This window comes from Punica granatum, chromosome 7 (genome assembly GCF_007655135.1).
Source record: "Punica granatum isolate Tunisia-2019 chromosome 7, ASM765513v2, whole genome shotgun sequence".
NCBI classification, from domain to species: domain Eukaryota; kingdom Viridiplantae; phylum Streptophyta; class Magnoliopsida; order Myrtales; family Lythraceae; genus Punica; species Punica granatum.
In genome coordinates, this window is record NC_045133.1 from 17,364,860 (window position 1) to 17,509,038 (window position 144,179).

At 37.7% G+C, this 144,179-nt stretch overlaps 9 protein-coding genes and 1 non-coding gene across 13 annotated transcripts; 3 read left to right on the forward strand and 7 right to left on the reverse strand.

Moving 5' to 3' along the window:
• Nucleotides 1-11,922: 11,922 nt before the first annotated feature.
• LOC116215128 (purine permease 3-like) lies at nucleotides 11,923-15,294 on the reverse strand. Its single transcript, XM_031550719.1, has 3 exons — nucleotides 14,580-15,294; nucleotides 14,184-14,481; nucleotides 11,923-12,666 (listed from the first exon to the last, which is right to left on the reverse strand). Exons 1-3 carry the CDS (start codon nucleotides 15,020-15,022, stop codon nucleotides 12,328-12,330), a joined length of 1,080 nt encoding a protein of 359 aa, XP_031406579.1. The 5' UTR covers nucleotides 15,023-15,294; the 3' UTR covers nucleotides 11,923-12,327.
• Nucleotides 15,295-32,986: 17,692 nt separating this feature from the next.
• On the forward strand, nucleotides 32,987-34,438 carry LOC116212963 (RING-H2 finger protein ATL29-like). The gene has a single exon (XM_031547732.1). The coding sequence runs from the start codon at nucleotides 33,216-33,218 to the stop codon at nucleotides 34,062-34,064; it is 849 nt and encodes a 282-aa protein (XP_031403592.1). The 5' UTR covers nucleotides 32,987-33,215; the 3' UTR covers nucleotides 34,065-34,438.
• A 662-nt stretch (nucleotides 34,439-35,100) lies between these two features.
• Nucleotides 35,101-36,340, reverse strand: LOC116212965 (tetrapyrrole-binding protein, chloroplastic). Its single transcript, XM_031547733.1, has one exon. The coding sequence runs from the start codon at nucleotides 36,210-36,212 to the stop codon at nucleotides 35,397-35,399; it is 816 nt and encodes a 271-aa protein (XP_031403593.1). The 5' UTR covers nucleotides 36,213-36,340; the 3' UTR covers nucleotides 35,101-35,396.
• Nucleotides 36,341-37,142: 802 nt separating this feature from the next.
• LOC116212966 lies at nucleotides 37,143-39,028 on the reverse strand. Its single transcript, XM_031547734.1, has 3 exons — nucleotides 38,768-39,028; nucleotides 37,900-38,351; nucleotides 37,143-37,562 (listed from the first exon to the last, which is right to left on the reverse strand). Exons 2-3 carry the CDS (start codon nucleotides 38,344-38,346, stop codon nucleotides 37,410-37,412), a joined length of 600 nt encoding a protein of 199 aa, XP_031403594.1. The 5' UTR covers nucleotides 38,347-38,351; nucleotides 38,768-39,028; the 3' UTR covers nucleotides 37,143-37,409.
• Nucleotides 39,029-39,745: 717 nt separating this feature from the next.
• Nucleotides 39,746-57,068, forward strand: LOC116212962 (eIF-2-alpha kinase GCN2). Its single transcript, XM_031547731.1, has 30 exons — nucleotides 39,746-40,143; nucleotides 40,845-40,913; nucleotides 41,000-41,059; nucleotides 41,135-41,240; nucleotides 43,450-43,554; nucleotides 43,800-44,222; nucleotides 45,609-45,743; nucleotides 45,826-45,912; nucleotides 45,998-46,081; nucleotides 46,183-46,294; nucleotides 46,989-47,106; nucleotides 47,793-47,847; nucleotides 48,469-48,638; nucleotides 49,075-49,256; nucleotides 49,429-49,577; nucleotides 49,700-49,949; nucleotides 50,637-50,919; nucleotides 51,044-51,137; nucleotides 52,068-52,148; nucleotides 52,250-52,306; nucleotides 52,758-52,889; nucleotides 52,969-53,052; nucleotides 53,507-53,615; nucleotides 53,692-53,828; nucleotides 54,612-54,719; nucleotides 55,094-55,179; nucleotides 55,483-55,585; nucleotides 55,693-55,815; nucleotides 56,276-56,418; nucleotides 56,538-57,068. Exons 1-29 carry the CDS (start codon nucleotides 40,019-40,021, stop codon nucleotides 56,387-56,389), a joined length of 3,741 nt encoding a protein of 1,246 aa, XP_031403591.1. The 5' UTR covers nucleotides 39,746-40,018; the 3' UTR covers nucleotides 56,390-56,418; nucleotides 56,538-57,068.
• A 7,957-nt stretch (nucleotides 57,069-65,025) lies between these two features.
• Nucleotides 65,026-67,168, reverse strand: LOC116212771 (AAA-ATPase ASD, mitochondrial-like). Its single transcript, XM_031547458.1, has 2 exons — nucleotides 66,361-67,168; nucleotides 65,026-66,268 (listed from the first exon to the last, which is right to left on the reverse strand). Exons 1-2 carry the CDS (start codon nucleotides 66,921-66,923, stop codon nucleotides 65,299-65,301), a joined length of 1,533 nt encoding a protein of 510 aa, XP_031403318.1. The 5' UTR covers nucleotides 66,924-67,168; the 3' UTR covers nucleotides 65,026-65,298.
• Nucleotides 67,169-83,311: 16,143 nt separating this feature from the next.
• On the forward strand, nucleotides 83,312-83,383 carry TRNAT-UGU. Its single transcript has one exon. It is a non-coding gene; the product is annotated as a tRNA-Thr (tRNA).
• A 369-nt stretch (nucleotides 83,384-83,752) lies between these two features.
• LOC116215403 (serine/threonine-protein kinase-like protein ACR4) lies at nucleotides 83,753-87,511 on the reverse strand. The gene has a single exon (XM_031551103.1). It carries the CDS (start codon nucleotides 86,946-86,948, stop codon nucleotides 84,183-84,185), a length of 2,766 nt encoding a protein of 921 aa, XP_031406963.1. The 5' UTR covers nucleotides 86,949-87,511; the 3' UTR covers nucleotides 83,753-84,182.
• Nucleotides 87,512-120,728: 33,217 nt separating this feature from the next.
• On the reverse strand, nucleotides 120,729-125,624 carry LOC116215405. 4 transcript variants are annotated; one of them, XR_004158459.1, is made up of 7 exons: nucleotides 125,467-125,624; nucleotides 124,263-124,397; nucleotides 122,724-123,748; nucleotides 122,228-122,265; nucleotides 121,960-122,142; nucleotides 121,386-121,501; nucleotides 120,729-121,047 (listed from the first exon to the last, which is right to left on the reverse strand). XR_004158459.1 is itself a non-coding variant. In XM_031551105.1 (7 exons), exons 3-6 carry the CDS (start codon nucleotides 122,934-122,936, stop codon nucleotides 121,471-121,473), a joined length of 465 nt encoding a protein of 154 aa, XP_031406965.1. In that variant the 5' UTR covers nucleotides 122,937-123,748; nucleotides 124,263-124,397; nucleotides 125,467-125,624; the 3' UTR covers nucleotides 120,729-121,047; nucleotides 121,423-121,470. The 4 variants fall into 4 exon arrangements, 1 of the variants encoding a protein (XP_031406965.1); XR_004158460.1 differs by having other exon boundaries at nucleotides 121,423-121,501; nucleotides 121,947-122,142; XR_004158461.1 differs by having other exon boundaries at nucleotides 121,947-122,142.
• A 10,530-nt stretch (nucleotides 125,625-136,154) lies between these two features.
• Nucleotides 136,155-139,281, reverse strand: LOC116214831 (probable tRNA N6-adenosine threonylcarbamoyltransferase). Its single transcript, XM_031550308.1, has 4 exons — nucleotides 138,697-139,281; nucleotides 138,296-138,580; nucleotides 137,514-137,669; nucleotides 136,155-136,758 (listed from the first exon to the last, which is right to left on the reverse strand). The coding sequence occupies exons 1-4, from the start codon at nucleotides 138,976-138,978 to the stop codon at nucleotides 136,426-136,428; spliced, it is 1,056 nt and encodes a 351-aa protein (XP_031406168.1). The 5' UTR covers nucleotides 138,979-139,281; the 3' UTR covers nucleotides 136,155-136,425.
• Between the last annotated feature and the right edge of the window lie 4,898 nt (nucleotides 139,282-144,179).

Sequence of the window (144,179 nt, forward strand, 5' to 3'; positions counted from 1 at the left end):
ACACAACTCATTGTGATTTATTTGCGAGTTTTAATTAATTGTGAATTAATTATAATTGCTAATTAATTCTAAGGACTAATTGGCAAATATATAAACATATATATAGACGTGTGTTGTATATATAAGATGATGGCTGAATATGTTGGTTTGGTAATTCACGCCCAAGGAGAGAACAAAACATTGGAGGGCACGGCTGGTCAACACCAAAAAGAGGACAGTCGCGTCTATTCTCAGAGGCCGATTGAAGAAAATTATTTTTTCATTGACTGCCCATTTCACGTGGAGTTCACCGCCCCGTTCCGCCTTTACTCGAGAGCATAGTCCGATCGTTTGGCCGACTTGTGGAGACTAGTTCTAGTCGAGGAGAAGCGACCCCTTAGCGATAGAAGCATTCGTGTAGACGAGCTAGATGCCGAACACTTGAGCTGCTTCAAGCGACTATTTGAGAAGGCGATTACTTAGCTATCTTGCAGGGTTTTTGCGATCAAGATAACTTTCAATAAATCCTAATAGGCTTGTCAAGTTAGCATTATTTCATCGTGGCAAAGTAATACCACGCCTTCAGAATAAGATTTCGGATGTCGATCCTACATGTACAAATGAATGAAATTTTAATTTATCATTTATTCTGCTTCCGCTGTATTTTTGGTATCATTTTCTAACAGTTCTCATTGAGTTTTGCCCTATTTGGTATTCAGCTGTTGCAATTTGGGGTTTTAGGGTTGAAATGAGTGGGATCATAGTCAGATTAAGGTGGGGAAGGGAGAAGAAGTCGACTAGGTCGTTTTGGGCTGGGGACGTGGGAAAAGCAACGTCGTTTGTTTGTTGGCTTTAGAAAATCGAAATTTGTAGTTGTCATTTGCCAAGTAATCCTCCATGTCTGATTTCTGTAACGGTTTTGACGGTAACTTGACGTCGAGACCATTTTGTTAGACGGAACAATCTTTGGAGGATTAAAAGTATGTTTGGATTTAGAGTTGAGTTAAGTTGAGTTTTGGTTTTAATTGATTTGTAATGATTGTATTGTTGAATTATGAGAAAAAGAGTGAAAAAGTAATATATAATTGATAGAAAATAATGATTGTATTGTTAAATTGTGGAAAAGTAATGAATAGTTGAGAGAATTTAATATTAAAAATTGAATTGAATGGTTAAAAAAATTTTAAAAATAAAAAAAGTAATGATTGTGATGTTGAATTAAAGATAAGTGGAGTTGAGTTGAGTTGAGTTGAAAATTTTTTAAAAAACAAACACGCCCTAACTTTTGGCAAAATTCTTTCAAGGACTAAATTGTTGGCACATCGATTTTTCGAGGGTCAAATTGATAATTTTCTCTTTTTAGTTTTATTTTTATTTGTTACCTTGAAATAGGGTTAGTTTAAATTTTTCAAGGGTTGCTTGACTTATGATAAATTATATTAAAATAAATGGGTACATGGGCTAGTTTTAAGTATTTGAACACATATTCGGTATTTTAAGATAATTATAATTTAACTTTTTGAAAGCATAAACAGTACATGCTTTATTCCCAAATAAATCTTGAGAAAGATGAGTCTTATATGTAATGAGTATATCACGTGGCAATATCACAAGCTGATAGGACTTCTCAATTTCTCTTAATTTTTAGCGATATCACAAAAAAATTATTGTTGGCAAAAACAGATTTTTTTATGTGTTTTATAGACCTAGTGAAACGACATTATGTGATATACCTGTAACACATAATACATTCTTGCTTGCAGGAAAAAATATATGAAGATTGTATTGAAATATATTGGAAAGGCTTAAACGCGTAAAATTGAAAAATTATATAAGATTATAGGAATTTTTAATATATTAAAAAATGGAGAAATTTAACCCAATAAAAGGAAATTGGAGGACATTTGTCCCCCTTATATTCATGCATGGATCACTTTTCAGTATATGTTATAATGTTATAATGTTAAAATATAATATAATATAATATAATTGAGAAAGGGGATTTGGTGTACTGACACAAGTCGTCATCTAGAACCACGAGGACTTGGGCTCGATCCTCGTCAATGGAACTTCCGTGCCCTCTATTAAATTTTGCTATTTTTATTCTTATATTAGGTCATAAACCTGCCTTACATAATCAAAAAAATCATATAATAATAGGATACCAATATTATTTCGAAAGATATTCTTTTCCTTTTTTAGGTCAATGGTCAGAAGATTATACATATTCGAACCTTTGTGCCATATCAAAATTAATAGTATAAAGACAAAAATGATCCTATAAATTTGACATTCGGTCAGTTTTGATCCTATAAGTTTCAAAATTGTCGAATCAATCCTACACGTTTGATTCCTTAGACCTTTTTGGTTCGTTCTATAACAAGTCAAACGGAATTGTTGACGTGGACTTCACGACATCAAGTTTATCCACGTGACAATATATTATCGGTTGAAAAAATAAAGAATTAAAAAAAATAAAAAGAAGGAAAATCCAGCCCGTGGTCGAGATGTTGCAGTGGTTTTGGGGGGTGGTCACTGGAAGGGGGTCTCAACCCCTCGTACCGGCATCCCAACCCCCCATACCGGCCCCCCCTCCTTCCCTCTATTTTCAGCAGAGGACCATTTTTTTTTATCCTCGTAATTAATCATAACGATTAAGTCCATGATCTGCCTTGGTTATTAAGCCTATGGTATGCGCTCTCTCCCTTCGTCTCTATCGAAAGCCTTCTTCCTTTTTAATCCCATTACTGTGAAATATTTTGTAACATGTCGATCTTTGTGAATGAATTCATCTACTGTTATGCAGGGGGTGTCACTAGAAGGGGGCCCCCACCCTCGGTACGGGCTGCCCCGCTTTCCCGCTATTTTTAACATATGACCATTTTTGTCTTTTTCCCCATAATTAATCATGACGATTAAGTCCATGATCTGCCTTAGTTATTAAGCCTATGGTATGCGCTCTCTCCCTTCGTCTAGATCGAAAGCCTTCTTTTTTCTTTTTTTTTTTAATCCCAATAGTGTAAAATATTTTGCAACACGTCGATTTTTGCGAATGAATTCATCTATTGTTGTGTGGAGGGGGGTGTCCCTAGAAGGAAGGCCCCACCCCCGGTATGGGCTCCCCCTCCTTCCCGCTCTTTTCATTGGAGGACCATTTTTGTCTTTATCCCCATAATTAATCATGACAATTAAGTCCATGATCTGCCCTGGTTATTAAGCCTATGGTATGCGCTCTCTCCCTTCGTCTCTATTGAAAGCCTTCTTTTTTTCTTTTTTTTTTTCTTTTTTTAATCCCAATAGTGTGAAATATTTTGTAACACGTCAATCTTTGTGAATGAATTCATCTACTGTTGTGTGGAGGGGGGGTCGGCCCCCACCCCCGGTACGGGGCTCCCTCTCTTTCCTGCTATTTTCAACAGAGGACCATTTTTTTCTTTATCCCCATAATTAATCATGACAATTAAGTCCATGATCTGCCTTGGTTATTAAGCCTATGGTATGCGCTCTTACCCTTCGTCTATATCGAAAGTCTTCTTTTATCTTTTTTTCTTTAATCCCAATAATACGAAATATTTTGTAACATGTCGATCTTTGTGAATGAATTCATCTACTGTTGTTTGGGGCGTAAAAGAAGAACATTGCTTCCCTAATAATCCGATGATTCTTGTTTGTAAATCTGAATGTCGCATGTTGTTTTTTGTGGCTAATTCTTGGGAAAGTGACATAACACATGAGATTTGGATTCACGCATTTGACCTGTGTACCGTAATGTTATTTTTGACTTGGAACTGCTTATACCTATATCTAGTTTAGTTTCTTTTTTTTTTCTTTTTTTTGGTTAAAATGGTTTCCCATACCAAAATTTCGAGGACAACGTGGTAATGAGGCTCCTCGAAAGAAGTTCCCTAGAAATGTATGAACTACGGACATAATTAACTCAATAATCAACATTACTTCACCTAGAAACATTACCCAACAATGTTAGAACAAATAAGAAAGAAGAATTGAGGCATAAAATAAATTGTAACCAGTCCAACATTTATGATGATCAAAGAGTGAAGCATTGAACAATAACATTCTTTGCACTTTTCGCCAATCTCATTTTTCACTTTTATTTGTCTAACATTATTTTGTATTGCGGTAACAGTAGTAGCTTTATCATGATGCTCAGTACATTAGAAGTAATGGAATACTATCATCAATAAAGCTTGTATCCCGAGCTCATGATTTTATTGCCGCACGTCCGTATTGAGGTGGAAAAGTAGAGACAGTGCAACTTATCAGAAGTGAGTGGTGGTTCGTGGTGGAGAAAGCGATGAAGTTGTTGGACTTGCAAATGAAAATGCAGGAGAGGGTTGATTTACAGTCGAGGACACTGAGGTGGGAATAGAATTATATGAAGATGGAGGAGATGAAAAGCTCAATGATGGGAAAGAGAGTCGAGACTTCGGAGAAGAGGAAGGTCTAGATATTCCGAATGGGTTTGGTAACCCTGGTCGTGAGTTAGATAGAGGGGCCAGTGTCAGCCCCGATAGAGTTGGTGTCGTGAAAGGCAATAATGGAGATAGTAGTATCTTGGTGATTGGATTAGATGATGATGTGGGCAGGGAGTTGGACATTGGAGGTAACACTGATCCTGACAAAGTTGGTAGGGCACTGGGCGAGGTGGAAGACGGAAGAATTCTGGCAGTCGGGTTAGATGACGATGATGAAGATGTGATAGGGGAGTTAGGAAGAGGAGGCAATTTTGACCCAGGCAAAGTCTGTAGGACGCCAGTCGAGGAGGAAGATGGGATTATGGCAGTAGGATTATTAGCAATAGGAGGCAGCGTCGATCTTGAGAGAGTCGGTAGGGCACTGGGTGATGAGGAAGATGGCAGTACAGTTGCTGTTGGATTAGATGATGATGAGGGAGGTAGTGCTGATCCCGATAGTGCCGGTAGGGCGCCGGGTGAGGAAATAGATGGAAGTATCGTGGTTGTCGGGTTAGGTGATAAAGATTGTTGCCTAGAGGGTGAAGGAGATGACGACATTGGTGGATCTGGGCTATTCATAGATGAAGGCAAAGCCGGACCTATGGATGGAGATACTGTAGGTGCCGGTGAAGATGATGTGTCTAACAGGCGACGAGATTCGAGCATATAGGGGCTCGAAAAGAATATCGTCAACATGAACAAACACAGGATGATGCCCATCATAAGAGCTATCAAATGATGTGTCGAGAGTGGGAAAGGGCTTGGCTTTGTTCGGTGATGTCTTTAGGAAATCAATCCCATTCTGGGGGTTTTGTAGGCAGTGAAATGAAGACAATTGAGTTATTATGCTGTTAAAGTATTACTGACATAGTGGAAAGTAGGAAAAGTAGCACCAAATTGATTATGCTGTTATTCCATCACTTCACCTATTTCTACCACTCATTGGCATTTTGTCAAAGAGACTCTGTGGCATAATGAATTTGGAGCTACCAACCATGCACGACATGGGATAGGGCATCATTTTTATTTTTATCTATTTATTGAGAGAGATGAATAACATGAAGTGCACGTCGTCTTGATGATTTCAGTTTTATGAAAGGAAAAATGGTTTTGGCTCACCCTCATTTCGAAATTTAAAATTTTTAGGTTCAATTCTCTAATTCTTTTCCCCCCTTTCACAATTTCCTATTAGACAAATCAGTTTCTTTTATATTAACAAATAAATTAATATTTTTTCGCTAAAAAAGGAAAAATGAAAGAGGGAAGTAGGGACTGGACCCTTACTAATTTTTGGGTAATAGAAGGCAAGCATAATATAAACATATTACAATTCTGTAATTTATAAAATTAAGTTATCTAATGATATGTCTTTTTTTTTCTTTTTTGAGTTATAGAAGAGACTCATAGACCTAATATAATTAAATATAAAATTTAATATATAATAAAGAGACATAGATAGTCCTACCATGAGTATCGAGCCTTTAACGCCTTTTGGTTGACAGGCAAGAGTATGTGTTGTTGTGCTATACCTGACCTTCTTTGATCGATGATGTCTTTTAATGGAATTGGATTAGACCATCTCCATGAGGATTTTGCCTTAATCCAAATCTGACTTCTGGTCCCTGGATGATGATCATATGTATCCAATTCAAAAGCTTCATGTATCGTGATTATATATATATCCAACCTGAAGAGAGAGCTATAATAACAAAAATAAAGTGTTTCAAGAATTTTAAAAGATTTTTCAAATTTCATTATTGAAAGAGAATTAACTACTTGGCAAAAAAAAAAAGGAATATTAACTATAGTAATATAACAAAATTTCTCTTTTTATTACATAGAGAAATTCAATGCATTTTTTTTGGAGAAAATTGTGCAAATATTCAGTGAGTGTACACAATCACTTGATTGGATAACATGGAATCAGAATGCATGCAAGTAGTAAATTAAGCCCACAATTATCTCACAGATTACATTTATAGACGTTATGATTGGTTGTTATTCATCCACTCTGGATGAGTAACACTAACGAAATATTTAGTCGAGAAAATTTAATAAAGAAAATAAAACAAGTATAATAATACTTATTTATATATTGGTATATTTGTTGGGTTAATGATAAAAAAATATATGAACTTTGACCCCTTTTTAATTTTGGCACCAACTATATATTTTGACAAAAAAAAGGCACTAACATATAGAACAGCAAAAGGGTGATATTGACTTTTCCGCTCTTTCATAGAATTGTTTGATTCTTATTCTTACTACTAAATGGAACTCTGCAGAAGATTTTGCTTCTATAATCCAGTAAACAAGGGCAACCAATCGGGATCACAGTGCAGTGACATTGGACTTCGACATAGAGCCAAGATATCCCTTGTTCAGTTCTCGGCAATAAAACTTCCATGCCCCCTTTAGTTTAGCCAAAAAATCTGCGATAATCTATATATATATTTGACTACAAGCTAATAAATAGGGGTAGAACTGTAAAATACGTAATATGTTATAATCAAATTATAAGATGTTTGAAATTAATTTAACACAATTATTTGTATAATTGATTCACATAAACATAATTACATCATTTTCAATAAGTACACGATTAATGATAAATATGTTCATTCTACACAATAAATGAATATTATAAAGATACCTCCCAAGGAAAATCCGGAATTGGAACTCAATTAATTAATATAAAAATTATTTTACATTGATAATTTTCAATATGAGAAATAAACGTAATACAAATTGTTCTTATGAAGTATATATATAAACCAAGTTTATATATAGATTAATATTACTGAACGTATATTATTCTTAATTTATTTATATTGACTGCATAATATTAAAAAAATTTAAAAGTATTACATAGCTAAACTTATTAAATATTAATTAAGTAAATCTTTCATCTAAGTGATTCGATCATTTCATCTAAAATTATTAATATATCTTCAAAACTTACGCGTGAATATTATAATTACAGAACTTATGTTTGTAGAAGATAGAAGATAGAAGATTTATAGATATAGACCCCGCTCGGAAAAAGGGAACAGAAGAATATGAATCATAATTAGCAATGGTTCTTCAACACTGGACTAAATTAGTGTGGGCCATGAACCCATTGGGTTGGGCCTAAAGCGGCCGGTGGACTCATTGGTCTGAAAACTCGGACGGTCGGTGATATTATGGTTCTGAATCATTCCAATTGACGATCGTCTGAGAAAAAGCTAGCAAGTAAAGTACGATGCATAATACTATGTATCTTATCGATGATGTAACATTAATATACTTGATATGGACTGGACCTGAAATAGCTTAAGCAGCAAAGCGGGCTCGATGGGCTGGCCCAGTTGAAGCCTTCGGCTCAACCGCCACAACCTCTGTCTTTAGGGCTTTCGACTCATTAGCACTCACTAAGTTTCTGACTAATGTATGTCAAGATGAATTGCTACCTATTTTAGGATTAGAGGTTTATTTGCATGAACAAAAAGTATATGGTCCACAATTCCACGTACCTACGTAAGTAGGATATATCCACAAAAAAAAACAGAGAAAAAGATTATAGTGGGGGCTAAACGGAGGGTTATAACAAATATTCTTACCGAAGAATTGGGGTATAAATATTATCATATATGCTATGTACCGACTCCGTTGATGACAGGTGACTGATGATGACACGTTATTGGCAGTTGAAAGGGTTTAATTTTTACTAGGTGCAACAACCGCCAGCGCCACGGGTCAGGAAAATCTTTCGTCAATTTTTCGGCTTATCATATTAGTTTGTATAATCACCAATATAAAGCATAACTGGAAGTAATGATAGAAGTAGTTATATGCAAAAATTATGAACTTTGGATTGATTGTAAGTGATTTAGGCTGCGTTTGAATTGTTAGTGTGATTTTAGAATCATGATTTTGATTTTGATTGTGGAAAAAAACAAATGAGATAGTATTATAAATTTGACTTGGAAAACGTGTATTTTTGTTGTGTAGTGTGTTGAGTTAAAATCAAAATCATGATTCTAAAATTAGTTTAACAATTCAAACGGGGCAGATTTTTCAAAAACTTATGCTAATAAATATGTCATACGATATAAACGCTAGCATTCCCCCTCTAATTTTAATTTGATTATCAGTTATTCTAATTTGAAAGCCATGATCGCAATATAATAGGCATGAAGTGGCTCACTAATTTTAAGCAGACGAACTTTACCTACAATAAGGGTTCGATATCCGTTAAAACTATTTCGATTCTCGTCGACGCAACCAAATCAATAACAAACCGAAATTTAGTCACAGTCAACAAGTTGGCACAATCTATCTTCATGAAAAAAAGAGGCTACTTAATTAAATCTATGGTAAATAGAAATAATTTTTGTTACCAATGTGCGTTGGCTTAGGAGTTTCAACGCTTGTGAATGGAAAAAGTCTACGATCGAAAGAGTTGTATTCCTTAGTGAGCCGACCTCACTTGAACTTAAATTAGTCGAGTCCGTTGGGACTTTCGCATATTAGGTGGTGCACATCGAAAAAAAAAAAAGAATTCATATATTTGAATTAAATATAAAATAAAATAAGAAAAGAAGAAGCAAAGACTGTCCCAAAGAGTGGAAAAACCCACCCTACTCGCTCGCTGTCTGGTGCTAATGGACCTGTTTTGCCCACCCCTTGCTGGCCGCCTGGTCCCAATGGACCCGTTTTAATTGTTTTATAAATACAACTCTGGTCCCAAATACAACTGGAGGCCCAGAAGCAGTTCCCGGGTGGGTGGGAGACATTAATTAGCTTCCTGAACACTCGCAACTGCCTACCAGGTTCTTGTGCGGTGCGGGCATGCCGCCAGATCTCATCGAGCCCCTCAATTGCTGCGGGGTTAAGTGAGTAACTTGAGCTTCCATGACGTCGTGTTATCATCAATGAGCAAGAAGCTATTAATGGAAATGATATATATCGTCTCGGCTCGATTTTGTTTCCACCGGATGCTGTGTCTTTCTTGCTGATAGATGATATGCGATAGAGAAATTCACGAATCACATGGGAATCCAAATAAAGTGGTATTAAGCTCGTGTACATTATGAATTATGGGGGTCGCTTGGTTGAGATATTAAGACAAACTTAGTTTTCCGCTTGAGATGGGTCAAAACTTTACCCATTATTGCATTTTCAACCGAGGACCAATCCAATAGGCCAAATTGAATTGCATTTGACAAATCAAACCTCATATACTGAAGGAACTTCATGCATCTTGTAACAATATTATTCTAAGGTTATGTCTGTTCGGTAGGTTAGGGATAGGGATTGGGGTAGGATCGAATGAGATCTGAAATGCCAATTAACTGTTTGGGGCATACCAAGGTTTGGAGTTAGAATATTAAAGGAAAATGACAAATACACCTATAAATAATTATCGGGTAAAGTACACTTTCATTCCTTAAAGTAGTGCAATTATAATATACCCCATTCTTCACAAAAATAGACACTCCACTCTACTTCCACTCTACTTTTGATAAAAGAATTGATATCTCACTCCATTGACAATGTTGAACCTGATAGAGAAATTTGCTTTTGATCCTTAATCTTTAATTTATTTTTTATTTTCATCCTGATTCGTCTTTTCGTTCTCTATGGTTCTTAAGGTACCACAATCCACATAGATTTTGCTGTCTAAATCACCATCAAATCTTTTGGCATGCAAACGTTTTGCAAATGAAAAAAAAATTAAAATTAAGAAAATATACAAAAAATAGAAATAAAAAGAGTGCTTATACCTACTCTGATCGATATCGTCGATAATCATTAAAGTTTTTAGTTATCTATAGTATGGGTTTTTGCAATCGGCCCTACACATAATATCGATATCTTAACTAGGACCTATAAAATCTCAATATTGTGGATGAAGGTTTTGTTGGCAATCACCCCACTACCCGAGGTTATAAACCATAAAAATGATCGTCCATAACTTTGATGGAGTCTTTGATGGCCTCTACCGCAGAACACGAGCTACCATGCAATTTTCATGAATAAAAAACAATTTTTGAAAATTAATAAATAAATAAAGGGAACGTCAACACAAGGAGTATGAGAGGGATGGTATCACTGGCACTTTGGTATCTATAGGAGGTGCAAGTGTAGACGAATGCGAGTTAGAATAGGGTAAAGGCGTAACTGCACCCATTCTAGATCACTAAGGACTTCAAAGGACAGTGATGTCGTCAATTATAGGCAAGCTCCATATGCTGTTGTCCTAATAAATTTCTTTTTCAGGAAAATATTGTTTGGTAGTAGGCATAATCTTTCAGTGTTAAATGTAATAGCTTTTGCTATCAATCTTGAGGAGTGGATATCGCTCTTTCCAGCTTGTTGAAAGCCTCAATAATTGTAGATGAGTTGCTTTCTTTTCTTTCTTATTTCCAAATATCATTTATTCTTAAAAATAGTACATATTTATAGGCTTATCAAAAATATGAACAGTAAGACCAAAATGGATAAACCATATAATGTTTAAGATGAAAATATTTCGAAAGAAAAAAGAATTAGTATGAAAGTGAAAAGCATATAAAGATTGAGGACTAAACGAAATTTATCTTATCAAGTCAACAAGAGTAATGGTGGATTGCCTATTTTGCTTAAAAATGGGATGAAATGTCATTAAACAAAATCCAAAAGGAAAAGAGTGTATTTACCCAAAATTATTTTTAAAATTTCTTATATATACTTTTATGAAATAAAATAAACATAATTAGCTATATTTATAAAAAAATTATAAAAAAGGAGAAAAAGAGTCGAACAAAACTGATGGGATGGTGGTAACCCAATACTGGCTATCACCGCCCAAGCGAGGTCTCCGACACCCTTACAGGTCACCAAATTTTTTTTAAAAAAAAAAAGATAAATGAGTGCAGAAAATAGAGCGAGAAGAGATTGAGTTGTGGTGCCCACTACCACCCTAATCAAGGTCGCTAGTGAACATAGAGACCACCCAAAAATCTCGATTAGGACAGCGATGGCTGACATTGAGCCACCACAGCCCTCTCTCTTTCTGTTATGTAAACTAATCACTTATTATATATATCGCATGGATATGTGTTTGAACAAGGACAAAATAGTAATTTAACATCTTATAATAGAATAAAATCTTTAAAAATATATAGTGCGTTTGTTTTTTAAAAAAATTTCAACTCAACTTAACTCAACTCCACTTATTTTCAATTCAACAATACAATCATTACTTATTTTTATTTTTAAATCTTTTTAATCATTCAATTTAATTTTTAATATTAAATTTTTTCAACCATTCATTATTTTTTCACAATTCAACAACACAATCATTACTTAATCATTATTTTTTTTCAACTATTTATTAATTTTTCACACTTTTTCTCATAATTCAACAATACAATCATTACAAATGAATTAAAACTAAAATTCAACTCAACTCAACTCTAAATCCAAACACACTAATATTTTTTGGGCTAAAATCCTAAAGAAGCATACAAATTCGCAAATATCTCTTCTAGATTACATGTAGTCTCATCCCTAGATGATGACCCAATGCCGCTGCCACCGCCCAGGCGAGTTCGCTAGTGATCCCTAAGGCCACCAGCGATCTTGCCCAGGTGGTGATGGTGGCTTTGGGCGACCACCACCTCCCTCCCTAGGCAGCCCCCTTAGCTCTTCAAAGTGGCATAGTAAGAATATGCCAAGGCAATTTTGGTCTTTTAATGTATAATCAAGATCTCAATTGCCTTTACCCCACACCCTTAATGAGATATTTTTCTTATTACTTTATCCTGCATTATACCTAACCCAATCGCAAGTCTGGTGTATCCCAACAGTACCTATGATCCTTTTCATCTTGACCACCAAACATGGCCTAAGGGATAATGTGGCTGTTCATTTCGTGATTCTGGTTTTGATTCCTCTTCTTGTTTTGCTTGAACTCTCCGTAAAAGTACGATGCAAATCCCCAGAGAGACAGAACGAGCGAGACACCTTTCTCAGCACTGAACTTCTCCTTGAAGAAGATGGCAGCGAGAACTTCGGTCACGGGGAGCATAACCGAGACGATGATCCCAGAGGTTAGGGCGGATGCACAGAAGATGACTCCAATAGCTCCTAGGAAGAAGCACTGCCATAGGATGCCACTGGACACTAGGACCAGGTAGTACTTGAATTCTCCAAGGTCAAATTCCTTTGCTTCCCTTCGAATTGCCTGCAAAAGTTATTCCATGGAAAGATATATGAGCCACCTCCATCGAATCAACCCTAAATTATAGGTCATTTGTGCAAATTTGATAAATGAAATGGCTCTGACCAGAACTATTCCCACAGCTGATCAATGATGCATTCAAATGTCCCTCACAACTGCGGAATATATATATATATATATATATATATATATATTTATAAAGAGAAACCACCACTCATGAACTCCGATGAATTTCACTGCTCAGGAATGCCCACCATTTTTCAATGAAGTTCTCGGATTGCAGTTAATATTTAGAGATATACTCTGTTTGCGAAATGACATATATAAAATAATAATATTTAACAACCTATTTGGCTTAAAAAATACTACCTATTGGAGCATAATAAATGTTTTCACTATCCCTATATATTCAATAATTTTGATAAAAATTGAATCACAATAATTTAATTATTATTAAAAAAATAAAAATATTGCTCAACTTCTCCTGATGAAGAAATAGACATCCAATAAGGAGATAAGAGAGGTGAGAGAAAAAAAATAGAAAAAAATGAGAGAGTGAGTGAAAGAAAGGGGTCAGTGAGGTGATTATTATGAGTAATTTTACAATCCGAAAAAGGCATTTCTGATCATAAAAGTTTAACTTTCGATCAATTTTAATCCTCTAAATTTTAGAAGTGCCGAATTAGTCCTATACTTTTGATTCATTAGGCAATTTGGATACATTTCGTGACTTATAGGACAAAAAATATCTTTCTTTTTCAAAAATTATATGACTATATTTTAGTTGAAAACCAACTTATAGAACAAAAAATGTCTTTTTTAAAACTTATGGGACCGAAATTGTCTTACGGAGCAAATGTATATGACTAATTCGGTAATTTTAAATCTTATATGACCAAAATTGACTGAATACCAAACTTATAGTATCAAAAATATTTTTTTTCCCATTTTACTATTTTAGCCTTAAATTTGGGACCCTTAATATTGAACGTATAACTAATGTGGGCAAATAGAAAAAAGTGAAAGTACGAGGGGTAGAAGAATCTCTTCCTTCATTATTATTTTTTTGATAAATTATTCGCATTTCATTAATGGAAGTGATCTTTCAAGGTGAAGATCACAAAAGATTATAAAAAAGAGAGTCTAGAAATAACAAAAGAATCTCTTGCTTTATATAATAGTGTAAAAGTAAAGATGATATTTAGGCTAGCTGATTAATTTTCTAATTTCTTGATCGGAATAGATCGATCATATTCTCATTTGAGACTGATACAGATGTAAGCAGCCACAAGATATTTTTATTCACGTTTTCCTCGCCTTTCTAATTAACAAAATCACCAAACTTTAGAAAAGCTTAGGTCATTTAGAAGTATGTAATATAAATTCGCCTACCGTACTATTATCCTACCCTACCCCTTATTTACTACTGCACTGAGATACGCATAGAACCTGCAGGATCAGGGTACGTATGGCAACTAGGGTTTTAACTATTAATGGCTATTAATTAGTAAGTATAGTACCTGAAAGTCTTTGTTGACGAGCATGCCCACTGTGCAGAAAATGGTGGCAGATATGCTCATGACGAGCTGATACTCCATGACCAGCGAATAGGTCATGACCTGCTTGGCCTTATGGTAGCTCAACTCCACCAGCGGCAGCATCAGCCCGTAGAGGGCCGCTGCTAGTACAGTCATCACGAACCCCAGTACGTACTGCCCGTTCGACTCTCCTTCCGGCCTGTCACTCCCAGCATGCAGTGCCAGGACCACCGCTCCTAATGTCAGCAGGACCACCGAGTTTATCGAGTATGGCGTTAACCTGCACATAGTCATATAATAATATCCATGAACACACATATATATCTAATATATATCAGAACTTTGTGTAGATGAAGAAATTTAGCATCAGGAGTGGACCTCTGCTTCACGAGGAGGAAAGCGAAGAATGCAGTGAACCCGAGCTGCGATGCAATGATGAGGCACGACGTGGAGACAGGGAGACGTGCTCCTCCGTAGGCATAGAAGTAGTTGTCGACCCCGCTGAGAATCCCGACCAACAGTGCAGCGACGAAGAGGATTGGCTTGATAAGGATGGGACTTGGGTTGGGGCTGCCGCTGCTGCTCGCAGCAGACATGGTGCAGCGGCGGAAGTAGGAGATGGCGAGGGGTATGATGACGAAAGGACTGGCGGCCGTCTGGAGCCAGCTCGCGAGCCACACCCTCTTGCCGCCATGGATGTAGTAGAGACGCATGACGAGGGGCCCGCCGGTTGTCCCAATGGAGAGCATGAGGCAGTTAAGCACTAGGAGGATCCTCTTGAGGCTGACAGTGGTTTTGGAGTTTGCTCCGTCAGCTGCCATGGTGTAGCGGTGTAGAAAGAAGATGTCTTCACTGAGTACTCTGATGATGTCTTTCTTTGTCTCTGCCTTCAGCTGTTCCTGTATGGTGGGTGTCTATTAACGTTCATGTTGTTTATACATGTCCCGGTGGTATCCATTTCCTCCTTTTCGTTTACAAATGATAAGTGCATTAATTTGGTATAATGAAATAAAAATTTTATACTGATTATTGTCCTGTTAATCTACTGAAAAAAAATAAAAAAAATTTTACTACCGAAAATAATAAAAGTTCTAATAATTAATAAAGTAATATGAATAGTCCCTAATAAGTATCACTGCTAAAATCTCTTTATTACTGGCCAAATACTAGCTCATGCACTAAAACCATCTTTGATATATCTCATTTTCACATTTTGTTATAATAATAATAATCTATATGTGTATATAGTAAAATAAACTTGAATGCAATAAATGTAGCTAAATTTCTTAAAATAATTAAAAGAAGAATTTACTTACCGAAAAAAAATAATTAAAAGAAATTTAAATAAAATAAAGAAAGAATTTATATATATAGTAAAATCAACTTAAGTTTAATAAATGTAACTAAATAAAGCTAAATTCATATTAATAATTTTAATTTTGAAAGAAAATTAAAACCAAAAGGGACAAATTAAGATATTTTTAACAAGATAAAATAAATGAGAACTGGTTCACAAAATTTATGACGGCTATAATTTTTTTTAACAAGTGAACATTTAAAATTACGATTGGAAAAAATTTAAAAGAAAATTTTCACCACAAAGAATGATGGTAAGATATATGTAAAAAGTTAAAATAAAAATCAGGGGCATAGAATTAGTTGCATCTGTATTGAAAATGCTATGAAATGATAATAAGTTATAATGAAATATAAAAATTGAAAGTAGAAACCAACCTCAATACGAAATAGAGGACTTTAAAAGACTCAAAATTCATGATTCTTTTTTTAACTCTTAATGCTATATGTGTTTTTAATTTCTTTGAAGATATTGTTGATCATAATGATGCATGGAAATATAAATTTTAGATGATTACTCTTTCACTTGGTGATATTTATTGAGCTATTTAAATGGAATGAACTAGTGAAAGATTTCAACTTATAATAAGCAATAAGCTACTAGGTAATATTTGTGACAAAGCCGCGCAACCATAGGATATTAAATCTACTACTACTAATAATAATAATAACAGTAATAGTAGTAGTAGTAGTAATAAGGAATAAATATAACAATAATTTATTTTTTCGTTGCCATAGTAAATAAGAGAGAGAAACCATGAGTTCCAATATACGAGTTACCAATGAGACCCTATCGATTAGTACATATAGAAGAAATCAATTCTAAGCACTAATATTAGATCTTCCCTTCATAAGCAGAATTGGGATTTGCGATCCAAAGCCATTTTCTCATTGAATGAAGGGTACAAAATAAATTAGAGTAAATTTGTTATGTTATAATGAAGTTCAATAAACCTAATACAATGAAATAATATTCCTAAATAACTAATAAAGGGGCAAGAGTAATTTTATCACGAGAATTGAACTTACAATCTTTTGGTTAACAGGTGAGGGCGTGCACTATTAAATTACACTCTTTTTTAAATTAGATTAATTTTTCGATCAAAAGTATTATAGTAAAATCTTCCATAATAATCAAAGAGTGTATAGTACAATACCACATGAGAAGTTATTGGGTGATCATATATCGCCACGTGGCGTGAGAAAGCACCAATCAAGATGTATGAAATTAAGGACTTGGTGCTAATCATTCAGATAATTGCCATAATTATTTTTCATTAAATAATTATTATTGATTTTTTCTCACTATGTCATTTGAGATAGGATCATCTAAAATTTTCTCATAACACATACTTTCACCTGGTAATCAAAAGGCTCTAGGTTCGATACTCGTTGGGAACTATCGTGCTTCTTTATTGGTTATTAGAATTTTTATTTTAATGTATTAGGCTCTTGGACCTTCTTATGTAATAAAAAAAAATCTTCAATATTAATAGTAATAAATATCATTGGTAAGCATCTTAGTTGGGATGTATTCACTTGTACAGGATTCGGTGTCCCACCGAGTTATTGCAGTTATGAGCCTCATTTTATGTTTAAAACGTGTGCTCTTTCTCACATGCCTACGCGTATTGCGTAGTTAAATAATCATTTTATGTTATCGCTCTGCATCTCTTCAATTCTGCTTAGTTTCTCTTGATTTGTGTTTTAATAGTATAAGACGAATTTGGGGCAACTTCGAAATCACTAAAAAAATAGCTGCTAAGGCATGGTTTGCTATGAGCCGGAGTCCATTATAGTTCGGTTGGTTCAAAACTCCAAACAACAATAATCTTATCTGGCAATTTGGTACATTATGGAGCCCACATATTTTTTCTCAATCAGCTTTTCCTAAAAAAAAAGTTATAGAAGGACAATAATAGAATAAAGATCAAACATGGAGGGCGAGGCCTGCCGGCACTGTAGCATCTGAGTCATCCATCGGTCAGGGGACGCGATGTCAACCTCATCTCTGGTCATGGTAGAAATTTTCAAAAAGAAAGATGACAGGACGCCATTCCTTCCCATTGTCATCAATCAAACTGTTACGTATCAAGAACTATTAAATGAATGCATCGTCGCGATTGAAAACAGGAAATCCATAAATAATTTGTAGGTCTAATTACTGTCATTGACTTGAATTCACAGATCTGAGGATCTTCTCTTGTCTTCATGTATCTTCTCCCAGCCCCAGTTGGCATCCCATTCATGCCGGCTGTGTCCAACATGGATATAAATACTTTATAATAAAAATTTTGGTCTATTGAAACATGAGCACTCAAGTTGTATAAAAAAAAATACACACGTAAGCGAAGAAAGTATCATTTTATTAAATCGATTTAGATTTTAAGTTAACCGATATCATCGCTGCTTTAAGAATTTTACATATCTTTCTGTATTTGAAAAATTGAGGATGATTATATTTGAAAATGTTATAACCGGTTTCTATATATCATAATTTTTTTACCATCTTTATATTTACGCAACCTATTTTTATTTTATTTTATTTTATTTGTCATATGTCATAATTTATACTAGCCATCGCACAGGATTTTCATACATTGATTATATTCAAATTTTTGAATATTGTTAAAAGGCGCTTATTATAGTTGAAACATTTTCTTTTTAATAAATTTGTATTCCAACAATTTTAATAAAAAATAACAATGCGTAAATTAAGGTCATAAAATTGATTTATGTGAAACACAAACTATGGTATTAAAATTACTTTTAGACTTATGACCATTCATAATAATATGGTTTTCCTTTTTAGAATGTCAAAAGAAATTAAAACTCGAAGAGTTAACTTAGATAAGTATTAATGATAAACATATCATTTATACTATAAAAATAATAGTGATATATGGATGGTTCATAATTTTTGCATGTCAATATTACGGGAGTAATTCTATTTAGTGATTAAGCAAAGCTAATAAATCTATTGCATTATGTGTTATATCATCATTTATATTTGGTACATAAAACTTGATTTATGGTTGTATTTACCCAAAATTTAATATATGTTAATTTGATATAAATATGTAAAATGTCATGTATCAAGATTCTCATTTGTCATTATCCTGGAAGCAATTTTGTTTAGTCATTAAATAAAGATAATACATCGTTTCACTTATGGTTGTACTTACCAAGTTTAATCCATTTTGTAAAATGTCGTGTATCAAGAAAAGGAAAAATGAGGTGATCAAATTATTTTTCATAGAAAAAAAAAAGAAAAGAAAATATTAAGCAATGGTCACCAAGCTGAGGAAAGGATGAACAACGTCAGGCATAAAATTAGGGGTATAAAAAGATCTAAAAAAACGAGTCCAGTAGTTTTGACCCCAAGACCTGCCGATATGAGATGCTGCTTTGCCACTACACAAACTCCAATAATGTGTTTTTCTTTTTTTTTTAGGAAAGTACAAAAATCCTTGTTGTGGTTTGAACGTAAGACAAATTAGACTCTATGGATTTTTTAAGGGACAAAAAACGCCATGTGGTTCACTTCGTGAAACGTAATGGGCTTTACCATTAATTTTTTCATGACTTTTGATCCTCAAACTTTTCTTCTTATCATTATTACCTTCAAACTTTTAACTTTTTTGTAATTTGATCCTAAAATTCAAAAAAAAATGGGGAAGGGGCTTGGGTCGCTGGTCAGCGACCCTGACCCCACCACCAAGGTTACCGACACCCACAGAAGATGCTGGTGACCATGGAAGTGAGGTCGAGGTCTCCGATTGGCGGCCCTAATCCCCGATTAGACCAGGATCTCGATTCGAGATCCCAGTCGATTTGGGGGCGGGACAGTCAATCTGCGGTCTCGACTCCACCTCCGTGGTCATCGGCATCCTCTGTGAGTGCATGGGTGCATGCAATCTCAATAGTAGGGTCGGGGTCGCAGATTGACGGCCCCGACCCATTCCTCTTTTTTTCCCTCTAATTTTAGGACCCAATTGAAAAAAGTTGAAAGTTTGAGAGTAATAATGGCAAAATAAAAATTTTGAGGATCAAAAGTGATAAAAAAATTAACGGTGAGGTCCATTATGTCTCACGAAGTGAATCATATGGTGTTATTTGTCTTTCGAAAAATCACATGGTCTAATTTATCTCAGGCTCAAACCACAAAGGAGGTTTTTGTACATTTTTCTTTTTATTTTTGGTAATTTCCTTTTAAAATATTTAACTATTCGACATGCAAAAAGAGAGAATGAGGCCGTGACTTGATTTTCTTCTTCGATTCTCAAGTCAGAATTAGTCTAATGTGAGAGAGTATGAGTGCATAAACTTTTGTGATGGATAAATGTATGAGTGCATAAACTTAGAACAATTGACGACACACCTCCATATAAGTTACCTTAAAAGACAGATTCCCGATGTATTGGATATTAGTAAATAAGAAACAATATCGAGGTGTATCACCTGATATCTTGCTGCCCTTCACAACCGACCTCACATGTCACGGACGTGGTCGCATCATGCAACTTAGCATTGTGGGCCTCTTCACCCCTACACCCAGACTTCGCGAGGCCTTTTTGGACTGGGCCTAGCCTACTTCGTTGGGCTTTATGGGCCACACCTCGATCAAGAGCAAATGGGCCTTATGGGCTTAGACCCGATAATCTGATCCTCAACAAAAAAAAAGGATTGAAATTCGATGATGCGAGCTCTGTTTGGTTTGTGAGTTATGTTTTTAAAATTTTAACTCTAACTTTAACTCTACTCACAACATAACAAAAATCAATAACACAATTATTACTTTTTCAATTTTCTTCAAATTTTTAACAATTCAATTTAATTTTTAATACTAAATTCTCTGAACTATTCATTACTTTTTCCACAATTCAACGACACAATGATTACTTTTTCTCAACTATTTATTACTTTTTCATATTTTTTCTCATAATTTAATTACACAATCATTACAAATCAATTAAAATTGAAACTCAACTCTAAAACTATATCTTTTATGTAGGGAAATCTTTGGAGATTTTGCTCGGAGAGGACTTTTTGGACGTTTAAAATCGAGGAGATTAGGGTTGAAAGGAAGAGAACATGACTGTTGGAAGCAAGAAGTTGTGAAGATTGAGATCGTGACGACCGTGGCTCGAGTTAAAGAATCGGCTGCCTCATTCTTTCTCGTTTCTCTTCCAATCCTTGTTATCATGTTTATGTTTGCTTCTAGGGATTCGATCTTTATCTTTACGATCATGAGTTAAACTCTCTTATTTAGGACTTCAATAGAACCTAATAATTTTATATAGAATTGTGAATTATTTTCTCTATATCTATTGAATTGCTTATTCTATCTTGTTCTTAATGGGATTAATTGCCTAATCACCAATTAATTTGATTAGAAAATCTAGATGAGCTCAGGAGATGATTCTAGTTTAAGCTGTGGATAGGATAGCCTAAGATTAGTTTGAGTTGGAAAACTGACCAATTCGTGCGAGGGATAGGAATATTTCCGAAAGTCTTAGGTAGCTAATTAGGATGATGATTAATGGGTTTCTACTTATTAATTTCCTAGGAATCGAGTAATTAACTCGATACAGGGAACACGTTTTTGCAGCGCTCGAAAGAGGGGTAGAAAGATAATAGAACCATATGTTAGTAATTCGTGAATTCGATAAAATAGAGAGAGAATGATTGATTTTGCATATGTTGGATGAGATGGGGCTATTAGCTCTATTACCTTGCATTTGGTTTTCGAGTAAGATAAGTGATCCAACTTAACTTGATTTTGTGTAATGAATGCAAATATTGACAAATACATTAATGAGTGAGAATATATATATATATGTATATATATATATGTGTGTGTGAAAGTATATGGAGAATTTATTATTAAAATTTAATTATAAAAAGAATATGTGAAATTTATTATTAAAAAATGGTGAGGAAAATTATGAGTGAGAAATTATTATTAAATAACAGAAAAAGACAAAACGGTAATTCTTACATGGTTGAATTTTGGGAAAAATGGAGTTGAGTAAAAGTATTACTTGAAAAATAAACAAAGTCAGGTTCCAAACCTAATACAACCCGTGAATCATGCCTTCAAGGTAAGATGAGTAGGATTCCATTTGTAAAACAAGTGGATAGTATTGAGGAAGTTTTAGAACTCATACATAGTGATATATGATCCATTTATAGGGACATGCAATTATTACTGCATGTTACTTGCTCAGCGGGATTCCCTCGAAGTCAATTTTTCTACTACTCCAGATGAGATGTGGACTGGTAGGACACCTAGTGTTAAAGTAAATTAAGATCGAGGTGTATTGATTAGTTGGCAATTTGGTCTCAGCAAGGCAAGTTTGTTGGATGTCCAAGTGATAGCTTTGGATACTATTTATACATCACTATTGAGCAAGGAATTGTTATCGGTAGAGATGCTATCTTTATTGGGAAGGAGTTCATGCAAGAAGGTGGCATGGGATGAGAAATAACCTTGGATGAGGAGTTATCAAGTCAACAAATTGGTCAAACATTTGAGAGATTGGACATTGATTAATCAATTGAGCACCCCACTCAGAGTAAGAATGTCATACAATCGCGAAGGTCAGGTAAGGTAATTCATCCTCCAGCGAGAGACCTTAATCTCCATGAGAATGTGCAAGGGTTGTTCATTTATGGAGATAGTGATCATAGAGAAGATCTGACCACTTACGAGGAAACTATATTTGATATGGATTCTTCGAGATGGCTAGAAGCCATGAAGTCTGAAAGGACTCTATGAGCAAGATATTGCTAGCTATCATTACGCACTTGATTATGGGGTTTAGCATGAATGTCAAGACCATATCCCTTAATGGATACATTGAGGACGACATATTCAGGGCCGATCCAAGAAATTTGAATTTGAGGATATGTTCAAGGTTTTCAAGCTTAAGAAACCCTTTTATGGTCATAAGCAACCTTCAAGGAGCTGAAATTGTCGTTTTTGGTGAAACCATAAATTCCTTTGGTTTCATCAAGAATAAAGATGGACCACATGTGTACAAGAAAGTTAGTGGGAGCATGGTCACCTTTCTTGTGTTATACGTCGATGACATTCTACTGATGGGCTATGTCGTAGGTATGCTAACATCTACAGAAGTCTAGTTGTCCAAAACTTTCTCCATTAGCATGCACTTTATATTATGACAAAAAAATGTACGAACTTTGATTTTCTCATTACGTTAGGCATTTGTACAATTTTCCATCCATTCTGCTAACTTGGCGGAAAACGGTGTCTACGAGGTAAATGGTGTCACGCCACTTCAGCAAAAAATTAAAAAATTAAAGGAAAAGAGTGAGAAAGGCATTGAAAGGGTGAGCCACTGCCCCCGATTGAAGTTGCTGGTGACCCTAGATGGCACCGAAAAACCTAATTAGGGGAGTGGTGGATGGGCGGAATAAGGAGAATCCTCAAATTGGGGGTTTTCTCTAGTTCAGCGGGTGGGGGCTCGATCTTGGCCACCACCTTTGGGAATTCTCTTGATTTCGGCGAGTAGGGCTTCGATCCCAGTCACCACCCGCTGATTGGGGTAATCGACACCCTCTAAGGTTACCGACAATCCCAATCGGGGTTACGGTGGCTACCCAAGGCCCTCATCCTTTTTTCGATGAAAGCATTTCTCTTTTTTTAAAAGAAAAAATTTCTTTAAATTTTTTGTATTATTTTTGCTAACATAGCGTAATACATTTTGCCACGTAGTCATCATTTTCCGCCATGTCAACGAAACTGATGGAAAATGATATAGATGCCTAACTTGACAAGAAAATCAAAGTTCTTGTTTTTTTGTCAAAAAATAAAATTCATATCAAAATTGAAAAAGGAGTCAATATTGGCATTAATGATTTGGAGTTTAAAATTGGTAATTTGAGTTTGCTTATCCTATGCCATTAGGGCGTAAAATAGAAAAACCCAATTTATATATATATAAAGTTGTCACCCACCCCATTAAATAAGGGTATAATTGTAAATGTTTAATAAATTAGCATGTTATATAAAAATTGATCATATTGATTAGTATTGTAATTAAGGTAATATATCCAAAAGAAACACTAAAGAAAAATTCTATTTTATTGTTACTTTATTAGCAATTGCTATATTATTAGTAAATAAATATACATAATTTTAAGACATTAAGAATTATTAAACTTTACTTAATTTATTTTAATAATTATTATTAGCCCTATAAAAGTTAAATGAAGTAAATCTCCTATCAAAGTGATTAGTCATTTTATCTAAAATTATTCAAATTTACAAAACTTAATATATGAAATATAAGTGTGAAAAAGACCATTGTAAATATTTAATATTAAATTTTTATAATTTCTATTATTATTAATCTTTCATTAATAATAAACTAGTCAGGATTTTTTTTTGTCCAATCAATCAGCATGGCTCTTCTCATTAATAACTCATCCAAAGAGAAACAACATATAATGCAAGGTCTTACAAGACACCCACGGCAGAAGGCATCAATTATAAAATTGATAATTGAGATCATGTCTATGAATTATTTTACATTAATTATTTCCTATAAGCTCTTTAATTAATATTATCTAGCGTGCGTATGAAATTTATATAGTATGAGAACAATTTTTCTATTTTCTATATGTTAATATAAACTATAAATTAATATTAATAATTATCATATCTACATTTCATAATATATTTTCTTTACAAAATTTATGCAACACGGGTTCAATAGCCTAGTAGTAAAGTGAAGTTGTGCTGCATGTAGTAATGCATGGAGAACGACGGTAGTTCCTGAAACTCCTCTTATTTCAAATAACATTTGTTTCAGTTATTTTCAGGAATTAATAATAATCTCAAAATATCAGAATCTTTGAGAAAATGAGAAGTATTACCAGTTCAATTAAGCAATGTACATGTGGCCCCCAAAAAAAATAAGTAATGTACATATAAATTTCTTAGTAAGTAAATTCCCATTAATCATAACAACTTTAATTTATATTTTCTTATTCTTTTTAAGTGCAAATTAAATGAAACCTTTTTATGTGCACCCACTCAAAAAGATTATCAATAATATCAAGTATCATGCGCACAATCTAATGATTAATATTCCATGTTTGGACCTTATCAAAATATTCCATGTTTGGACGATATATGTCTCTTGAGGTGATGAGGGTCGCAAATTTTAGAACGTTGCCAAAGGAAAAAAAAAAAAAAGAAAGCAAAATGATAGTTCTAACATGATTTATCTTCCCATCTTATATTCATCATGATCCTCGTTGGAAGCAACTTGTGTCCAAAATGAACAAGATAAAACATGACCAGAATTTCTAAATAGATATTTGAAATAAACCAAACCCACTAATTAAGTATATTTTCAACTTTATCCTAATTATTAATACTAACATATAGAATAGCAAAAGGGTGATATTGCCTTTTCCGCTCTTTCATAAAATTGTTTGATTCTTATTCTTACTACTAAATGGAACTCTGCAGAAGATTTTGCTTCAATAATCCAGTAAACAAGGGCAACCAATCGGGATCACAGTGCAGTGACATTGGACTTCGACATAGAGCCAAGATATCCCTTGCTCAGTTCTCGGCAATAAAACTTCCATGCCCCCTTTAGTTTAGCCAAAAAATCTGCGATAATCTATATATATATATTTGACTACAAGCTAATAAATAGGGGGTAGAACTGTAAAATACGTAATATGTTATAATCAAATTATGAGATGTTTGAAATTAATTTAACACAATTATTTGTATAATTGATTCATATAAACATAATTACATCATTTTCAATAAGTACACAATTAATGATAAATATGTTCATTCTACACAATAAATGAATATTATAAAGATACCTCCCAAGGAAAATTCGGAATTGGAACTCAATTAATTAATATAAAAATTATTTTACATTGATAATTTTCAATATGAGAAATAAACATAATACAAATTATTCTTATGAAGTATATATATAAACCAAGTTTATATATAGATTAATATTACTGAACGTATATTATTCTTAATTTATTTATATTGACTGCATAATATTAAAAAAATTTAAAAGTATTACATAGCTAAACTTATTAAATATTAATTAAGTAAATCTTTCATCTAAGTGATTCGATCATTTCATCTAAAATTATTAATATATCTTCAAAACTTACACGTGAATATTATAATTACAGAACTTATGTTTGTAGAAGATAGAAGATTTATAGATATAGACCCCGCTCGGACAAAGGGAAACAGAAGAATATGAATCATAATTAGCAATGGTTCTTCAACACTGGACTAAATTAGTGTGGGCCATGAACCCATTGGGTTGGGCCTAAAGCGGCCGGTGGACTCATTGGTCTGAAAACTCGGACGGTCAGTGATATTATGGTTCTGAATCATTCCAATTGACGATCGTCTGAGAAAAAGCTAGCAAGTAAAGTACGACGCATAATACTATGTATCTTATCAGTGATGTAACATTAATATGCTTGATATGGACTGGACTTGAAATAGCTTAAGCAGCAAAGCGGGCTTGATGGGCTGGCCCAGTTAAAGCCTTCGGCTCAACCGCCCCAACCTCTGTCTTTAAGGCCTTCGACTCATTAGCACTCACTAAGTTTCTAACTAATGTATGTCAAGATGAATTGCTAACTATTTTAGGATTAGAGGTTTATTTGCATGAACAAAAAGTATATGGTCCACAATTCCACGTACCTACGTAAGTAGGATATATCCAAAACAAAAAAAAAACAGAGAAAAAGATTATAGTGGGGGCTAAATGGAGGGTTATAATAAATATTCTTACCGAAGAATTGGGGTATAAATATTATCTTATATGCTATGTACCGACTCCGTTGATGACAGGTGACTGATGATGACACGTTATTGGCAGTTGAAAGGGTTTAATTTTTACTAGGTGCAACACCCGCCAGTGCCACGGGTCAGGAAAATCTTTCGTCAATTTTTCGGCTTATCATATTAGTTTGTATAATCACCAATATAAAGCATAACTGGAAGTAATGATAGAAGTAGTTATATGCAAAAATTATGAACTTTGGATTGATTGCAAGTGATTTAGATTTTTCAAAAACTTATGCTAATAAATATGTCATACGATATAAATGCTATCATTCCCCCTCTAATTTTAATTTGATTATCAATTATTCTAATTTGAAAGTCATGATCGCAATATAATATGCATGAAGTGACCCACTAATTTTAAGCGGACAAACTTTACTTGCAATAAGGGTTCGATATCCGTTAAAACTATTTCGATTCTCATCGACGCAATCAAATCAATAACAAACTGAAATTTAGTCACAGTCAACAAGTTGGCACAATCTATCTTCATGAAAAAAAACTTAATTAAATCTATGGTAAATAGAAATAAGTTTTGTTACCAATGTGCGTTGGTTTAGGAGTTTCAACACTTGTGAATGGAAAAGGTTCGCAATCGAGAGAGTTGTATCCCTTAGTGAGCCGACCTCACTCGAACTTAAATTAGCCGAGTCCATTGGGACTTTCACATATTAGGTGGTGCACATCGAAAAAAAAAGAAGAAAGAATTCATATATTTAAATTAAATATAAAATAAAAGAAGAAAAGAAGAAGCAAAGACTGTCCCAAAGAGTGGAAAAACCCACCCTACTCGCTCGCTGTCTGGTCCTAATGGACCTGTTTTGCCCACCCCTTGCTGGCCGCCTGGTCCCAATGGACCCGTTTTACCCATTATTGCATTTTCACCCGAGGACCAATCCAATAGGCCAAATTGAAATGCATTTGACAAATCAAACCTTACATACTGAAGGAACTTCATGCATCTTGTAACAATATTATTCTAAAGCTATGTTTGGTCGTCAGATTAGGGATAGGGATTGGGGTAGGATCGAATGAGATCTGAAATGCCAAGAATATTTGAGATCCCAATTAACTGTTCGGGGCATACCAAGGTTTGAAATTAAAATATTAAAGGAAAATGAAAAATATGCCCATAAATAATTATTGAATAAAGTACACTCTCATTCCTTAAAGTTGTGCAATTATATTATACCCCAGTCTTCACAAAAATACACTCCACTCTACTTTTGATAAAAGAATTGATATCCCACTCCATTGACAATGTTGACGTAATAGAGAAATTTTCTTTTGATCCTTAATCATTAGTTTATTTTTCATTTTCATCCTGATTCATCTTTTCGTCGGCTATGGTTCTTAAGGTACCACAATTAGTCCACATAGATTTCGCTGTCTAAATCACCATCAAATCTTTTGGCATGCAAACGTTTTGCAAATGAAAAACAAATTAAAATTAAGAAAATATACAGAAATAAAAAAGAAATAAAAATAGTACTTATACCTACTCTGATCGATATCGTCGATAATCATTAAAGTTTTTAGTTATCTATAGTATGGGTTTTTGCAATCGGCCCTACCCATAATATCAATATCTTAATTAGGACCTATAAAATCTCAATATTGTGGATGAAGATTTTGTTGGCAATCACACCACTACCCGAGGTTACAAATTGTAAAAATGATCGTCCATAACTTTGATGGAGTGTTTGATGGCCTCTACCGTAGAACACGAGCTATCATGCAATTTTCATGAATAAAGAACAATTTTTGAAAATTAATAAATAAAAAAAGGGAACGTCAACGCAAGGAGTATGAGAGGGATGGTACCACTGGCACTTTGGTATCTATAGGAGGTGCAAGTTTAGACGAATGGGGGTTAGAATAGGGTAAAGGCGTAACTGCACCCATTCTAGATCACTAAGGACTTCAAAGGACAGTGATGTCATCAATTATAGGCAGGCTCCATATGTTGTTGTCCTATTAAATTTCTTTTTCAGGATAATACTGTTTGGTAGTAGGCATAATCTTTCAGTGTTAAATGTAGTAGCTTTTGCTATCAACCTTGAGGAATGGATGTCTCACCAACAGACACACTCTTTCCAGCTTCTTATTTCCAAATATCATTTATTCTTAAAAATATTACATATTTATAGGCTTATCAAAAATATGAACAGTAAGACAAAAATGGATAAACCATATAATGTTTAAGATGAGAATATTTCAAAAGAAAAAAGAATTAGTATGAAAGTGAAAAGCAAATAAAGATTGAGGACTAAACGAAATTTATCTTATCAAGTCAACAAGAGTAATGGGTGGACTGCCTATTTTGCTTAAAAATTGGATGAAATGTCATTAAGCAAAATCAAAATGAAAAAGAGTGTATTTACCCAAAATTATTTTTAAAATTTCTTATAAATACTTTTATGAAATAAAATAAACGTAATTAGCTATATTTATAAAAAAACTTTAGAAAAAAGGAGAAAAAGAGTTGAACAAAATTGATGGGATGGTGGTAACCCAGTTCTGGCTATCACCGCCCAAGCGAGGTCTCCGACACCCTTACAGGTCACCAAATTTTTTTTTAAAAAAAAAAGATAAATGAGTGTAGAAAATAGAGCGAGAAGAAATTGAGTTATGAATATTTATATACTAATGAAATAGTAATCCTGTTTTTTGGGTAAAATACAAGGCCTATGCCCGGATTAGGAATCCTTTTTTAATACTTCTTTTAATTTTTTTTTTGTATTATGGAGTATTACTAGTCTTTTTTACGCGTGCATTGCATACCTTGCACGGATAAGTTTTTTTTATGAAATTTCACTGAATATTTTGCATTCAAAAGTAAAATTAGACTCCTTGATGTTTTCGAAAGTAATTATTGCTTTTGGATTTCAAAATAAAGTAGATTTATGTAAATGATGGTCCAAATTATAAATAAATATGTTATAATTAATTTTATGCCCTTGGAGAAGTATTTATTTCATATAATATGAACATTATTTTTCATACTAAGGTTATTACATAAACTTAGAATAGAGATTTATAACGGCAAAATCTAATTATATATTAATATTTTTTATTTATGAATTTTAGTTCAATTATAGACTCTAAAGTCACCTATCATTTAAAAATATTTTTTTTGTAAATTATTATTTTTTATTGAGGAGCCATTATCAAAAATATGAATTTTATTTTAATATGTTACCCTGTGTTATATCACATAGAATAAATGTATTGTATAGAATTTGGTGAAAAAATATATATGATTCTAAATTACTTGTAATTTAATTAAAATTATTTCAAAACTTTAATTAAAATTTTAGATGGTTTGATTTTACTATTCCACCCCTATTTATTGTATGGGATACAACTTTATATATACATATATATATATATATATATATAGATTAAATACAACAATAATAACAATAATTATTATTACTATTGTTATTATCTTTATCAATTTCTATATAGCAATCGACCTAAGAATTAATAACTAATTACTATTCTTTCCCATTTATTACGATATAGTCAAATTTATATTTAATGTAGATATAGATTATAGATGATAGGTTACATCCATATTAATTAAGGTTCAATCAATAAATAAAATTTCCTTTTGGAAAGTGTGAATATTTAATTCAGTATTATCTAAACAACATACCTCATAGAGTTATGACCATTCATAATATTATGGTTTTCCTTTTTAGAATGTCAAAAGAAATTAAAACTTGAAGAGTTAACTTAGATAAGTATTAATGATAAACATATCATTTATACTATAAAAATAAAAGTGATATATGGATGGTTCATATAATTTTTGCATGTCAATATTACGGGAGTAATTCTATTTAGTCATTAAGCAAAGCTAATAAATCTATTGCATTACGTGTTATATCATCATTTATATTTGGTACATAAAACTTGATTTATGGTTGTATTTACCCAAAATTTAATATATGTTAATTTGATATAAATATGTAAAATGTCATGTATCAAGATTCTCATTTGTCATTATCCTGGAAGTAATTTTGTTTATTCATTAAATAAAGATAATACATCGTTTCACTTATGGTTGTACTTACCAAGTTTAATCCATTTTGTAAAATGTCGCGTATCAAGAAAAGGAAAAATGAGGTGATCAAATTATTTTTCATAGAAAAAAAAGAAAAGAAAATATTAAGCAATGGTCACCAAGCTGAGGAAAGGATGAACAACGTCAGGCATAAAATTAGGGGTATAAAAAGATCTAAAAAAATGAGTCCAGTAGTTTTGACCCCAAGACCTGCCGATATGAGATGCTGCTTTGCCACTACACAAACTCCAATAATGTGTTTTTTTTAGGAAAGTACAAAAATACTTGTTATGGTTTGAAAGTGAGACAAATTGGACTCTATGGTTTTTTAAGGGACAAATAATGCCATGTGTTCACTTCGTGAGACGTAATGGGCTTTACCATTAATTTTTTCTTGACTTTTGATCCTCAAACTTTTCTTCTTATCACTATTACCCTCAAACTTTTAATTTTTTACAATTTGATCCTAAAATTTGAAAAAAAAATAAAAATGGAGAAGGGGCTTGGGCCGCTGATCAGCGACCCTGACCCCACCACCAAGGTTACCGACACCCACAGAGGATGCCGGTGACCATGGAGGTGGGGTCGGGGTCTCCGATTGGCGGCCCTAATCCCCTATTAGATCGGGATCTCGATTCGAGATCCCAGTCGATTTGGGGGCGGGGCAGCCAATCTGCGGTCTCGACCCCACCTTCATGGTCACCGGCATCCTCTGTGGGTGCATGGGTGCATGCAATCTCAATAGTAGGGTCGGGGTCGTCGATTGACGGCCCCGACCCATTCCTCTTTTTTTTCCCTCTAACTTTAGCACTCAATTGAAAAAAGTTGAAAGTTTGAGGGTAATAATGGCAAAAGAAAAATTTTGAGATCAAAAGTGACGAAAAAATTAACGATGAGGTCCATTATGTCTCACAAAGTGAATCATATAGTGTTATTTGTTCATTGAAAAACCACATGGTCTAATTTGTTTCAAACTCAAACCACAAAGGGGGTTTTTGTACTTTTTTCTTTTTATTTTTGGTAATTTCCTTTTAAAATATTTAACTATCCGACATGCAAAAAGAGAGAATGAGGCTATGACTTGATTTTTTTCTTCGATTCTCAAGTCAGAATGAGTCTAATGTGAGTGAGTATGAGTGCATAAACTTTTGTGATGGATAAATGTATGAGTGCATAAACTTAGAACAATTGATGACACACCTCCATATAAGTTACCTTAAAAGACAGATTCCCGATGTATTGGATATTAGTAAATAAGAAACAATATCGAGGTGTATCACCTGATATCTTGCTGCCCTTCATGACCGACCTCACCTGTCACGGACGTGATCGCATCACGCAACTTAGCATTGTGGGCCTCTTCACCCCTACACCTAGACTTCGTGAGGCCTTTTTGGATTGGGCCTAGCCTACTTTGCTGGGCTTTATGGGCCACACCTTGATCAAGAGCAAATGGGCCTTATGGGCTTAGACCCAATAATCTGATCGTCAACAAAAAAAAGGATTGAAATTCGATGATGCGAGCTCTGTTTGATTTGTTAGTTATGTTTTTAAAATTTTAACTCTAACTTTAACTCTACTCACAACATAACAAAAATCAATAACACAATTATTACTTTTTCAATTTTCTTCAAATTTTTAACAATTCAATTCAATTTTTAATACTAAATTCTCTCAACTATTCATTATTTTTTTCCACAATTCAACGACACAATGATTACTTTCTCTCAACTATTTATTACTTTTTCACATTTTTCTCATAATTTAATTACACAATCATTACAAATCAATTAAAATTAAAACTCAACTCTAAAACTAAATACACTCCAATGGAGGGAGCTGTTTTAATTATCTAAGAAAGATAATTTTAAGATTAGAGAATTTTTATGGGATGAATTAATTAAAAAAACTAATAAGAACATTATGGAGGAAAATTATTATTGTTGCAAAAAAGGGAAAAGGGAATATATACAAAACATATTATACATGGGTCAAGCTCATGAATGTAGGTGACAAATAAAAGTTCGTATGCCTAATTATGTGAATAATATTATAATGGTGAGATCCAAAGGGAAGTTATTATTCCACATTACGTACATCCAACTTTTATATATACTTGATCAGCAAACCTAATTCTCTGGCTAGTATCAACGTACGGAGTCCGAACATATCTGTTTAGTACTGAAAATAAAGCGAAAAGGTGTAGTTCTTTTTTTTGTAATTGATTGGGATGATGAAGAGACAAAAAGTGAAAAGGAAAAGAGACAAAAATTTATAAGGAGGAATTTTCCTAACCTTACTAATTTCTTAATCTATTTTTAAAAAGAAAAAAGAAGAAAAAAGAGAAAAAGTTAAATCTCTCAATAAGACTTTTTTTTTTTTTGCTTGGAAAGGTAATTTCAGTAAGACTCTTTCAATGGCTCTAATCTCTACCGAAGACATGAAACCAACATTTCCACATCATCACACCAAATTAAGACAACCATTTCACTTACTTGTTTGGTCCCTCCTAATTCCTCTCTTTCAAGCAAACTCAAACAAAACTAAGCTAAGGTACTACAACAATTCAACCATCTATCTTTGCTTGATCCATTTCAATTGATTTTCCACTCTTTATTCCCCTCCCATGAGTGTTTACTTGGCCGGAAAGATCCGATCCCGGGCCACCCATAAGTTGTTTTGAATTCCCGCTACTTCCGAGCTAATTCCAATGTCAAGCCCGCCATCGAAAGCTGATTCCTACTCGTCGCCGCACCTCACAATCCTTCTGATCATCATACTGATCGTGTTCTTCTTGCTAACTGCCTTCTTTGTCTGCCTTTGCAAGTGCTTCATGGAGAGCCTATTCACTAATTGGCGTCTCCAGAGCAGCCCAACCGTGAATGTAGTGGTCGTGAACCCTAGCCCGGGGCTCGACCCGTCCGTGGTACAGTCCTTCCCTACGTTCGTGTATGCAAACGTGAAGGACCTGAGGCAGGAGAAATACGGCCTGGAATGCGCCATATGCTTGCTGGAATTCGAGGACGAGAGCGTCCTTCGGCTTTTGACCTTCTGCTACCACGTCTTCCACCAGGAGTGCATTGATCTCTGGCTCGAGTCTCACAAGACCTGCCCGGTTTGCCGCCAGGACCTCACCCTGCCTCCAGAGAAAATGCTTGAGAGGTCTCCGGTTATTGCCCGGGACCGAGACAATGTCAGTGCCATGCCCAGCATCAGGGAAAGCAGCAACGAGTCATTAGAAGACGCTGTGAGTATCGATATCAGAGATGGCGAAGAAGAAAGAGGAGATGAAGGCAGAACGCAAAGTGCCGAGCGGGCAATAAACATTAGAGGACTAGAAGAGGTCGAGAGGTTCCCTAGGTCTCATTCGACGGGGCACTCCATAGCGAGAAATAATGGCGCAAGCGTAGACAAGTACACTTTGAGATTTCCCGATCACGTGAAGGTGAAAATCACCCGGGGGCACACTGGAAGTTGTATAACTTTCGGTGAGATTACAGCTTGTAACGAGAGAACCAGGACTGGAGGATTCGGCGAAGTTTCAGGATCTTCCAAATAGGCATAATCAATAGAGTACATCAGCAGACTCTCATCGCGGCTTTCCGAGGCCTCCCTCCGGGGTGTATTTTCCTATCCGAATAGGGCTCACAACGATTTTCATATATAGACATCTTTATCTAGAGAAGGACATAGAGGATGTTGTCAATCAGATGGTTTTGCACTCGAGTTTTTCTGTTACGAATTGGCCATCTTATTCGAAGATGGCTCAACGATTATCGATTAACCAAAAACAGTTTCATCAGAAAGCTGGAACCATAGGAAACGCATTTCCCTTCTGTCTATGTATAGGCTGAGCTACAATCTGATGATCAGATCAACTAATCCGGTCATTTATATCAAGTCATTGATCATAAATTTCTCTCATACAGCTGAAACGTGAGATGATAAAACGAAATGTTAGACTCATTTAACTATCGACTTAGACTCATATAACTATCGATAAAACGTAATCTTAGACTCATAAATTTCTCTTAATAAGTCATTCGTTCATTCTTTTTCTTTTTTTAATTGAATATAAATTTCTCTTGTACAGTTGAAAAGTGAGATGATAAAAGATAATCTTAGACTCACAAAACTATCGACTTAACGACGATATAACTTACTTTTGCTGTAAGTTTGAGTCTGCAGTGTAAAGCATGATCGAGACGCGACATGATGGACCCATGACATCGAAATATATGATATGCTTGATTACCTGGGTCGAGCGGTGGAGATAATATATATAACATCACATAAATCGGTAATTAATTAGTGACATGCGAATCAGAAAATGAAGCTATTGAATCAGAAAATGAAGCTATTAGACATTTTCCAATATTCTCTCTCTCTCTCTCTCTCTCTCTTGTCCAGGAGAAGGTGACAGACACAAAAACAAACATGCAAGGCTTTTGTTTTGTCCTCATTCCGGAAATCATTAAACAAATTGACTAAACAAACATCATAATACCTTTCTACTGTCGCCCACTACAACCGTGAATGTCAGGTTTGTCAGTAATGCATTGCGCCACATTACAAAGCACAAATATAAAAGGGAATTGAAGGGAGAAGAGGATTACATATTCATTTTTAATAATATTGATTAATAATATACTCATAATTGATTATTTGCATCCCAAAAGCAAAAGCCAAACCCCATTTTCAATTACTCTATAACGGGTATGTGCTAAAGCAAGAAGATCAGTCAATTCCAGTCGAGGAAAAGAACTCAGTCGAGCCGGCTTAACCGGTAACTAATGTATGATACCCGATTCGGAATCTCCAGCGGCGACCGTCTTTGCTTGTTACGCTCATCATTGATTGGACTGTATCGGATTGTATCGAAGACTCGAACTCAGAAGCTGTAGTTGGGTTTGAATAGCCTATTGCTCAAGGGCTTCGAGCCGCTGTCCCTAGACTTCGAGCTATTGTCACTATCTTCTTCCTCTTCCGCGACTACCTCGTCGGTATCCTTGAAAGCCGGATGGTTTAGAATGCTATTAAGAAGCCGAGTCCCTCGGAGTGCATTTGTCAGCGGCAAGTGCCCCTCGGGGGTCTCATCCGTCAACTCCCACGTGAACTCCGTCGGGAACGCCCGGTAATTATACTGCTCGACCTCGGTGTCGAGCTTCTTCATCCACCCGACCTTGATGAAGAACGTGGTGAAGTCCTTGTTGGCCTTCTCCCATATCTTCTTCTGGACCGAGTACCCGAACTTCCCTCCGCTGTGCTCCCTCCAGAGGCAGTCGATTGCCTTGAGGTCGGACTCGGAGATGAACTGGACCTCGGAGAAGAAGACGTATCCCCGCTTCACGGCCGCCTCGCCTGCGAGCACAATGAGGAGGCGGCGGGTCTCCTCGTCGGCCTGGCGGTAGTCCTTGGAGGAGAGGTGGTTGCGGAGGGCGTCTAGGGCAGTGGCGGGCTCGGAGGTGGAGGCGGCAGCAGCAGCAGCAGCTGCAGCAGTTGTGGTGGAGGAGGAGGAGGATGGGGAGGTGGGGGAGAGGGAATATGTGGTGACGGTAGTGGAGGAAGAGGAGAGGGAGGTTTTAAGGGTGGCGGTGACGGGTTTAAGGAAGCCGGCGGTGGAGGGCGGCGGGTTGAGGTGGTAGTTGGGGGAGGAGTGGCGGTGGCGGTGGCGGTGAGGGAGGGAATGTATGGAATTGGTGGCCATAGTTTAGAGAGAGAGAGAGAGAGAGAGAGAGAGAGAGAGAGAGAGGGGGGGGGAAATGGGGCTTTGAAGGAGTTTGTGTCGTGTTTGAGGTTCGGTGAGTTCAATGTTAACATCGATGAGGGGAGAGGGATAAGGAATGAGTGAATAGAGAGTTGAAATTTTGAAAAGGCCATCTCGAGGAATAAGAGGGGAGGCTTTTGATTGGCTACATTGGGGTGAGGATAGATTCTCTCTCTCCCCCATCCCATTTTGATGGATTTTTTTTTTAAGAAATCATTGCAAAATTAACTCGGTACCTTTAAGGAATCGCTCTCAGCATTTATGTAACGTGATGTAAGACCCGTTTGGATTCAAACACAATTAATTTTAACTTTAATTTTTATTCAACACATTGCATAATAAAAATACGTATTTTTCAATTCAAAAATTTTAATTTTAACTTTAACTCAACACACTAGACAATAAAAACACACGTTTTTCAAGTCAAATTTATAATCATATCCCATTTATCCTTTTTTAAAATTAAAATTAAAATCAAAATAACTTTTAATTCTTAATCCAAACTGTCTCTAAAATACCTTATCTTTTGCATTCCAGTGCCTTTTCTTCTAATTTTGGGAAATCGCTCGAAGAGCAGTTACTTTGCATGGAGCAGAAGTGCATCCTCAAATGTCCACCGAGAACTTCACTCTCGATAGAGCACAAAAGCAAGGAATCGCATACGTGGCGCTACCATTTTGTATGGTGATTCCATTTTATTCCTGTTTCATTCCATTGTACCGAACATGGCATTAAGGTAATCGATAAGAGTGCTTGAACGGTTAAACCTGATTGGTTACTCATTTACTGGCAACAGGCCCTACCAGGAAAACGGCAAGATCAAGCATCTATGGCGGCAAACACATTGTCCGGATGAGTAAGCACATAAGCTAAAATGAACGTTCTCTAATATATGTAAATCCGGAATCTCTTGTCGATTCAGTATTTCAGTTGTCCCCGTATCAACAGACATATCATATTCCAGGTCATGGTCAAGCATCCAAAGAAAAGGCCCACATGACAAAAGGTCAGATCGATATACTACTATTTTTTCCAGCAAAAGGATGGAGTGGGCGTGTCTACTTCTAGATTAGGTTATTTACAAGGTTAGTAGCTGTTACCGAAATGAGAATTTACTCGGGATGTCTGATCGACTCATCAGTCTTCCAAGGCTTTGACGTTGTAATAGCTGGCCAAGAGACGAGCCGATCCATCAGCCATGACCCCCTCGATCAACGTATACTTCTCGTTGTTTGCCTTTAGGGCATCCGACTGCTGCTTAGCTAGCTTTTCTTCTTCTGCCAGTTGTTGCTGCAAATGGAAGGATCGTGCAGATAATCAACACGGTGTCTTCAAAAATGCATAGGTGCTATGTACTACAGTTCACTGATATTAGAATTTCCAGATAAAGTTTCCAGCTTCTCATATTCTTGAAAACATTTTCTACAAGGAAAAAGTGGCAGGCTAAAATCTATTGCATTCACTAGCCTTATCTGCTGAGCACAAACAGAATTCAGATAATTGTGGACTCCAAGTACTGATGCAATCGTAAAGATTCAGCGGAAAACAGAAACCGTGCAAGAAAACAACTAAAAGTAAGTAACTTCAATGGCAGAAAATATTTTTCAAACACAGAAACCAAACTTACTTTCAGCATGAACGAAGCTTCAGCAGCGTGCTTTTGAGCGAGTCGCTTCAACTTCTGAGCAATCTGAAAATCTGGATCGTTGGGGTCCACCCATCGGATCTTAATCTTCCTGCCAGGCTTTACGGGGCGATCATCGAACATCTCCACTTCTGCAGGACGAGCCCTCACAGGTCTTGGCATCCCCAAGATCATGAAAGGATAGGAGCCTATGACCTCTTCTATGATCATCTGAGCCTGCTGCGGCGACTCGACTTCAACCAAGGCACAACGAGCCGTAAATTTCGATTCCGTGTAGTTTGGAATGAACTGCACGCCCTTGACCGTTCCATACTGATCCAATGCCTTTCTCAGGATGGATTCGTTGACCTGGGGTGAGAGATTGTCAAGATAGATAGTCCTCTTCACTCGCTCCATGAATGCAGCATACTCCTCTGCAGTTGAATCCATGCGTTCTGAAATACAACGTAAAAGATTAGCCACAATACTATTCGAAATCCAAACTCCCAACCATATCGAATGCCAGAATGAGAAAACTGAACGCATGAATAGGCGATGGCCATGACACCAGCCCGGCCTCTAATACCAGTGCCGTGCCCTGCACAGAGTCCGTTAATCCGACACGAACATAGTCTTCGCAATGAAATCAAAATGCAGACATGGTATGAACATCGATTACACTGATTACGATACAAACCCAAATCAGCAACTATAGAACATTCGACCAACAGTCACGCAAAACCTAATGAATGATGCTTACAATCAGCTATCAACTTAGCCAACAGCCACATTACCGGCTAATCAATGATTCAATCGGTTAAGCAATCAACAATAGAATGAAAAATCACTGAAGGAGGAGGCAGCAGCTCACCGCCTAAAAGAGCAGGGAGTGCCAGCAAAGGCTCGGTAGCGGCAGCTTGCGGCTGGTTCAATCCCTTCAATCGCGGATCTCCTTCCTTCCGAAACGAGTAAGCGAAGGAACAGGAAGGAGAACGATGGGGCTTGGCAGAACGGGAGGATGGAAGAACCGGAGATTCCGAGAGGAGTTCAGAGTCGTTCTTCTTCCAGAGCTGTCGACAATGGCGACCGCTGCTTTCCTTCCTCTCTCTGCTATTGTTAATGGCGTTTCCTCCGATAAATGGCGAGCAGGTTCTGACTCCGAGCGAGTTTGGGTTTATTTGAGTTTGCCCCCTCAAGTTTACTCTCTCTTTGCGTTTTCCCAATATTTTTTATTTTTGGTGAAATGTTCCCAATAGTTTAGATTGTCTTGTAGTTGGCCCTTTATAGACTATTATGAGAAAATGGTTCAAAATTTAGCTCATGAGGACGAATTGAAGTAAATAAACATGCCAGTACAATAATTAGTCTCAATTAATAGATTTAAAAAATTTTGTGATATAAAAAGAAAATCATTTCTTTTTCCGAACTTTTAGCTTTTACACAATTTTTTAAATTTTATCTTGTGTTGGATAAAAGATATATTGAGAGTACATGTATTTTTGCCTCCCATCACCCATCAAAAATTTCCTAAAAATTTTATTGGCAACCGGTTACAATTTTATACTAAACATTTGTATTTTGGTCATATTTAAGAAAGTGGGGAAGGGTACATGTACATCCTCTTCCTTTTTCAAATTAAAATAAAACTCACCTGTAATACCGTTGGAAAGTAGCCATTTTTTAGGTTACCAGAAAGTCGATGATATATTTGTCTTGACTATATGAAGTTCACGACAACATTATTGACTCCACACTTTGAGAATAAAGTTTGGGGCAAAATGTTTCAAAATTATAGTTGAAGGGCGTACTATGTAAATTTACGAAGAATAATAATACGACTTTGAAGTCGAAGGCAAGAGCAGAGCAGCCGAGAGTTTGTCTTCTCCAGTGTTCAAAAACAGATTCATTCAGCGCCACCCCCCATTGCAGTGTTCGTTCATTCCTTCGTTCTCCTGATCTCCGGCGCTTTCGAAGTTGGCTAGAATCTTCTCCAGCAGCCCGCAGTTCCTTCCTCTTCGATTGCTTCCGAGCTATAAGTCCTTCAAGGAGGTGTTTGGCGATGTCAGACTTTGCAGCTGAAGTGAGCTGAGCGATAATCGGATGAGTCCTCGATCCGGATGATATGGGGCAGGGCTCGAAGAAGAAGAAAAAGGGTGTCAAGAGAAGCAAGGGGAGGAGCGCTTCCAAGGACAAGGCGTCCCAATCGGACGGTGACAATGATCTGCTTTCCGAGGAAATCACCGCCCTGTAAGTGCGCCTTTAGCTTGTTCCATGTTATGCTTCGTCAATGGCGATCGCTGGAGCGGGCTTGGAGCCGAGTTGAGCTTTTAATACTGAGTCGATGCACTTGGTATCGGTTTGCAATTACTTTTTCTAGCATTCAGCTGATACTTCTGTACTATTGTGCGAGGAGTGAAATCAAAGTGCTACCTTGAATTGCTCGGTTTGATTTCAATTCCAAATTGTGTAGAAAAACTGGTCTTTATGGGCAAAACACGAGACTTGTCGTTAAGGCGCAAACCACTTCCCGTTTCAGATTGTGTCCTGGTGTCAGCTGGACTAATGTGTCGAGTAAATTATTGTGTAGTACTGACATAGGTTTCAACCATAAGTTGAGGCAGGCAGGAGGACTTGATATACTCAATAGTTGTCCTTCGAGTCAAACGGACCATTTTGTACATATGTTGTTTGTAAGGCTAACCATTCGTATTCCTCTCAGATGTGCTTTTACCATTCTTCCATAATTTTTTGATCGTATCTTGTCCATCTATGTTCACTGAACCCACACAAACTTATCCCTGATTCAATGACATGAACTGTTGATTGATATTTTCACTACAGGATGAATTTTGGTTCCTTCTTGTGAATAAGTTGTCCTGTCTCTTTTCCCTTTCCCTTGCATGCGTTAAATGTTGATGGTAACAAGAAAACTTATGATCAATGTCTAGGTGCGCAATATTCCAGGAAGACTGCAAAATTGTCTCAGAGTCTCCTCCCAGGATGATTATCAAGCTCAGGTTTTGTTTAGTCTGTATTTGAATAGATGATCCTTCAAGTAATGAAAATTTTCTGGTTATGCTTAACTGACTATGAATATAAGCAGGCCTTACTCCAAGGATATGGGCTTTGAGGATGTGGATGTCTCGGCCCTTCTTTCTGTCAGGTTGGTGGTGCTGTGATAACACATTGGTATTCCATGTCTTTGGACTTACAATTTTTCTATTGTCTTTCCAAATAGGTGCTTACCTGGCTATCCTCACAAGTGCCCAAAGTTGCAGATAACTCCTGAGAAAGGTCTATCAAAAGCTGATGCTGATAATCTTCTCTCTCTCCTCAATGACCAGGTGCAACCTGACTTTTGGTTCTTTATATCATTTGTGATACAAATATACTATTTGAGGGGTTATGTGGTTTACTGCCAAAGGGGTTTTCAGACAACGCTGTAGTGGGGTTGGTTTGTCGATGATTTGGGACTAGAACATCCTGTTTGAATGTGGTTATCGATTACTGAATAGGTTGGCCAGTTCAGTTGTTTATCATGCAACATGAGTAGTCAAATTCATAGCAAAGTGTTGACAAATGCTATTGGTAGCAATCCTCTTGATAAAAATTGGCAGCTATTATACCCCTTATCTGTCAATTTATATTATTGGGAAAAAGACAAAAATCCCCTTGTGGTTTGGGGTCGGGACAAATCGCACCGTGTCTTTTGTTTGGGACAATTAGGCCTCTCGGTCAGACATAGGGGGTTACGACGTTAATTTTTCTTTTCCATTTTCAGTTCTCAATCTTTAGCCTTTTAATCATTTTGGTTCTAAATCTTTTTCTTTTATAATCCATATCCTCAACTTTTCATTTTGTTTCATTTTAGTCCTATAAAGAAAATTGAAAGGAAGGAGGGGTCGGGGTCGCCGATTGGCGGCCCCAACCCGAATCGACCGAGGACTTCGAGTCGGAGGTCCCTGGTTGATTCGGGTTGGCGACCCCAATTGGCGACCCCCACCCGTGGACGGCGGCCCCAACAATAAATCAACCGAGGACTCCGAGTCAGAAGTCCCTAGTTGATTCGGGTTGGCGACCCCCACCCCTCCACGGAGGTCGCCGGTACCCACGGAGGACGCCGGCGACCTCGGTGGAGGGGTCGGGGTTGCCGATTGGCGGCCCCAACCCGGAATCGACCAGGGACCTCCGACTCGAGGTCCTCAGTCGATTCGGGATTGGGGCTGCCAATCGGCAACCCCGACCCTTCCGGCGTCCTCCGTAGGTATCGGCGATCTCCGTGGAGGGGTTGGGGTCTCCGATTGGCAGTCCCAACCCCTCCACCGAGGTTGCTGGTGTCCTCTGTGGGTACCGGCGACATCGGTGGAGGGGTTCGATTGGCGGTCCCTATCCCTCTTTCCCTTTCGATTTTTTTATAGGACCAAAATGAAAAGTTGAGGATATGAATGATAAAAGAAAAAAGATTTAAAACCAAAATAATTAAAAGGCTAAAAATTGAGGACTAAAAATGAAAAAAAAATTAACGCCGTAATCCCTTATGTCTAACGGAGCAAACCACGGGGGGCCAATTATCCCAAACAAAAGAATATAGTGCGATTTGTCCCAACCCCAACCTACAAGTGGGGGTTTTTGTCCTTTTCCCTATATTATTTAATGACATCAAGGAGATCCTGTTGTTCCTCACAATGCTTTTTTCACTAGATATGATTTTAATGGCACTTGTCCTTCTTGATTTGCATGTATGGTTAAGGGGTCCCTCGGTGTGATTCCTATTGCGAATAGAAACTTTACTTCATAAAAATATAATGGTGCATTTGGTTTGTAAGTAACATCTTAAAATCAGATTTTGATTTTGAAAAAGAATGGTATAAATGGTTATGTATGGGGTCCATCCTTTGACTTTATATGAGTTATGTGATTTTGATTTTGAAAAAGAGTGGTATAAATGGAGCCCACCCTTTGACTTTGTATGAGTTATTTTGTTTTGTTGTGGGTAGAATTAACTTAAAGTAAGATTTTAAAATCTCACTTTGAATCCAAACGGAGCGATATCTTTTACCTCACAATGGGGGATTCAAGGAAGAATATGCATTCTTGTGAATAGTATCTGAGGGTCAAATATAAATTGACAATGAGATTATTAGATATATTGTAAAACATTAGTTTTGTTTTAATTGGATTAATGCTTCCAATTCCAATTAAATAAATATGAAAAAAAAATATCCACAGATAAAGATAGAATTGTTTATTTTTAATTGTAACTAAATCTTGAATATTCCCAAGCATGTATCAAGTGCAGTGTAACTTTTCTTGGTTGCTGAAATATCATCCCTTCAAATGTGTATGTACAATAAATGCAAGGGAAAAGCAATCCCTGAAAGGCACTTAAAAGGGTTCAGAAAAAGTGTCACGTAACGTATTTGATACCTCTTATATCTGTAAACGTCCATAAATGTCTTTGTCAAACTATTGCATTCTGTCCAATGATACATATCTTTCGAGCTGGTTCATCAATTGCAAGGCCTTCTGATTTTATTCTGAAATTGTCTACAGGGCAATTCTAATGCTCGCGAAGGTCGTGTGATGATTTTCAATTTAGTGGAGGCAGCACAGGAATTCTTGTCTGAAATAGTACCAGTCGGTCAAGTAGGAAAGCTGGTATGCTTGTATTCTCTAAACTGTCAAATCACTGAATTTTGCTCAGCTGATTATGTTATCGGAAAAGATAATTTTCATGGATCGGTGACCCCTTTCCCCACCTTGGAATTGCCGAGAGATGAAATTTGATCTTCCTATCTTCACTAGTAACTATGCACGTGGTAATCAGAGTTATAATGTATTATCTTGATTAGATTAAATTAAAATTGCTGCCTCCATAACATATGACTTGTTCTGTTTTAAAGGCTCCATTGTCAAATGTAAATGAAAGCACAGCAATGTTACAGAAGGAGTTAGCAATTTCATCATACAAAGGTGCATCAAGAGGACCTTTTGTATTCGGTTTTATTGATCTCTTCAGTGCTTCTGGAGAGTCATGGAATTGGAGTCTTGGGATGAATCAAAACATTGAGAAGCACTCTTTCCAACAGTTGCATGCAAAAGTTGGTACAAAATCCATATCGGAGATTCCTGGTAAGAAATTTGATGAGGTTGGGAAGCCCTTGGGAATGCAAGATAAGAAGCAGGTACCATTGCCCAGCAAAACAGCCAACTTGGATACGCTTCAGGAAGAGAGTGAAGATGAAGATAAGAGCAGTAGTAGTTCTGGGTCAAGTAGAAACATGATGGAGGAAGTAGTAGGATGTGACTGCACTGGTGATGAAGAGGTAAAGTATTTAGAATGTGGTTGTATTCATGTATTTTAATTTGTTCCTATGCTGTAAAAGTTGTTGCAGCTCAGTTGCTTGACTCTCTGTTGGGGGAACGTGTTTCTATCCTGATTCATAATCTCATGTCCTTTACTTTTATGACTCTTCTTTCTATCATACTCATTGTGTAGCAGGCAGGTCAGTGGTAATTTATAGAGTAATTTTGTCGTGCACGATATGAAATTGGTTTCTTGTTTGGAAAGACTGCAATGCTAGATATAATGTTCCTTTTGCCTACACACAAAAATAAAAAATAAAAATCCTTTTATCAGATCAGGACGTGTGAAATTCATTCCAACGATTAGGCAGGCTGTGCACATTAGGGTTAAGTAGGCGAGAACAATAATGTAGGAGTTGTAGATTGTTAAATTTCCAAATGGACTTATATATAGAGGGTTCATCACCAACCCAAAGCTTAACACTGTATTATGGGAGTTTTTAGGGGAGGGAGAAGAGAGGAGAGGAGAGGGGAGGGGAGAAAAGGGGAGGGAGGGAGAGGAGAGGAGAGGGGAGGAAAGGGGAGGAAAGGGGAGGGAGAGGAGAGGAGATGAGAGGAAATGGAGGGAGAATGCATATCTTGTTTGGGAGATTTTATGGAGGGAGAGGAATGGAGAGGATAGTTAATGAAACAAAAGTATATTATAAGACAATTATACCTTCATTTATTTTGAGTTACATTATTTACTTATATTTAATTATATTAAAGGCCACTTTACATTTAACAGTAGCATAAAGGTATTGTTGTGTATATATTATAACAGTGGCATATACATACACTATTACGGTTATTTATGTAAACACTAATAAATAACAGTAGTATAAAGTTAAAAAAATCTATTGTAAAGAGAGTTGTGTAGAGTGAGTTGTAGCAAATCACACATGAGTTCCTCCAAATTCCTCCAATTTGGAAGGTTAGGAAATTCTTAACAATGGAGGGAGACTATTTCCCTCCAAATCCCTCTTTCCTCCCTCCTCTCTCCCTCAAATAAATCTCCCAAACAAGGGAGACACTCTCCTTCCAAATCCTCTCCCTTCCTCTGCCTCCAAATCCAAATCCCAAACACACCCTAAGTTGATAGGTGTTGGAATCCAACCATCTTATATACCCAGGTTTTTCTTATTAACATTCAGATGTAGGATTAATCTCAACTCAACATGAATCTTTAATTGTTATCCGGTCAAGATGTTAGCACATGATGATAGTATCTGATCAACTAGGATTTAGGAAGTTAATTAGTTAACCACAAAAAAGGAAAAAAGAAATAAAAGCTCTTGGACATATGAGATTTCAGTTTTATACCCCCGTCTTGGTTGGAAATCACTATGATATCCTTGCTCTTGCAGGATGCGTATGTTGAGAATCGTGCAACCGCAGATGATGACAGTGATAACAGTGACAACTGTCCATCAGAGTCACATTCTTCTGCTTCTACGGGTCATTTTCAAGCATCTGGAGATGTTCGCAAAGATCTTATACTAGTGAGGCTTTCTGCAATGTCTTTTTATCATTCCTTTTGAAAAATCACATCTTTGATCTAATTAGTGCCTTCCACATGCTTAGGTTCATCTCCTCCACCTTGTTTGTGGTTCAAAAGGGCCATTGGCAGACACTTTGCCGCAGATATCCTCGGAACTCTACAATCTTGGAGTATGTAATGCGGCCACGGCATCTTTACATAGAACTTCATTTTATGATTATAAAACTGATATATTCTTCTCCCCCATCATTTCAGATACTTTCTCAGCAGGCACAAGATTTAGCTTTAAAGCCATCCTCATTTAGAAAAACTTTTGATCATGCTTTCCGACAATATATGGTAGGTTTCCTGCATCTAGCCGTCCTTGTTTTTAATGTAACTCTGTCTATCTAATCTGATTGTTGTATCCTTCATTTTAATATGCTTTTGTATAATTCTAGGCTTCGTCAAGAACTTCTCAATTTTGGAAGCTAATGGAGGACGCAGAACAGCCTAATACATCTCTTCCAAGTTCTCGGTATCTCAATGATTTCGAAGAGCTTAAGCCCCTTGGTAAAGATGTTTCTTGTACCTATAGGTTAGATGGTCAAGTCAGCTTTTTTATTTCTGAAGATAAGCACTTAAGTTGTGTACCCTGAAGATTTTAGACTTTATCATAGCATACAAAAAGTAATCTATCTGCAACATCTCTTGAGTTATCATGCATTTGCATATCTGCGAAATTAGTTTGATCATCCTCCCCCAAAGTTGTTGATGTGGTATAACCGGAAAGTTTGAATCAGCTAAATCATTTTGGTTATCATTTAAAGATTGCTTGAATGACACTCACCCTTCAACCTTGGGAAGCAAGCTTCCTCAGCTAGTACATTCTGCGACTATGGCATGTTTGAGGTCCACTTGAAAGTCTGAGCAGCACCTTTTCAAACCTTTCACTGTTTCCGTGCGTTCCAGAATTTCAAGAAATTCCTGGTACATTCTTTGCATGTCCTTGTCAGATGCATTACAGTATAACCCTGTAAAAATTCAAGAAAAGAAGTAACGTACTTATTCCGCAAACTTATAAGTCGTTCAGCCTGCAGAGCAAAGTCTAAGTCTTGTCCAAATCAGGATGGCTAAATTCAGTGGTTACTCCTTTTTTTTTTTTTCAGTTTTTGCATGTTTTGCTTCTCATTGACTAGTGAGCATTCGGAAATTTCAGATAAGGCACAAATCATCATCAACATTATCCTGTTTCATGATTGGACAGGTCATGGTGGCTTTGGCCATGTTGTTCTATGTAAGAATAAACTGGATGGAAGGCAGTATGCAGTCAAGAAAATCCGTCTAAAAGACAAAAGCCTACCCCTTAACGACCGTATATTGAGGTTAGTTTCAGTTTCCCATTATTTAGAAAAAAGTTGTTCTATTTCAAAATGAATGATGCTATGTTGTGATTTGTGTTTGGACCACTTTCCTGTTGGTTTTACAATTGGACCACTTATCTTCAACTTCATATACATGATGTTTTTGATTTTTTGACCATCAAGATGGAGGCAGAGATTTAAAAAAGGCTTTGTTATTTCCCATTATGGTCTTGTATGTGACAAAGGACCACTCGATGTCTTTTTTTTCTAGGAGAATGATCACTCAACTATAATTTCTACATTATTCATCCACTTATGAAAGCACTATGCAAAAAATAGTGAAAGGCAGGAGAGTGAGAAAGGACAAAGATCTAAGGGGAATATCTGTGACAAGATCATGGATTATTATGTACATTTGCTATCTAAGTCAACTGGTTTTATATGTTGCCTCTCAACATGGCTGTATCGGGTATTAGTACTGCACTGTAGTGAGAGTTGATACATTTTATTGCCAATTTTCAAGAAAAAGTTTGTAGGTTTGGCTTCATAATGTTTTCTAAAATATTCAGTTAAAAGCTTTTGGAGCTTTTTTGGTTTTGCTATCTATATCTATATATTAGCCTTCTTCCCTAGGCAAAGTCGATTCTTCTCGGGTGATATACAATTTTGGATCTTTTTTCATGCATAAAGTATGTTGTGTTAACTAGGGAAGTAGCCACACTATCTCGTCTACAGCATCAGCATGTGGTCCGCTACTACCAGGTGAGAGTTCAGATTGCTTCTTCTTTCCTCTCTATTGGTAAATGAAATTTATGTAAAAATAGAAGACCTCTTGAGTAACCACGGATAAAAGTAAGGGGCTATCAGAAAAATAAGGACATCTTGGCTAAAAAATCATAGTTCAAGCAAAAGAGAAAGAAAGTAGAACTAGGGAGCTGTCATCATAGGAACCAGGGGAAGTTATTACAGGACCCGGTTTCTCCACTGTAATTACCTATTATTTCTGTTTTAATTGTCACAACCTATCATTAGGCGATATACATTGCACCATTCTAAAAATCTATCATCAAGGAAAAGGAAAAGTTTTCATCGTCGAACGTGGACTTCTCAATTTTTTAAAATTCTTTTCTATGTTTCCAACTAGTCTTCATTTTTTCGATAGTGATGTCTTGTAAGGCTCCTCATTCCAGAACTGCTCTCTGAAACCTCCAATAGTATGTAACTAAACTGAAAAACAGCATTCTAAATGAAGATACGGTTTCGGCAAGAGGCCTAGAACATTAACCAATCCTTAACTGGGTTCATTATCCAGATTTTTCACTGAATAGAGTTACTTCTGTTCATCCCTCTTTGAGCTTCCGCGTTAATTTGTGATACTTCCAGGCATGGTTTGAAACAGGAATTGCTGGTTCTTATGGTGATGCTGGTTGGGGTTCCATGACAGCCGCAAGTACCACTTTCAGCGATAGGAATTTGAGCTCCACGGATGGTTTTGGACAAGACAGCAAACTTGATTCAACTTACCTATATATCCAAATGGAGTATTGTCCTAGGTAAATTCCAAATACTGTTGTATAAGGCGGCAATATATCTCATGATTACTTCAGCATGTTCCGTGAACTAGCTTAGAACAATACGTGAGTAGCTGGACATAATTAGCCTTCCAAAAGTTCATGGTACAATTTTCCGTCATCATAATTACTACATTGAACCTCGCCTTTTCCTAGATTTGACAGGTAGTGATCCTACTGCTGCTGGTGTCCTTTTTGTTTCCTATATCATATGTTTTTCAAAAGATCAAATGAATGTTATGAGTGGACATGAGGTAGGACTTCCAAGTTATTAAAAGGATCAATTGAGCGTTTTACCCTCAATTTTATAATTGATCAAGAATATGTGGGGACTTTTAGTTTATAAGGCAGTCGTCTTTTAGTCAATCCCTTTCTGGTTTCCTTATGTACCAATGTTGTTTTATTTTGGGTTTTGCAGGACTCTTCGCCAAGTCTTTGAATCTTACCAGTTTGACAAAGAACTGGCATGGCATCTGTTTCGCCAAATTGTAGAAGGCTTGGCACATATTCATGGACAAGGGATAATCCATCGTGATTTAACACCTAGCAACATTTTCTTTGATGCTCGTAATGACATCAAAATTGGGGACTTTGGTCTTGGTAAGTAGCAGACAGATATCTCAGAGGCTCGATATTCATTGCTTAGCATATTTAGAAACAAAAACTTTTACAGATCAGTTCTTTGACATGGTATTAGTGTAAATATCTGTTTCCAGCCTCGGGGGCCCCTATATGTGTTCTAACATTCTTTTTGCAATATATCCTGTTCCAGCTAAGTTCTTAAAATTTGAGCAGTTGGATCAGGATCCAACTTTATCAACTGAAGCAACTGGAGTATCATTGGATGGTACTGGTCAAATTGGAACCTACTTCTACACTGCCCCCGAAATTGAGCAAGGTTGGCCAAAGATAGATGAAAAGGTGAACACTTGCTGCCGATTCTTCTGTTTTATTTCATCTAAGTTCCAGCATAATCATTCTATCTGCTTTATTGTCTTTTCTTATCTACATTTTGTAAATTACCTGGAAATGTTGTGATGCAGGCTGACATGTATAGTTTGGGAGTTGTGTTCTTTGAGCTATGGCACCCATTTGGGACTGCTATGGAGAGACAGATTATATTGTCTGATTTGAAGCTAAAAGGAAATCTACCTTCTGCTTGGGTTGCTGAATTTCCAGAGCAAGCTTCTTTATTGCGGCGGTTGATGTCTTCTAGTCCATCTGACCGCCCATCTGCCATGGAGCTTCTGCAGCATGCATTTCCACCGAGAATGGAATATGAGTTATTAGATAGTAAGTTTGGTCTTATTTGTGTCTAGAAACCAGTTTGTAAGTTACTACAACTGTTCCAACTTCCTCTCGACTTTGTATAAGTATATATATGAAGATTGATTGCACATTGTGTGACTGGATACTAGAGGATTGAAAGGCATAAAATTTGAACTAGGCAATGCATACTCTTGATTTGTTGAGAATCTTCATGTTAATGCTGAAATCCAGTAGGAAACACCAACGAGCATAGCAGGACATTACATTTTGCCTTGAAAAGAAAAGCATTCTGGTATGCATTAAATGCAATGTCCTTTAGATCCTAATGATGTTCAGACACATCTTCAATTGATATAATAGATTATCTCTGGGGAAAATTCATCTTGCCATTTCTCCCAGAATCCCTGAATAGATTTTTTGCAGTCATTGACTTACTATTTCACTTTTATCAGTCTTTGCTTCTTTGTACCTTGAAATAATAGCTCAGCAGACGGGATTTTCCCCAGAGTCTATGATTTACTGATTGTTATGCAGCTTTTGGATATTCGAACAAAACGACCTTTAGAGGATTTTCCATTTTCCTATGTCAAATGCGTCAGCTTTTAATTTTTCTGCACTCAGAATTCAACTCTGTAGAACATTGAAACTTGAAAGCTGAAATGCACGTTTCATTTTGCAAGCTCTCACAACATAATGCATTGTCTCTTTTAGATATGCTTCGAACAATGCGAACTTCAGAGGATACAAGGGTGTATGACAAGGTTGTTAGTGCCATCTTTGATGAAGAAGCATTAATGATGAAAGACCAAGAGCAGGATGCTGATAGATTAAAGTTGGACGGCAATGTTGATCCTTATATCAGTTGTACAGAATTTGGCGCTGAAATGCGTGATCATGTGGTTGATGTCACTACTGAAGTCTTCAGACAGCACTGTGGGAAGCATTTAGAGTTTATCTCAATGTGCATGTTGGATGATCGTCCATACTATATCAGGTTCATGTCATTATTATTTCCCTACTTTTCTTCATTCAAAACCGAATGGGCCTGATGTTTAATTTTAATTTTTTTTTTTTGGGAATGTTCTGATAGCTGACTTCTTTTGGATTTTGATGACAAGGAACGCTGTCAAAGTTCTGACACATGGTGGAGATATGCTTGAACTTTGTCATGAGCTGCGTCTGCCATTTGCAAATTGGGCCGTCAGAAAAGAGGTAGTGCACTGTCTTTTTGCTATAAAAGTTCTTATCATTCTGTGTAAGCAATTTTCCGAAGTGTTCCCAGCATTGGACCTCCCTATGCCAACAAAAACTTGAGCAGACTATAATGTTTTCACGTTCTACTAATAGCATTCTTATTATCTGTTTATGCCAAATTCGTTGTTTAGACTATTTCAATGCGTACATTTCTTCTAGGTGGCAGAAACTTCTATTATAAGCATAAAGCATTATCTAGATGAAACCTTTTCTCCAGCATAGTTGTTAGAGGAATCTTGCTATGTAAGCACTGCTCTGGTTGTCCATGCATACATGAGCATTAGTATAGTGCCTTATCTTTGTTGCTCCTTATGGTCAGCCTGGTCATGCCTAATATCACTATTAGGCAGGTGAGATGTTGCATAATGAAGCCATACTTTTCCATTTCCCATCAGAAATGTATTGGGATCTCATTTTAAGCATATTCTACATGCCGATCTACCTTATTGGATCTGCTTTCTGTTGCTTTGCAACCCTTGCTATATTTTACGAATATTCTGCTTGATCTCTTGAAAGAGTTGGTTTCCATTATTATGAATTCACTTATTTTATGCTATATTCTCCTTTGCTATGTCAATGATCAGAAATTGGAGAATGGGAAATCTTGTGCTGGATTATCTGTGATAGTAGAAGCAAGATCTAGTTTAAGATAGGTTCCTTTTTTGAACTTTACTGTTCCTTGTATCCTATTATTTCTCGCTTTAGGCTGTTTACATTTTAAGTTTACTACTCCAGTTAGTGCTTCCACTCTCTTTCTTATCCCTGCCCTGGAACATAATGCCTTACCATTTGTCTAATCCCCAACTCATTCTGAAGTAAACCTCACTGCTTACCGTTATCACTTAGGGGCATGAATTGTTTCAACTAACCAGTGTTTATAAATTGCAGAAATCATCATTTAAACGATATGAAGTCTCATATGTCTACAGAAGAGCAATCGGTCACTCCCCGCCAAATCGTTACCTTCAGGTATGCTGATTAAGATTTTTTTTCCCTAGAATGAGATGAGAACATTTTAACCCATTAATAAAATTTAAAATGTTTCTATGTTGGTGTTATGCATCGAACAGGGTGATTTTGACATAATTGGAGGTACTTCAGCCTTGACGGAGGCAGAGATTATCAAGGTGCGTCTGCTTTTCCCTTCTTTACAGGGATCACCATATGAGGAGCAATGCGCTGGATAAAGGTTGAAATATTAGACTGAAAAACGAGAGCTTACTGACAACTGTTCACCCAAAAGTAACAGCGGTACAGCTACTCACAAATCAATATTGCTCTTAGTTTTGCTGTTAAGAGAAAGAGTGGTGTTTCTCAAGAATATATACTAGGAGGAATGTAAGGGCGGCTATGGCTGCATCGTCTTTGTCAATTTTCTATTGCAAAATTTTTGCCTATGACATGCTCTGGAGTATGGATTGCTCTCTCTTTTGAATCTATAGTTAAATTTGAATGGTGAGATCTAACATTTTCATTAAAAACTGGCAGGGTTTCATAAACTTTTGGAGATGACATAATCTAAAATGTCTTTCATCCTTTTTCATGTAGGACAATTATCTTCTCTTGGTATTTTAACAGGTGACTATGGACATTGTAACTCGATTTTTCCCTGCTGACTCGTGTGGCATTCATCTTAATCATGGAGATCTATTAGACTCTATATGGTGTTGGATAGGCATCAAGGCTGAACAAAGACAGAAAGTAGCGGAGGTGCGTATGTTGATTTAGATGCACAGTGTTAATTATCATTGGAATCTTGTGCTGAACGAAATTCTTGTTCAATTTGTAGCTTCTCTCATTGATGAGTTCTTTACGTCCACAATCCCCTGAATGGAAATCAAAGTGGGTTGTTATAAGGCGCCAACTATTGCAGGTCAGAGGAATACATTTGCATCCTGATTATATTGCTCTGTTTCTTAAAGTTGTTTTCTGGTAATATGTATGTATGTATGCATAATTTTGAAACACCCTGCTTAATTGCAGTCAGCTAAGCAAACTTTTTGGTTGACCTGATCAAATTGCAAATATCATTTTATTCATGGGATTTGCTAAATCTTGGAGTAGATGCTATAAGCAAATCTCAATGTAGCATTTTTCGTTATCGCAAACAATTATATATTTGAGATTGTATAAAGCTTTTCAAGTATCATAATTCCCAATATTGAAAATATTAAACCAAAAGGTTCTTCCACAAGGTTCGGACATAGTTTGAGAAAAGTTGGCCCCAAAGACTTACAGGATTGCCTAAAATAGCAATTGAACCCAGTTTAACATGTTACTATATTTAATTCAACACATTTTGTCTTACACGATTCATTGTTCTCCAGGAACTTAAACTAGCTGAAGCTGTTGTAAATAGATTGCAGACAGTGGGTTCAAGATTCTGTGGAGCTGCATATCAAGCTCTCCCCAGATTGAGGGGTGCTCTGCCTGCTGGTATAGTTTCAATGCTGAATATTAATCTAGTTTCTGTGGGAGGAATATTTTTGTCAAAGGATACCTTTTCTGGCAGATAAATTTACACGCAAGGCACTTGATGAAGTGTCGAACCTCATTAGTTACTTAAGAGTATGGAAGATTGAAGAAAATGTTTATATCAATGCCCTGATGCCACCATCAGAAGGTTATCATCGGGATCTATTCTTTCAGGTCTGGTTTGGCTTCATCCTTTCCATGAATTGTTATTGTGAATCGTTCATACATTTAAGAACTGTTTGATCAAAAGGTGAAACATATAATCTAGTTTTTATATTTGGAATCGTTACTCCTTAATTGTACAATGCTCAACCATTCGTGGATAGTATTACTAACAGAGCAACTAAATCGAGAGCTTCTGATTCTCAATTGTATGTCCAAAGACTAATAGTTAGTACTTACATGAGCAAGCATAGGAAAGATGTAACTCGGATGAGAATATTAGTGCCAAAAGAGAGAGAGAGAGAGAGAGATCCAAGTTTATGTCTCCCATATAATAAGCAATTGCAAACGCCCCAAAAGGGGGGGGAGAAAAAAAAAAAAAGAATGAATGAAACCTGGCAAAAAAGAAGTGAACACGAAAAAGAACTTTTAGTTTTAGCAAGGAATTCCCATTTGAATGATCCCCCGGTGGGGCCTTTCTTTTTTATGGAACTTGATTTGATGTGTGCTCCCACTATTTGTTTAATAATTAGAAAATACATGGTGAGAGAAGAGAAGAGGACATTAATGTTAGGTATCGGAGACTTGTATCCTGATTTGCACTGTTCTCTCAGATATCTCTATTTCATCTCATGTATTGTTGTTTTGGCTTGTGCATATAACATGTATATAATGTCCCATTTTCATATATACCTTCTTTTAAGAGTACAAAATTGAAAGAAAAAGAGAGAATTGGTATCTTTATTTGGAGCTTGGGATCTTCATATAATGAATTATCTTCTGTTTGTTGCCCAGGTTTACTTAATGAGGGAGAACACCGGTGGATCAATTTCAGAAGCCGCATTGCTTGCTATTGGTGGGCGCTATGATTACTTGCTCCATCAGTTGTGGGAGCATGAAAATGTAAGCTGTGAACTTCCTAGTTTTGGCCCTTTACTTCTATTAGTAAAAATTTGATGACCGATCTGATCATTTACATGGTTTAGTGTGGGTGCTTTATCTTTCTAATTGTGATAAAAATAGAATTCATGATGGGTTCTCTTTATCTATTCATGTAGATAAAAATGAAAGTTCTGCTAATTCTTTATTAGATCACTCCCAGGAGGTAGAACACACAGGTTTCCTGTTCTTTATGTTTTAAAGATGTAAAACAGTGACCTCTGTTTGAAGTCTTGTACTACCTGGGCCCTCGCGAATTTTTCACAGGAGGAAAGAGGGCGTACTTCTGTTGGACACATTGGTCGTGTACTATTGATTGCTTCATTTCCTGTGTCCAGAAAACGAATCCTCCAGGTGCCGTGGGAACTAGTCTAGCCCTTGAGAACATAATCGAGCATTCTTCAGCTGAAATAAAGCCATTTAGGTAATGCGCTTTCTCAATCAGGGTATCTGTTGAATGTGAGCTTGTATGAAGACCGATAATTTGTTCCAATGTATATCTATATACATATATATGTATAGGTGTGTGACAGTGCAGTGAGGATGCAAATTGCAAATATTTATTAATATGGGTTGTTGCTCTAAAGGCAAATTACACTCTTTAACAAGTAGCCCTATGGGCTGTCACTGGCTTAGATCTTTAAAGTTATCTGGTAATTTTCAATCATCAATCGTTATTTTCCCCGGTTTTACCAAATTCTCTTTTGTCCATTCTTTTCCCTTAAAGAAATGAAGCAGGCACAAGTGTCCTTGTATGCTCGAGGGGAGGAGGTGGTCTGTTGGTGGAGCGCATGGAACTTGCTGCTGAGTTGTGGGAAGAAAACATTAAGGTTTGGCAGAGGAATGTATCATTGCATTTGTGTCCATATTTGCTTTGGTTCTATTCGCCTAAACCACACACTTTCTTTTTCCCCTTTTTGTTATTTACATGCAACAGGCCGAGATTGTCCCGGTACCTGATCCAAGCCTTACGGAGCAGTATGAATATGCAAATGAGCATGACATTAAGTGTCTTGTCATTCTAACTGATGCAAGTGTATCTCAATCAGATTCGGTCAAGGTAACACTTCCATGTCGACTCAAGTTTGTATCTTCATTTTCTCTTTCCCATGTGCACTAAATTAGTTCTGGAAATAGTTTTCCAGTATTACATTTTTTTATTATGTATGAACTAACAAAAAGTTTTAAGATGTGCTTAAAAGTTCAATAATGAAACAGTCCTGCCCCCTCGGTTTTAGAATCCGAAGGTATACAAAATATGGCCTAGCAGTTGTCTGGCCTTTTTTTTTATAAAAAAAAGGGAAAAAAATCCTATGTTTCTTTAGTTTGTACTTTGTAGAAAATTTGACTTTTACCAATTTTGAGTGTATGGACCCACTTTTTATGGTGCTTGATGTATAAGAAATAATATATAAAGCAAAGTTTGCGGTTGTTTTGGCGGTCTGCATTTTTCATTTTCATGTTTCTGGAAATAATCATGGTTCTTCATGAACATTAAGCTGGAAAGTTCGCATTTCTAGGTCCGTCATATTGAGCTCAAGAAGGAGAAGGTGGTCGACAGAGAAAAACTCATCAAGTTCCTATTGGAAGCGATGGCAACACAGTTTAGAAACCCGTCTATTTGGAGTAATTAGTTCAATATTTCCCTGACACTCAGCATCAGGTAACTGTTGTGCTGAACTCACACATAATGTTAGTTGCTGCCAACTTTTCTCGAAACATACCCGAATACGTAGATCTGTTTCGTCTGTCGATGCCATGTTCTGATATCAACCTTTACAGATCCATCTTCCTGCTGCCAAGCAATCCTTTTGGCCATTTGCTGTAACGAAGAGTTTATTCTCCCCGAGGCCTATGAAAACTCCTCAAGCCCATGGATCTAGGTAAGTCCATGTGCAAGTACATGTGTAGGTGGCCTCACCAAGGGCTATGCGCGCAAGGGAGGATTCGAACCTACGACATTGTGAACTACTCACAAAGCGTACGCACGTCCTAATCACTTGCGCTAATCCTTGGGGTTATAGGGTTTAATATTGGCCATCTTCTTGGGTGATTGACAAAAGGAGCTCATCAGCGGGCTTCAGTTTCTTGTAGATCAAATTTTGCTAGGTTACCCCTACAGAAATGATAGTATACCAGTAAATATTCGAGATTTTTGTGTGATTGGGACAAGTAAATTGACGATAGCCAAGCCAATTTTGAGTGAATGTTTTCTATATGCTTGAGGCCTCATGTGTTCATTGTCTGAACTCCCAACAGTCTCCTGATTGATTGGACAGATTCACCTCTAGCAAATTTTTTTGTTCATCACCATATTCCTTATATTCCTCTAAATTAATTTGCATAGTTTTTAAGTTTTACGCTTTATAATTTTGAGTCAATCATAAGATTATACCAATTAAACTTAGACTGGATAGGGAAAAAAATGATAATAAATTAGTTAAATTCTTGACTCGGTAGGCTCGAGCTTCCATTGCTTTTACCGAGTAAAATCATTTGCAAACCAATATGCCATGATTATTAGCAATCGAAATAGGGTGGAAAGGAAGACTATCTAAACCTTTGAGAAGGTTAAGCTCTTCCTTGTAGGAAGTCGGTAGAGATGCATATAAGAAACATCAAAATCTCAAATTACAGCCATCTACTGCGAAAGCGAAGTGTGAAAGTCGAGTTATGGAACATTATGACCGAACATCTTAGCATTTTAGGTAATTACATTGGGGGTACAAACTTCATTAAAAATGTAACACTTCGGTACAAATTTTAAAAAATATAACAATTAAGTAAAATATTATTTCAAAATATAACAATGTTTGTGCATTCTGTCAATTTAGATACGATACCGTGAACTTTTTATGACCCGGCTGACTACTTCTTAATGTAATGATGACATGGCTGCCTACCTCAAATATGTGTTCCATTTTCTTCCCTTTTCTTGTCCTTTCTTCACCGTATCTTCAAAAAGCCCTAAGTCCCAAATTTCAGATCTTGGTGACTCGTCCTCCATTTCTTTTCTTCGTCGTCCTTTTCCCGACCCCAGAGCGTGCAATTGGAATCTGATGGAGTCACCTCATCCCAATGTAGCATTGTCGAGACGTTGCAACTTTGAAAACTCGATCAAAGGGAAGAAACCTAGGTAGGAGGTTCGTCAGCTATTGCAAATTTTGTAGAAAGCTTGAATTTTGGGTATTACTGGGACGATTTGAGGAAGGTAACCTAAGGCTGAGGAACCTCTAGTAGCTGAACAAGTGAGAGGAATTAGAAGGGAAATAGCTAAAGATGTGTTTGGATTGGAAATTTTGTCCAACTCAACTCAATTTATTTCATAAAAGGACAAAACATGATTAAAATAAGTGAATATGGTGGGGTCCATACCCCATGACAATTCCTTCCAATGAACCCTTCCTCTTGTGTTGACCACAGTCATGTTTTTTGCACAATGCTTTATTTGTTTTTCAAAAGGTCACGGCATACACAATTGCCGTGACCTTTGAGGGATTTTTTTTTTGACTTTATCTTCCTTTTCCTTTTTGCCGGTGAAAGTGCCGCAACAAAGGAGTAATTGTATGCACGAAAATAATTTTATTTATACAAAAATCAAAATGAATCAATGTCAAATCATAACAATAATTATTACTAATTTTAAATACAAACACCTCAGTGTATGTTATCGCCCTCCTCGCTCTGCACGCCATAATCGATTAGTGATACGGTCGCGTACAATATTCATTTCGGCGCTACTCGTGTCCACATCAACTCTAATTCCGTGTTGCTGTGGTGGATTGCGAAATCCATCGTAATCCGCTTACGCATCGCCGTACTCCATAAATAATCTGTCATGGTAATTATTATAAAATTATGCAAAACAAAACAAGCAAGGACAAGTTGTCCTTGTGTATACGGTTTGAAGTTCGTCATTACAGTCAGTATGGCAAATCTCTTTTTCAAAATACCGAAGCAACGTTCGATGACATTACGCACTGACGCATGGCGCTGGTTGAATAGCTCTTTTTCCGATGTTGGCAGATAATGCTGAGGGAAATCGCTCCGATGATACCGTTCTCCCTTATATGGAGCCAAATATCTCGATATATTTGAAAACCATGCATCAACAATATAATATTGTCTTGCAAAGAACAAAAGGAAAATTAAAGATAACTAATTTCGGCTAGCAATTTCATAGAAAATTGAAAAGGTAAAAGCAAATACTTACGACCACACGGTGCTGGAAAGCATTCAAGTGACGCAGCGTCAGCAAATATTCTTGAATCGTGTGCGGAACCCTCTAAACTCGTCATCATGTATGTGAACATCATGTCGTGTGAACAAGCAGTCAATACATTTTGTGATATATCGGCATTACGATCGCGATAAGGTACTCTGTTCGCATGTGGCATGCATGCATCGACATGGGTTCTATCGATAGCTCCAATACAATGCTGCATGAAAAACGCATAATTATATCTAACTCACATATTATACCGAAAACAGTTCTATACAATATGAAATTAGCAGATAACATACCCTAAAGAAGCGCCACCTTTCATCATTTTCAATTTCCGACTGGACAATAAATTTTCGCGGTGTTATAAAATCGGCAGATAATTCTTGTATTCCACGTGCAATTTGTTTGATAACTCGTGAAATCGTTTCCTTCGAATGCTGAAACCTTTAAGCCACCATTGAAAATCTCATACTATATGAAATAACCAACATGAACATGCCGACTTGCTCTTCTACGGTAATACATTTTCTGGTATCTGTGATGCCACAGCGCAACCGCAATGTGTCGCATCGATTTCTAAACATGTGTACAGAATTTCTACACGGCAAGTTCCGTGGAACGGGATCTTCCATCTGATCATATTGCCTCATCAAGGAGTAGAACATACGTTGCCTACGTTCATTCTCGTTGTCTCCAGGGTTATTGTCATTGGATGAAGACGTGCCATTACGAGACATATTGTTTGCCAAATGATCGCCTATAACTGTGGAAATAAATTCATGAATAAATCGTTAACAGTGAAACAACTCAATTATAATCATAACACAATAACATGCAACACACACATAAAATAAAAACTCATCAGCATAAGCAAACACACATAACAAACATCAGTAGTACGAGTTCAGTCAGAAAAATTAGAAAAACGTTGTTTTTCGATGCGCCGCAAAAAAAAAAAAAGAAAGATCTGATCACGGTTGCTTCAAGGATGATCCAGCTGCAATATCCATTCCATTCGTGACTCTTCCTTGAACCACATGAAAAGCCTTTGGGAGCCCGGATCAAGGAGTGCTTTGCCCGCTTTCACAAACAAGGATTGAGGGATTCTCGATTCCAATTTAGCCAACTCATTGAGGGCTTTCTCGATGCTATTCTTCTCAGGTTTCTCAGGGCTCGATACCAACTTGCTTTTCTTTGCCGACGGTGGGGTGTCCTGTTGGTTCTTCGTGAAACTCTCCCTGAATATGTCCATGCACTTTTGCATTTGTGAGCTCTTGCTTTGAGATCTTTTCGGCACTCGACGTCGAGACTCGGTTAAAATGGGCTCTGCAACATGGACGGGGTCGTCACTCTCGTCGGAGCCTTCTTCGAGATCGACATGGTGTTTCTGCTTTCCCTCCCCCCTAGATAGGAATTCCGCATTTAACCAGCGTTCTTCTTCTAAAGTTGGTGGTGGATCGGTCGAGAATATGCGAAGAACACCGGTGGCCACGGAAGATCTAAACAGTTGCTTCTGCAAATCATAGTGCTTGCAGCCCTTGCTCCGAAAAGTCTTGTACGCCCTATTCTTCTGTACCAAGAACAACGACATGATCGAAGGAGATCAGTGACATATGCTGAAAACAACAGTAGAAGCCAAACAAACAAAAAAACAGCATGCACCTTTATAAACATATCCCAAACATCTGGGTCGGCTGTGATGGTGTTTGTGTCCGCATCCCATATGACGCCTATATGCTTTACTATTTCAGAAAATCGGGTGAAATTTGTCTTCATTCTTTGATACTTGTCCTTCACCTTCTGCAAGAACAGTTGCTTATCGGGAAAAAAGGTTGATCATTTCATCTGTGATCTCTTTCCAAGTGCTAGTCTTCCATGTTGTAGTGTGTATTCTTCTCATCTTCTCAAGCATTACGTTTAGGAAAGCTAAGTCCATTTCATCACTCCATTCGATGATATTTTCCCCTTCTTGAGCCATGATGCATGCAGTTGCTGTAGCAAAACCTCCACAAATAACAGGAAAAACAAAATGAATGACAGACAAACAAAAGTTTGCAGCAGAAAGACAATGCAGAAATGAACAAATAGCGATTGCCATCTCTCGTAAATCCATAAGCCTATGTTTGGAAAAAAAAATGAATGCGCAGCAGTAGGGTATCAGTCAAGATCCGAACTTCTATGGTGTTTTTCACAACAAATTAATCACAAATAGCTCACGATTTTAGCAAATTGTATAACTCCAGAGAACAAAGGCAATCAAAGTCCTCACACTAACGCTTTCAAACTCAAATTTCACTGAGCACCAGTAAGTTCTCAGACAATTTCTCAGCTTCTCTAGTTTTTTTCCCAACAAAATAACCACATCAACATGGCACAGTCGGTGAGCAAGTTATAAGTGCAGAGAGAAACATCAATCACAGTTGTGAGTTGAAGCTTTCAAACTGAATAGAATTCAATGGGCTAACAAACATCAACAACAATCGTGAAACAAGTGCATCTCAACAATGGGCTAACAAACATCAGCAACAATATTCAACGTCATGCATCTCAGCCCACGCTGGGTCTGTCAACGAAGAACGACGAGAACAAAGCACTTGGAGATAGATGCGATCGAACATACCTAAACTGCACAATGCTTCTTCCGGGATTCTCGTCTACCACTGCTTAAATCGGCAAATTCAGCCGAGAACAGAGCACTTGGAGGGCCCCCTACAACTTTGCAAGATTCGCGAGATTTTAGACAAGCGTGCCGGAGCACAGAAGAAAAACAAATAATTCCTGACAAGATTCGTCCCCTTTCACTGTGAAGAAGCTCCTCTGCTTGTCACGGACGAACAGTGTCTGCATTCGACGCATTTGACGAAATGGAAGTGAGAAATCGATGGAATTGACAGTATGGAGGTGAGTAATCGATGAAATTAACAGACCCACTTACCAATCGGGTACTTCCGCGCTCGATTTCAGATTATTGCAGCCAATTTCGTTGATGATATAAAACCCTACTGACGCTGGGAGGAGGGAGCTTCACGGCTTCTTTGGTTCTTCGATCGAACGGTCATCTGCGCAGTTCTCATTGTTTGTCCAACACTTTGACCCACCGACAGTGTTATTGGGTCCTACAACATTGAAATTTCAGACAAATTTTGTCGGGTAGGCCTTTGGATGGAGTTGAGTTGGACAAAGTTTCCAATCCAAACAAGGTGCAAGCTCTTCATGGTTGTTTTTTGTTGTTCCTGGGAGACAAAGTCAAGAATTGTTTGTCCTGGGTAATTTTGTGGTGGATTCTTACTTCATGGTAGTCCACATGATAATTCTAACTTACGTGTATTTGGGTGTCTTTGCTATCCTTATTTACGACCTTACACGTGCCATAAGTTAGAATCTCGATCTCAATCCTGTGTCTTCCTTGGATATCCTTATTACTATCAAGGATATCGATGTCTGAATCCTACTATTGGTCGCATCTTCCTATCTACTCAAGTTGTTTTCGATGATCATTCCTTCCCTTTCAGGACAGGTGCGCCATCTCGGTGGTTGCTGGTCAGTCCTCTTCTAGCCCCGCACTTGCTATTGGTATTTTAACTCCCTCTTCTTCAAATATCACCATCACTTATATTCCTATTCTCTCGTCTGTTTCTACACTATTTCATGAGTCTGGTGGTCCTGCTACCTTACCTATTGAGTTGCATGTGTTTGCTCCTGAGAATCATGATCGGTCCACTGATTCTGTAGTTTCGGCAGAGGATACTATGGGTAATGATGTTGCACCTGTCACTCAAAACACTCACATGCTGACAACGCGGTCTAAGGATGGTACTCTACCTCCTTGTCGGTTCATCATATCCCGCCATCCTTCTGCTTTCTCTATTTCTGCTGCTTTGCAGGAACCTCGGACCTTTACTCAGGCTCGTAAACACTCTAACTGTCGAGAAGCAATGGAGGAGGAATATCTGGCATTACTCCATAATCATACCTGGAATCTTGTCCTATCATCTCTTGCGTAGAATGTTATTGGCTGCAAATGGGTTTACCTCATTAAACAGAATGCTGATGGTACCATTGATCGCTATAAGGCTCGACTAGTGGCAAAGGGTTTTAATCAGAGAGAAGGGGTCAATTATTCAGAGACGTTTAATCCAGTCATCAAGCCGGTTACTATTTAAGCAATTCTATCTATTGTTGTCTCATCCCAGTGGCTGATTTGACATCTGGACGTGAAGAATGCATTTTTTCATGGACATCTTACTGAGGAGGTTTATATGTCTCAACCTCTTGGCTTTATCAATGCTTCTCGTCCTGATTATGTTTGTCAACTCCGCCGATCTCTCTATGGGCTCAAACAAGCCCCCCGAGCCTAGTTCCAATGTCTCAATACTTATCTTTAGAGACTTGGCTTTTCGGATTCCAAAGCTGATCCGTTGTTTGGGGACCTAATTATCTTGTCCATCTTCTCGTCTATGTTGATGATATCATCCTGATGGGAACCTCGGGTGCACCTTTTCATTCCATCATTACTGCCTTACAACAGGAATTTGCTATGAAGGATGTCGGTCCTCTTTACTTCTTTCTTGGGATGGAGGCTCGCACTAATGATACTGGACTCTATCTCACACAGTCCAAGTACATTCATGATATCCTAGCTTGCACTTCTATACTAGAGTACAAGCTTATCAGCTCTCCAGTCTCATCATCATCCCGACTTTCTCTGCATGATGGGATCTATTTTAGGATCCTTTTCTTTATATGAGTGTGGTCGCCAGTCTCCAGTATCTCTCACTCACCAGACCTAACATTGTCTATGCGGTAAATCAGGTCAGTCAGTTCATGCATTGTCCAACTATTACTCGGTGGATGGCGGTGAAACATATCCTATGATATCAATGGTACAATTACATATGGTCTTTATATTTGCCCAAGTTCTATATCATCTATATATTCATGGTTTCTCTTACGCTGATTGGGCCAGTAACTCGATAATCATCGCTCTGTTAGTGGCTTTATTATTTTTCTTGGCTCCTGTCCCGTCTTTCGAAGCTCCAAAAGGCAGAGGACAGTTGCCCGGTAGAGTATTGAGTTTGAGTACAAGAGTCTTACTAATACCACTATTGAGATTCTATGGCTCCGGTCTCTACTTCAGGAACTTGAGATTTCGCAGTGTCATCCTCCGACTCTTTGGTGTGACAATATTTTTGCGATTTATCTCACGGCGAATCCTATCTTTCATGCTTGAACCAAACACATTGAGATTGATTATCAATTTGTGCGGGAGTGTTTCATGAGTAAGTAACTTTTGGTTCGCTTCATTAACTCTAATGATCAGGTAGCTGATGTACTTACCAAGGACTTATCTTTCTTCTCGCTTTGCTGACATTCGGTCCAAGCTTCACGTGAAGAAGTCCTCGTTCAGCTTGTGGGGGAGTAATAGAGAAGATTATACGAAATCTTAGCATATCTTGTATTTTAGGAATGCTTGTCATTATAACTTATCTTGTATATGTTACGTATTTTAGTCATGTATAGATAATTTTCACACATAGAAGATTGTATATGATTACATATTATAATGAAAGTCACCTCACACAACAAGCGAGGAATTCAACCATTATTCGTCTTTTACACTTTCTTTAATTCTAAAGATCGGACAAGTCAATGCGTCAATGCAACGGATCTTGACTTGTTCATAGACCGACCATTACCGACCCAATACATAAACGAAGAATTTCAATTTGTCCCTACCTGTTTTCTTGGGAAAAGAACGTTAGATGCTCCCTAGAAATTTTTAATTTAATTGGAGCATCGACGAACTTGACTCTTCATAAATTCTAAGTTGATAAGTAAAAGACAGAGTAAGCGATTGGTCTGCAATTCATGCAATTGGAGGTATATGTACCATACATTTATTTTTAAAATTTCAGGATTAAATCTCAGCCATTGATTACATTTATGTACTATATACATTCAATGTGTCATAGAATTTTCCCATATTAAGAGATGACCTCTATGCAGCAATGAAATTTGCTCCATACCAAGTCCATCATACAAAAGTTCATGGAATTGAAACTTTCTATGACATGTCAAAGGAAGACAATGAAATTTGCTCCATACAAAGTTCATCATAGGAATCAAACAGACAGCAACCAAATCCACTAACACAATGTTTCTCCATTAATGTCCTTCCCCAATCTAACGCAATTATTCTTTTTATTATTATTATTATTATTATTATTATTATTATTATTATTTTATTTTATTTTATGAATATCTAACGCAATTATTCATAACAACTATTACTTCTGTTTAGTTTGTGACACTGTTCTCTTACACATTTAATTTCTCTTCTTCCAATTTCCCATTTGCTACCACCCCATTTTCCTTGGCTTCCTCGATCGAATTTGCAGCATCTTTAGCCTCCGATTCCTTCGCTTCCTCTTCCTCCTCGGCCATCTTCTTCGCTGCTTCCTCCTTCGCCTCCTCGAGAGCTTTGATCAAGCTCCTCAAGCAAGTCTCTCGAGTTTCTGTGCTCGACTTGGGCATCAAGTTCTCCGCCACATCAGCCGGAGTCATGTTTGTCTCCTTCATCTTCGCCTCTATCATCCCGAACAGAGGATGAGACTCCACATCCAAGTAGTTGTTCGCGAGCACCTTGAAAGCTTCGAAGCAGCAGTAGGACATCTCGATGTGCTTGTCCATCCTACCTCTCCTGATAAGTGCCGGGTCAAGCTTATCGATGAAATTAGTTGTGAAGATAATGATCCTCTCCCCCCCACAGCCTGACCAGATCCCATCGATGAAGTTCAAAAGACCCGATAGAGTGACCTTGCTCGCTTTGGTCTCCTCTTCCTCCTTCATCTTTTTAGCAGGATCGCCCTTACCTTCCTCATCCTCGTCATCCTCTTTCTTCTTCTTTGCCTTCTTCCTCTGTCCTGTGAGGTCGAGTGAGCAGTCAATGTCCTCGATCACAATTATGGACTTGGTCGAAGTATCAATCAGCAGCTTCCTCAACTCCGAGTTGTCCTTCACTGTCGTCAGCTCCAAATCATACACGTCGTAATTCATGAAATTCGCCATGGCAGCGATCATTGTGGACTTGCCTGTCCCAGGTGGGCCATAGAGGAGGTACCCTCGTTTCCAGGCCTTCCCAATCTTCTTGTAGTACTCCTTCCCTTCACTGAACTTCTTGAGGTCGCTCATGATCTCCTGCTTCTTCTTCGGCTCCATTGCCAGGGTATCGAACGTCGCGGGGTGCTCGAAAACCACATGGCTCCACTTGGTCGACTTGTAACCATACCTGTAAGTGATCAATTTTCTTAATCAAAAACCTCTATATTAGCTTTTGGCCGGACTATATATATAATGATATATTAAAATTTGCACCACTACCAGTTGTTGCTTGGGTTGTTGGTGAAGAGCTTCCTCTGCCGATTCTTCAGGGCAATTGCCTTTCCCTCGTTCATGACGTGCTTGATATACGTACCTGTGATCAAGTCCCGGTGGTGCTTATGGAACACGAGCCTGTAGAACCTCCTCTCTTCCGTTGCGGGATAGAACGACATGGACATGCTCTTGGGAACTATCTTGTTGGAGAACCACCAGAGCTTGGCGCCTTGGAACTCGTCTGTGACCTCCTCGTTGTCGTCCATACTTAGGATTAAGGATTGGCTGTCTTTGAGGGTATCGGCCTTAAGCTTCTTAGCTCCCGTGGTTGCCTTCTCGGTCAGGTAGTTCTGGATGGCGGTGTAGACGTCGCTCTTCTTGAGCCGCTCCCCGGTGTACTCGGGGAAAGTGATCTGGATGTAGGGATACAACAATCTAACGAGTTTGCTGGTGTATTTCTCGAGAAGGTCACGAAGATGAGGGGGGAAATGGTCTCGGAAGAGGGTCACGATTATCATCAGACCCCCGACCGCGGAGCTCAAGTGCATTAAGAGGTCTCGCATGATCATCTTTCCTCCAGGCGATGTGAAATAGTCGAGATTAGTAACTTCAAAGTTATCCGAGGCATTTGCCCTTCTACTGCGTGCTCCATATATAGAGGAGAAGGACAAGCAAGCAATAAGACAACCAATCAAAAGTCTACTGGCGTACTCATCAAGTCATGATTTTTATTTTTTATTTATTTATTTATTTTGGCCTTCGACGAGGCTGTATTGTTATCGCCTTCCCCCGGGCTGCATAAGCTTTTCTTTTTGGAGATATTGTTAATTGGGATTGTCCTGCCTACTGCCACATGCTAAATTCTCTTTTATTTTCTATGCATATGTATTCTCCTTTCTTTGAGATAATAGGATAGTAAAATGTTGATCACCTTAGATATCGGTATTCAGAACGAGACTATCATGAAAATTAGCATAAACTAGGTACAGTACCGCGCGCTACGTAGGTACTTTAAAAAAATTAATAACATAAATTATTTAATATATAATATAATTCTTGAGATCCTATTTATTTTTATAGAAAATAATTTTAATATCCATCTAACTTTTAGAAAATCTTATAATATTTATTCGCGATTTTTAATATAAAATTAATTGTCACGATCGTATCAAATTTTAAATATTCAAATATTCAAAGTCAAGAAGATAAGTTGAGGGTTAGCAATTGAAGCTTCCAAACTCGCGCTACATTCAACCACGAACTAAGGGTTATCAAATAGAGTTTTCATGTCTTGCATATAAGCTTATATATAAAGACTCAAATTAAATTTTCACCCTATCGTATCATCAAAAAAAAATGTAGTCTCGAGCTGAATTCTCACGTCGCCACATTATCACTAATGGATTAAGGAAATTTTTTATATTCTTTTATCATTAATTAATATATAGATTATATTCATATAGCACAACATAATATATACATGGAAACAAAATATGCAGTCGACTATATATTATAAATGGATTAGCTGCTACTCAAGAACAAATCTACACGTATGAAATCTAAATATTCTAAGAGTCCGAGTAAAGGAACATTATTATAAATTACAAAGAAACTATCTAGGTAGAAATTAATATAAAGTAATGAGATTAGTATCTCATAATTTCCATACAATAAGTTGCCATTTCAATTTATATGCGTGTTCATGTATGAAGTTTATATATCCACGTGCATGTATACAGTTTCCCGATTTTAATCTGAATCAATATATCCTCAATAATAGTGTGTATGTGTATATATATATAAGGCATAGTGTGTCGATCTTTTAGAGGAGAACTATAAGTGAGCAGAGGTAAGCGTGACCTTTCCTTTCCATTGAATTTGCTGTGAAAATATATAGTTGAGAGATGTTTATGTAAGCATGTATCTTCTTCTTAATTGTATCAATTTTATTTTTGAATATATGAATATATGTAGTTGAGAATTGAGATGTTTATGTGAGGATATATTTTCTACTTAAGTATGTCAATAGTTGAAAAATAATTTGCATAAAAATAAAAATAAAAAATTAGATTAAGTGGTATCATATACACGGGGTAAGAAAATCGAATTTAAGAGAAAATTCATCTACTTAATTATTTAATTGATATTGAACTCTCTATATGCAACATTTTTCTTCAATGAAATATATACGAACTTAAATGAGGTAAAAGATGAAGTTAAATGAGTATATTAAATATACAATTTTTTTTTAAAGAGAGGAAGAGTGGAAATAGTTAAAAGATTTATTTATCAATTCTCACGTAATACACGGGTATTTATTTAGTTATAATAGATTAGATTGTCGTTTTTTTTTTCTGGTTACAAAATTATGGGTCTTTAAATTGCAATTGAGTTGTCGGTCTTTCTTAATTGCAGTTTGAGGCAGACAATTATTGGGATATAAATTGGCCGCTAGTATTATCCAATGGGACAAAGACTGCTTCGAGATATTTTTATTTCTGGTTTATTTATAGGACCAATGATAACGTAATAGGAATCACGACCATAAGAGGTTAACTTGAAGAAAGCATGTCGGACCAATGACGTCGTAGTATTATTAAATTGGACGAAGTCTTCCATAGCATTTCCATCCCTGAAGAGTCGAGAATAATGCATTAGCCTCAACACGTGCTTAAGAAAAAGATTCCGAGCAAGTGATAATAAAAATATGTATGCCCCGCGAGGGGTGATTTAAGCGGTACAACCCTTATTTCATTTAAATAAAATTTCGAGTTCGAGTTCTTATAAATATAAAAATTTATACCGAGAGAGTTTTACTCTTTATTTAATCGGGCTCGATTGGAATAATCGAAGCCAATTGAGCCTTTTGAATATTAAGATTCACCCAAAAAAAAATGAAAATATGTCTGCCCTCCTGACACGGTCTAAGACTTGAGGTCATCGGGGACCACATGTTCGTGATAGTGGGAAGAAATCTCTCTTTAAATGGAGATATAATATATATATATATATATATATATATATGCATATGCCTGATCAAGCTCGAACTGCCGTTGAGGCCATCATTGCCTTCGAGCCCCTCTGTAGAATCTCTTGAATCAACCGCAAGGCTTTGCGAGGATTCTTTCATTTTAGACGACCGACCTTTCTTGGGGAGTAGAGAGTTTCCAGGAAAGAGCGTTGATCCTTGTCTGGTCATATTCGATTGCCCGTAGACAAGATGGTCTACATGGACGTAGAAAAACTGAGAGTATGGACATCAAAGTGGAATGGTATTAATACGTAAGAATTGTTCGGTTGGGTATAGATTGCGCGCATATTAAAAGTTGATTTAGACGCCGACAACCACCCTAACATGGAGAATTTGTATACACTGATAATCAATCATGAGAGCTTTATGATTTGTGTGTCGTGACTTGTATCTGTGACATGTGGAGGAGGAACGATGCGCTCGCAGGGAAGGGAACAATTTCTCGGAAAGCCATGTTAAGATACACGAGGTACGGAAATGCCACAAATTTCTGAAGTTTTTGAATTCCATGAAATGTCATGAAATTTTGAAACGGTCACAACCATTATAAGTAGAAATAGAAAGAAAACAATAATACAAACGAATCTCGTCGAGGACACCATTCTCTTTTTACTTTCTCTTCTTCCAATTTCGCATTCGCTGCCACCCCAGTTTCCTTGGCTTCCTTGGTTGATTTTGAATCATCTTTAGCCTCGAGTCCTTAGCTTTCTCTTCCTCTTCGGACTTCTTTGTTGAAAAGAAGAATGTTGGTAGGGATATCTGTCAGCACCCAATTTTGATTCACCGGCTCCAGAGGGGCAAATTCGTTATTTTACCGTTCGTAAGGGAAGTATTTCCAATTAATTACTTGAGTATTCACGACTTTTTTGAAATAGCGAATTTTCTTAATTTAACACTTATTTTATGATTTTTTCAAAAAATAATACTATTTGAGACGTTTTCGAATTTTCACGTACATCGACGTCAACTCTCAAAATTCGGGACAAAATTCGAGATTTGAAAATAAATTTATCACATAATATCGATCAACGAATTTTTCTGAGCACGATGACGGTCTCAAATTATTTTTTCGACGTTTGATCAAGAAGCCAAAATTTTCAATTTGTACGCGCGTTGAAAAAAAAATCCAGTCAGAAGTCAAACTGCTGACTTCTGACCGCCCCTGTTCTTCTTCTTCCTCATTTCCTCTCAGTTTTCTTTTCTTTTTTTTCTTCTTCTTCTTCCTCCTTGCAGGGACGATCGAGCCCGTGACCGCTGCCGCACCTTTTGACCCGAGCCTGCCACACGCTAACCTCTGCACACGCCAACGGATTTCGTGCACGCCGACTCTCTCTCTCTCTCTCTCTCTCTCTCCCCTCTCTCTCTCGGTTTTTTAAACAAAAAGCCGGGGCTCACACGAAAAAAGGACGGCAGTCCACGAATTCGAAAAAAAAAAAGACCGGAAGCCCATTCTCTCGAAAAAACCTCGGCTCGATTTTTGGGGATTCTCTCAGCTCGAGTTCCGGAATGCCGGGTCGCGTCCCTCAGCTCGAACGCTGGTTTTTTTCGCCCACAGCTCGATCGATTCATTTTCCTTCAGCTCGTCCACAGACACGGCCCCCAGCTCTGAAACTCCCTCAGCTCCGGCTCTCTCTTCCTCCTCTCACCCTCACGCTCTCCCTCGCCGAAACCGCAGCTCGTTTTTTTTTTCTTCTTCTTCTTCAGCTCGTCTTCACAAACCGCGGCCGAGAGCTCGACCTCACGTCCGAGACCCGCAGCTCGACCTCTCACTCGAGACCCGCAGCTCTCGTTCTGCCCTCAGCTCCCTGCCCGACGCTCGGCCGCCCGAGTCATCCCCTTTCGCACTTGATTCCCTGTTCGACGCTAACCGGGTCGATTTTTTTTTTGGGTTTCTCCAGCGGCTCAGCCCGGTCCAGCATCCAAAAAGTACAGAAGCCCAGCCCGTGGTCAGCAGTGGCTCGACCCACGTCCAGCAGCCCAGCGGCAGCCATCAAGCAGCGGCCCAGCCCACTGCCGCGGCCCAGCCCACTGCCGCGGCCCAACTTGGCCCAACAACCCTCTCGGCCAAGTCCGGATCTCAAAGGTCCAGTCCGGCCCAATCCTTCCTCAGCAGCCCAACTCCCCGGCGAAATTTTTAAATTTTTTAAATTTTTTTATTTACAGAATCACCCCTCAATTTCCTGAACTAGGTAAATTCCCGACTTAGTGACATGCTTAGGGCTCTGTTTCTGAATATTAATATTTGCTTGAATGGATATGATGTGAAATGAGAGTTATTGGGTTGCGTGGGCGATCGAATTTGTCCCGAACTCGATTTTATGAACTTTCTATTTTGTCTCATTTCAGTCCTGAAGATGCATTTTTATATTTTTCAGATCTTTCCCGAATTTTAAATTTCTTTCAGTCAAGTCCCAGCCATTTTTATCATTTTCCAATCAGTCCTTGAATTTTCCAGAAATTTCCAACCACTCCAAATAACTTTTCAAGTTGTTTCAGTTTAGTCCCGGGGCTATTTTCCGCCCTTTTGAGATCTACCCCGAACTTTAAAATTCGTTTCAGCCGAGTCCCAGCCATTTATATCATTTTCCAATTAGTCCCTGAATTTTTCAGGATTTCTATACCAGTTCCGAAAACTTTTCATGTCGTTTCAGTTCAGTCCTTGGGGCATTTTTTCACTTTTCAGATCAGCCCGAACTTTCAAATTCGTTTCAAAGGAGTCCTGGGATATTTTTAGTAATTCTTACACAGTCCCCAATTTTTCAGAATTTTCAAATCAGTCCCTGTTCTTTTAAAATTATTCAAATCAGTCCCTGGACATTTTTTAAAGATACCCAACCCTTTCCTACTTGGATCCCCGACCGATAACACGTGTGCCCCGTTTGAAGAGTTTGTTTTCTGTAATCATACGTATACAACATGAAAATACGTACTCTTTGCATAATTTTTCGCTTCCATGAATCGGTGCCATTTTGTCGATTCGGTTAATATCATGTGTAAGTATGTTTGTCGTGCTTGACGTGATAATGTGTTATTGATCAGTGTTTAAACGCTTTATTTTCTCGTTTTAATCGAAACCTCATATGAATCGGATTAATCATGCAAACTCGACCTAAAATTAATTTTTAAATCCTAAGGTGATCGGGAATTAGAATTCGCATTGGACGGTCCATCAATGATCGGCTCGACAGTCTGAAACCCGAATATTTAGAGTATTTTGCAAAATATTAATTAATTTAACCAATAATTTCACTAACGGAGGTAATTGGGATGTTCATGCGATTAATTAATTCACTTGGTCCTAATAATTTTATACGAATTGGTAATAAATCGGTAACACGCGTCAATAGGTTGCAAACATGCGTTGGTGCCCTTTTTAAAACTTCTAAATTTTATCAAAACCGAGACACGTGGCTCGATGTGACATGGATGTCTAGGAAGGACTTGCGCGTCTTGACTTGAGGCCTCACCTGATTTCAAGAAACTCAGGTCGGGACGTGGAAGTTTTTCTTAGATCACTTCCGAATAGATTAACCGATCTTTTGGCTCTGTTAGGGTTCTTGACAACCCTGGAAGGTTCAAGGGATCGGTTAGCGCCGGTCACAGGCCGAGGTGGCCCGCACCGCGTAATCTCTCTTTCCCGAAAATAATTTTACCTCAAGGGCAAAATCGTCTATTTGCAACTTAGCGACACCCCCTAGGGTTAGAATAAGAGAAACATTACGGTATCAGGGTAGGGATGGGCTACCTATCTAGGCGTAGGTTCATCCGCATAGCCCGCTCTATCCGATCGATGAGTTTTTATTATTCTAGCATAGTCTCGGGTAGTTAGTTCAGGTGGATGGGCTCAAAATACAAATACTAGACTAATTGTGTACTTGCTTAAGACGAAAGCAGGCAATAGCAGGATAGGCACTAGGTTCTAGGATTTACGGGCGGAATCAATGCTCAGTAATAACTTGTAACAACCATAGGGTCACAACATAGAACAATTCTAAAAGAAACTCACAAACACAAGATTTGATGTACATCAAGTCCTCGAAAAATAATGCCAAGTGCGAAATACCTTCCCGAGGCGATCCTTGATCGATTCACACCTTGTACCCACTTTGTCTATTTAGGGTAGGATTTGCATGCCAAGATACCCCGGTTAATAATCGGTTAATTCACGTAAATTTGACAATAACAAAACCCCATCGTTTGTTTATTTATGTCCGTTTTGTTACATTCTTACACTTGTTTTGTTATGCGGATAAGCCCGATCCCTTAGGATACGATCCATAGGGGGTCCAACGCCCCAACCGTAGATCACGGGGTCTAACCCCCTAACACTGAGCGCGCATCTTAATTTCAATTCCAGTCTTTTCAAACCACACGGTGAGCACGGGTGGAATAATAACCGAACGCAATTCGACCGGGATTCAGTTGTTGTAATTTGTATTTTATTTATTTGAGAGGACAATGTAAGGATTTATGTTGTACATTTATTCATGTAAGAATCCCGATCGGAGAGTGGACGATCGGAGTGTTCCTTCGAATTTATGGTGTCAAAACGCGTAAGATGAGCAGAACTTAATTAAGCAGTAATTAAATTAAAATGGAAAGCCTAGACAAGCTAGAGTACCGATAGGACGTGCGAGATATAGGCTCGCATGTAACAGAACCCCCGAATTCGGAACTTCGGATTTCGCAGACCATATGCCTTAGCAATTAGGTGTACCCCGTACCCTTAGACTAACTTGCCGGCCTTCGATTTTCAGGTCGTAAAATAGCAAGTGGCGACTCCTTCTCACGTGCGTCCGTCGCGCGTCCTCGAAAATGTGGACACTCCCAAGCCGCATTGCATTAGGCGCGCGCACGCATACCCCGACGAGATGAAATTCGAGTGCGCACAATATCCACTCCAACTCCCCAATCACAACTGAAGAACACTAATAACTCTTCTCTAGTTGCTTCTTATCTTCTTCAACCTCCCTTTCTTGACTTGTGGAAGGTACATATGCACATACCCACCATTCTCCACTGCAGCATTTGCCATCTCCAACACATCTAAATCATTATGATATTGTACCCCCCCCCCCCCCCCCCCCCCCACCAATATGAAACAATGCGCCCAAATCTTACTTTCCCACCATAATGGTACTCAATGCTGAAGTTATCAGAACCATCATCTGCCAAGACACAACACGATGAGCAGACTCATCAACCCCATCAAATGTCGAAGAAAGGCATACAAAACTCCCAAATGACATTCCCACTTGCACGTAAACTCAGATAGTGAATGAGATGGAGTTAACTTGCCATGCACGGGAGGATTGTCAAATGGCCTTCTGAACAGAAGAGCAATCTTCGCAGACCTTAACCTTTATGACTCATCCATCAGCTCTCTCTCTCTTAAATGGTGACCCCTCATGATTCTTTTGCTATCATATTGCACGTAATTTCTCCTTAGACGACCAGATTTTTCTCCAATAAACCCTAGATTTTGCGATCGATGAACCCTAGATTTCGAGCGGGGGAGTTTGAAAAATGGGGAAGACAACCTCTGCTCTGTCTCTTCGTTTCCTCTTAATGTTTTCCTATTTGATTTTTTAATAATATATGAACTACTTTCCCACTCATCTCAGCCTCGTCAGCAAAAGAAAAAAGAGGTAGGCGACCATGTCATTGTAACATTGATGTGTAGGCAGTCACGTCATAAAAAGTTTATGTCGACATGTCTAAATTAACGGAATGCACAACTTTATTATATTTTGAAATAGTTTCGTACTTGAATGTTACAATTCTTAAAGTTTGTACCAAAGCATTACATTTTTAATAAAGTTTGTATCCTCGGTATAGTCTACCCTTTTAGTAGGACTCGCAATGAACGGAGCATATTTGCAAATGCATTGCTATGGATGCAGGGAAGGAGGTGGATGCAGAGCATATGGCTTTCTTATGTTTTGGTCCACAACTCAGTTTAATCGAGCCAATATCGATCGGGTGTAAATGCGATGGGTGGGAGGCATTTTTGGGTTAGAATCATCGGTGTTGATCATGTTTTTACGGGGCTGAGGACTTCCCTTCCCTGTCTGTCTTCATAACCAACCATATGTTCACAGATCAAGACAGACTGAAAACCTCTTTCAGGACATCCATCAGTCAAAGGAAATTATCATAGCTGCAGGTAAACATCTGCAAGAAAGGTTAGTTATGTAACGTCCCAACCCAGTCCCACATTGATGGTAGAAGACATTAGTGAGTCGTTAATAAGAACCGACCTATGAAATTACTAGCAACTTGGGCTTAAGTATTTTGGACTGGTGGTTGGGCTTAATAAGTTGCCAGTCCCGTTGATTGGGTCGAGTCGTTACAAGTGCTATCATAATAGTGCACCAACCGGAAGTGTGAGAACTAAGTGTTATGCAGACAAAGTGTTGCACCCGACGAACTGGGTGGAAGCCACCTCTCAAACTATGGAGAGACACTTCCAAAATCTCACATGCCTGGTAAAGCGTCCCGAGCCTAGATATGATTTGTTTGAATAGCTTGACGTGAACGTCAAGCTTTTGAGTAGGGGATATTGTAATATCCCGAAATGCTACATTGATAAGAGAAGGAGTTAGTGAAGTGATTTTGGGTCAAGACGACCTATGGGATTACTAGCAACTTGGACTTGAGCATTTTGGGTCGGTGATTGGGCTTAATAAGTTGCTAGGCCAGTTCCGTAGAGTGGGTTGAGTTGTTTCAAGTTAATTCCCGGAAATCATCAAGTCGTATAACCTTTGACCCCGTGAACATTGTAAAGGGTCTGAGTCCGATCCCAATCGGGTGCCTTCATTTTTAACCACAGGAAATTAACCTTAACACATCAATCTTGTTCATATATTTTTTTTTTCTGGTACAATGGTTTTTCAATTGGAGAAATCCAATTGATTTTCATTTTACATCACTACTGTCCTGTTGGGTATCCCTCCAATTTGGAGGAAGTTGGGCTCAAATTGTATTGGGCTTCTATCGGGCCTTAATAAGCCCAAGAACCCATTTTATTAGGGTTTTGTGTTTCAGCAATCAGCTGAGGTATAAAAGCAGCAGCAGACTGCAGTAGCATCAGAGGGTAGACAGCAGCGGCAGAGGAGCTGCAAGCAGCAAAACAGCACAAAGAACAAAGGAAGAGCAGAGCCGAATTCTGCTCAACAGGGGCAGCGCGCAGCTGGAGATCAAACCTCGATCGGGACATCAAACGAACTCCGATTGGGACGAAATTTTGACAGCAGCTTCACAACACGTGGGGCTAACTTCTGAACGGTCAGAATTTCTATTCGAGCTCTGTAGGTGCTGTTTCAGCTGATTTTGTGAACCACCCCGGTGTGGGTGACGAATTTAGTATTTGGGTGATCCAGAGAGTGTTTCTCTTGAGTTTGGTGATCCAAGGGTTACCCTTGATGAAAGACATTGTATAATCTTCATAGTGGATCGTTGATTCGGAGTTGGTCCCGTGGTTTTTCCCCACATTGGGGTTTCCACGTAAAATTCTGGTGTTGTTTTACTTTATTGCTTGTTGTTGATTTGATTAGTTCCTATCTCGATTACACTAGAAGGGGAGGAAGATAATCGCTGCGTTATTGTTTGGTGAGTACATCCCTAACCCAACAACAAGTGGTATCAGAGCTTCCGGTTAGAGAATTTGAGTTTTTCGGTGTTTTCGAGATGGAGGAGTCTACAGGATCTATGTTCAAGTTGAATGCAAACCAACCTCTATATGGAAGTCTCGGATGGAGGATCTTCTATTTTGCAGGGATTTGTAGTATCCTATTGAAGGGGATTCCGCGAAACCCAAAGATAAGGATGACAAGGCTTGGGAACGCACAATCGGAAGACTATTGGTTTGATTCGGCAGTGGATAGACAATAGTATTTATCATCATGTTGCTCAGGAGACAAATGCAAAAGCTTGTGGGATAAATTGACAAATCTCTATGCGAGGAAGACACCGCAAAATAAAGCATTCCTCGTGAAGAAGCTGTTCATCTTCGTTTTGGATGGAGGTGATATGGTTGCGCACATGAGTAATTTCCAGGATATTATTAACCAGTTGACGAACCTGGAGATAATATTACCCGATGAGTTGCAGGCTTGTCTACTTTTAGGGACTCTACCGGATAATTGGGACACACTTGTGTTGCATTAAGCAATTCTGCGCCAAACGGGAAGCTATCGTTGGTCACGGTGACAGACAGTTTATTTAATGAGGAGACTAGAAGGAAAGGCTCGGGGATTTCCATTCAGTCTGAAGCTTTGGTTACTGAACAACGGGGGAGAAGTCAAAGCAGAAATTTCTCTTCCAAGCATAGTAACTCACGTGGCAAATCGAGGGCAGATCAAAGTCGAAGACGAGGAAAGTGGTCACTTGCTTGCTATCACTGTGGAAAAGAGGGACACTACAAAAGGGAGTGTAGAGCTCTGAAGAAAAATCAGAATGGCAACGGTGAGAGCAAGAAGGAAGAAGGCACTACAGCAGTGGCATGTGATGGAGAGACTACATCATTTGGATGAAGCTTATGTGAATTTCACATGTCAAGACTCTACCTGGGTTGCAGATACAGGTGCCTCGTTTCATGTCACTCCTCATCGGGATTTCTTCTCATCTTACACTACCGGGGACTATGGTTATGTGAGAATGGAAATGGACAGTCATGCAAGATTGTCGGTACTGGTGATGTCTGTCTAGAGACCGAGCTTGGCTGCAAGTTGCTTCGAAGAAGGTGAGGCATGTTCCAGAAATTTCGCCTTAACCTAATCTCGACGGTCAGCTTGATGATGAAGGCTACAGTACGAATTTAGCAATGGGAGATGGAAGCTCTCCAAGGGTTCGTTGATTGTGGCACGGGGTCAGAAGACCGACACTCTCTACAGGCTGCGTGCCAGACACAATTCCGGTCAAATTAATGTTGCTGAGGATTATCCTATCGAGCTATGGCATAGGAGACTTGGGCATATCAGCGAGAAAGGTATTCAAATTCTTGCTAGAAAGCAGTCTTTGCCCGTTAAAGGTATGCACTTGAGCACTTGTGATCACTGTTTAGCTGGTAAGCAGAGGAGAGTTTCTTTTGTTAGAAGTCGTCCCTCTAGATGCCATCATATACTTGATCTTGTGCATACAGATGTTTGTTTTATGTCGGATAGATCTCTTGGTGGTGCTCTCTATTTTGTGACATTTATAGATGATCACACCAGGAAAGTTTGGGCTTACCCTATGAGAACTAAAGATCAGGTGACTGAGATTTTCAAGAACTTCCATGTAGCAGTGGAAAGAGAAACAGGCATGAAGCTGAAATGTGTCAGAGCTGATAATGGTGGTGAGTATAGAGGTCCTTTCGAGAACTATTGCAGGACTCACGGTATCAAACTTGAGAAGACGGTACCGAAGACACCACAACAGAACGGGCTTGCAGAGAGGATGAACCGCACAATTGTTGAGAGAGTTCGTTGTATGCTTTCTCAAGCGAAACTGTCTAAGCCTTTCTGGGGCGAGGCAATGAGGTCAGCGGTTGATCTTATTAATCTTACACCGTCAGTTGCACTTGATGGAGATGTACCCCAGCAGGTGTGGACCGGCAAGAAAGTATCATACAAGCATCTCAGAGTATTCGGGTGCAGGGCATCTGTTCACATTCCTCGAGATGAAAGATCAAAACTTGATGCCAAGGCAAAACAGTGCATTTCTTTGGGTTATGCACATGAAGAGTTCGGGTACAGGCTTTGGGACCCTGATAGCAAGAAGATCATCAGGAGCAGGGATGTTGTCTTCTTTGAGGACCAGACAATCGAGGATTTGCAAAGGTTAGAGAAGGCCAGTGTAGGTAATCCTCACGAGATCTCTATTCCTGTACCGGTTGATGTAGAGCATCCAATGGAAGAGGTACCTGGTGAGTATGAAGAAACCACGACTGGGGGTGAGATTCCTCAGGTAGATGATGATGTGACTACGGATGATACAGGCTCGCAGTTACAGTTAGAGCCTGCAGATCTACCTAGACAATCTGATAGAATAAGACGATCATCTACAAGATATCCGCCTCATGAATATGTGCTACTGACTGACGGGGGAGAACCTGAGTGCTATGATGAAGCTGTGGCACATGAGCACAAGGAGCACTGGTTGAAGGCGATGAATGAGGAGATGAACTCCTTGTCTGAAAATCACACGTATGACCTAGTGAAGCTACCGCAAGGTAAGAGAGCATTGAAGAACAAATGGGTCTACAGGTTGAAGACAGAGAACTCGCGACCTCGATACAAAGCTCGACTGGTAGTGAAAGGTTTCAACCAGAAGAAAGGAGTTGACTTCGAGGAGATCTTCTCGCCCGTTGTCAAGATGTCATCGATCCGAGTTGTTCTCGCACTGGCAGCTAGTCTAAATTTGGAGATCGAGCAGCTCGATGTAAAAAAGCTTTCCTGCATGGTGACTTGGAGGAAGAAATATATATGGAGCAGCCTGAAGGATTCCGAGTAAAGGTAAGGAGCATTGGTGTGCAGGCTGAGAAAGAGCTTGTATGGGCTTAAGCAGCACCTCGCAGCAGTGGTACAAAAAGTTTGACTCTTTCATGTTGAGCCATGGCTACACACGGACAACTTCAGATCATTGTGTGTTCGTGAAACAATTCTCGGGTGGTGATTTATCATTTTACTGTTATATGTGGATGATATGTTGCTTGTCGGTCATGATATGAGCAAGATTGCAGAGTTGAAGAAAGAGCTCAGCAAGTCCTTTGCCATGAAGGATTGGGACCGGCAAAGCAGATCCTTGGGATGCATATTTCTCGTGACAGATCAAGTGGAAAACTTTGGCTTTCTCAAGAGAAGTACATCGAGAAGATTTTGGATCGGTTCAACATGGGTAATGCTAAACCAGTTTCATCACCACTTGCTTCTCATTTCAAACTTAACTCGAAGCAATGTCCTACAAGTGAGAAGGAGAAAGAAGAGATGAAGAAAGTTCCTTACTCATCAGCTGTAGGAAGTTTGATGTATGCCATGGTCTGTACAAGACCAGATATCGCTCATTCTGTTGGTGTGGTTAGTCGTTTTCTCTCCAATCCGGGGGAAAGAGCATTGGAATGCAGTTAAGTGGATTCTGAGGTATCTCAGAGGAACATCCAAGGTGTGTTTACACTTTGGCACTGGTAAGCTGGAGTTAGTGGGCTATACGGATGCGGATATGGCAGGAGATATTGATTCCCGGAAATCCACTTCGGGATACTTGATGACTTTTGCAGGGGGAGCTATCTCATGGCAGTCAAGGCTTCAAAAGTGCATCGCTTTGTCTACAACGGAAGCCGAATACATTGCGGTGACCGAAGGTTGCAAGGAGATGTTGTGGTTGCAAAAGTTTTTGCAGGAGTTGAGCTTGAAGCAAGAAAGGTATGTTCTACACTGTGATAGTCAAAGCGCCATTCATCTTTGCAAGAATCCCACTTTCCATTCGAGGTCGAAGCATATCGATATCAAGTTTCATTGGATTAGAGATGTGTTGGAGTCCAAGCTGGTGAAGCTAGACAAAGTGCACACTGATGAGAATGGAGCTGATATGATGACAAAACCTCTCGCTAGGGAGAAACTTCATGTTTGCCGAAGTATAGCCGGTATGCTTGAAGCCTCCAAATAGTCGGGAGGGGGAGTTTGTTGGGTATCCCTCCAATTTGGAGGAAGTTGGGCTCAAATTGTATTGGGCTTCTATCGGGCCTTAATAAGCCCAAGAACCCATTTTATTAGGGTTTTTGTTTCAGCAAATCAGCTGAGGTATAAAAGCAGCAGCAGACTGCAGTAGCATCAGAGGGTAGACAGCAGCGGCAGAGGAGCTGCAAGCAGCAAAACAGCACAAAGAACAAAGGAAGAGCAGAGCCGAATTCTGCTCAACAGGGGCAGCGCGCAGCTGGAGATCAAACCTCGATCGGGACATCAAACGAACTCCGATTGGGACGAAATTTTGACAGCAGCTTCACAACACGTGGGGCTAACTTCTGAACGGTCAGAATTCTATTCGAGCTCTGTAGGTGCTGTTTCAGCTGATGATTTGTGAACCACCCGGTGTGGGTGACGAATTTAGTATTTGGGTGATCCAAGAGAGTGTTTCTCTTGAGTTTGTGATCCAAGGGTTTACCCTTGATGAAAGACATTGTATAATCTTCATAGTGGATCGTTGATTCGGAGTTGGTCCCGTGGTTTTCCCCACATTGGGGTTTTCCACGTAAAATTCTTGGTGTTGTTTTACTTTACTGCTTGTTGGTTGATTTGATTAGTTCCTATCTCGATTACACTAGAAGGGGAGGAAGATTAATCGCTGCGTTATTGTTTGGTTGAGTACATCCCTAACCCCAACATGTCCTCCATCGATTCACATTCGCCTTGTCAGATTAGTAAAAGCCCGCAAACAGCAGTATATATGTTCCATTTCTGTACCAGCCTCTGAAAGGACCTACTTCACGAAGCCAATCGTCAATTGATTTAGCATTTGAACCATTCGTGTCACCTTCTTTTCCTTTGTATATTCATCCTGATGAAAAGGGAAGATGATGCGATGCTTTGAATTGTAATTGATCACATAGCTAGCAAGTAATTGAAAAGGATGGAGCTTCGGACTGCAGAACAAATCTCAGCTAAAACTGCCAAATGCATTATTAAGAAGAAAATTTTCATCAACTCATTGTTATCATTATTATACTCGACATCGTCGGTCGGGGTCTCTAACAAGACCACATGCATTTACAAGTATCATCAGGTTTGCGAGTGAAGAAACATTCTCCTACAGCAGTCGTTCCGTGCTTCTTCTTGCAGTCCGCGTCGCAGGCTGTGGCAACACAGGCTGGGCCATGAATCGGTAAAGCCTCAATACACTGAGCTTGGGCTATCTTCCTCTCGGTTTCTTCATTAAAAGGAGCAGAGAATTGTAGGTTAGTATTCGATTGAAAATCTGACGTACTTCTTTGTTAGATAAAAAAACTTAACTTAATTTTTCCCTCAATTTAAAACAATCATTACTTTTTTTTAAAATCTTTTTCTTCGAATTCTCTTTTATAATTTTTCTTATCTATTATTAAAATTATTTTTTAACATTAAATTCTTTTTAACTATTCCACATTTTTTTTTCTTAATTTCAACACTTTTGTTTCAATTCAACAACACAATTATTACTTCTTCTTTTTTTTATCTTTTTCTTCAAATTCTCTTACATACTTTTCTCAACTACTTTTGTATTTATCTCTTAAAATCAAATTAAATAAAACTTAGCTTTGTTACTAAATGTAATGGTAATGTAAGGACAACAATAAAAGCATTTTTCTTATATATACTAGGAGAAAACATTAAAAATTAAAAGAGGACTTACCACTGCAGGCCACGAGAAGAACAAAAAGAAGGACTATAACTTTCGTCGACATTTTCTTCGCTCGAAGGGTTATACGATGTATATACGTCGGGAGCCGGGAGCAGTTGGAGTCCCTGAATTGAACTGGTGAAAATCAACGAGGCCGGGCAATCTTCTTATATAGCTCGCGACCCGGACAAACAATTAATCAATCTACTTGATAATATTATTCTCCTATTTAGCTATTTATTTATTATAATCACCTCTTTTCCCTCCAAAATACTTTAGTTAGAATCCAAAAATTAGTCTTAAAGCTGGTAGCTCTCCAAAATTAAATCAAACAAGGTGAAAAAATTAATTACTTAATTACATGAGTCAAACCCATTTTTCTTTCCTGGGTTAGATTTTTATTATCGAGCATATTACCTTTCCTTATTCCCTTTTTTGCTCTCATCAATGGACAACGAAATTTAAATAAAAAAAGAGAAATTAATAATTTTTATATGGTATCAAAATAAGTTCTTTGGTATCGATAAAAACTTGGAAGTAGAACTATTAAGTGATCGGCTCATTCAAACAGAGGCCCCTATAGCTCAGTGGTAGAGCGTCAGTCTTGTAAACTGAAGGTCCGTAGTTCGATCCTGCGTGGGGGCATTTTGAATTATTTTCCCTTTTACCCCTTTATATTTTATTTATATTTATAGATATAATATAACGGAATATAAGGTGAAGGTATAGGGCAAAGAAAAATTGAAGTTGTCAAAATTGAAGAAATCAGCTACCAAAATTGAGTGTCAAAATTTCATGAGCATATTTATTCGCTCTCATAAATTGTCACTATTATCTAAATCAGTGTGATCTCACAAATTTTAATTATTTAGATTCATGATTCTCATAAAATCACGTAATTTTAGCACAATTAATAGTCCGACACCATCCGAGTTAGTTTTTCATCATCCCAACATTAAGAAAACTCTCGGAAAGCTATGCGTCGAAAGCAAATTGAATTAGCTCTTGCCACGGAATTACAACTCTCATTACATCACATTGCATTACAGCAATAGATAGATAGGTACAAACTGCTGTTCAATAGCCAAAACTGGCATGGCAGGCAGCCCCACCAATACATAATTATCTATAACAGAAAAAATTACAATGCAGTTACCCTCAGAGAAGAGATCAATCAAGAAGGTGATGGCAAATAATTTCTTAAGTACAGTGAGGACTTCTCTAGAAATCTAAAGACCCACCCGAATCGTCAGAAAGTTACTACACTCGGTTGCACACATTGAATCAAAAACGAAAGATTGGCAGCGGAAGGATCCAAGCCCAACCGCGTCTATCAAGAAGCTGTTAACCAAGTTCCCACTGTAGCGCCAGTGATAGTCCAGAGCCAGAGCAATCAGTGATGACAAGGTAGCATTAGCAGCCTTGCTTCTCATTCGAGTTCACATTAGAAGTTGTGCTGCAAAAACAAGTTCTCGTGTGGGGAAGCGGGCCCGATCTCTTCCTCCAGGCACCTCAGCCCATCCCCGAGTCCACTTCCTACACGTCCCGTATTTCTCGGCTCCAAGTTCTTGCCTTCGATATCAGCCTCTGAGACTGATGACTTCCGTCTCTGGGATGAGGTCACACTTGGGAAGGTAATCCATGAGGGAGCCCTGAACTCAATCCTCTGGTCCTCGGGTTCCACCATGTCAGCCTCAGAGATCGACTGGTTTGAGGACCGCTGGGATGACTTCTTGTGGAGCCGACTGCTCCCGAGCACAACCTCGGTCGGTAAAATGGGCTGGTCCGTGCACGGGCTTCCCATCAACTGTGCTAGAGCCCGTTCTAAAGCTGTTGTCACCTTATCCATCGAGGGCCGATCTTTGCCCCTCATCCTTACGCACTTACATGCCGCATTTGCAATCCGTTTCAATGCTTCAAGATCGCTTGGGGCCTTCAGGTCAGGGTCCAGGATCCTGGACACATCCCCAGTTTTTATCAAAGGGACTGCCCACTCGACTATGTTGCCCTCCTCATACTGCATATCAATCGCTTTGCGACCACTAAGGATCTCCAGCAGCAGGACCCCGAAGCTGTACACATCTGACTTGGTGGTTAGGTAGTGGAGCCTGTAATACTCGGGATCCAGGTAGCCGAGTGTCCCAGCTGGCAGTTCTGCCAGCGGGGACCCACTGTCTGCAGGACCCAGCAGGGAGAGCCCGAAATCAGCCACTCGGGCATTGTGCTCTTCGTCAATGAGGATGTTCGAGGACTTAATGTCCCGGTGAATAACAGGTGGGCAGGCATACCCATGCAAGTATTCGATTCCTCGAGCTGCCTGGACTGCAATTGTGACCCGTCGCACCCAGTCCAACTGCTCCTTTAGGGCCCGATCTTTCCCATGGAGGTGCTGGTGCAGCGATCCATGGGCCATGAACTCATACACTAAGAGCCTCTCTCCTCCTTCGCAGTACCCGAGCAAATTGAGCAAGTGGGCATGGTTCAATCTTGATAAGAGGTCCAACTCTGTCCGGAATTCCTTTGAGTTTTTCTGCTTGTTATCAGTAGACGAGGACATTATAGCCCTCTTCACCGCTACCACCGTCCCATCCTTCAGTACCCCTTTGAACACGCAAGAAAAGCTTCCTTTCCCCACCTGGGATTCTTCCTTAAAACCGTCGGTTGCCCGCTCAAGCTCTTCATAAGTAAACATTCGAGCCCTCCTGATCTTGAGCTCATCGAAGTCAGATCCGATCACAACATTATCATTAGGAGAATTCACCGCATGCAGTTTATTCCCTTTCTTGACGCTCAATTTTCCTCCCGAGCATTCGCAATTTCGCAACTTGTAGCGGACATATAGAACAGCAGTTATTGACACGACTATTACCACAAATATAGCAAATACAATCTCTGCAACAATGACAGGCAACTGAAGAGCCCAGAATCTATCATTTCGATCATCCCTCTTCCCATTGCCCGAATTTGAACAGTTCGAGAAGCATTCAGATGAGAAGCAACCTGAACAGTTGTACCAGCATTTCCGATCAGACCTCAGAGAGCACTTCTCTCTCTCATACATCTCGTTAGGGCATGGACTGCTGCAAGGCAAGCAAACCCTCGAACCCGGGGAGCTACACGGAGCATTACCACCATGGGGGCTAAACTCATACGAACCAGGAGAACAGGGAGTCAACTTGCAGAGCCCAGGAGACACAGCTATGGGGAGTGAAGTCGGGAAGCCAACGCCCCAACAGACGGGCATCAGAGATTTCTCGGCGAGGACCCCACAAGTGAAGTAATTTCCTGCTGCAATTTCGAGAACTCTAGCATTGCTCGGGGCAGGAGTACTACTTTTCATCATAAAGCCCCAGCAGGTTACAGTGTGGTTGGATGCTTTGATCCCGCAAGCATGAAATTTTCCCCCAACAATAGAGACCATTGGGTCTCTCGGCATTGGACTCACCTGACGTGAATACGAAGAATATCCCACTGAGATTTCCTCCTCGATGTTGAGACTCCTCCCCCAACAGAAAACCCGAGAATTCTCGCCTTCTTGGATCCCACAGACATGGTACCCACCCGCTGCTATCTTTTGGAACCTGAGTTGCTTGGGGACCAAGCTAATGACCCCACTGCTCGTCTGGTCGCCCCAACAGAATACTGTCTTATTAATCGAGAAAAGCCCGCAGTTGAAGCCAGAGCCCGCTGATATCAACCCCACAGGTCCGTTAAAGACATAGGTTGCAGTCATATTATATCCCCAGCAATCGACTAACGAGAAATTCCCACCCCTGCGCTTGATCACAGGCTTTCTCAGCCCACACAAGTGGTAATCCCCAGCGCTGATCTCGCTGTACTCAGCCCCTTTTGTGATGGGTTGAGGGACGCCCATCTGAATGTAGCTGCTGCTTCCCCAGCAGTAAGGCTGACTCGTGGCCATCAGAAGCCCGCAGACAAACCCATCACCGGCAGTTAACCCGAGAAACGGCAAATGGGTGGGAAGTCCATAGATTATTGCCGAGTTCGACCCGTAACAGTTCACGAGGTGGGAACCATCTGAGCTGAGACCACAAAAGACCGGGCCGTTTTCACCATATGAGATGGCAATTGAGGACATCGAGCCTAAGGCCGAGGCAGAGCTCCACAAGTTCAGCACCAAAGCAAGCCGAAGAAAGAGCTCAAGGGGAAGAAGCAACTGAAAGCCGCTTCCCCTCCTCCTCCTTTCCATTTTAAGAAAAGATCCGACACGCCAAAGACCGACAACAGAACAGAGTGTTGACTGCCACTACTGTCCTCTGCTGAGTCCTTAGTGCTACGATAAGTTTGTCTGGTCGATCTGTAATCTATAATACTCCAAAAGCCAAGAACTACGCCATGCAGAATTTTGCACCAAATCCATTGAACAAAGATTATTCTAACTTTTCGGGACCCAAATGTCGAACAGTTTCATCTTTTCCGGATTTTTCATGAACCCATTATCGTTCTATACTTGTTCTGCGAAAGCCAGAGAGCAATCTCTTCTCAAAGAACTCAACTTACCACGAAGAACCCACCAAGTGCAGCCTCCATTGTTCACTGCTCCTCCGCAAACAGCTTCTTCTTCTTCTTCAGAAACACACCAAGAGGCTCAACCGGGGTGGGTCTCTGTTCTCTGCTTCGGAGAGTGTTGGTGTTAATGAGGAATATGAGAAGTGGGTTTGATGAGAAGAAATCTGGGCAAAGAAAGAATGTGTATAGAGGGAGGGGGAGAGAGAGAGGGAGGTGGAGTAGAGGGCAATAATAAATGGAATGGAAGTGAGCTTCTCAAGATGAGCCAAGGTGTAGGTGAAGGCATTAAATGAGGAGGAGGAGTTAATGCTCTCCTCTCCCAAAAATATTGAAACTCCTCTGCTTTTCTTTGGCTCATGCATGCCCTGCGTCCGCCTTTGCGCTCTGTCTTTTGCCTCTGCCCACCAATTCCCAATTTCTCTCCATTTATTTTATTTTATTTATTCTAAAATATTAAATTTTTCTCCTTCTCTTGGCCTTTTTGGGGGGAAATTGGAATCTCTTTCTATCCTCCTCCTCCTCCTCCTATATTAAAAAGAAAACCAACCAACATGGATCCCTCGAAGCGGTTCAGTAATTGTTTATTTTAAATAAAATCTTGGATTCGAGTATTGTAAATTGAGAAAATTTTTATTGTAAGAACTTTACTCAGCGGGTTAACTTGACTCGAACAAGATTAGTCGAGACTCGTTAGTTTTCCAAATACCGAAGTACACACCAAAAAAAAAATTACCCAAAAGAAAAAAATTCCCATAGTGTGTTTCTTTTTTTGATTTTTCTTGTAAGTGTTTCCTCGTTTTCTTTTTTAAATAGGGGCGGAGTCCGAATTTAGTCAATTTACCAATAAAATAAATTAAACAACATAAAGAAGATGCGGCAGCCTCTTCAGCATCCCCAAATAATAAGAAGTGAAGCCAAGGAGGCAAAGATTCAATCTATAAGTTCCTACTGAGAGAGTGAGCGCATAGTTCACTAGTCAGTCCACACGACCTATGTTTCCTCATGTTCTTTTTTTTTTTTAATGAATTGTTTCCTCATGTTCTTAGCTTTATTATATCAGCACATTTCTAACTAAAAAAATGCTAAATCCTTTTAAATAATATGCTAAAAAATTCTCCTAATATAAAATTTCACTCACACATTGATTGAATAGTCTTTGGTATTGTATAAATTACAACTCATGTCATTATGAGTGTGATTTTGAATTAGAATAATTTTTAAACTGATTTTTAGGAAGATATATTAACACCGTTTTTATTAGAATAAAAAAGGGGAAAATATTGTTGGGTTCAAGGATTAATAAGTTTGTACTACGGATCGGGAAAAAAAAGAGTTTGTACCTTTTAACTGGTTTGCTTATGGGATCATTAAATAATGTGTTTTTCAAGCACTGGTACAATAAAATAACTAGTTACATCAGTTGGATCACTTATTATTTTTATTGAAGTGGATTAAGAGCGCTCTTGTTAGTTATCAAATACCAAGTCATTGCGTGACATGGATACTTAACTAGCTACTTCGAGAAAATCTTAAATAACAAAATGTAGAAACTAATAAATTAGTTGCTATAAATAACAAAAATTATAGGGCGTTACTTGTATGAATTGCACTCAATCGTCTGTGCGTTGAAACTTAACTAGGTGAATACCTGCGCAACCTTATGAATAAAATATGATACTGTTTATTTATCAAAAATATGTAATTATCTTTAGTAGCATTATTTAATGTTATGAAGAATTAAATACATTATTAAGAATCTATGTTCTATAATCCATATATATAGTAAAATTAACTTGAATCCTATTAAATGTACTTCAATTAATGCATTTGAAAAAAATAAATATTATTTTGAAATTATGAAAAATAACATAATTTGAAAATGTTGAAAGACTAACAGAAAATACAAATACATTTTTTTTTATCAAAAGTAAGCAAAACTAATGCACTAAAGTCAATGAAAATTTTAAAATTTTACAAAAAAAGCATATAATTTTAAGAAACTAAATCTATGAATAAAACTTCATTGGACATTCTTAATTCTATTAGAATAATATTCACATTTTGTATACGAAATTGATGATCATGTTCAAATATTAAAATAAATTATATATAATTTATTATTCTTAACATTATTAAAGCTTAAATATAATAAGAAATACATATCTATAATTAAAATAAGCACGTGCAAAACACAAGACATTTAGTTGCAAAAATATAGTTGAATCGTAAACTTATTCTAATTGTAATTAAAATTAATCTGATTTTTACACGAAAATTATTCTACTCGATTGAAAATTATTGTTAAAATTGCATTTAATAATAAAATATATTATTATTCTAAATAAGAAAATAAATATTTCTAAATGTGTGATTTATTAAAATAACATGATAGTTGATATATGAAAATCAACCCGTGCAACGCACGCGAGAGAGCACTAGTTTTATTTGTAATTTTGACTACATATTATATTAAGGTTAATTTACAAATTAAATTAAAAATATCGTATGAAGCTTAACTCCACCCTAATAAAAATGTGTAGTAGTAAATATTTTCATAAATTAGTAATCTACATAGATACTGACATTTATAATGTTTTATCTATAAATTTGACTACATATTATATTAAGGTTAATTTAAAAATTAAATTAAATTAACGTATGAAACTTAACTCTACCCTAATAAAAATGGGTAGAATAGTAATATTTTTTTTTAAATTAGTATGCTATTTAGATATTAACAACCATAATGTACATATATAAATTTCTATATGATAAAGAAGTTATTCGAAACAAAAGCTACTAACAAAATTAGGAAAAATATGTCACTCTCACCTAATATTGATTAAAATTAGTAATTTCTATACAATTAACTCACAGACACACACACACATATATATATATAAAGTTGTAACCAATGCATTCAATAGGGTTGGAAAGGAAAATGTCAAAATAATATAAGGGTAAAGTGATAAAATCCTTACTAATTTATATGTTAATATGCTATATATTATAAAGAAAATTTAGAAATATATGAAAATTTATTTCAATCACTTATTATTATATCATTAACAAATACACATATTATTCATTTAAGAAAATATATATCATATATATTTATATAAACTTCAAATAAATTTAAAAAATGTAAGCATTATGGCTAATCTTATAAAAGGTTAATTACGTAAAACTATCATATATATATATATAAACTGTTGTATCTCCCATAACCAATAGAGTTTACAAAATAATAGTATAAAGTCAAAAGGTAAATGTCAAAATAAACAATTATAAGCGTATATATAATTAGGACTAAATTAGTAAATGCATATAAATCATTAAATACTCAATAATTTTATTATACAAGCATATTCTTGATTTAAAATTTATTTATAAAAAATATAATAGTTATAGAAAATTTTCGACATAATTAGTAAACAAAAGAGAAATCTACTATATTGAATGCTTTTGAAATAGTAATAAATAAATGTATTCAAAAATTATTAAAAATAGATGATTTTCTCTTCTTTTTTTGTTACAAAAGACTTGGAGGTCATCTATTACAATTTTTTAGAATGTAATATTTAAAAAATGTAACATGTTTTCTAAGTAATATAATTTTTTTCATGCATATTCTAAATTTTTATTGTTATGCACTAATATTTGAATGCTTTCAATTTAAGAATATATATATATATATATATATATATATATATATCTTAATGAAAATTTCAATTGTAATTTCAAAATTTCTAAAAATTCATCTAAAATTAATCACTCTAAATAATAACTAGTGCATCACACGGGGTAAAAAGCTAGTACATATAGTAAAAGAGAATTGGTGCATTTATTATACACTAAATATATTAGTACATGTAATTAATATTATTTTGAACAAAAATTTATTAAATTGTAATATTCTTTCTGAGAAAATGTCTCAAATACAATTTCTACCTCATAATAACTTAAATAAAAATTATTTAAAGTAAATTTTATATATAAGCTTTTTGCTTTTTTTTTTTAGATATAGATATAGATATAGATTGGTACTTTTCTGCACTCGATCACCCGTTTACCACAACTCGTGTTCTTTATTAGCAGTTCTCCTTAACCAGTACCAATTAACTCTGGGTTGTTACTTATATAAATGAAGGAAATAAATTCAGAATGATGTTAGATTTTTGGACATCATATTAGATTTTTGGCATGTGGCGGTGACCTTCATTTGGTGATAAATGAGTTGCATATGATAATATACACAAGGTTTGTGCGTTGCATTGATCTCGTCTATTCTAGCTTAATCTGTAACACATAATGTAAAGTAAAATTGTGCATTTATTATGCATTAAATAAAGGCTTTAATATAAATAAATAATTTTATTTTCTGTAGAAAATTAATCAATTTTAATGTAATTCTCTAAGAAATAATTTAATAAAAAGATCTTGGAGTTTTTATTCACCAAATAAATATAAATTTTTAATACAATTTGATTCTCTAAAATATTTTCAAGAACTATTGTATGTAGTTTTTTCTCTTATTAATATTACTACAAGAATATATGTTTTATATATATAGTTTTTACATCAATAATGTAATAAAAAAATTTTTAAGTATAGTTTATTTGATTTTGTCCTTATTCTCATTTTACAAAATTTTAAAAATTAGTAATTCAGTAGCAAATTTACATATGGAGAAGATTATATGAATATCAACTATAATTTTTGGCAAGTATCTTTATACTTAATAAAAAAAATTACATATCTATAATTATAATAGTAATGTAAACATCAATTGGAAGAGGTTGACTTGAGAAAATTTTATTAGGTATATTAATTTATTTATAAATTTAAAATTTAATTAGATAATTTTTGTGATATCCAACTTAGTTTTGATTTTTCAATTGATTGCGTGTTCATTGAAAAATTCACTTGGGAAAGAATTAAAAGTAAATTTTCCGTAATACGTATTGTTCATTGAATATGTTAACAAACTTCTTTCATCCATGCTTATTTTGTGAATATATGAACGAAATACAATTTCAGAAATAAGTACAGCTACATCTCCAAAAGCAAATTACGCAATTAGATGCAATAACTTACTTGATAATTAGTCTTTTCTTTTTTGTATTGTTGAGCTCACGCTTCTTCATTGCATTGCTCTTGTTGAACAATAAAAATTTGATATCATCTAAGAGTTGAAGAGAAAACAATGATATATTAGAGAATTGGAGAGTGAAAACTTGGCTACCACTCTATCTAGACTTGAAATTGCAAAGCCAAAAAAAGATGTTTGTATAATCGCCACTAATTATGGAAAAATTTGAGAAATATTAGTGCCTTTGAGTATGTCAGTTACAAAAACATTCTTTGTTAATACGTTTGTTATCCTTCAAATTGCATTAGATATTCTATTTTAAGATAATGTGGCACGCTAATTCTAGCATTAGATTGATTTTAAGTAAGTTTGATTTATCATTTATTTAGAGTCCTTAACCGTTTTGTTTTGGGTAAATCAACAAAAAAAAATCCAAACTTTGCATTTTATATCAATTTTAACACAAACTTTTTTTTATCACGAAAATTTACCAACTCTTGGTATCAATTTTTAGCACACAGTTAATTTTTCAGTCAATTTTGACGGATTTATTGACGTGAACGCCACACGGCTCACGGTCAATGAGGAGTGGGCCCCAAAGGTCTTTAATAAAATTCTACAAATAAAGAAAAAGAAAAAATTAAAAGCTTAATCGGATTTAAATGGAGGAAGAAAACGGGGAGCTAGTGGGCAGCCATCGTCCCCCCAATCGGGTCGCTGGCAACCTCAATGGTCGCCGACGACCCCAATGGGGAGGTGGTGCCGTTGGTGAGACCCCAGTCGCTCAAGTTTGAAAAAAAATAAAAAAAAATTCTCTTTTGCCGAGTATGAGCTACCTTCAATGCAATTCCTCCACTGGTCTCTCCTTCATCTTGAACTCGCTCTTCCAAATCATTGGTGGTCCATGAAAATTTTGAATTGAAACTAAGTTCTCTTCCAGAAGAAGAAGAAGAAGAAGAAGAAGAAGCAACCCATTTCCGAAGCAATAGGGTTGTCGAGATCAAAGAGGCTGGGACTGAAGGCAGCGGAGAGGGCGGCAACAGTGTTGAAACTATAGAGAAGAGAGCCCTTATTGCTGAGAGAAGATTCGACTCCGTTAGATATTGAGCCCAATTGATTCACCCGATCATAACTGTGACGGGACTGCGCAACGGGGCGGGAAGAAGCCCTCGTTGTTCAAGATTAGTAGAGCGGCCAATGCTCCGCAATTGCTACTCCCTCCATTAGAAACCACGATTAGGGTTTTCATTTTTTTTCTTTTTCTTTCCTTTTATTTTCCATAAAATTTTATTAAAAATCTTTTCGGGCCCACTCAGTCATCTACTATGAGCCACGTGGCATCCACATTGGCAAATCCATCAAAATAGAAGAAAAATTTAATGTTATGCTAAAATTACTAAAATTGATACAAAGGGCAAAGTTTTGGTTTTTTTTTGGTAATTTACCTTTTTGTTTTTAATCATCACATTATTGTTAAATGACTTGGAATTAGAGCTTTTTCTTTTTACTTATTTACGAATAAACTCTATTAATTAAAGGAGGACCAGTTGATGTGAAACAAAATTATCAAGGCTTGATCATCTATTCATGTTCCCTAATCCCCAGATCTTCAACTAGTTCTCCCTCTAATCTCTCGTGTTTCTCATTGATTAATCAAACACCAGGTCCCACATAAACAAACGTTAGTGGGGCTCGAGGTTGATTCAAGAAGCCCCTCCAACACTCAGTTGAGAACTTCTGTCAAATCAGTAGGAATCTTTTTCGGGAAATGTGCACTTACCTTGAACAGTGAATGGATACTCTATTTATACGACATTCTTCCCATGGATGGGCCATTGTTTTGGCTTTTTTCCTTTACATGAGTCTTTTTCGACCTTATGCGGCCCAAGGCCCATATCGGTTGCCAAAGAAACCCATTAACGTTCGGTGGTTCAGGAAACACACCGTGCATGGGTCAAGGTTTTGGTCCGAGGATCGAGATAGTCGACACAAGTGGAGGTTAGGACCATCAAGACCTTTGACCCTATTGATGGGACCCGCATCATTCTAGCCTTCGAGGTCATCAAACCTTCGCGGCCTTCGGGCCTTCGAGGCCGCTAGCCCCCAAGGTTGTCTAGCTTGCAAGGCTCCTTCACCCTCGAGGCCAGTGGGCCTTCGAGGCCATCAAACCGTCGAGGGGCTCGACCCTTCTAGGTTCGAGTAGCTCAAGCCCTCGATGGCCTTGAGCCTTCGAAGGCTTCAAGCCTCCAAGTCCTACGAGCTTCGAAAGGTCTCAAGCCGTCGGGGCCCCCGAGCTCTCGTTGCCACTGTGATTCGGAGGTGCCCATCCATGGGTTCCACCTTGGTAACCTCGAGGCTATGTGGGCTCGAACCCATGGTCTTCTCAAGAATAACTATTCCTTGATATCGTATTGCCGAATAATTATCCCTCGATAGTAACATAGGTTTATCTTATCATATCACCAATATTATACAATATGCAAACTTATATGGATTTATAATATGCAATTTTTAAATTTTCTCCGTAACAATTAATCTATGTTATTTTTGCATATGACTAATAAAAAAATGTATTAAATGATAAGATCCCCCTTTCACTTAATTCATTTTATTTACGAATAGTATTTTTTAAAAAATTTATATGAAGTTAGCTTACTATTTATAATTCTTAACCTTTAAATGAGGTGGGAGTCAAGTTTATATATATACATCATATTGTTATTTTAATTTCTTTGTCATCATACATTTATTTTTAATTACTATATCTAATTTTTCTAATTCCAAATTTAATAATTGTATATGTATTCACAATTCTAGATGTATGTATCTTAAATATAATTTGTTAATAATAGATATTTTATATATTTTATATATTTTATGAATTTTCTTTATAAAAAAGTGTATTTATAATTATATTTACAACTATATTCATATTTATTATCTCGTAATCAAGTATATATATATACACATATAGATTATAACATCTTCTCTTCCGTTCTCCATTGTTACCGGCTAGGGTTTTGTGTTCCTTTTACATGGCTTCATCTTAGCAAGATCCACTCCAAGATCTATCCAAAAAAGAAAACTTATGCCCATACTTAGGGTTAATTTCACCAAAAATCATGAACTTTCCCCATTTTCCTAACCCCACCCGCCTCATCTTCTAGCATCAATTTACCAACATTAGCCCAAATCTAACATCCGTCCCCAAGTCCATCAATTTTACCGATGTGGCAAGGTAACAACGGTGGCGTGGCTAACAGAATCCGACATGGCACTAACAGAGATATTTCATTTACCAAAATCCAACCGGGCTAGGGCCTTGCCCTCCTACTAGTTCCTGCCATCTCTCTCTCCTCCACAGCCTACAGACAGGCAGCAATGGCTACTTCCTCCCCTTCCTGTCAATTCCATCACCCTTTTCCCCATTCTTCCTTTTTGTTCCTTCTCTGTTCTTCATGCATCCCTGGGTATCTCCCATCTTCATTATATCACCATCACTCCCTCATCCCTCTCCTTTCTTCATGACATCTCCTTGGCTTCCCTCGTCCTTCGCGGTATACCACAATCACCAACCATCAACTCAGCTCCATCTTCTCAAACCCTTGCACACGTTACCCTTTCCATCTTCCTCTTCTTGCTTTTTCTTCTTATGACCTGAGGACAAGAGGAGAGAGGGGGCTTCAGCTAAAAAAAGGAGACAGACACACAGAAGGGGACACTGAGCTCACACTCTCTGTTGCCTCCTTCCTCTTTGGACAACAGACACAGACTCCATCCCGCTACTTTTCCGGAGCTCTTCCTTTACTAGCTAAGCTGCTACGTGACGCTCCTTCTCCTCAAACCATCCTTTATTTTCAATTAAAAAAAATAGGGAGAGGGGCCCGAGATCATCGTAGTCCATGACCTCACGCTCCTCTATGCCATTTGGGCAAAATACCCATGGCTTTGACGATGTCTCCTCTTTGGTTTGAGACTAATCTCCTTCGCAGGACTGCCAACCCAATGGTGGCGATGTTCGAAAAGCGACGCATTTTCATTATTCTGTGTCTTTGGGATGGGCCTGGAAGACTCGTCTTCTTCATTGCCTTCGCCTTCCAAGAAGTTAGAGACAGCTACGTCAGGTTCAGTCTAAGTGTGGGGAGAGTTACACGAGGACCGGGGAGCGTTAGTTATAGTTGAAGGCGATGAGTGCAGTTGTTGGTGCTATGGAAAAATGTCATAGGAGGAGACAGTGGAAGGATTATGGCAAATTTACGTTATTACCCCTCGATTAAATGACATAAAGAAGAAAGTTTATGGTTAAAAATATCTTTTTGCTTTTGGTGGGACCTACAACTAAAGGAAAAAGCTCTGCCACGGCCACGTAAGAGTCCATTAGCTACGTCACCGTCGTTACCTTGTCATGTTAGAAAAATTGATGGATTTGGGGATGAATGTTAGATTTGGACTAACGTTAGTGCTAGATGTGGGAAAAAAAGAGCGTTAGTGGTGAAAATTTATGTTTTTTGGTGAAATTAACCCCCATATTTATGTTGTCGGGTAATAGAACTCACTCTCATTTCCCTCCCCATTCCATCTGGCCAACCCTATAAGAGAAAAACTTGCCCTTTCCATTCACATCCCAATCATCTGGGTTCTTCTTCTTCTCGTCCAACTCCCTCTCTCAAAACAAAAATTCGAAGTAGAAAATTCCGTGGATAAGTGAATGGATAAGGGGAAGAGTGTGGAAGACATCAATTGTATGGAAGACATAGACATTCAGGTATCCTTTCCTTTCTTTGAATGAAATGTTGAGGTTTAGTTGTGTGGAAGACATAGAGTTGATACTGGAACAAATTTAGAACAACATGCAAATCATGGGTCTTTTTGGATAATTTCTAAATCGTAACATAAATTGAATAAAATGGGCAAATCATGGGATATATGATGTTAAACCCCTTTTTCGAGATGCAATTAATGCTTCCACACATTGTTCTCATCTAATTTGAGGCACAAGTGCAGATTTAGTTATTTATTATTGAAATTACTGTCTAAACTTGCTTTTTTTTTATAAATTTATTAAAAGATTAATTTCTTGGTAGACTATTGTCTTCTTATCTTGAGGATGCTCAGTGCCTTTTAAATTGGTTAACTGTTGGGGATGATACCTCAGGACGATTAATTCGGAGACGATGGGAAAACGGGTTTAGAATTGGTGAAGATGAACTCTGAAGACGTTTGAAAAAGAACACAAATACAAACTTAGATGATGGACTTTGAGGTATAGATGATACTATCCAAAGTGAACTATTTGCCCCCACATGATGTTGCTAGAGGGTAAATGCAAAGGTTTTCCAAAATACAACGAAACTTTATGAGTTCATAATTAGCAAACTCAAAGAACTCCCTCATTCTCTCACTCAACATTCTGAAATTGTTTCGAATGATTTCGATCATAACTTTTGGCACAAGAGCCTTTAATTTATATTGATCAATGGGCACCAACAAAGTGTCTATTCTTTGTTTCTTTTTGTTTAGGACGTATCCTATATGTTTCAAGCAAAATTGACCCTAATTACTCACTAACCCCACTCGTATTCATGCCTGAGACCTCCAGAGGCAACATTCAACAATTTAAAGCACAATCATGAGGCAATTGAGTCTAATTAAGCTTAACTACAAACAATTAGAGGCTAATTTTCACTAACCATGCATAATCTAGCCTAATTAAGCCAAAATTCATCAAATCGACCTACCTAAGCCTATTTAATCATTGCGACCAGAATGTTACAGAGTATTAAGAGGTCCAATTTCATGCTCAAATTGACGAAATTAACCAAGTTAACACTAATCCTAACGTGGCCGTACACTAACTAGTCCAAATACATGTATTTAGAACCTTATTCAACCTAATTAGCCTCTAACTAAACTCAGATACCTCATGACCAGCAAGATCCCGAAGGCAATTAGGATGAATTTAGCTGAGTTTAGGTTCTATTGGCATGATACTACTCAATTAATCATAAATTGGGCACTAATCACACACAATTAGCAACCTATTAGTCTAATCTATTGAGTAAAGCATGAAATAAGCACACGTCGACCAAAGCTGAGCTATAACACAAGCTAAATAGCTCTGTTTCCGTTTGGACCAAAGGCATGCTATACCTTTCCTACCTTAGTTTGGGCAAGTTTTAGATCACAGAGCTCGGCATCATCGAATTCGGGTTTAATGCTCGCCAAATCCAACTATATGTATGTAAACTAAGGTGTCATTAATGGATTTTGGGGCATTTTCCCAAAATTTCAGCGCATGAAGTTGGCCAAAAGGTTCTATCTTCATAAAATTCACCTCTATTTATAGACAAAAGGCAGTTAGGGTTTAATTTGCAAATACTGAAGCTTGTGGGTCAAAACGAAAATTCTTTTAAAAATTTGAGTGATCCGGAGGACGCCAGCTTTCCAAATGATATGTTTGGATAGCTGGGAACGGAGCAATGGTAGTACCCTCATTCTTGTACATCGGCCCAGGAACAACCGGAACAAGGTGCTTATAGGCTCTCAATCCCAACTTGGTTCTCCGTTCATCGGGAACATGATGTGAGACCAAGCACCCCGACACTTTGAAATATTCCAAATCGGATTCTCTACTATACCACACATATGGAGATAATTGAGATTCAATAATGACTTCCAATAATGGAAACAATACATAATCAATAACTACGAATTAGTCTCGTCTGATAAGACACATTTATTCTATTTTTCACATAAACTTTTTGTTACATGTGTATGGTAAAGATCACATGCGAACCACACATAGTCATCGCATTCGGTAAAAGCCTATGACCAACTTCATCACTAGCACATTTATGATGAGGCACTTTGATTTTATACCATACAAATATTCACTTTCGGTTTTATACTATTAATATAAACCCTCGATTGAATTTCTCAAGGTACACACTCTAGTTGATCTAGAGAAACTTCCATTGAAGTGATAAAGTACTGATTGATATCCCTCTCGTTATTTTGGTTAGTTCCCTAACAACTTAGCTAAACTAAACAATATTATTCATTATATCATTTACACAAATGTGATTAATATTGATTGTTTGTATGTATCAAAGAATTTTAGTATTGAAGCACTTGGTAAGCATATCTAAATATACACAATTCAACAACATAGCCAAACAATAATTTATCAATAACATCACACAAACGCATATGTTATTACAAAATTCTCTCTAATGAACACATCGCTATTGTTGTTCAATACAGGACAACTACTTAGACTTACTCACACTAAGACCTTCGACTCCGCCTAAAACCATCACCACTAGGTCAATGTCTTTGAGCACATTGGCCTGGAAATCTGAGGCCTCCTTTTCTTTCTTGAGTAGTCTACATTCTTTCACATAGTGTCCCTTCTTACCACAATAGAAGCACTTGCGAGATCTCCTTTTGTTGTCTTATTCCTCCTCGGTCTCAGAAGAGGCATTTCTCTTGCCCTTCCAAGTAATCTTAGATTCCACATTGTTCACCATAGAACTTTTGGAAGGTTAATTGCATCACGCTTTCTAGACTCTTCCCCTATACGTATATGCCTTTGGATCTTCTCCATGGAGAAGTCATCCGCCATGTGCAATAATTTCTTCCTATACTCGTTCCAAGTGGATAGTAATTTTGAGATAATGGCCCCTACTTGTAATGCCTCGGAAATCACGATCTTAATGTCACGAAGTCTTTGAACTTGGATTTGCAACTCATGAACTTGATCCATGATGGGAACACCGTTGATCAACTTGAATTCGAAGTACTTCATCATTAGGAATTTATCCATACCTTGACACACAGTGTTGTATTTCTCCTCAAGAGCTTTCCAAATTTCCATCGGAGATTTGGTTGACATGTAGAGATTGTATAAATGATCGGACGAAGTGTTGAGGATGCGTCCACGTCAAGTGAACTCGTCTTCCTCACGCTTCTTTTTAAGTTCAGCCACTTTTTCTTTCTCCTCGGGTGGCCTCACCAGCATGTTCATTCATGGGTTGTAGGGTCCATGATAGGCTCACAAACCAGAACTGGGTAAGAAAGAATGGTGGATGGTAGAACCAACAAAACTCGCTCGATAAGATGACTCGCCACGAGTAAGAAAAGTCGGGTTGAATCGCCACGTTCAAGGATGAACGATAAGAATTGGGGTTTTCGCCACTAAACAATGGACTTGTTTAGATAAGAAAAAATAGAGGAAACGCTTTAGGTAATTTCATTCAAATATTCATCAGATTCGTCTATGTCTTATTCTCCTACAATAGGTGCATATTTATATAGAGGGAAGACACCCCCCTTGACTCTAAAATAGGAAACTGATATCTAATCTCCTCTAGATTACTTTCCTAAAATAGAGTAAGGTAATAATCTGAAATAGAAAACTTAAGACTACTGACTTAAGCTAACATAGGAAATAATATCTAATTAAGATAAACTATATTATAGTAATATTAGAAACTTAATATCTAATTAAGCTAAATTCTTGTGCTGGAGTCATCTAGAATACGCGTTTGGACCCGCAAATTCAAATACGAGTGGGCCTGCAATCTGAAGCACATCATCCCCTCTCGGTTGGAAAAAGACATGTCCTCGAGTCTTCGTCAATCTTCTGTTAGTCTTAATGTGTGCGTTTCGGTTCTTTTTAGCTTGCCACTTAATGACCAACTTTTTTGTAATTCCTCATAGATTAGATTCTTTGTTCTTCCTCACCAATCAACTCTCTGGCTGGATTGCCCCTTCCTCAGTGGAGTCATGTGCGCTTTAGGTAGCTCGAGTTTCATTTGATAAAACACCATCGATAGATCTTCAATAGCAAATTCTTCCTGAAGTTCCTCTTGGGCTGAGCTTAAAATGGGTTCCTTCAGAACTTGCTTTGGAGAGTTTGAAATCAGTACCTTCAGAATGTTCTCCAAGCACTCCCGCTGTTCTTCCAACTTTGATTCCGAACTCACAACTTGCTTAGCCTTGAGCTTCTCACCCTCATCCACATATTACACTTTCTCTTTACTCGTAACTCCACAAACATCTTCAACGGCCTCTTCAACTTCACTTTCGACCGCGTGAGAGTAAGGGATGGTCACCTCTCGCCAATTGGGGAATTCGGAGGTAAAGTGTCCGAATCCATGAAATTCAAGGCACTTAATGTCTCGACACTGAACAGGGGGTTGTGGATCGGCCTCCTGCTCCTTCACCTTGACCGACTCAACTTGAGACTTGAGCGAGCCTTCACCTTCCTTTCGTGGCTCGTTCCACCTTGAGGCTGACCCTTGGGGTGTGGATCCAGTAATCATCGGCTTCATGTTGAACACTCTTGGCGTAGTTAGTTGGCCATGTTTCCGCTGCCTTCGTACCTTAATGGCCAGCTTTATTACATCCTCTAGGGACACAAAAAGCTGCCGTTCTATCATATCCGCAATCCCTTTGTTCAGACCTCCTAAGAAATGCGCAATGGTGGTCTCTTGAGACTCACGCAGCTCACATCTCATGGTCAGCAGCTTGAATTTTTTAACATAATCTCCTACGGACATACCACACTGCCTAATACTTTGCAATTGAAGATAAAGCTATTGCTTGTAGTACTCAGGCACAAATCTTCTATGCATAAGTCTCTTCATCTCCCACCAACTACGAATCTCATTCTCGCCATCTCTCCTTCGTTGTGCTTTTATGTTTTCCCACCAGAGATTCGCATAATCGGTGAACTCGAGGGCAGTAAGCTTACACTTTTGGGCTTCGGAGTACTCACAGTATTCGAACACTTTATCGACACGCAGGACCTACTCGAGGTACTCTTCAGGGGAACTCGTGCCTTTGAATTGCTGAATCTTCAGCTTGAGGTTGTTACCGACGCTCATTTGCTCCCGTCGTGGAACCGGCTGCTCTTCTTCTTCAGGAAGTTCATCCTCCCGGTCAACTTCATCTTCCACTTGAACATTCCGTCTGGAAACTCGATGTGCACGTGTTAGAGCAGCACACGCCAAGACCATTCGCTCAACAACTTGGGTCAGTTGATCGAGCCGTGCAGAAAGTTCGTCTTGCCCCTGCTGGAACCCAAGGAATTGCACTTGGTCAAGTGTGAGTCCCCTCGAAACCTCATGGACATTTTCCTCATCCATTGCGTTTCTCAGAATAATTCCTCACTAAACACTCATGTTTACACTCCGTCATGTGTTTCAATCGGCCAACAAGAATAGAACCTTCGCTTTGATACCAAATGATAAGCTCACAAACCAGAACTGGGTAAGAAAGAATGGTGGATGGTAGAACCAACAAAACTCGCTCGATAAGATGACTCGCCACGAGTAAGAAAAGTCGGGTTGATTCGCCACGCTCAAGGATGAACAATAAGAATCGGAGTTTTCGTCACTAAACAATGGACTTGTTTAGACAAGAAAAAATAGAGGAAACGCTCTAGGCAATTTCATTCAAATATTCATCAAATTCGTCTCTGTCCTCTTCTCTTACAATAGGTGCATATTTATATAGAGGGAAGACACCCCATTGACTGTAAAATAGGAAACTGATATCTAATCTCCTCTAGATTACTTTCCTAAAATAGAGTAAGGTAATAATCTGAAATAGGAAACTTAAGACTACTGACTCAAGCTAACATAGAAAATGATATCTAATTTAGATAAGCTATATTATAGTAATATCGGAAGCTTAATATCTAATTAAGCTAAATTCTTGTTCTGGAGTCATCTAGAATACGCGTTTGGACCCGCAAATTCGAATACTAGTTGGACTGCAATCTTAAGCACATCAGTCCAGAACACATGCAACATTCAGGACGGTGAGAAGAAAAAGCATCTTGTCCTTCCATCGGTTGAAGTTGCTGCTGTCGAACCAGTCGATTTTCACGAACTCTTGATTCATCACTTTGTATGCGGTGGTGGCTTTCGTTGCCATCTCAAGAATAGTTCTCTTTGATTGTTAGGGATGATGCCTCGAATCGATTCAGAGACAACAGGAAACTGAGTTCGGAATCGATGAAGATGAAATTTGACCCCATTTGGTTTTGCAATTTGATTTTAAGATTTTAACTCTACTCACCACACAACAAAAATAAACTCTTCCAATTCAAAAAGGTGGGCCCCATATATAAACCTACATACAACTCCAATATACTAAATTTCTCTCAGCTATTTATTATTTTTTTAACAATTGAGCAACACAATCATCACTTTCTCTTAACTATTCATTACTTTTTCATACTTTTTCTCATAATTCAACAATATAATTATTGCAACCCAATTAAAATCAAAACTCAACTCTACTTAACTCTAAAATCAAACACACCAAAAGACGTTTGAAGAACACAAACACAAACTTTGATGATGGACTTCCAAGCGTTGATGACTCTATCCAAAGAGAACTATTCTCCCCCACATGAAGTTGGTAGAGGGTTAAGGCAAAGATTCTCCCAAGATACAAAGAAGCCTTATGAGTTCATCGATTAGCAAACTCAAGAAACTCGCTAATTCTCTCACTCAATATTTGGAATTGTTTCGACTGGTTTCAGTCATAACTTTTTGCACAAGAGCCTTTAATTTATATTGATCAATAGGCACCGACAAAGTGTCTATTATTTGTTTCTTTTTGTTTAGGACGCATCCTTCCTGTTAAAATTAGTTCCACAAGGGAATAGCTGTCACTCTCGCTCTCAGATTGTGATCTAGAACTTATTTGTTCGCACAAGTCACAGCTATTGTTCGAGCAATTTCTCCGAACATGATATGAAATCACATCTACACCTACACCGAAACCTTGATTTTATCAAAGTGTGTATGAATTACACTAAGTAATTCACCAATTATAAACCCAATCAATTTGCAATCTATATTTCGAACAATAACTATACATGCTGAAGAGATATATTACATTTGCAAGTATTAATATATATACCGTGGTCATGTGTGCGACTATTAAGTTGATAATCAAGTAAATTTAAGCTCCACGTTGCGGAATTCAAGCACGGAAATTTCCCCACAGAGATTCCTGTATTGAAACTCTAAAAGGAAAAATTTGAAGAAGAACAAATCACCTCTGACGCGAGAGTTAAACATTTCCACGGCAGTGAGTTCGGATGAGCTTATTCAATTAATATCGTTACAAAAAAAAATAAGATCCCAAACATGGGGCTTTTATGTGATTAACTAATTATGATTTTCTAAATGATGTTAGTTGAGGTACCATAAATGTAAAGAAGGATTCATTAAGAATAATATTATAGTTTTTCGGTCCTAAATTTATTCGGGCTTTAGCTTTGTTTTAAAAGGAACGAGTGTAGTGACTGTGGTGTGCTGGACGTACTAGGACCTGTCGATTAGACGGAAATTATCTTTTATGATTAAGAGGTATATCCCGGGAATGAGGAAAAAGAATGTTAAATAAACTAAAGAAAAAAAATGGAACTTCGGCCATAAATTCATGAAATTTTGTCGAACTTTGGATACAAGTTGTACTGCCGAAAATGGTTCGAGGATACTATTTCCCAGTAGTATGGTAATAGAATATCTAAAATAACTTAGAGCCCCACAAACCTAATTAACTAATGTCTGAATTAATTATTAATGGTTAACATAGATTAACTCAACCACTATTTAATTGTTCTTCAGTAAATTTAATTTTGGGTATGTGTGTTCCAAGTTGAATGCCTCACAGATTTCATTATACAATATGATCCAGGATTCTAGAAGCTAATAAGCAAAGGAGTTCTTGGGCTTCTATGTCCTTATCAGTGTTTTTGTATTTATTGGAGAGATACGATGAACTCTAAACCTATTCAACTTATACTCTTTTTTTTTTTTTGGATAGGCCTATCCAACTGATACTAAGTGTTTGATTAGACTTAATTTTTAAATATTTAAAAATAAATATCTAAATTAACTAACTTTTGAATGAGATAAGTGATAAATAATATAAATTAATTTTGTTTGATGAGTATGCCAAAAGTTTTTTTTTGTTTGATGAGAAAAAAATTATAAGTATTAAAAACTTGATTGTTTGATTTTTTTAGGGAAAATTTAAAAAAAAACCTAAATTTTGTAAAAATTATTATTTTTGTTCTAAATTTTACTTTGTAACAAAAAAAATAACATGTTTTAATAATCGTCTCGGATTTGGTTTCAGTTACTATTTCGTTAAGATTTCCGTCTATTTGTCTACGTGAATTTTATGGGACCTACCAAATTTGCACATCATTTGATCATCTTCTCTTTTCTCAAAAAAAACTTAAATTTTTATAAAATTCTCAGTTGATTTTGATTTGTAATTTTAAAAAAATACATGTCAGCACTTCGTTTTGGTCCACCGGCTCCAAGATAGAATATAAACAGTGTTTTTGACTATAGCCCGGAAACTATTATAGGATAAGACCCAGTAAACCCCAGGTTACTATTCACAGCCGGGTTACTTCCTGCCGATGGATGACAGAAATGACGATTTTACCCCACTTCCTTGTGATCATGCTAGGTTGTCGATTTCGAATTTTCCTCATTCTGCGATCCTCCGTGCATCACTCTCGGGGCCGTCCGGTTGACATAGCTGACCTGGCTATAAATAGTAACCCGGGATTTGTTGGGTCTTCTTCTGTAATAGTTTTTGGGTTATAGTCAGGAATGCTGTTGATGTTCTCTCCTAGAGCCGGTAGACCAAAACGAAGTGTTGACATGTATTTTTTAAAAATTACAAATCAAAATCTAAAACAAAATAGACACTTTTATGAAAACTTAAGTTATTTTTGTAAAGAAAAGAAAAGATGATCAAATAATGTGCAAATTTGGTGGGTCCCATAAAGTCCACATGGGCAAATAAACGAAAATCTTAACGGAATAGTAACGGAGGCTAAATCCGATCCTATTATCAAAATATGTGGTTTTTTTTGTTACAAAGTAAAATTTAGGCAAAACTGACAATTTTTACAAAATTTAGGTTTTTTTTTTTGTAATTTGCCCATATTTTTATTCATAACTATCATAAAACATTTTGGTTACTTTTAACTTTCACTCCTATCATGTTTATTTATTATTTTTAAAGTTAAAAAATAATGGAAACCACCGAGGTTAATGAAATCGCTGTTGAGGGTAGAGGCCGTCAAAGACCTCATCTGCAGTAGTGATATTCGGTAACGAGTCACCACATTTCGCAATTTGACCCCTCTCTCTCTCTATTGGGGGTCAAATTTCGGGCTATCCTAGTGACCAAAGCGTTCATAAGCGACCTCATCTACCTTGATGGTGGTCGGAGGGGGAGCCACCAACAATGCAAATGAGATCACTAGGCAGCAAAATTGCCATCAACAATCTCATCTGTCGATTGTGGTCTGCAACAACCTCGATCACATCTCTACCCTCTCAAGTGCGTTATTTTTTTTCTCTCTCTCTCTTTCTCTCCCCCTCCCTCCCTCTCTATTGGTGAGGAAAAAAAGACTAACTTTTGAATACATAAAAGTTTGGGGCTATACTATAAATCAGCAAAAGTATATCCTGGCTGACCGAATTAGCTTTTTTTTAAATAAAAAAAATTGGGTCTCCAGTCACTTATGATTAGGAGCTTTTTACTTAATCCATTAAAATAAGTCAATCTTTTAGTTAATACTAGTTTTTACCCGTACAATGCACGGGTTTTAGCTAGGGAGTTTATTTTTAATTATAATTTTTTAAAAATTTGACATCCCAATTAAAATGTTTATTTCTAAAGTAAAACTATTGAAATGCTAGTAATAACAAATTAAGGATAATTTAAAGTGACAGTTATAATATCAAATATTATTTTTTAATTCTATAGATATGTATATTGATTAAATTATTAAACGTTTTGAGAAATAAACTCATAATCAATATAAAATTTTCCATTTTAGCCTAATTAAACAGAGCGAGAGTGAAGTATATAAATATAATTATATGTTATCTATAAATATGTAGATCTATAGACAATAATTTATTTTTTGATAATTATTTAATTAAAGTGAATTACCTTTAAGATAGTATTTTTTATATCATTAAGATAATACTTATTTTTTAAGATAGTATTTTTTATTCTTGAATATTATTTAAACATTTATATTTATAACCTTATACTATTTAGCAAATTATCTTTCTACTCCTATTTATTATTGGGATACAACTTCATATGTGTATAGATAGATGGTAATCTTAATTTCAATTAGCTCAAATTAGTCCTTAATCTTTTCAATCCTCTTTCATTTTGTCTCTATTATTTTAGTTGACGCGACATACGACAGCAATTTTTAGCTAAGATATTAAATTATAATGGTACTTAATTCTGCAAAAGGTACATCTATAAAATCCTCCTCAGTCCTAACACTTTTAGGAGGATTAGGCAAACCTCAATGAATAATCTCTTGAAGTAGATGACTCATATATACCGCTAACTCTATATCTTATCAAATATTTACTGCGGCTTCCCCCTCAATTTGAAAATTTACAGCTTATCGTTTTCAAGGCACTGTTAAACACATGCCAGAGAGGACCGAAAGAATAACAGTCGTATCGAAAAATTCATGCTAATTGACTAAGGTTCTTCATAGTTGAGGAGTCAGGATAATGACACGCTCGTATTCTGTTGTTTACAACAAACAGCTCTTGCCAGAAACAAATCAATGAGACAATTGCGTCAGCTGCTCCTCAACTGCAAAAGAGGAGCTCTCAACAATTAATCATCATCTAAAGGGGAAAAAAAATCATCATCTATAGGAAACAAGATGTTGTGGAGCCAAGAACAGACAAATAAATATGAAATAATCAGCTCGTTAAGTTTGTATTGGACATTGATTTTCAGACATAACCCAGAAAATCTTGTGGGATTTTGGATTTATTGAGTTTATTCAGTTATCGAATGTCGAGGAACACGATGACATGAAAATAGGGAGATTTTGTCTGTTGCTAATTCTCAACTCAACCCTAAAATAATAATAATAATAATTAATGATGATGATGATGATTAATTATTATTATTATTATTATTATTATTATTATTATTATCATCATCATTATTATAATCATCATTATTATTATTATTATTTTGTTTCTTTGTTTGAATATCAATGACCATTTTATTACTATCCTATGTATTCAGCAAAAATAATAATTACTATCTATGGAAATGAAATATTCTTCTCTTGTTGTTGCCAGTACAAAATTAGTTTTCCTACTCATACCACGTGGCATGAATCTAAAGGGCCAACACTGGATCAATACATTCAGGGTCACTGGCGTAAATAGATAAAGTTCAGGGACTTGTTTACAATAACTAATAAGTTCATGACTTGAATTCCCCATGTCATCCAACGTAGAAAGATGATACACTGCGTTTTCGAATATAGACCGAATGATATTCTCGGTCGAATCACTCACGAGTGAAAAATGATCGAATGGCACATTCGGCCGAATCATTCTGAGAATGAGAAGAATGGTTTGGCGAGAATTTCGCATGGATAAAAGCGAATACACGACCCTCAAGGATAAGATCACGTGGAAGACACGATCCAGACGGTTACTAACGGATTTACTTGGAGGTGGGAGCATGAAAGACTTTTCTTAATCAGCAAAGAAGATTGCTTCAGCCACTTTGCCCACGATCTCCTCCTCAAAGCGACCAGCATAACAACCGGGGGAGCTTTGAGGCCTATAAATACTAGTTGATCTCCTGGGCAACAACAACAACAAAAACTCAACACACAACTATCGACATATTGCAGCTTAACTGAGTTCGGGAGCATCCTCCTCTCATCTTAGGTGTAGGGTAATTTAGATAACCGAACTTGTAGCGACATAACTTACCTCTTAACAATTCAGGTTCAAAGTCTGTGACAGTAAGAGTATTCCTCAACGACACGGTTACGACTCCATCAATCCTTGTTCGGGAAGGTTTTCACCATTCCACGGCATTTGTTTCCGAGCATCTCAACGTGGTTATGATTCTGCCAAATTATTGAACCTGGGCAAGCTTGAGTCAAGGTTTTTTAGAGCCTAAACTACCTTTGTCGATGGAAAACAGAGTAAGTCATCCTCTATAACTTTGTTTCGAGTTTGTTATATTTTAATATTCTAACTGTAATTTTCATATCGTTATTAAATATCGTAATTCATTTTGGTGTGTTTCTCTCTATTATCACGAAATCCTTGTACGCAAGGTATTACCTAAAAGAATTCATAGGGTTTGAATCGGAAAAAAGTTCTCTAGAAAATTGAAAATTGGAACATGCTTTCTCTAGTTTATCAAAATCGGCAAATACTTGTGATTTTGTTCTTCAAATTTATGTGGGCTCAAGTAGACATAGATATCGTAGAGCTTTTAGTTTATCCAGACATAATCGGCTAGTTTTACATAATTCTTTTTTGGAAAATAACATTTCAGGATAACTTTCTTGGTTAGGATGCTTGGATCACATGTGGCCCAAGGGGCAGGGGTCGATATTATCAATTGGGCCATAGAAGATCGAAAAATGCGCCGCAAATCAATCCTGAGCTATTGAAATTTGAAATCAACAAGATAACAACAGACATTATTTTGAATAAAAGAAAGAGAATCATCCAGTCATGATTAAACATCTACAGAGAACCGTTGAAAAAAAAATGTTATATCACGATCATACAGTGCTGCCCTTCAAATCAGAACGCGAACAGCTCGGAACTGATGGAGATTGATTACAACCGAAGACCTGATGGGGCGAGAAAGCTAGACTTTTTTTTTTTTGGAAAAAGTACAAAAACTCTCATTATGCTTTGTGATTGAGACAAATAGCACCATATTCTTTTCCCATGAACATATAACATCCAGTTCTTTGCTCCGTCAGACATAGATGGTACTTCCGTTAGTTTTACCGTCAAAAACTTGCTTTTTTTTAAAAATAAAATATTTCCAAATTTCAAAATTACCATCATATGATGCAATTTGTCCCAACACAAAATAACAATGGGGAGATGTGAAGACCCCATCGTTGATTATCATACAAGCACCGAACAAAGCCAAGAACAACATCAAGAAGTGACTGCTCTTATACTTTTGAAGGGCCCTTCAAGTTCTTGAATCCCTCTTGCTCTTTTTCTCTAGGGTCTCATCCAAATGCATAACTTCATCAGCACTCCTATCGTAGGGCAGGAGGCTAACTTTCGTGTGCCTGCACAATAACGAGTACAGAGCAAAAGTACCGCCTACATAAGAGTAAGTTAATGGTGAAAGTTTCACAATAGAGTGATCTGAAAGCTTCGACTTTGAATGTATTCATTGCTCGATACTCCTGTCCCAATTTATGAAACTTCAATACGAGATGAAATTTCCTTTGAAATTATCATGTCTTTGCCATCAGTAAAAAAGAACTTAAAGACTGGCCGAGAACTATTCTGATCAAGAAACCAAGCAAAGGACTTCTGATGCCCGAAATTCAGCAGTTTAATGTCTCGCACAGATTCCATATAGCTGGGATCAAGGTTTAGTGCGCATTCATGTTATTGGTGTTACAACAGCCGATCTCGCATCAGCAACATTTATGTGCTGCAGACAATATTTAGTTTTTGGAAATAACAATGTACTGTTTTCCACATCAACATATGATTTTCCTTCGAAAGCTCAATGAAAAGGCATCAACAGATGACAGAAAATCGAAACACAAACTTCACTTGAGTTCCATGAACAACAACATTCTTACCAAAACAAATTGTTGTAACTTGCAATGAACAACAACTTACTTATCGATTATTACACAGTCAAGCACATAAGAAACATCCACAAAGAAAAAACAAAAATCAAGAGAACAACAAAAGTATCATACAACGACAAGAACAACACAACCACCAAGAGGGAGAGACATCATGGGTCAATGGTCTTTCCCTTCTTCCTCTTCCTCACCTCCATCAAGATCAGCTCAGTAACATATATAACTCAACTTGTAAAACCGAGATTAGCTCAGTAGCATTCTTAGTTCGATTAAGCATAATGTGATTAGAGATATCAAGTTCGGATTCAAGTGAAATTACCTCCACCAAAATTCACTGTGCCGAAGTCCACCGATTCTTGATTGGGGAACCTCTCCTTGTCATAAACCTTCACGACAGCCTCGTCGAGTCCTTTCAGAGGTAGCTTTCCCATTCCCTTCCGAATCGTTGAGTAGGAGAAGCTTTGCCCTCATTTCAGCAGTCGAAGTTTTCCCCCGATATTTACCCTAAAATTGGTTCTCATATTGGAAAATGAAAGGAAAAAAAATTAATTGAAAAATGGCTTAAAGATGTATTGAGGGCAAAATGGTCTATTGAAAAGAAATTTAATGGTGTTACCCCTTATGTCTGACGGAGTAAAGGACATGGTGTTATATGTCTCTTGGAGAAGAACAAGGTGTTATTTGTCCCAACCGCAAAGCTGATTTTTGTACTTTTCCCTTTTTTTTTTAGTGTGCACCATGGTATTCAAAAGTTCAATTGGACTTCAATTAATTTAGTTGAGTCAGGTCAACTTACTAAGGAGTAAAACTCTCTTAGCGTTAATTTTTTTCATTCATAAAACTTGAATCCGAAACTTTAATTAAGAGGAACAAAAACACCGAACCGCTGGATCGAAAACTTTGCCGCCGTTATATTTGTTGTGTACTTTCGATTAACAAATAAAGATTCTCCCTCGGAACAATGCATACTGCCACCACGGTGAAATTACAAAATTTCAAATTTCACAATTCCCGCAGCATTCCATTCCCTTTTAGTTGTTCGTCTTCCTCATTACCACTCTCCTCCTTTCCCAAAAGCTGTTCATCTTCCTCATCACATCACAACCGAAACCCTCTCTTTCCCCTCCTCTCCGGCGACTCAGTGTAGTGGCTTTCTCTTATTTTCGACCATCATCTGCACTAAATAAAAGCCTCACCCAAGCCCCTGCGTGCTCTTCAGCCTCTTCTCGTAAGGAGATGGTTCAGCTTACTCCCCAATTTGAGGACAGCTTTTCTCCGGCTATGAGCTTCGATTGAACTTCAAATCACCCCCACCTCGGTTCTTTTCCAGCCTTAGCCGGCCGAATGACAGAGTGTACATTTCTTGCCTTTTTTTCTTCTTATGCACTATATGTTGTCCCCAAAGATCGATCGCCATTACTTAGTAAGATATATGCTTAGAAGATTCATCTGTTTCCTACAATAAGTGTTTCGCTTTGGATTGAAATCTGTATGCATAATTCGAACATTTGTTGAAGTTTAGGGAGAATATGTCCATTGGGTTTTCATCATTAAGTGTTTAGCATGTGTCCTCTGATACCGTGAGTGGATGAGAGCTATTTTTTAGCTTGAATACTTAGCTTTGTTACGTCAAATGTTTTTGTCTTTGTGATTAATCTTGGATAGGGTTTGGAATGTGTTCAGAGTGCGAGTTGGATATGGCATTCTTGTTAATTGATTTGGAAGGATTACATGTTGGCGCATAAAGATTGTTGATTTCAAACGACAATTCGAAGGAGTTTCAAGGTCTGACCAAGATTTGATGCATTCATGTCTATATCGATAATGCGGTCACTTTCGAGGCTTTAAATTAATGGTCGGGTCATGGAATTGTTTTCTGTGTCTTTGTTATATGATGCCTACACGAGTTTTGTTAAGATGTGTCTGCCTATATCCTTAGTATGTCTGGCTTGCTTTCAGATTCATAATAATGATCTTTCAATGCCATACTTGTCTATCGAATCACTAGTTTAATTATCACACTTCGGGAACTATAGCGTTTTGTTCCGTTCATGGCAAGTAGCGGTCTTATTTTATTGCATGTCATTGTCGAGCAAGAGATTAGGAAAAGAGGAGACATGAGGAATAGGAAAACCAAGAAAAACCTCACAACGATCTGATAAAAGATGACAACTTTAAATATGAATACGGGTACCGATTTAGGGGTTTTAAAACATAATGGAACCCCAAACCTATATCTTTTTTCATACATTGACCGGTAAAAGCTTAGGTGAATAAGGTCGCATCCCTTGGTTGATATATTGAGATTTCTAATTTGTCTTGAGATCTAGGTCCTCAGAAGAGGCTAGTGTCGAGTCCTAAGCTGCTTAGAGTGCGTTTGAATTTATAGTTGAGTTGAGTTGAATTTTGGTTTTAATTGGTTTGTAATGATTATATTGTTGAATTATGAGGGAAAGTGTGAAAAAGTAATAAATAATTGAGAGAAAGTAATGATTAAGTAATGATTGTGTTGTTGAATTGTAAAAAAGTAATGAATAATTGAGAGAATTTAATATTAAAAATTGAATTGAATGGTTAAAAAGTTTAAAAAATAAAAAAAGTAATGATTATGATGTTGAATTGAAAATAAATATAATTGAGTTGAGTTGAGTTAAAAAATTTTCAAAAAACAAACACCCAAGTCGTCTAGGGGTAACTTAGCAGGGTTCCATATTTGAACGCAAAGCCGATATTGGGCGTGTAGCCATGCCCTTCTTGTTGACTAAGCCAATTTCTCGGGGCAGAACTTCACTGCCCAGCTCCATGCCGCTCTCAAAGGGGCAGACCCTTGTTGATGCGAACTCCGATTCATGGTATAACACTGAGAAATATAAATCAAAATCAGAGTTGCTTCAATAGGATATGTCATTAAGAGGTTCGATATAAACAACCTTGTAGTACTAAAATCAATATAAATGGAAGCTATGCGGACCCGTATATGGTCACGGCACGAATTAGGCGTATGGGATCAAGAGAGGGAATAACACAGTGGTGCACCTCTCACCTGGTGACCAAGAGGTCTCAGGTTCGATATCCAGTGGGACTACCCGTGCCCCATTTATTAGATATTTAGGATTTATATTTCAATGTACTAGACTCATGGGTCTCCCTTGTAATCGAAAAAAATTAGGCTTATGGGAGAGCGCATGAATGCATGGGCAAGGGAGTCGATAGTTTGTCTTTTTTTTTTTTAAGGCCAGTAGGCTTAGGATTTGAAAGATATGATATCTTCTAGGCTCTTTAAGGTCATGTTATATCGGAATTGAAATTCCTGGTTCAAGAGTCCTATTACGATCAAGTGTTTTCGATCGCCATGATGCTCGACTTGTATATGGTAGTTATATTTTAATTCATCTACCGCATTGTTAGGGTCTCTGCATATCTTGCTCACATAAAAAGTCCCGAATAAGATCGGCTACCTGGGGTAGTCCAAAGGCACGAAAGATTAATGCAACTAAACTATTTAAACTTAAAAACAACTTAATTGTATTTTGCCTAGACCCAATGATCCGAATAAACTACAACAATGTCCATATAGGGCCTAATTGTGTAGGTTTGCCTATAACCATATCATAAAACCCTCAGCTTCACGTTAATAAACCTTTCATTTTCAGTTAAACGAATTTTTATTGTATTTTATTAGTACTATATTCAGTGAATTTCTATATTGGTCCAAATTATTTGTAAGCATTTATATATAATTATGAGTCTTCTTGATGAAATGTAAATTCATTTTGTGCATAATGATTCTATTTGTTTTAGTTTCCTATTCCCCGAAGCCATATGATATCTCCATACATATTTTTCGGTTACATATCTATATATATTTTACAAGTTGAATTTCTCAATATATATTATATTATGTTAATTGCATATTTATAAGACTAAAGTAAGTAGTTGTTTGTTTTTCATAATTCACTTTTTTAATCGCATTCACAATTTTTATTGATATCTACTCGATACGTACATTATTTGTATCTATATTTATTCATGATATATGTTTCAATTATTTACGTTCAGTTATATAAAAATTGATAAAATATCATTATGTTATGCGCAGATATCAACTAGTTCAGCGTTATTTTGAAGTATCGAAAATTCAAGGTAAAATATTCCTTTAGTCCTCGACTTTTGGAACTTTTTTTGTTTTTTCATTCTAAATCTTTTTTAGCTAAAATTTGTCCTTAACCTTCACTAACAGTGTCGGTTTTAGTTCTATGGTTTACTTTCCATAAAAAAAAAAACGTTATTTTTTCATCCAAAAAATTGATTTTTTATATAAAATTATTAAAAAAAGAAAAAAAGCTTAGAAAAATTGAATTCATATCCGATTGAGGAGAAGAAAAGGGGAAGGTGGGATCTTGCTGGCGGCCACCACCTCGCAATTCGGAGGTGATGGCCGCCCCGACTCCAAGGTGTTTTAATTATGCAGATCTGCATAATATCTAATGTTTAAACATTAAAAAAGTTAATTAATTTTTAAGAAACTATCATTCAATGTTTATTCATGAGTACAAAAGTCCAAAAACATTGTATGTGCCTTAACATCATATATATTTCTATAAACTATCTTATAGTAGATAAAAAGACTTGCGCATACACGCGAATATTAGAGTTATCAGAAGTCCAAAGGACCATTAATCAGTATTGGATCAAGCATCTGTAGGTAACATAAAATTTCACCCGCGACTAAGATCTCTACATGACGAAGTTAGTTTCAATTATCTTTGTTTTACTGCGTATTTTTTTAAAAAATCATTTCTTATAATAATATTGAATTTCAGTAAAATTTCTTTGTATTTATTGTTAGGCACAAAAAAAATATGAATATCCATTTTCAAGCTTGACAAGAATGCAGTTCATAGAGTGGAGAATTCTTGCTTTGTTCTTGTAAAAATATTGGGGAGTCTAACCACGAGTTATGAGGTTCTTAATTTTCTTTTACATAATAATTTTCGACTTCTATAGTTGAAGAACATTTCGAGTTGTACGAGTAATGTGTACCATAATACCACGCCATTTGTTTTGCTGCGATTAGTGAACACTCCAAGAGTGTTTCAATCATGGGCTACCTACATATGTATGGTATTGTGTCCAAAGAGTCGCTCTTCTTTTACAATTTATATAGATATTTAGTAAAATCTATTTAACATTATATCGAAATAATATTATGAATATATTATATAAGTTAATATAAGATGAGAAGATATTTAGAAAAAAATAATTCCAACATTAATCCTAAGAAGAGTTTCGATCACGTGGAGCCGTTAGAATACTCTATTTAGCCTTGGCGGCATGAAAGGGACGAACCCAGGATTTGAAATAAGGGGAGGCGAGCTCCTTGAAGAGACGAGTAGGACGGCATTTTTCCCGAGTTTGAGGGCAAATATAAGGAGTTTCATCAAAGTTGAATCATATTCACTACACAATCGGATTTTAATTTTAACTTTAACTCTATTCACTACACAACAAAAATCAACTCTTCAAAGTAAAAAAGGTGGCCCCATACATAAATTCACAAACAATTTCATTATACTCAATTCAATTTTTAATACTAAATTTTCTCAACTATTCATTATTTTTTTACACTTTTTTCTCATAATTCAACACAATCATTACAACTCAATTAAAATCAAAATTCAACTCTACTCAACTCTAAAACCAAACATACTATTTCCTTTAAACGTTAAAATTTTAAGGAGGACAACTTCCCCTCAACTCCCCCTCAGTCCATCTTTGATGACAACACAAGATGCCTGCAGAAGTTGAGAAGTCTCGCTAACAAGAATTTAGAACTTTTTAATTCCTCAGTATGGTGTTTGCCATAAAGAGTTAATTGAGATAATCTAAAGAAACTACCCGCATATTTAAAAAAATTTCTTTTAGTACAGCTTTTGCTGGGCATTTGATCAATAAGTGACGATGCCAGGCAGTAATTGCTAGTCGTTTTCTTTCCCAACCAATTCCTGGTTGTCCAATGAAAGCCTAACATACCCAATGGATACCGAAGAATGATAAGCAAATCGATATTACAATACACATGGGAGCATAGATGTCCACAGCATTCACGTCCCTGCTATTTTGCCATTAGACTATTTCATAAACGTACATTAAATTAGCCGGTCTCTTGACAAAAAGAGCTAAGCATAAAACTCCAACAACATAAATACAACAAATAAAAGAATTAGAATATATGCAATGGATAAGATAAAACCTATGTGATATGATTATTCCCTTCGTCTATAAAACCAAGCCTGCGGTGACAGAGGATTTCAGAGTGACAAATCGAAGGTGCCCAACCAGGGACCGTACCAAAACATTCTTGGCATGGCTACTTTCGTAAAAGTTGTGCCCTTTGCACTATTGTTGTTTTGTGTTTACGCGAGCGTGCAGTGTTATGCCGATCCAGATTTAAGGTTAGTATACAAAATCTGTAACGGAAGAACATTCTATACGCCCAGTAATTACCAGGTGAGTGCCGAAATTGTGCTCGAACATTTAATCGAAAATACACCGTACAATTATTACAACTACTTTTACAAGACTCCTTGGTCGAACGATGGCATCTACGGGCACGGTAAATGCCACGGACGACTTTCACACGACGAATGTCAGTCTTGCTTATCTGCAGCTGTAAGTTATAAAAACGCAGAAGACTGTCCCCAGCAAACTATAGGACTTCAAATTCAACTTGCGGATTGTAGAATAAGATATGAAATTTATCCGTTTACGGAGCCTTAATACGACCGTGGCCCAGTTCTCATTGTGAAGTTCTTTTATGTGTGTTTGAATAAAATCGAAATATGGAAAGGATTCTGCTCAGTAGAGCAACTCTTGGTCCAGAATCTGCTCTATTTATTGGTTTTGTTCCTATCGGACTATGCGCCATTACTGCTCGTAATGTATTGGCCGTCCTTGCATAATAAAAAGTATGTCAATCTCACAGTTGTTATTTACATATGAGCTCATGGAAAAATATATTTCGAGGGCGTAATGATCACAACGCTCAAAGTTGCATCTAGGAAAATTATTAAAGGACGGTTTATATAGACAAGAAAAAAAAAAGAAAAGGGCATTCATGAACTTATTGATGACTTATGTCTATATGTATAACTGGAGAACGTGCAATTATCTTGAGCATATGGCTGAAAACTATTGAAAAGCTTGGACAAATATTTTGAATCTTATTTTCCTCATAGAAGCTATATCTATATCTATATATAATAATTTAAAGTACTTTCAGGACAGCCTCATATTTGAGTACATGATAAGGAGCTTCAAAAAGCCTCCAATTCGAGCGATGAGGAGTTTCAAGAAACAATCCCTCAGCTCGTGGTTAGTTGATCACTGGTTCATGTCCGTTATTAATCTATGGATAGACCTTATTAAATGATTTTATATTGTAGTCTCCATTTCTCCAATATCCGAATAGTCTTCTCGAACAACGGAATAAACTTGCTACAAGTTATCAATTTATTATATTTCTAATTTATTTTAGGTGAAATATTAATTAAAATTTATAAATATGAAAGCCTCGCTAAATGAGCAAATCAGCAGACTAGTTTAAATTCTTCCTTGGAAAATGTCTTTTTGTGAAATGTGTATCGATTAATATATCTTCGCCAATAATGTCTCTTCAATAGTACTTTTCTATTAAATAGATAATTTATGCCGGCCCTGGTTGGATCATATGGTTCGCGTCTTGAAGGGAGAAAATCCACAACTAGGTGAGCTTTACGCCTTAATGGATTCGAGCTCGGAACCTGTGGTCCTATCAAACTTCCCTATATCAGGTGCTGCACACCGAAAAAGAAAATGGATAGTACACCTTCATTTGTTAGAAGAAAGTTTTATTATGATTTTCGCAGTGGGCTGCTGGGATGGTTTGGAAATGATATAGCATATTTAGCTCTGAATTTTCTTGGCCGCATAGTATGGTGCAGAAACAATTATTTGTTGCTTAAATTCTGGTAGGGCATTGACGGAAGAAGATAGCACAGGAACCTCAAGAAATGAAGGGTGGAAGCTGCGAGGGTTGAGTAAACCCAGGAGCAGCTGGGCTGAACTCAATATAGAAGGTGTTGCGGACGGCAACCTGGTTTGATTGGCGTCGGTTAATTGATGATATATCGGGAGAGGTTGGGCTTCTTCACCTCAGTCGCCGCTGAGTTGATCTTGCAGGAGAAGACCAAACCCGAATATTCTTGTAGATAGAAATTATGTTAGGGATGGTTCCCGTCCACCTAACGACAAGAGCAAGTTTGCTAACAATGCCCCTTCAAGTAATGACATGAACGAGGATCAGAGACCGAAGCTAGTTGAGTCCAGAAAGCAGCTAACACTGCAAATCCTTATGCCAAGCCAGTTCCTAGAAAGTGCTTTATATGTAACCATTCTAGCCAACAATCCAGTGACTGCCCTCTCTGACATGCAATCAACGTGGTGGATCGAGAAGACAGAGAGCATGGTGATCGAGAGGAGGCGGATGAGAAGTTGTGTTCCAGATGGAGAAGACAATGAGTATGATGAAGAGACCCATGGTGATGGATAGAATCATGCTGTTAGAAGGATGATGTTGTCACTGAAACAAGAGGATCACAGTTAGCGACATCAACAATTCCAAACGGGCAGGAGCGCTATCGCTAGTCGATTATGCGATGTTGTTATCAATAGTTTGGCAAGGACGTTGTAAGCATAGTTTGGGGTCTAAGACCAAGAAGCACCCCAGCCCATATAATATTGGTTAGACAAAAGCGGGAGAGGAGATTTAAAGATGAGGTATATTTCAATGTTTTAATATAAATGCTCGTCACTTGTTATTTGGCAGACTTTTGGAAGTTTGATGCTGCAGCCTGACATGATGTAAGAGAGAATACATATAAATTCAAGAGGGGCGGTAGCAAATTCATTTTACACATCACCACATTAACTTGATTCTTGGTGCTATATTGCCGAATTTGCCTCATTATTGGATGAGCCCAAAGGAGAGCAAGATCCTTGAAGGAGAAGGTGAAGGAATTGCCACAATGGGGACATATGCGAGAAAGCATAAGCCCATGGGTTTTTCCAGCCTTATTAACACCAAAAAAAGATGAGAGTTGAAGAATATTGTGACTAGATAGTCGAGGCATCAATAAAGTTAATGTGGGACCTGATTTCCAATCACTAAGCTATATGATATGCTTAATAGACTGCACGGTGCATGATAAGACGTTGCCGAAGATCAATCTTTCTAGCGGGTACCACCAAATTCGGCTCAAGCTCGGGGATGAGTGGAAGACGACTTTCAAAACAAAGGAAGGCTTGTATTTGTGATGCCATTCAGGCTAACCAACGCCCTAGCACTTCTAAGCGGTTCTTGAATCACATATTGAGGCCTTTTAGTGGCAAGTTTATCTAGATGATATATCACTTTTAGTGGCAAGTTCGTTGTATTTTATTTAGATGATATCCTGATTTATAGTCAATCGGAAGTGGATTGCATTTATGGGAAATGCCAACAACTTCGTAGAAACAGACGGCAAGAACAAGTGTAATTTGGGGAATATTAAGTCCTAAAACAGACGGCAAGAACAACATGAAACTGGTTTACTTCAAGACGTTGACAGGAAGGGTAATAAAGCAATAGAATCTTCATTGTCTTAGTATAATGAACGGCATCATCAAATGACAATTCGAAAGACAAACTCAACATGCATATACCAGGCAAAAAAAGAATACAACATGTATACACATAATAAGCTCACCTGTTTCACAAGTTTATGGCGTCAATACATGGCGATAGATAGCATCATTGACAAAACAAATATGTTTGACTATTCTTTTACCTTTTCCCTCCTTTCTACAATAATTTGTTTTTTGCGTCTCGCCCAAAGTTTGGGGGGACGCACCGCCACCAGGGCTCCAAAAGATTTCCGCAAACAATTTCATGACCTGCATGGCATTGCTAAAATCTTTAAGTGATCGTAGACTTTAGGACTAGAACTCTCTTTTGATTAACCCGCATTACATTTTCTACAGAGACTACCCTATGGTCAGAGAAAACATATACAAGAAATAACAGCATTTTCCAAACTAACACAGAAACTTATGACGATAATCACAAAGTTTATGCGATTATTGATGAAGCCTAACTCCATGTAAACTTCTATACCACTGTACTATATGAAGTACAGTACTACACGAAGACTCATCTTTATCATTGTTCATTAAACAAACAAACAAACACGTGTTTTCTGCGTAATCTTTGTAGTTTGTTATTAGATACTTACAGAATATCTGAAAAAGAGATTCAGAAAAGCTCCATACCCTCAGACATTAGTTTTTTTCGCCAGCATGAACACGAGACTAAGCTTTCTATGTTGTCTGGGCACAGCTTATCAATTCACTGCATGAGAAAACTGAATGACATTAGCACTATCGTATGCATATCAAACACCATGATTTGTGGTTAGCTTGTATGCATGATGCTGAGTTCTCAATTAAGCTCTGCATCTACTGACGTTACGATGAAAAAACAACTGGTGTGCATACAGGCTGTAATTAATTTAAGGAGTTAGGACACAATGTAGTTCAGGTACTTCAAGAGCACTAGTCCAAAAAGTTCCAAGTGGCCAACTAAATCTACTAATGCACGCATCTTGTAGCCTTCTAATGCAATCAAATAGCCCAGGAACATATTTAATTAATCTTATTTCCCGCTTCATAATTATGATCTCAAACTAATGAAAGAACGACTTACTGTCCTGATCAAAAGGACCAACTCATTTTCAATTTGACCGAGTCATTTTATGCATGCATATTATGGCCAAAAGGATACTGACAGACAAGACCTTGGAGACCAACCGCATAGATTGTCTAGGAAGGACTTCCCCAGAGAGATGTCTTCTCAAATTCCTGACCTCCGGATTACTAGAACCATTTCCTTCTCCGCCATTTGTGCTTTGTCTCTTGGGAAAGTTACTACTTGAGACAAAGTCATCAAATATCAAAGAATTTCTCTTGAACGACTTCTCAAACTGGGAACATCTGAAAGGAGAAGACACATTATAAGACTAGAGTACAGAAAATAAAACATGCAAAAAATAGTTTCATTCAGTTCAAGTGAGATTACTTTAAAATCTCCATTTCACTAGCGGTGCTGCTCCGCGCCTGAAGAACAAAAGGATAAGGCTATATTATCAAACTGATTTTGCTGATTTTGGATCAAAGTTACTTGATTATTCAAAAAAAAAAAAAAACCTCCTAACGCAATCAAAATGTAATCCTAAATGCTGTGTTCACATCCTCCAATCATCTCTAAGCTAAATTTCTCAAAAGATTGCCTCAGATTGTTTCATATATCCACCAAAACTTCAAAATCTCTAGCAGTTTCAAATTTTATATGAACAGAAATAAGAGCAGTGGTTCAGTTCAAAATAAACTGAACGCTTAATGCAAAATGCCAAAAACCACTAACCTTTTTTTTAAGTTTTTTCAGTTAAAATGTAACATTCCCATCCTGAATATCTTTGTGGAAAGAATAAAACCAGAGAAGATTATATTCAAGTACTTAAAGAAAAGGTGTACACACTACATAAGCCAGATACAGGAAGAGAATTTTATATTACCTCTTTCTCTGGACATATCAGGAGTTGGCTCCTCTCAGAACCGTGATCTACCTCACTCGAGTTGGCTGATTCACCCTGTTCTGATGCCACGATGCAGTTATGATCAACCAAACCATCTCCACTACCTTTGCACTGCGATGATTTATCTTTCTGAAAACCAGCAGCTTCAGACAGCTGCTTCTCTACAGAAGCAAAAGCTGAGCAGCCATGCATGGTTGAACCCAAATAAGAGCAGGAGTCGTATCTCACAGGAGAAGTCCGACGTTGTTCAGTAATCACCTTCAGAGGTTGCTCTGATGTAAGGAAACTTACTGCACCATCTGATATGGAATTTGAGAGAGAATCGCCAATAATATCTATCTTCTGGTCATCAGATGATGTAGAAACAGGTATCTGGTTTTGTGTAGAGGAACTAGATTTGGGTGAGATGAAAATACTATTTTTTCTATAGGCTTTGATAATCCTTCATCCATTGTGTGCGATACCTCGATAGAAGACGTCAAGGAACCATCAACTCTATCTAAACAATCAAACTCTTTACAACTGTTTTGTTTGTTTTCTGAATTTGCAGCTGTTCCAGATAGCAAATGCTCAACATCAGTTTCATTGGCAGTGACTGCAATGGAACCTTTCGAAGGACTTGTACTCTCTCCAAAGCGCCCAAGTTCCTCATGCAACCGTTGAGATTTTCTGCAGTTGCTGTTCTCAGTAATACAAATATTCTTTTTCAAACTTTCAGCCCATTCAGATAGGGTTGAGTTCAGATCAACATAAAGATTTATTCCCCCTTCTGACCTAACGTGAAACTCGAAGGAAGGGGTACTAACTTCCACGCTTCTCACAGACTCAATATAGGCACTCTCTGCAGGTAATTTGCTGGCAGCATTCACCATTTTGCCCAAGTACTTTTTACCAGTTATTCTTGGTAATACATTAAGATCAAGGCTGCTGGGATCATGTTCAACAGATTGGGAGCAGGATGTATTAGCGCACTTACGTTTCAGGGCTTTGAGATCAAAGTTGTCCTGCATTTGCCAACATTGCATAGAAATCTTGAGCATTACATTCAAGCACAATCCTGTAAGTGCACTCAGAATACCTCTATCGAGCTCTACCAAGAAGCTAATATAAAATGATTTGATTTCATACAATTTCTTTTGCACCTATACAAGCTTTTCGCCATCATCACCACAGAAGAAAACTTTGTATGCAATTATATAGGCCAAAAAATTGCTTAGCACTTGCACATATTGAAATAAGCATTGTCATTCTCACTGTAAGAGAAAATACGATGTCTCAGTTGACAATTCAATTGTATACTTGAGCAGTTGCTTCAATGAAGGAAAATGAATTGACACTATAATGGAGTTGCAATAATTCCAAATGGTGGTAAAAGGAGAGCAGGAAAACATTTTCCTTTGGGGGCATGGGCAAGTCAGAAATCAAGCAATTAAGATCTACAAGACAGGAAAGTAGCAAACACAAGCTTTACTTTGCTACTAATATAATCAAAGGAAATTTGAAGGATCGAAATGTTACCGGCAATAAAGCAGCCAACGCCTCTGCCAGATAGGGCTTCGGTTTATATGATGGCATCCCATACTTCCGGCACAGTGTCTGCAGTTCTTTCTTTGGGAGCGTCAGTAAGGAATTCGCTCTCTTCTTGTTCACCATCTGAATCATATAAGAGGAGAATTTGTAATGAGAAACTCAAAATCAGAAAGAACAATCAAAACAAGATGCAAGTCCTTCACTGAGCTGTAAACGGTAGATAACTTCGAAGAAGTGACGAAAATATAGCATTTAATTCCAATTCCTTGTTCCATACAAGTTTCAGTAAAAATATGGTAGTCACCAGAACACTTCATATTTTTCGAAAAGTAAATCTTTGCTTTTGCCATTACAGGAAAGCGTTAATATTAATTGACCAGGCATAAACTCACGACTTTCGAATATATCCCGCAACGAATAAGAACGAGCCAAGTTACTCACACACCACTTACATAACTCATGCTTGGTTTGGCAGATGCGAGTACAACTGCCATCCGGCGCAATTTTTCAAAACTAAAGAATCGTAAACGTTTTTCAGAGGATGTTAAAACTTGCAACTTGTCGAGAGAAACCGCAAAATCAGCCAAGGATTGACAAAAAGACTTAATGATTCTCTTTCCATATATGGTCACACAGGTATTTGTCAGCAATGCCAATATAACCGTCGAACGGTTCAAAAACCAACCGGTTTTGTCGGTACAGGGAAACTGCAGCCAAACTAACTTCTCCCATAATCATCTCAGACATTAATAATCTACAAAAGGACATAACATATGGGGAAGAAAACTACAGTACAGGGACAACACAAATCGTTCCGCTTCTCACAGATTACCTTGTTCATGAATAAAGAGATCAACTCCCGTTATTGCTCATTCATTTCTACCATGAAAACATCAACACGAAACCGCGATACACAAAATGGCGACTCAAACTTGAATAAGCCCCTTCGGTTATACGAAAGTTGGACAACTCCTCATGAAGCAGCGTGCTTCAGATGAGCTCTCCGGGTCGCCCCGAGCTCGGGAGTCAAATTAGAGAGAACCTGCTCCCGACATTCAACTCTGTTGTACTAAAGTAGCCCCAGGAGGGACTGATGGAAACTGTATGGATTAGGCTCCAGAGCCTCATTTCACGCGTCAAAAGAGGAGAACGAAGCATAGAGCGATTCAGGATTGACGGAGCTGGGCCGTACCTGATCGGAGAAGGAGTTTCCTCACCGCCCCGGAAGCTCTCCCGGAAAATCCGCCGAGAGAGAGAGAGAGCTGGGAGCCTCGGGTTTTGACCATGAGCGGGTTCTCCGTTCAGACATAGAGCGAGAAAGAAGGTCGAGGGAGATGGCAGTTCCGTAAAATGGGTGAATTTGGGGGCGAATTTTCAGGAATTTGTGGAAGCAACAAGAGACGGTCCCTGTTGGCGCTAATAGAGCGCTTTCCTTTTCTGCGTCTATCTATAAAGTAAATTTGGACCCCAAAAACTTTTAAATTGGGCGGGGGAATTTTTTGCTTCCCACCGCTGGTGGCTCTCCGATTAGGCCCGCAAAGTTCGAGTTATCGCGTCGTATTCATGTCATAGTTCTCGTTATAATTCATGAGTTCACTTTACGATCTTTGAAGGTGGAAAAATTATGATCTAGTTTTTCTTTCTATATTAAAATTCGCGAAAAATTTTGAATTTATACCTATTTAACTGGAAAATGAGACGCATGAGCTTTTCGTGGAATAGTTAAATTCTATCGAGATGGTCCATTGATCAATTTAATGAAAACATGAAATGCAACTGTGAAGTTATACTATTCAATGCATTTCTGAAACCCAAAAAGGCAAAAACCACTTATTAATAAGACAAAACTATCACTGTTGACCGGTTAAATCGATTTAATACTTATTCTCTTTAGATAAAGTTTGAGATTCTGAGTTTTATAAAGGAAGAAATTCTTGTCGATAACTTTATTTCTTTAATAGGCCGACTCACCTCGAACTTAATTAGTTGGAATCCACTAGATTTAATGATACTAACGTACGCACCAAAAAAAAAACTGAAATCAATCTTTTACCCTTGACTAGGATCAGATCTCTATAATGAGCCCATCCAGATCCATCAAAATTCAAACCAAGCAGTTGCTTAGTCCGTGATTAGATCGTCACCTTATTGCAAAGGAGGGAAAAAAAACCCTAAATTCACTGGACCCCTCGACTTATGACGTGAGTTTGAGTTTACCCTCTGATTTTCAATTTTTTTCAAAGAATCCCCTGACCTTATCAAAAAATAAGTAAGGTGTAATCTCAATTAAATTTCGATCAAAATTCCGGCCAAAAGAGGACACATTCCACTCAAGTGTCATATTAGAAAGGACAAAATTGTTTCTTCAATAATTAATTGCCTGCAAAAAAAAAAGGAACAGAACAGTGGAACAAGTAAGGGCGCCGATCCTCCTGGCTTCTTGCCCCGACCACAAAGTTGTGGGAACGAATGTGTCTGCGGAAGGGTCCAACAGTGTTTGTATCGTGCCTGTCAAGTAAATTACTTAAAAGAGTAATAGAGTAATAACTCAATATTAAATAAATTACTATTTCTCAAAAAAAAATACACATATTTCAAGTAAATTGCCCATACTTTAAGAAATTAATTGGATTAAATCACTTAAATTCGTAATATATTACTTCAAATTGAAATAAATTACACGGATTTTAAAGAATTCATACTTATGGACATCATGAATAAATTACATGATTCTTGAGAAAAATCTACATATACCACTTGATACAATCATTATCTTCTCGTTAATGAGGTTTAGGTGATTGGTCTTACTTGCCTAAAAACGAGACCTACCATAGGTAATATTACTATAATTTTAATAAGCCTTGTCGATATTTGGCCAAAATAAGCTAAAGAAAATGGATGGTCCTATGTTACTTTACTGTAAAAACAATTTTGATAGTTGATTATATTTCAATCGTTGAATTTCAATTAATAAATCTCGTCCGTACACTTATCAATATTGATTTAACATTAATATTCCTTACACACATACATATATATATTACGTTTTCAGCCGCATATATTTAAGTAAAATACAGTTTTCCCCCAACCTTTGGGCTATTGGCAAAACACCCCCTGATCTTTTAAATTTGTACTATAACACTCGAGCTATTTAAAAAGAACCAGAGTGCACGCTCGGCTACTTACTCTCTGGGCCGAGCCTCCCAACTTCGACGCTGCCCGTCCCCCCATTCCCAACCCACTTGATCGTGCTGCCATGCTCGCGCCTCCCTCCCCAAAGCTGCAAGCCTTAGCCCCTCGTCCTTGACTAGTGGCGTTCTCAGCAGGTCTGATTTCTCTTTTCTATTATGCTTTTGAGCTTTAATTGTTGGTCTTTGAGAGGATTCTCTTCCAATTTCAGAATATTTCCTACGCCTCAACTTCCATTTTGTTATTGTTTCTTATTAGCTATAAAAACTTCATTTCTTTCTCGTTTATTTCAATCGGTGTGCTTATAAGGAGCTTAAAGTAAATTATAAATTGAAGATTTGAATGTTGGAAATTGTTTTACCTGAAGTTCCAGTAGTAATGGTTCATTTTCAATTACTTTCGATTACTCCCTATGCAGCATCAATTCCTCTCACTAGGCACGGATTGAGACATTGACTGCAATAATTTGTTTCGGAGAAAACCAAATCAGGAGGTTGCACAAAAACTAATCAAAGTAGACGTTATGTCCACTAATAAAAGTTAAGGAGAATCAAACTTCTATTACCTCTTAAATCTTGAAGTCCAACTTCATGATGAAAGCATTGGGTGGAGCAACTACACCAGCAGGTGGATTAGTTGAAGTCGCAATGAGAAAATTATTATTTGCCAAAACATAAAAACACCATATGAGAAGCAAGAGCGCCCTTATCATCAGCGGAAAGCCCAGCTTGCCCTTCGTGCATCAGTCAATGTAGAGCGTACATAATTTCTGCAGGTTTGTGCACGAGTTTCTATTCATAATCAAGTTCTCAAGTCTAACAACCAGCTCTCTCCGTAACATCTTGAGCATTGTTGTTGAGATTGTCTAGTTCATACTCGCGTGCCATTCTTTACGAGGTGAAGAACAACAATAACTTGGATATAACACAAAGTAAATATAGATATGTCTACACCCGATTTCTGCACCTCGTGATATATTAAATTTCTATTGGGCTTATACGGGCTCGGGCTCATATCCACTTAAAAGCTCAAACTGATAAGTGGTGGTACCCAAGCCATATATTAACCCATGGATTTTCCTTTTCTTTTCCGATGTGGGATTTATCCCATTTTACTCCTCAACATGATAATTGCGGAATCCAAGCTCATGACTGACAAGACGAGCTCTACGTGATGCAAATGGGCGGTAGCTGGTTGACACGACTCAAGGAGGGCAGCTCATGTTCATGGAGGAATTGGTTCGAGCAAGTAAAGGCCTATGCAAGGAACGGCCCATGATCGAAGCCCGAGGGATGGCTGAACCTCGAACTCGAGGCAATACCTGACTCGGACAGCCATTGAGGGGTTGGTGGCTCAAAGATGGAAATTGTGGATTATTTCCAAGGCAAGGATGAATGCGGACACTTCTTTAGTTGGCAAGAATAATTGATTGACTGACAATTTCCTCATTGTTATTAGGATTTAATTTAATTTCCTTATGCTAGGATGACCAAAATAAGTGGTGCCATTAGTGTAGGTTTCTGTAGTTGTTTATTTTCCTCGTCTTGAGCAATAAGATCGATACTATTGCCATTGTAGGCTATCGTAGGCCGTAACCAATAAATGCAACGATAGACATCTTTACTTTTGGGTATATTTTACTGTCCTTGCATTTTATCGCATTTCATTTCCCGCTCTTTTGATTCATGCACCAGCCGAACCATTCGGCCTTATCCCTCTACCTTGATCTGAGCTTCCAGGCAACGAATGGGACTCCATCCGAAGTTAGGCTTCCAGGCTCGAGCGCGCTCTCTCTCGGTCATACCTAGCCGAGATTCACACAATCACGGATCTTCCTGAGTTCGAGGTTGCATTGACCCAAAGACCAGCAACCTCGAACTCAGGAAGATCCAGTTTGAGGTTGTTTCACCTCATATACCCAGTTCCAGGCTCGAGCACGCTCTCTCTCGGTCATACCTAGCCGAGATTGACACAATCACGGATCTTCCTGAGTTCGAAGTTGCATTGACTCAAAGACCAGCAACCTCGAACTCAGGAAGATCCAGTTTGAGGTTGTTTCACCTCATATACTCCTGATATTGTGCCCAAGCAAACCTGACTACTAGACTCGCCACGTGGAAGCCGAATAGTGTTCGCGGAACATTTAGGCGAAACAACATAATATATTTGACTTTCCTCAATTTCGAATTTTTGTTTGCCAAGTATATTGAATAAAAATACCAGCTTGATTTAGGTATATTATGAGAGATTTTTGAAAAATTAAATTGTACACAAAATATCCTCTATCCAAAAAATAACTCAATAGGGTTGGCCTGGTAGTTAAAGGATGTGACGACAAAGGGAAAGTATTTAAATCATGTCCCTATCGAGCCATGCAGAAGAATACTTCATATTGAGCCACTTGCACGGCCCGTGACCAACCTTACTTGTTCCGTGGGCTTATAGGGTGTTCATGTGAACTGTGGGATTAATCGGACGAAACCCGAATACTATCGTTATATAAAAAAACCGAAAACAGATGATAATAGTATTGTAAATTATTACTCGAGCCATGAGTTGTAATAAGAGCACTGTCAACCCATTTCTTTGTAACAATAACAACTTCCTGCATTTTCGAGCTATGATTTTTCAAGTTAAAATGCTAGAATTCTAAAAAGTTCAAAATTTTGCGTTCAGTTCAAGAATAATAATAGAACTAAACAAATGCTCAAAAGAATTAAAGAACAGGCAATCGACTTATTGAAATTTCGCGGAGGCTACTGCATCACAGCTCAACTAAATGCACCAATTATTAGTGCAAAACAACATAATTCAACAGTATTATACATAACATCAATCAATAGGTAGTTCAATAAGTTCACACAAAGTGAAACACCATCTCATGGGCCGAACTCAACTCGAGCTGAATAATTAAGTTCAGCCAACGACATGGGAGCATGATTCATTCTACTGGGCACGTGAGATAGCATATTAAAAGCTCATCAAACATCAAAATTTGGGTCGAGTGATTTGGAAACTTAAGGAGGAATATGCAAGCCCTCGTAACAACTGTAGCTAAAATCTCGAATTTTTTACTTAATAATATATTTTGCTGGTCACATAAGGAGGATTACACAAGCTCTTGCAGCTTAATCGACCAATTGGTAAAGGAATGGAACCGAAACTCTCCACTGTGATAATACTTAGACATTTCATAGTTCTTGACAATTACTTCCAAAGAAAATTCGAGCATTTAAAATCATATTTAAATAATTAATCAAATCATTATCGATAAAAGAAATTGTATACAATCACTTATCAAAACAGAGAGTTTTGACTTGCATACCACTTAGCCATCGGAGTTCAGCTTATTACATCTCAGTTGATTGCGACAGCAAATATGATTTGTGGACAATCAGTCTATTTCATTAAGAATGACGTGCGAATATAAATAGGACCAAAACGTAATCTAAACATTGAAAATACCCCACAAAATTAGGAAAACACCTATCAGAATACAAAACTACCTATTGTACAGAATCAGGATAATCTACTTTACATATATATACAAAATATCCCGTAATTCTCCCCTTCAAGTTGGGACATAAAGATTCCATCAGAAATTTAGCATATAGAATTTATCCTTAATTTACTTATTTAAAATCAAAATAATATTCTTCTTGCATTTTAGGTAGTTGTAAGTATCCCTTTTTGGCCCCGGCTCGATCACCGACAAAAAACAACCTCCATGCACTTCATCAGTCATGGAGCATACTCAAACATAAGAACTTGCATCAATTTAAAAAGTTTTGGGGTGGAATTAAGGAGTTTGGAAATCAGGCAGGCAAGAAGGGGCGTCGCTGTGACGCGGAGAAGAGTTATGGGGGCCAAAACCAGCGCTTCGCAAGCATGCCCAACTTGCCAAAGAGAAAGTGGAATCTATCCCGATAGAAAGCTCCAGTAAAGATATCTGCTAGTTGTAATTAAGTCGACACTTTGGTGGTGGAGATGACGTTAGTCTTGATGTGATCCCGTATGAAATGGTAGTCTATCCCAATGTGCTTTGTACGTTCATGGAAGACTAGATTCGCAGTAATGTTGAGCGCAGATTGGTTGTCACAAAATGATGGCATAAGCAGAGTCATAGTTACACCAAGCAATGACAACAAATTACGAAGCCAGGTAATCTCGCTGACGGCATAAGCCATAGCACGATATTTTGCTTTTGTAGAAGAGCAGGAGACTGTGGTCTGCTTCTTAGTCTTCCGGGAAATGGGACTTCTGATGTGACAAAATATCCTTGTAACAAATCGTTGAGTCATGGGACAACTGGCCCAATTCGAATCGCAATAAGCTTAAAGTTCAACGAATTTGGTAGAAAAAAAATGCCTTCACGAGGAGACTGCATAGGATATCCCTATACACATGGAAGCATCCCAATAGTCCTGACGAGGGTCTTGAATGAACTGGGAAAGAGTGAAAAAATAGCTAATCTCAGGTTTATGATGGTCAAATATATGAGACCAACAAGATGTCTATACTGTTTAGGGTCAGACAGTGGGGGGATCTCAAGATGATGATTCTACTGAGTTCCAAAAATATCTGGTCTTGGATGCATGCCTCCCTCATACGTCTCATGAACCTCGAACCACTGCGAAATCAGCACGATCGACCTGCGAAAAGGGTACATCGAGAGGGAATCTCAATTTTCTTTCCAATGCTTAAATTAGAGTGTGTAAAAGAAAGGAAGAAGATTGAACTTGTGAGGTTTGAGCGTACATGGAGGGGTATTTATTGAGACTGTAGAAAATTTCTATTAGAATATAGTAATTTGTGCATAATATTTGATAACAAATAACAAGTACATAGACATTACACATAACATAATATCTCATAAAACTATCGATGTATTCTCCGATTGGATATATAGAAATCCCCTAGACAAAGGCGAATTGATGTGTTGATTTTTATTCGAGAATTAATGTGTTGATTTAGCTCCCCTTTTTATTCGGCAGACAATTTAATTCCTTTTTCTCCTTCGCTAAATTAGATCAATCACACATAAATACCAAGTAATGATCAAAAGTTTTATATAAATGTCGATCAAAGGCTGGGCTGCCGATAAAAGAAGGTTTTGTATGAATTGAAAAGCCTCCTGTCATTTTTACTATCTGATTTATGCATGGGATATTCAAAAAATTCCAAAACTGTGCACAAACAACCTTGGCAATAATGAGGTGATCCAATTTGTTCCTTGTTTTTCACTGCTCTATATATATATATATATATATATATATATATTCTTTTCATTTACCATACGTTTTGTTTCAATTCAGAAAGTCATCTATCTCGAAGAAGGATAATTATGCTGCAAATAATGAAAAGCATGTTCTGTGGGACCAACTTACGTTGGATAAGGATGATTACAAAATCAAAGTTCGAGTTTGTACAATGTGGGACGTTTTCAATTTTCGGAAAAAAAAACGAATTTTTGGATACGGATATGGTGGTCATTGATGAGAAGTTATATCATATTTTTCGTGTTCGTTCATCAATTTTTTTTATTCATCTGTTATTAGTTACGCATTTCTCATTGATTTCAATTTTCTTTTCCATACAGAAAAATTGTATTCACGTTATGGTTGGCAAGTATTTGTCATCGCAGTTCCGAGATATGCTAATGGAGGGAAGGGTCTACACAATAAAATTTTTGAGAAATATTAACCCAAGCTTAGGATTGTGCAATGGAATAAGGCTGCTGCTCACGAACTTAGGCGATATGTTACTCGAAGGGAATATAATAACTGGAGGCAAGACAGGTGAAAAGATACTCATTCCTCGAATAGCCTTGACCTCGCAACCATCTAAATGGCCGTTTATAATGAAGCTAAGGCAATTTCCAATCAAAATATGTTACGCGATGACAATATATAAAACCGAGGCCAATCACTAAACTACGTGGGGCAGTCAGTTTTTCAGTCATGGTCAGTTGTACGTAGCATTATCTTGAGTAAGCTCACCTCAAGGCCTCGAGATATTAATAGAAGAAGAGGATCAACAAATCAAGGTTACAGGAAGAATGTTGTGTACAACTAAGTATATAATAATCTTCCCAAGATCACCAGCATGTGATGTACGAAATAAGCTTTCAAATACAAAATATCATTGTGATTTTTCAGTATATTATTATTATTATATCATTGCAATACAAATCCAAGTATATTATTATTAGCAAGAGTACAGAGCATGTCAAATAAAAGCACATTAAAGGAGAAAAGGACAGACAAGTTAGCATTCTCTTTCTCTTTCTCTTTCTAAATATTATAATTATAAAGTGATATTCATTGCCCGATCCACTATAAAACTATTCTAAACCATACACCAAACATATATCATGATTTATTTTCGTATGTTTTAACATTACAGGTGAGTTGCAGAAGAGAACAGGTACGTATAATTTTTTTTTTCAAATGAAATAAATACCCACATACTTTTATTATACTTCAATTTGATTCTAACTTCAGCATCATAAAACCCTCGGGGCACCCTAACGATTCATTGTGCTTGCAGATTCACAATTTGGAAATTACTATACGAACCAAAATGATAGAATTTCTTAAGTATCATGATTTGTTTCGATGTATTTGTGAAATCACTGATAAATTATAGAAGATAATAGGTACGTAAATTTCTTTCAAATTAAATATTTATTTATTTTTTATTCACTTTCTTTTGTAAATTCATTATGTCTTTAAGAATCGGAGGGTTATCGCCTCAAAACCCTCGGGCACCCTAACAAATCATTGTTTTTGCAGATTCACAATCCTGAAATAACTATACAACCAATCAATAGAAGATGAAATGCAGAAGTCCGAACGATGATTATTCCGAAGAGTCCACAGCTTCTCCATTATGATCCCTACTACTATACAATCAATCATGTGCTTAGAAATTGGAGATTCTATGTGTTGACTAACGCTATATGCACATATGTTTCAATATGGAATGTGTCGTGCATTCTGCACACACTACTTGAACATTTCGGATAACAATGTACAGTTCAATTTTGGAAAATAATTATAATGGAAAAAGAATTTCTATGCTTATTCCATATATCCTTATTCTAAAGCAAATAAATTATATTATTGATAAAAAGAGAAGTAAAAACCAACATACCCATTTCCACCAAAAAAATAATTCAATAATATACTAAAAAAATCAATACAAATACATATAGCAAAATTCCCGTGCAACCACGGCAAAAAATCTAGTGTGTGTGTACATATATATATACACATACACACAATAGACCCTTGACCCGCACTATGCGTGGATTTCATAAAACTATTTTTTGTTTCGTTTTCATTTCCTACAATGAATTGTAATTTTGTTTCATCAATTTTGACATAAATTTATTATATATATAACCTGAACTAATACCATATTCGTCGAAAATTAATGTTAAATTAAGACTAATAAAATAAAGAAAAAAGTAAAATCAAAATAAGGGGAGAGAGATGGGCATATATAGGGGTGTACAGATCCCGGTATCTTTTTTTTTACGATATTCGGACCCTACTCTGTAAGGGGCAAGTTCCAAAATTTTGGAACCTGACCCTACCCTGTTAAGTCCCGAAACTGAAACTTACCCGAAACTTGTATTATATAACAGGTTTCGGGTACCCTGTTAGCACTTATAAAATTTTTTTGTCATGCTAAATAAAATCGAAAGTATCTCATCCATGATCAGTAATTACGCAAAACATAATGTCGACATTGATTTAGATTTTCTTTTTAAATTAGTGACTATTTTTTAAATATAGGAATATCTAAATATAACTATATATATATATAATGGGGAAAATTATTATCCAGGTCCTGGTATCGGTTCCGATTCCTTACCCTAACAGGTAGATTCCCACCGATTCCGGATATATTCGATATCCGTGCACACCCTAGGCATATATACGTGGATTTAGGGCTTCCAAAAGAAACCTGCAATAAAGACTTTTTACGGCTACACGACACCTTAATAATGTCCTTAGAAATAGATTTACTAATTAATAAGGTGATTAATGACTCTGAGGCACTCTAGAATTAACAAAAAAGAACTAACGTAATCTCTAAAAAAAATAATGAAATTATCTGTCCGCATTTGCGTCATCTCCTATACTCTTCGTTATGGGGTTAAACGATCTATGCATATTCATATTCTTCGATCTTTAAAATTTTGAACCATTGACGTAGGTTGTACTATTTGTTTTCGTCTAATTCTCTATTTATTTATTTATTTTCTCTTCAACAAGGAATATGGATTCTATCATTCATGAGAAACTAAAAACAACCTTAATGGAAAATTTCGACGTCCTAAGGCAAACCACAATCAGAAACAATTAGATCGAAAGACCTTTGTAAAATAAACTCAAAATCACAAGTAGTTAACCAACCAATGACTTAATTCTGATCACCTGCAAACTAAAAGCTCCATCAGAAAAAATGAAAGCAAGCACTTTTCGGAACCGGAAGGTCATTTCAGCCCAAATTTTCATTCAGTAGATAACATTTAAATGAGCAATTCAGAAGAATCATATTACCTTTAACACCTTAGGAAACACAGTTTGCATAGCAGGACCCGACCATTATTCAGACTGCTCGATGGCCAGCCCCATCCTTAGGTTGAAGTTGTTCAACCCATTTTGCCCATGAAAGATCTAATCTATAAAGTGGCCAGTAATGCATATTGACGAGTAGAGTGGACTCAATGTAAACCTCCAACAGGAGGAATTTTAAATGTAAAATACAAATCATGCTAGCTGAATTTTTATATCCCGCCCCAAATACAATCGGAATACATTTCAGAAAAGATTCAAATGGTAGCTCACGTGCCGATATTAATGGCCTAAAAATTATCAAACTTCTTAATAAAAACCTGGAGTGTAAAGACACATAATACAAGTCTACAGATTTATCTACCTCAGTGGCACTAGTTAGCCTTCTTTTCAGTCGCCTCCTTCTCTCTCCAAATTGCATGCACCTCATCGGTTCTAAACCTCTGAGTGAAGATCGATTCCTCGAGGGGGGTTGTTGTCCCATGGGCGAAGGCGAGGAGGCCCGTGTAGGCAATCATCGCCCCGTTATCAATACAATACCGATCATCAGTAGCGTACAAGTTCCCGCCTCGCTCTGAGCACATTATCCTCATCATCTCCTGCAGCTGCTCGTTGCAGCCCACCCCACCCACGATGAGGACGTCCCGCTTGTCGCAGTGGGCCATTGCTCGCTCTGTGATCTCCACGAGCATTGCAAATAGCGTCTCCTGATATTACAGTCATCAAAGCTATGTAACGTTCTGGAACAAAAGCAGGTTGGTGCAAAGATGAATAAATAGTCCAACTACATTCAATAGCCATCCAGTTACATTTGGCATCACATCCAATCAAAGCATATCATGACTCCTCATCCACCAGATAAAGAAAGGAAAAAACCATCTCGAAGAGGTTTTCAAAAGGTCTTCTCCATTTCAATAACTAGACAAACACAGTTATCCAGTTTAGACCAAACCCAATATGTGCAATCTGATCTTGGCAATGGACAGATATGACGACTTCATCCAAAAAAATTTGTCTAGACAAGCGAGTTCATTCTCTGAGCGGCACATAAACTGGACAAGTGTAAGCAAAGTTTTAAAACTTTTATCTTTGCCAAAATTATCAGAATAAGCAGCTTGGACCATCAAACCTTGGATAATAATGTTGCTTCAATCGGTCCCCTACATGGTCCAAAACAGGCACCCGTTGTGCATCAGCATTGCTAAAATCAAATTTAAGAATGGCCCTTCTCAGAAAAATGTTTCTCATGGAAAACATCAATTCTGATTCCACATAAGATTTTTGTCATACCATAATCGCTTAACACAGAAACAAACTTTTATTTATTTATTTATTTATTTATTTTCGGATAAGTAACAGGCTGTTAATCTAAAATCAAGTTTTAGGAAACACTTCCAAACGAATGAAAATTCCTCCAAAAGTTTTCTGCTAGAGTGTTATCCAACGGTGAAATTGGTCTTACCTGAAGGGAGTAGCACAAGTCTGCAGGGGTGCACTCATTATTTTTAAGTTTTTCTTCAGCAGTCGCTTCAATGAAGCTTAATATTCCACTGAAGGAGACATCCATTCCTTTGACAACATAAGGAAGATCGATGAACTTCTCACCTTTCTTCGCGACCTGATGAAGAAGAAAAAGCCATGCAAGGGCAATAAGAAGTAAGGAACTGCCCCGGACAAATTAACCTAAACCAGACAGCGTCGTATTTCATATACTGTGAGATAAAATAAGTTAACAACTAAAACTCAAGCAAACCAATTGGATAGTCCCATCAGAATCCCAACAACCATCAGCCAAAGGCCGATTTAGACCTCACCGAAGCAAATTTTTTAACACATCACATTTCCATCACTGACAGGCAACTTTCCGCTGACTCTATTCTTTCTTTTTTCCCTCCACTTTTTTTGAATAAGTGGCGTTTCTATTTATAAATCAATAAGGTATATACAACGGTGATGCCGACCACATACCCAAAGGACCGACAACTAAATTCGCCGACTCTTTTCAGCTAAATGTGCCCTTATGATTTTGCTCTAAATTTCCTCATGCCACCATGAACATCCTGGTGGATGATCGGCATGTTCTTTCACCCGTAACCCAAATTCATCCAACCTAAAGCATATGTGAGGTCATATATCTCTCTCAACTTTAACTGCCAATCCTCGTAAGGAAAATAAGCGACCAGCATGAAACAAAGTCAAAATGAAATAAAAGAAAACCACAGAACCAGGGCCAAAATACCGCACCTGCTCAATATTGTATCCAGGGCTAGGATCATTGGACAGAGTCAAGACTCGGGCAAATCTATCGAGGCAATTTCCGACAGCAATATCAATGGTCTCCCCGAAGATCCTATATTTCCCCTCACTGTACGCGATCACCTGCGTGTTTCCACCACTCACATACAAAACTACAGGATCAATAGCACCAGTGACAATCCTCCCCATCTCAATATGAGCCACACAGTGGTTCACCGCAACAATCGGCTTTTTCCATAGCTGAGAAAGAACCCTAACGACTATGGCAGCAACCTGCAATTTACCGGCACGACCCAGTTCATAACACGACCTTGACATAGCGACTACTACAGATTACAGAAAGGATGAAATTAATCCAAAAGACCTAGTAGCAAGCAAGCTCAGCGGACCTGCAATGGAGCACCCATGCCGGGGCCCTTGGTGTAGCAGAGACAGTCAAGGTCGTCCGGTGTCACTCGGGCGGTCTTGAGGGCTTCCTTGACGAGGGGTAGGACGTGCTGGAGATGGTGCTGGGCGGTCTCGCGGGGGAGAAACCCTTGGCCCGGCGGAGTGATATAAGTGTGGCGAGGGTTGGAGAGGATGGTGCCGTCGAGCGTCACGACGCCGACGCCGATCTTGTTCGCCGAGCCCTCGAAGCCCAGGGCTATCATCCTCTTCATCTCTTCTGCCATTGCGAAACCTAAAGCAAAATACCCTTTATGCTACTTGGGTCAGAGGGGCGAGGGTGGCAGGCAGCGGAGGGATATGGGTGGTTGCTCTGCTTGCTTTGCCCCGTTGCTCTGCCTCTTCAAGTTGTGTACTCCAGCTGTGGGGAAAGATAGAGGCGAGCGGATGCAGAAGAAGCGGAAGAACTTCCACCAACCGAGAAGGAAGGCAGCAGAAGCAGAGGCTTCGCATCCACCACCGCCAGACCAGACGTCAAACGAATGATGATAAGAAGAAGAAGAAACAGCAGCAGCAATATTAACCCTTCGACACTCACTAGCTGAGGGAGGAAGAAGAAGAAGACGAACCTGTCTTGTCCGTCTTACGGATAGAAGCCCAAATTGTTTTGTAGGCCCTGTCTTGTCCGTCTTACGGCCCATTTATAAAACCTTTATCAAATTCTCTCATCTATGAATGTCTTACCCTCCGTTTGGAATCAGATCTTGTAAGAAATTATCTCAATTTAGCTTGCTTCTGTTCGATTCAATTCAATTGTGAACGAATTGTGGTGTTTTTGAAAATTAATAAATCTAACTGAATGAATTGAATAATCTTGTTTGGAACGCGTTTAAAAGAGAGTTCTATTTGCAAAGGATTTGTTAGATCTCACTTGTTCCTTGTTGTCATTCATTGCATCATGATTTTATTAGCTTCCTCGGTGATTGACGACGATGAGCATAGAAGGATGACATGCAAACTGAAAATCGTAGTTGCTTTTAGTCAATTTTAGATTAAGATGGGAAAACTACGAATTTTTTTTTTTATACTAAATGAATGAATTATATTCTGCGTTATGCGTGGAAAGGTAATTGAGAAGTACAATCCTGGAGGAAAAGGGACATGAAGAGGGAGTGAGGGGATGGCTATGATGGTTGGATGAACCCGTGAGAGAGGGGATAGAGATAGGGAGAGGAGAAGAGAGCGGGGCGAGAGAGCAAGAAGACGCAATAAGTGTATAATTATATGTTACGCATTTTACAATTTCTTGTTTCATCTAGTGGTTCTTACTTTTCAAGAAAGTGAAGGTGATGTAGAAGAGTTTGCTCCCTTTATCATGGGAAAAGATATATAGTTGCGACAATTTGAAATCAAATTTTGAGAGAAAACTTGGAAAGGAGAAGAATTGGAGTTCAACATCTTAGAAGAAAGCAGCAAGATATCAAGGAAATTGGTTACGATGCATTGTTTTTTGGGGGAAGGGCGGCAAGGATAAATGGATAATTTGAGTTTGGTTAGGGCGGCACGGAGCAAATAGGAGCTTAATATCTTTAGTTTCAGGGGTGGAAAATAGGGATTTCATCATAGCCAGTATATAAGTCGAGACTCGAAACAATGATAGAAGTTAGAAAACTTTGGGGGAGGATTGCTCTACTAGGTCAACAGGTATCGAACCATTACGCTACACCCTAGGTATCAAACCCCCTACGTTACATCTTATTAGAGGTAGTCCCATTAGGTATCGACCATTCGACCTCTAGGTCAACAGGCGAAGGCGTCAACCAATACTGATGTGAGAAAAATGTTCCTGATTGGAATCCTCTCCCCATCACGAACGATCCTTGGGTCATCTTTTTTGTCCGACCACTACTCCGTGAACTGTAAAAAAGGGGTCTCAGGTTATTACCCGAGGGCCCTCTCTGATGCTCAAATTAAAAGTGTATTTAGAGAGTATATTCGGGAGAGAGAGCGTCTAGGGGGAATGAGCTTTTTTTTTTGTATACCTTGAGGACCAGTGTTTATAGAGGAATTAGAGAGATAACTTGGGCCAGGGCCGACGTGACGGGGTTGGGCTGAAGCTTGTTTAATAATGCTTCTCAGGGTTTAAGACAGGGGCATGTCAATTCTCACCGCAAGCAAGAGGCTCGCCAAGATTAGGTGAATAGAGATTTGACGTCCCAGGTTCGACCCACTTGTTCAATGAGCTAGGGTGATGGGCTCTTTGAGTCTCTCAGGTTGTGTTAGAGCCCCGTTTGGGGAGGGGTTCACTGAGCCTAGGAGGCTAACTGGGTCCTCCCCCTATGGAGGAGGTTTGAAGGGGGGTTCGCCGGGTCTCTTCCATGTGGGGAGGCTCATCAGGTCCTCCTCCTATAGGGAGAGGTTCGTCGGGTCTCCTCTCGGGGGAAGGTTCGCCTGGTCGCCTCTCCTTAAGGGGGGAGATTCGCCTGATCCTCCTCCTTCGGGGAGATATTTGCGGGTCTCCTCTTGAAGAAGAAGTTTGCCGGATCTTTTCCATGTTGGGAATTTCGCCAGGTCCTCCTATGGGGAGGAGGTTCGCGGAGTCACCTCCATGTTGGGAGGTTTGCCTAGTCTCCCCTTGTGGGAAGGTTTATCGGCTCTCCTCCATGTGGGGAGGTTTACTGAGTCTACCCTTAGGGGTGAGGTTCATCGGGTCTCCTCCATGTGGGAAGGTTCGCCGGGTCCTTCCCCTATGGGGGGAAGTTAGCTGAGTTTACTCCACGTTGGAAGGTTAGCCAGGTCTTCCCTTGTGGGGAAGTTTGCGGGGTCCTCCCCCTACGATGGAAGGTTTTTCGAGCTTGGAGCGATTGTTTGCCGAGTCTCCTCCATGTTGGGAGTTTCGTTAGGTTTCAGTGGCATGGGGTCCAATGCCTTCGTTGAAGGCTTACGAATTTTGGATCACGTGACTCAATTTGACCCAATAATGGTGTACCCTATTAGAGTAGCCAAAGCCAATGTTATGGAGGAACGTGTTGGATCTCAGCCTCCAATTACTAATGGAAATAATGCCCATGAAAACGAGGGAGAGAGTACTTATCATGCTTTAGCTAATATTTGTCAAGAGTACTACTGTTCTACTTCAAGACCCTATACTTAGTTGGGCGGCAATAGCCCAGCAACGGTCGCCCCGTTTTAATGGAGTTGTTTCCCATATGCTATAGGCCCAAGAGATTGAGGAAGTTGCTAACGATGAGGCAGATCGAGATCATGATGATGAGACTCATGAAAAGCTCCACATTTATCTGAAGTTCTTAATGCTCGCCCACAATTTTGGGGTTAGACATAATCATCCCCTACAACAATGCACTAATAGTCAAAGTGAGACAACTTATCAGAGTAGGAAATGGGGAGGGGGTCCAGTTGGTGCTTTCAGTTTTGACCATGAAATTGCCATGGTTGAGCAACTCGAGGCTTCAAGATTCAAGATACCTCTTAATTTTTCTTGTATTATCATGGTCCTACGGAAGACAGGAGTTGGAAGAGTGCAACAATTAACTCGAAACTTGGTCAAAAGAAGTTTTGCACTGATTTTTTTACACGGGCACTAAGAAGGTTCTGGATGCCCTCAGGATTATTCATGGTGTAAAGGTTTGCGTGGTTGACACACCTGGGCTCCTAACTTTGTGGAGTCAATCAGATCAACACCATTATAAGAAGATTGCTGCATCTATTCCTCCGCTTGATGTTGATGTCGATGCTCATGTTGATGTTGATGGACCCAATCCCAATGGTACAACTACTTCTGTTTCTAGCTATGACGAGTTTGTCACTCAACAGTCTCATGTTGTTCTGCAAACTATTCGTCAGGTAGCTAGTGACGACATGAAGCAAATGAATCTTGTTTCTTTGGTGGAGAACCATTATGTAATTGTAGAACAAACTGCACTGGACAGAGATTGCTCCCAAATGGTTAGGTTTGGAAGCCTTACTTGCTGTTGCTTTCCTTTGCATCAAATTTTTTTGCCGAAGCAAACCCTATTCTCCTAGAGCTACAAGAAGACAGCCCATGCCCACTTGGGAAGCCTTTTATAGCTCAACCTCAGCCTTGGCCTCAAGGTTTGCTTTCGCTACTATCATCTCTTCTCCAACTGAAGCTACTTGATGATGAGCTCGCAAGGGATGATTTTATCGCTTGCTTGACATGGCCTATTTTTCTGATAAATATTGTCTTGATGTTGCCTTACTTGCATCATTTGATTCTGATAATCCAACTTACTGGTACCGCTATACTCATAAGTCTAATTAGCATTTCTTGTGAAGTGCGCTAGCAAATTTTGTTTGCGATGATGATGCTGGCAGCGATGGCTTTACAGTAGATTAGCTCTTTGTGGTGAAGGAAAATGTACCAATCTCTCTTGGTGGTCATGTTTATAAGGACAAGAAGGATGCTAAAGTTTTTATGGAACTAGCAAGCTTGTTGAGGTTAAGCAATTGGCGAGCTAGAGAAGTTGGGTTGCTGGAGCTTAAGGAGGAGGACTGATGAGCAGATGTACAAAGCTTGATGGAGTCACTGCTAGTTATCGGAGAAGATGAAGCAAGGAGGAGGTTCGAGGTGGGTGGACTGGGTGGAGGTGACAAAGTTGAGAAAGAGGAAGCAGTTGGTGAATGCTGAGACTGAGAGTTTTCGAAGAAGCTTTGCCGATAGGAGGTTGTCAGAGATTATGGTCGACGGACATTGGATATCCACTAATAACTGATGACCGGCCGCAGACCTCGCTATCGGTGTCTATTACTGCTTCCACCTTGCTTTCTCGAAGGGTTTTTTTTCCTATCTTTTATGTTTTCGTTGCTCTAATGAAAGTCCTTCTGAAACGCGAAAGATCTGGTCAATTCATGGTGCTTGCCCTTTTGTGTGTTGAAGATGGTTCGGGACTAGAGATGAATTTTTTGAGTTCATCACGAGGGCGGTGGGATTGATGCATTTAGGGAACGACAAAGCATGGCTTTTTGTGTCGGTTCCCACAGACGGTGCTAGTGATGTGGGAAAAATGTTCTTGATCGGAATCATATCACCATCACGAATGATCCTCGAGTCTTCCTTTTTGTCCAACTGCCGCTCAGTGACCTGCAAAAAAGGGTTCTCAGGTTGTTACTCGAGAGCCCTTTCCAATGCTCAAGTTAGAGGTGTATTTGAAGAGTATATTCGAGAGATAAAGAGTCTAGGGGGAAATAGCTTTTTTTTAGTATACCTGGCGGACTAGTATTTATAAAGGAATTGGAAAGGCAACTCGGGCATGGGCTGGCGTGATGGGATTATATTGAAGCTCGTTTAATCATGCTTCTTGGGGTTTAAGATAGGGGCATGTCGGGGTCTGCCCGTGAGCATGAGGCTTGCCAAGACTGTGTGGAAGGGAGATTTGACAGCCCAAGTTCCACGCATTACATTTGATGGACCAAGGTCAATGGGCTCTTTGAGTCTCCCTAGTTATGT

Bases quoted from the DNA above. Each gene is read 5' to 3' on its own strand.
- LOC116214831 (XM_031550308.1), bottom strand. From the start codon at position 138,978: ATGGCAGAAGAGATGAAGAGGATGATAGCCCTGGGCTTCGAGGGCTCG. The intron at 138,581-138,696 runs GTCCGCTGAGCT...GGTAAATTGCAG, and splicing joins GCATGGGTGCTCCATTGCAG to GTTGCTGCCATAGTCGTTAG. The intron at 137,670-138,295 runs GTGCGGTATTTT...CTTCTTCATCAG, and splicing joins CTGGATACAATATTGAGCAG to GTCGCGAAGAAAGGTGAGAA.
- LOC116212962 (XM_031547731.1), top strand. From the start codon at position 40,019: ATGGGGCAGGGCTCGAAGAAGAAGAAAAAGGGTGTCAAGAGAAGCAAG. The intron at 55,586-55,692 runs GTTTGGCAGAGG...TACATGCAACAG, and splicing joins TGTGGGAAGAAAACATTAAG to GCCGAGATTGTCCCGGTACC. The intron at 55,816-56,275 runs GTAACACTTCCA...TCGCATTTCTAG, and splicing joins CTCAATCAGATTCGGTCAAG to GTCCGTCATATTGAGCTCAA.
- LOC116212965 (XM_031547733.1), bottom strand. From the start codon at position 36,212: ATGGCCACCAATTCCATACATTCCCTCCCTCACCGCCACCGCCACCGC.
- LOC116215405 (XM_031551105.1), bottom strand. From the start codon at position 122,936: ATGCATGGCTGCTCAGCTTTTGCTTCTGTAGAGAAGCAGCTGTCTGAA. The intron at 122,266-122,723 runs GTAATATAAAAT...TTTGTTCTTCAG, and splicing joins TGATATGTCCAGAGAAAGAG to GCGCGGAGCAGCACCGCTAG. The intron at 122,143-122,227 runs GTAATCTCACTT...TTCTCCTTTCAG, and splicing joins AGTGAAATGGAGATTTTAAA to ATGTTCCCAGTTTGAGAAGT.
- LOC116212771 (XM_031547458.1), bottom strand. From the start codon at position 66,923: ATGATCATGCGAGACCTCTTAATGCACTTGAGCTCCGCGGTCGGGGGT. The intron at 66,269-66,360 runs GTAGTGGTGCAA...GATCACTTACAG, and splicing joins AACAACCCAAGCAACAACTG to GTATGGTTACAAGTCGACCA.
- LOC116215403 (XM_031551103.1), bottom strand. From the start codon at position 86,948: ATGGAAAGGAGGAGGAGGGGAAGCGGCTTTCAGTTGCTTCTTCCCCTT.
- LOC116212963 (XM_031547732.1), top strand. From the start codon at position 33,216: ATGTCAAGCCCGCCATCGAAAGCTGATTCCTACTCGTCGCCGCACCTC.
- LOC116215128 (XM_031550719.1), bottom strand. From the start codon at position 15,022: ATGGCAGCTGACGGAGCAAACTCCAAAACCACTGTCAGCCTCAAGAGG. The intron at 14,482-14,579 runs GTCCACTCCTGA...GACTATGTGCAG, and splicing joins TTCCTCCTCGTGAAGCAGAG to GTTAACGCCATACTCGATAA. The intron at 12,667-14,183 runs GTACTATACTTA...TAACTTTTGCAG, and splicing joins TCGTCAACAAAGACTTTCAG to GCAATTCGAAGGGAAGCAAA.
- LOC116212966 (XM_031547734.1), bottom strand. From the start codon at position 38,346: ATGGATTCAACTGCAGAGGAGTATGCTGCATTCATGGAGCGAGTGAAG. The intron at 37,563-37,899 runs GTAAGTTTGGTT...TTCCATTTGCAG, and splicing joins AAGCTTCGTTCATGCTGAAA to CAACAACTGGCAGAAGAAGA.